Raw genomic sequence first — 144,179 nt, 5'->3', positions numbered from 1 at the left:
CACATAACTTTCACTTAAAATGCACGAAAGCAAATTATAGCTAAAATGTGTGCACTCCTGCAATATAATGAAATAAAAAATAAATGAACAACATACTATTGAATAACAGATGGATTAGATGAGATGAATCAAGTAAAATGAAAAGACATTTTGAACTAATTATAATTTAAAACATAACTTATAAAAGTTTGAGGGAAACAGAAAAAGCATTTACTAAAAGTATAGAGCATTGAACACATATACTTGACAGGAAGAAAGATCTTAAATGAATGATGTAAACTTAACTTTAGGAAACTGGAAAAAGAAGAGCAAATTAAATTCAAACCAAGCAGATTAAAAAAATAATGAAAATTAGCACAGAAATAAATGAAATTAAAAGCAGGAAATCAATAGAGAAAATCAAACCCCAAAAAATAGTATTTTGAAAATATCCATTAAATTTATATAGCTCTGGCCAGGTTATTTAAGTCAGAGAGAGAAAGAGAGAGAGAAGAAAGGGAGGATACATAAATTACCAATAACGGAATAAGATAAATGAAAGATGAGTCACCACTATTAAGCAAATGCACATAACATAAAACAATAAAGGAATCTTGTAACCATGTCTGTGTTGTTAACTCAAATAAAATGGACCAATTTCTTGAAAGGTACAAGCTATGAAAACTCACCAAACATTTCAAAAGAGCATATGAAAAAATGTTCAACATCATGTGTCATCAGGGAATGGCAAATTAAAACAATGAATACCACTACTCACCTATTAGAACAGCAAAAATCCCAAATACTGCTGACAAATCCTTGTGAAGATGTTTAGCAACAACTCGTTCACTGCTTTGGGGACTACAAAATGGTATAGTCACTCTGGGAGATAGTTCGATAATTTCTTACAAGACTGAACATAGGAGGCGGAGCATGATGGCAGACAGAACAGACGTGTAGCCCACCTCTCCCAAGGCATCAGGTGAGAGGAAAAGGGGTCCAGACCTTTCCCGCATGTGGATTATTGGTGTGGATGGACAGCTGGAGACGCTCAGTGAATTGGCGGATTGCTGTTTATGAAGGGTAATTTAAAACCACGGACTCTGTTATAGAGATTTTTCCCTGCTTGGCCATGCTGGCTGGCAGGCCCCTCCCTTACGGAGGACAGCAGCTTGCAAATGCTGCCAAAACCCAATTGACAAATATTTATTCCTGAACCAAGGGTGGCATCTGAAAGGAGAGCCACTCAAAACCACATGGAGCCTGGCAATCTGATGGAAAATTGAACAGAGGGGATCCCACCTGGGAAAAAGACATTTTGAACTATCCGAAATGGAGGGTGCCTTCCCCCAGAACAACAGGAGCGATTGAATAGACCAGAGCATTCCTGGAGGGGAATGTTAGAGGGGGGTGGCAGTTCAGGCTGCTCAGCGAAATGGCAGTCCCAATTCAAAAGAGAAACTCTGAACAATAAAACTCAGAATAAGGTCCCCGAGCACTCCAGCCGCGGGAACCAACTGCAGCCGCAGGACCCGCCAGCAACCACGTGAGCCGCCAGCAGCACCCTCCCCCACAGCTGATTGCAGTGGCCAGTTTGCAGGAGAACATGGGAGCAGAGTGGAAAGATTTGTGAAGCATGGACTCCTACACTGAGTGGGGAGGTTGGACGGAAGTGCTGTCTGGAGTAGAACAGCTGAGGTTGCACAACAGTTAGGTGACAAACTTTTACAGAAACTCCAAAATGGCCATAGGCCAAGGAGAGTGGTTACCATGGTAACAGTATAAACTGTGAATCAGGTATAAGCCTGGGAAGCCCTCACAGCGCCACCTGGTGTCCAGAAAGTATATTGCATTGTAAATATATTCCTACGAAAGTTGATCCCTACATCATACATATAGATGTATATTTCTACATATATACAAGAATAATATTTTTGTGGTTGGTGCCTTTTTTTTCTTTTCTCTTTCTTTTTTCATTTCTTTCTTTTTTTTTTGTTCTGTTTTCTCCTCACCATTTCCTTGGAGGAGCTATTAATTTTTTATTATGTTTTTATAGATGTATTTTTTATTTCTATTTTTTTCTATTTTTAATTTCTCCATTCTTCTCTTTTAACTTTTCTATGAACACCACTTTTTTCTTTTTTTTTCAATTATTTTGTGATTATCAATATTTTTATTGTAGTTGTTTTTTGTTGTTGTTGTCGTGGATGATGTCTGTATGTCTAGGTGTCTCCGTCTGTTTGTGCATCTATGGGCTCATGTGTCTGGTAACCTTTGTATCTGTTTATTTGCTCATTTGGTCTCAATGAGCTTGGTGTTATGACCTGCAATTCTGAGCTCCCAGCACTCCCCTCCGCTCTCACTCTGAGGTCTGGAGGTCTGTCGCCCAGGAGTCCATATTCTTGGGTGATTTCTTGAGAGCTGTAGACTGGACCTGGAATGCAGCTGGGCAGTGCTGATTCTGCAGCATGGGAGTGAGGAGACAACTGTTGGCTGAGAGGGAATCACGCCGGAGCTGCAGTACCCCGAGGTGCAAAGCAGCAGCCGTCTTTAGCAATAAAAAGGGCCACCCCCAGATATCCCAAAGCCACTCCCCCTGTCTCTCTGGCCAACCAGAGGAGGCCGGGCATCTTCTCAGATGGCAACCACCGTGGAACAGACCTGGGACTGAAACACAGGCCCCGTGAGTAAAGGGTTTTCCTGAGGAGGTACTGGCCTGGGTGGAACACAGGAACTAAAAAATGCATGAGAAGAGCTAGGAAATTCTCCGGGTGGGGCTGACCCACAGGACTGCTTTACTGAGCCTAAGATGCACCCAGCCGTCAGGGGATCATCAGCCTTTAGACAAAAGAGGACAGGAGGCTAAAGCTGACAACTAACCGTGCTGCAAATATAAACATGTAGGAGTAAAGACAAGGCCTGAGGCACAGGTTCTGGGAACTCAAAGCAGCCCCTCTTCTGCAGAGGAATTTAGCAGGGTCAGAAACAAACTCCCACAGGGTTATTCTGTTCTTCCAGTAACAATCAAGGGCGGGGCTAGAACTGAGTGAACACCACCCGGCCTCCATCAAGCACCCAAGTTAGACAGGCCTCACCGCCCCCTGCTGGATAGAGGCAGAGAGTAAGGGCCTGGACAAGCAGATACAGACTTCTTTGTGATTTAAGCAGGTGCAAACCTCTGGAGTATCTGCTCACTGGAGACAACTGACTGGGTCACAGCCCTGTGGGGCTAGGAGTGACTGGATGTGACAGAGCTGCAAGGTGGGGAAGGAGGCATCAACCTTCCCAGACTAATCTATTTGTTGGGGGGTCCTCCAGACTTCACAGAGCACCGGAGTAAGTCATATTTGAGTTGTTGCCAGAGACCTTTTAAACTCTCCCACCTGAGACGGGTGCTGACTGAGACACTTGATTTGGACCTTTCAAACTGAGCCAGTCGCCTAAGGACTATTCAAGTGGTGCCCTGGGTGTGTGGTTGTAGGAAGGTTTGATTTTCCTTTTCAAATTGTTGCCTGTGGGGAGTGGGGTGACCTAATTGCTGGTATTTCTCCACAGCTGATATTTCAACCCAGAGTACTGTTTCATTAGGGGTGAACAGACACCAGCTGAAAACAAGACAGAAACACTTAGCCCCACAACGTTAAATAGGTCCCAAACATCTCAGGCTGTAGCACTGCACGGGTCTTCGACAAGGCTCCAGGGGAAAAAATCAAATGGTGTAAAGTAATCATGGGGCACATTCAGCGGAAAAACACTGGGAACACGAATAACCAGAATAGATCAACCCCCCCCCCAAGGAAGATATGGCAGATGTAACTGAAGATGCCATTCATAAACAGCTGGCCGAGATGTCAGGAATCAAATTCAGAATTTGGATTGCAAACAAGATTAACAGAATGGAGGAAAATTTGGAATTAGAAATTCAAAGAGCAATTCAAAAGTCAGAATTAGAAATTCGAGGAGAAATTCAAAAATTGTCTCAAGAATTTAATGAATTTAAAGACAAAACCACCAAAGATTTTGATGCACTGAAACAAGAATTTGCAGCCCTCAAAGTTCTGAAAAAACACAGTAGAATCCCTCAGTAACGCAGTAGAGCAGGCAGAAGAAAGGATTTCTGACATTAAAGACAAAGCGTTTGAATGTTACCAAACTCTCAAAGAAGAGAAATGGAGACCAAAAATGGGTCATTCTCTCGGAGAGCTCTGGGATAATTCAAAGAAGGCTAATATCAACCTCATTGGAATCCCTGAAAGTGATGAAGTTGCCTCGCAAGGCACAGAGGCCCTTCTCCATGAAATTATGAAAGAAAATTTTCCAGATATATTAAAAGATTCTGAAACTCAAATAGCAGACAGTTTCAGAACCCCAGCACGACTCAATCCGAATAAGACATACCCTACGCATATCATAATTAATTTCACCAGTGTCAATATGAAGGAGAAACTTCTGAAAGCTGCTAGAAGCAATTAATCTATTACCTACAAAAGGAAGAATATTAGAATGACTGCAGATCTCTCTGCTGAAACCTTTTAAGCCAGAAGAGGGTGGTCATTGACTTTTAATCTCCTAAAGCAAAATAACTTTCAACCCCGGATCTCGCATCCAGCAAAACTGAGTTTCATTTACGATGGAGAAATTAAATACTTTAATGACATTCATATGTTGAAGAAATTTGCCATAACCAAACAAGTTCTCCAGGATATTCTCAGACCTATCATCCATAATGACCACCCCAATCCTCTACCACAAAAATAAACTCACTCAGAAACTTTTGATCAAACTCCAATTTATACAATGACGAAAGGATTAAAATTGTCCAGTGGACTTTCGAAAAACCCGATACCCATAATTTTACCAGACGTATCAATATTATCCATTAATGTGAATGGCTTAAACTGTCCTCTAAAGAGGCACAGGTTAGCTTACTGGATACAAAAACTCAGGACAGATATCTGTTGCATACAAGAATCACATCTTACCTTAAAAGATAAATATAGACTCAGGGTGAAAGGATGGTTGTTCATATTTCAGGCAAATTGTAATCAGAAAAAAAGCAGGTGTTGCAATACTGTTTTCTGACACAATAGGCTTTAAACCAACAAAAGTAAAGAAAGATCAGAATGGCCACTTCATATTTGTTAAGGGTAATACTCAATATGATGAGATTTCAATTATGAATATTTATGCACCCAACCAGAATGCACCTCAATTTATAAGAGAAACTCTAACAAACATGAGCAACTTGATTTCCTCCAGCTCCATAATAGTTGAAGATTTCAACACTCCTCTGGCAGTGTTGGATAAATCCTCCAATAAGAAGCTGAGCAAAGAAATTTTAGATTTAAACCTACCGATCCAACGTTTGGATTTAGCAGACACCTACAGAACATTTCTTCCCAACAAAACTGAATACACATACTTCTCCTCAACCCATGGAACATACTCCAAAATCGATCACATCTTAGATCATAGGTCTAACCTCAGTAAATTTAAAGGAATATAAATTATTCCATGCATCCTCTCAGATCACCAGGGAATAAAAGTTGAACTCAGTAACAACAGGAATCTGCATACTCATACAAAAACATGGAAGTTAAATAACCTTATTCTGAATGATAGCTGGGTCAGAGATGAGATTAAGAAGGAAATCACCAAATTTTTGGAACAAAATGACAATGAAGACACAAATTATCAGAACCTCTGGGATACCACAAAGGCAGTACCAAGAGGCAAATTTATAGCACTGTAAGCCTTCCTCAAGAGAACTGAAAGAGAGGAAGTTAACAACTTAATGGGACATCTCAAGCAACTGGAAAAGGAAGAACACTCCAACCCCAAACCTAGCAGAAGAAAAGAAATAACCAAAATCAGAGCAGAATTAAATGAAATTGAAAACAAAAGAACTATACAATAGATCAATAAATCAAAAAGTTGTTTTTTGGAAAAGGTCAATAAAATAGATAAGCCTTTGGCTAACCTAACCAGGAAAAAAAGAGTAAAATCTCTAATTTCATCAATCAGAAATGACAAAGAGGAAATAACAATAGACTCCTCAGAAATTCAAAAACTCCTTACTGAATATTACAAGAAACTTTATTGTCAGAAATATGAAAATCTGAATGAAATTGACCAATACTTGGAAGCACATCACCTTCCAAGACTTAGCCAGAATCAAGTGGAAATGTTGAACAGGCCAATATCAAGTTCTGAAATAGCATCAACCATATGAAATCTCCCTAAAAAGAAAAGCCCAGGCCCAGATGGCTTCACATCAGAATTCTACCAAACCTTTTAAGAGGAACTAATACCTATATAACTCAACTTGTTCATAAATGTAGAAAAAAAAGGAAGAATACCCAAAACGTTCTATGAAGCAAACATCACCCTGATCCCCAAACGAGGAAAAGACCCAAAAAGCAAAGAAAATTATAGACCAATATCACTAATGAATACAGATGCAAAAATATTCAACAAGATCCTAATAAACAGAATCCAGCAACATATCAAACAAATTATACATCATGACCAAGTCGGTTTTATTCCAGGATCTCAAGGCTGGTTCAATATCTGTAAATCTATAAGTATAATTCAGCACATAAACAAATTAAAAACAAAGATTATATGATTCTCTCAATTGACTCAGAAAAAGCTTTTGATAATATCCAGCATCTCTTCATGATCAGAACACTTAAGAAAGTTGATATAGAAGGGACATTTCTTAAACTGATAGAGTCCATCTACAGCAAACCCACAGCCAATATCATATTGAATGCAGTTGAACTGAAAGCATTTCCACTCAGATCAGGAACTAGACAAGGCTGTCCATTGTCTCCATTGGTCTTTAACACTGTGATGGAAGATTTAGCCGTTGCAATTAGGGAAGAAAAGGCAATCAAGTGTATCCATATTGGGTCAGAAAAGATCAAACTTTCACTCTTCACAGATGATATGATTGTATATCTGGAAAACACCAGGGATTCTACTACAAAACTTTTAGAAGTGATCAAGGAATACAGCAGCATCTCAGGTTACAAAATCAACATTCATAAATCGGTAGCCTTTATATATACCAATAATAGTCAAGCTGAAAAAAACAGTTAAGGACTCTATTCCATTCACAGTAGTGCCAAATAAGATGAAATATTTGGGAGTATATCTAACAAAAGATGTGAAAGATCTCTATAAAGAGAACTATGAAACTCTAAGAAAAGACATAGCTGAAAATGTCAACAAATGGAAAAACATACCATGCTCATGGCTGGGAAGAATCAACATTGTTAAAATGTCCATACTACCCAAAGCAATATACAATTTTAATGCAATTCCTATTAAAACCTCACTGTCATATTTTAAAGATCTTGAAAAAACAATACTTCATTTTATATGGAATCAGAAAAAACCTCGAATAGCCAAGACATTACTCAGAAATAAAAACAAAGCAGGAGGAATCACACTACCACACCTCAGACTATTACAAATCGATAGTGATCAAAACAGTATGGTACTGGCACAAAAACAGAGAAGTAGATGTCTGGAACAGAATAGAGAACCAAGAGATGAACCCAGCTACTTACCTTATTTGATCTTTGACAAGCCAATTAAAAAATTCAATGGGGAAAAGATTCCCTATTTAACAAATGGTGCTGGGTGAACTGGCTGGCAACCTGTAGAAGACTGAAACTGGACCCACTCCTTTCACCATTAACTATGATAGACTCTCACTGGATCAAAGATTTAAACTTAAGACATGAAACTATAAAGATACTAGAGGAGAGTGCAGGGAAAACCCTTGAAGAAATCGGTCTGGGTGAGTATTTTATGAGGAAGACCCCCCCGGGCAATTGAAGCAGCTTCAAAAATACACTACTGGGCTTGATCAAACTAAAAATCTTCTGCACAGCCAAGAACACAGTAAGTAAAGCAAGCAAACAGCCCTCAGAATGGGAGAAGATATTTGCAGGTTATGTCTCCGACAAAGGTTTAATAACCAGAATCCACAGAGAACTCAAACGTATAAGCAAGAGAAGAACAAGTGATCCCTTCGCAGGCTGGGCAAGGGAATGAAGAGAAACTTCTCTGAAGAAGACAGGCACATGGCCTACAGACATAAAAAAATGCTCATCATCTTTATTCATCAGAGAAATGCAAATCAAAACTACCTTGAGATACAATCTAACTCCAGTAAGATTAGCCCATATCAGAAAATCCCAAGACCAGAGATGTTGGCATGGATGTGGAGAAAATGGAACACTTCTGCACTGCTGGTGGGAATGCAAATTAATACATTCCTTTTGGAAAGATGTTTGGAGAACACTTAGAGATCTAAAATAGACCTGTCATTCAATCCTATAATTCCTCTACTAGGTATATACCCAAAAGACCAAAAATCACATTACAACAAAGATATTTGCAGCAGAATGTTTATTGCAGCCCTATTCATAATTGCTAAGTCATGGAAAAAGCCCAACTGCCCATCGATCCACAAATGGATTAATAAATTGTGCTATATGTACACCATGGAATATTATGCAGCCTTAAAGAAAGTTAGAGACTTTACCTCATTCATGTTTACATGGACGGAGCTGGAACATATTCTTCTTAGTAAAGTATCTCAATAATGGAAGAAAAAGTATCCTATGTAGTTGTTGGATGAGGAATTATATAAAAATTAATGTCTATAGAATGTGACAATGTGTAGTATGAATGCAACAGACTGGCTTCAGAGTCCATGTACGGTAAATCCTGAAAAGGATCCTGGAAACTGAGACTTTAAGTGAAACACCATGTTAACCAGTGTGATGAAAATATGTCAAATGGTCTCTAAAACCACTGTATGGTGCCCCATGTTCACATTAATGTACACAGCTATGATTTAATAATAAAAAGAAAGAAAACAAAATGGTGTACCAACTGTTTCATCAGCAATGCAACTAGGAAAGAAACATTTTTTCCACAGCAATTTTTAATGATTTCAAATATTGTCAAAATCTTGGCTTCCACTCTCACTAATTTTTTAATATTTCCTCTGGCCTTTCTATTTCTTGCAAAATGCTGTAGTAAACAGTAAAGCTTAATTATTTGTTCAGTATTTTTTCTGCTATACATAATGAAAATTAGTTTATGGTAGTTTATTACATAGCTCATCTTCAAGATATTTATCATTTCGTCAATTTGTCTCAAAGCCTTAGTGATGCTCGATGGAACATAAAATATCAATTCAGCAAGATTTCACCCAGTTGATCACTAATAACCTCTCATATACATGGTAGGAATATATTTTCAATAATGTATATCCTGCCACAGTTTGCATTTACCTGTTGCTATTCTGTAAAAACAATTATATCCTTATTCATTCAATTAAAAGTCTTTGGTCACAGATATTGGGAGATTAAATGGGAGAAAAGATAGTCTCCCCCAAGCTTTATTTAGATATGTTAACTTCTTAACAAATAATTTGGGAATAATTTATAGCCACACACAAAAAGATGAACTTAGCCCTTTACATAAGATTGTACACAAAAATTAACTCACCATGGATAAAAGATCTGAATATAAATGCTAAAACTATATAGTATAGGACTAAATATTCATAATCTTGGTTTGGCCAAAGTTTTTTTAGATACAACACTAAAAACATGATCCATAGAATTTTTTAAATCATAAATTAGAGTTCATCAAAATTAAAAATGTTTGTGCTTCAAATAAGTAATTGAAAAGATTAATCAAAACTGGTAAAACTTATTTGTATATATCTGATAATGCAAGTATATCCGTGTAAAGAATATAATAATCAATGAAATCCACCCAACTTAAAAATTGACAGATGACTTAAATAGAAAATTTTTAAGAAGACAAATTAATAGCTAATAAACATATTTAAAGATGTTTGACATCACTAGCTATTAGAAAATTGCAAATTCTAAGTACAATAAGGTACCACTAAACACACCCTAGAATAGCTATAATTAAAAAGATAGACAATACCAGAGATTGCCAAGAACATGGAGAAATGAAATCTGACATACGATGCTGGTGGGAAGATAAAATGGTGAACTTTTGAAAACATTTTCATAGTCTTAAAATATACATAAGTTTGCATACAATCCCATAATTCCATATCCAGGCATCCACCCAAGATAAATTAAAACCTCTCTACTCAAAAAAAATATGTGCACACTTTTATAGCTTTATTCATAATAGCTCCAACATGAACACAAGCCTAATGTCATTAAAATGATGAAGAGATGAACAAAACATGGTCCATCCATACAATGGAATGCTATTCATTAATACAAGGGGATGAAATTGTTATACATGCTATAAATGGACAAACCTCGAAACATCATGCTAAATAAAAGAAACATGATGCAAAGGACTATATATGGTATGATTTTATTTATACAAAATGTCACCAGGGCAATTTTATAGATACAGAAAACAGATCACTGACTATTTAAGGCTGGAGCTGAGTACAGTGTTTAACTGAACATAAGGGAACTTTATGGGATAATGAAATGTTTAAAATTGAATTGTGGTGGGTGGTTGCATAATGCTGAATATTTATGTATTTTTAAGTGTAATCGAATTCTAAATTAATAATGGGTGAATTTCATGGTATGCAAGTTATGCCTAATTATTACTATGAAGTTATTAAAAAGTGGACAGGGATTATGTCTAAGGACTAATAATTTGAAATGCAAAGCAAAAATGCATATCATTAGGCATCAATGAATATTTAAGGAGTTACAAACATAAATTAATAAGATATGTTCTTAGAGTCTTCCTAAATCATTATTTTATATGAATCTTGTTTATTCACCTAACTCTACTTACATGTGTTTGTAGTTGTCACAACCTTCTCTACCTTGTCATATGAGGATACACCCAATGTTAGAGGAGGAAAATGCAAGGTCACTCATAGGTAATCAGCTTATAGGGAAAGAATGAAGAAAGCAGGGAAGGAGGAAAAAACCAACATGTTTCAGGCAAATCCTTCAAAGTTTTAATTTTGACAAGAAGTAGCAAATTAAGGTGGCCAACTACAGGAGGTCTTGGAATAATGTGGTTTCATTGTTTCTTTATAACTTTATAAGGAAAAAATAGATTTCTGCCAGGGGCTCTTTCTGTGTGGAGTTTGTATATTCTCCTCCTGCCTGTGGCGGGTTTACTTTAGGTTTTCCAACTTGCTTCTACATCTGAAAGCTGGGCATGTTAGGTAAATTTGCATATCTCCACTGTCCCAGTGTGAGTGAATGTGGGTATGTGTGTGAGTGCACCCTGTGATAAGTTGGTGGTCTGCCCAGGGCTGTCTCTCTCCTTGTGTCCTGAGATGCTAGGATGGGCTCCAAACACTCATGGTCCTGAACTGGAATAAGTGGTAAATACTTTCCTTATTTGTTTTTAACAATCTTTCTTAAATGCATGTGTAGCTTACATCTATTTCAGTGTTTACTATTTGAAGTGTCTTGGTCTTTGTTTAGAAGTTTAGTGAGATTTTTGTGATCATAGGAACTTAACTGTTTATATCAATTAGCCTGCTGTAATATTGATCTTGTTAGTATGGTGTTTCACTTAAAGTCTCAGTTTCCAGGATCCTTTTCAGGATTTACTGTACATGGACTCTGAAGCCAGTCTGTTGCATTCATACTACGCATTGTCACATTCTATAGACATTAATTTTTATTTAATTCCTCATCCAACAACTACAATAAAAACAGTTAAAACAGACGTAAGGGAAGGAACCATCAAAGTGCTACAAAGCTTTTCTTTAGAAAAGCTTTTTGGTGTCTTGAGAATGCTATTCACAGCTGGACACATCCATATACTTAATCATTTTCTCTTTTTATATTTAGTAGTGATGAGTTTTTAAATGGTCGTATTTTCACAGTTAAATTCAATTATTTCTGCAGTTTAGGAAAGTGTGAGGTGAATAATAATTTAGATAATTAATTTGGTGTCTGGCAGAATATATTCTGTGATGTTTAAAGATTATCCTCATTAAAGAAAGACTGAGAAGCTAATTGTGGTCTATGTTGTCAACTTCCCATGCTTTTGATATTTTGCAGTTTCTAGTTTGTAAATATTATAGAAGATAACAAGTTATAAGTAAATGATTATCAAAAGTTTTGCCAGACTGTTTTTCAAAGAATCAATTATCTGTCCTAACATTTTACATTGAGCAATTCTTCTTTTTACTGCTGTTACGATATCAGTATTATTATACACTGTAGTCTTTTCTCAGATATATATGTGTTCCATCTGTTTATATATAACATATTACTATAATAAAAAAACTTATAAAGATTAAATATCTGATAAGGTGAATAGTCCTTTATTGATACTCTATTTAAAAGTTGTTAGTCTTATATGTGTATTCTTTCAATTAAACTGTGGGTCATTTACTTGGGTATCAAATGTTTTTAAACCCATAATTCTTGAGAATTTGGACAATAATTTAAATTGCTATCTTTGCATTATTTAGTTTTTCCATTTAGAATGTAGAAGGTGTTTTTACTTAATTTTTTCATAATGTAGCTTTATTCATGTAGATCTTCTTTATTTCTTATTTAACATAAATTACTAGATATTTTATAATTTTTCCTTCTAATATAATGTATTATTTCCATTTAAATTTCTAATAGGTAATTTATAATTACTGATTATAATTGGTGATTTTATAACCCAGGGAAAGTATTGATATATTTTGCTCTGTGAGGCCCCATGGCTGAGCTCTTTTATTACACTAACAAAGTCCATAGTGCAGAGGTTCAGAGAACAGATTCTAGAGCCATACCTCATGGATTCAAATCTTAGTTCCACTATCAAGGAGCCTTATGGTATTAGGCCACTATTTCTTTATTTGTAAAATGGAGATTATAATAATAGTATTTACCTAATAGCTTTGTTGTTAGATTAAATTATTATATTTAGGTCAAGTTTTAGGAATGCATATGTAAGCATAAGTATTCATTACTTTTATCCTACAAGAATTTCTGGATAAATTATCAAATTATCAATAACTATGCTAACTTTGATCACATCTTTTTAATAGTTATAGTACTCCTCTCTTGTATGTAATTCACATGTTTTCACACTGGACAAGATTTCCTAATATTGTTGATCCTGATTTTATTGTGATTACCTTTATTGATACACAGAAAATATGGTGCTTTCTATTGAGCTATTATTTGTCACATTAAGTATTTTTTCTTTACTAATCAAATGTGGAGTAGAATTCATCAAATACTTGTTCAGAGTCTTCTAATATTTCCATTTCCAAATTTGAGCTATTAATGTGATAGACTGAGAGATTTCTTACTGCTACGTTATCTTTGATTTTAAGGGAAAGTATTTTGATAATATACCTTATGTAAGATTTCCTCTGATATTTTCAAATTTAGAAGCCTAAGGTGACAATATTAATTGTGGAGTCAGATCCATGTATTTTATGGGCTTTGTTTTGTTTTATTATTGTTTGTTTTGTTCTGTTTTATTTAGGGACGTTGAAGTTACTTAGCCTATCTTAGCCTCAGTTGCCAAAAATGTCAAATGTTACCAATCTTATAGAACATTGGTTAAAATTAAATGAAAAATTCTGTAAGAATTTACCTTAATGCTTGGCACATAATAAACATTCAATAAATATACTATCAGTTCATGTCTCATATTTTCATTGTTTTACATGTTTATCTTATGTTAAATAAATTTTCCTCATTCAATGTTTTTTGGTTTAAAATTTTCATTATCTAATGTTAATATTTCTCCTGATTTCTTTGTGTTGGAAATTTATAAAAAAATAATTTTTTACTTCTTTTAGCCGTGTGTGTAATCTTTACAAATTGTGTTCTTTATAACTGATATTATAAAATCTTGCTTTGAACATGTTTGGAAAACATACTTTGAGATTAAAAGCAAATGAAATTATTTATTAGTACATACTTTATGAATTACTCTGGATGATCATCTGCCATCATAGATTTTGATATTAAGGAGTAGCTCTGAAATATATAACTTTGATATTCAAGAGGCTTTTACTCTAAAATACATTGAACATACTTTTATCTACTAACAGTATTTTTTGTTTAATTTGCTTGACAGTGTATTCAACATAAGCCAGAGATTTTATGATATAATGTGTTTGAAAGTAAGAAACTTAGTTTTCATATTCCTAATTAGTGTGCATTGATGGTGTAATTTTTTTTAAGGAGTCTTCATGTAGTCATATCTAAAAGTTTTACTGTTATATCAGTGTTGACAGTTTAAGTATGGTGGTTGGAAAAATATTACATCTCACTGAAACTATTCAAATGGAAGCTCAGTTAGATATTGTGTACTATATGAGGGTATATAAAAATTCTAACTTTAACAAGAGAGATAATTTTTCTCTGTGACTCTGGAGATTTTGTAAATCTGTATGAGTTCAAAAATTTTAAATTTCCTCAAGGGTTCTACTGAGTTAAGAAGCTAGAATTTCCATTCTGACCATCAACAGTTGTCTCCACTTAAGTCCCTACTTCGTTACTGAGATTCAGAGATTAGCCACTTCCAGTTTATTTTTAATTAATACATCTAGTCATTAATGTTTTGAATAAATAGGAGTCTCCCTTTAACATATGACCTTATATTCTCGTTTTTTTCTAATTTCGCACTAAAGAAATGTGTATTCTCTTCAGGAAGAGAAATATAATTATGACTATGTTATGAAAGATACATAGATAAGGAGAGTATTGGGATTTTGAACTTGCATAGAGTACTTTATTTAAATAGCATTATCATTCTTTCAAACTCCACTTGTACTACCATTTGAGTAAGTTACCATAGTGTAGGAAATAACTTACACAATTCATGACGTACATTGAGTCTCTGGCACATGAAATTATAGACTGGCATCTTGTGACAGAATGTCATTTTATATGCTTGTCATACATGGACATTTTCAGGGATATATTCCTCACGATTTTTAAAAATCAAGTAGAAAAAAAGGTCAAACTTTCCAGTTCTTACTTGTCAATATTTTCTTATTAAATTAATTAAATGTGACACATCTTTAATTGCCTAGTAAGAAAGCCTAATGGTTTTTTTTCTCCCTTTCTTTTACCCATCTGTTCTCACTACCTTCCACTACTTCCTTTGGCTTTTATTATTCTTTTTAAAGGATTATTTTGTGCTAAAGTATTTTTAAACTTTTGTCTCTACAGTATACTCTATGATTTTTACCATTTATTTGCATGTATTTATGTATATATATGCTTTTATTTTTTTTGCATAAATACTTAGGAGTGAAATATCTGATTTGTAAAGTAAGGGTATGCTTACAATTATAAAAAAGATTGTAAAACTGTTGTACAAAGAGGCTGTGTGTTATTTTATACTCCCATTGGGAATGCTTTAGTTCCTCTATATTTTCAGCAACATTTGGTATAGTCAGTATTTTTTTTAATTTAACCATTCTAATAAGTCTATAAAGCATGAGAAGAAACAATCCTAAATTTACCTCAAATTATACTACAAGGCTACACAGTAAGCAAAACAGAATAATATGGGTATAAAAGATGACACATAGACCAATGGAAGAGAATCTGGAATCCAGAAATAAAACCATATACCTACAATTAACTTACCTTCAATGAAGTGGACTAAAATATATACTCAGGAAAGAAGACTCTATTCAATACATGTTTCGAGGAAATTTGGACAAACACATGCAGAAGAATGAAACTGGATCCTCATCTTTCAGCATGCACAGAAAATAACTCAAGATGATTTTAATACTTAATTGCAAATTCTAAAACCATAAAAATCACAGGAGAAAAATAGGAAATCAAAATCTGATGCTCAATGTTGCCCCAAGTAAAGAATTTATGACTAAGACCCAAAAGAAAATTGAGAATGAATAAATGGAACATAATTAAAGTAAAAAATTTCTTCACAGCAAAAGATATAATCAACAGAGTAAATACTCAAACTACAGAATGGGTGAAAATGCTAGTGAACTATGCACCCAACAAAAGACTGATACTCAGAATTTGCAAAGAACTCAAACAACTCAGCAATTTAAAGACAAATTGTCCCATTAAAAGGGCAAAAAGTGATGAACAGATGCTTTTTATAAATAATATATACAAGTGGCAAAAAAACACGAAAAAAGTGCTTAACATCACTAATCATCAAGGAAATGCAAATTAAAACAATGAGATAGCACTGTACAATTGTCAGAATGACCATTATTAAAAAAGTCAAAAAAACAATAGATGTTGGCATGAATATGGTACAAAGGGAGTGCTTATACAATGTTAGTGGGACTGTTCATTAGTACAATCTCTATGGAAAATAGTATGGAGATTCGTCATGGAACAAAAAGTAGACCTATCTACTACTTGATCCAGCAATCCCACTACTAGGGATTTATTTAAAAGGAAAAGATGTCATTACGTTAGAAAAAACAATTGCACTTGTAAGATTATCACAGAACAATTCACAATTGTAAAGATATAGAATCAACCAAAATTCCCATCAGCTGATGAGTGGCTAAAGAAAATGTGGCATGTATGTTTGCATACACATATAAACACATACACACCATAGAATACTACTCAGCCATAAAAAGGAATGAAATAATTTCTTTTGCAACAACTTGAATGGAATTGGAGGCTGTTATTCTAAGTGAAGTATCACAAGAATCGAAAAACAAATATTGCACCTTCTCACCTATAAGTGTGAGCTAAGTAATGAATATGCATGTTCATACAATGTGGTATAATGAACACTGAAGACTCAGAAAGGGGGAGGGAAGAAGAGGGGGAGGGAGTAAAAATTACCTATTGGGTACAATGTACACTATTTGAATGATGAGTACAGTACAATCCCTGAGTTCATCAGTAAGTACGCAACATATCCATGTAACAAAAAACATTGCGCTCCCTAAATCTATTGAAATACATTTTTAAACATAAAATAATGATAAAATTTGTAGTGTAGTATATGAATAAAACAATAATGTAGTTGTTTATTATCATCAAGTATTATATGCTGTACATAACTGCATACTTTATGCTCAAATGCATAGTATAGCATATGCATAAAACATTAATGTAGTTGTTTATTATCATTAAGTATATGTGCTGTACAAAACTGTTATAGTAGAGTACATATGTCTAAACACAACAATTAAATAAGTGAAGTGAATGATATGTTAACCAGTTTGATGTAAACATTCCAAATTGTATATAAAATCAGCACAATGTACCCCATAAATGCAATAATGTACACAGTTAATGAGCTAATAAAAAAAGATAATGAAAAAAACCCTGTTAAACTTTCGTTTTACTGGTAGCATGGTAAGTCTTTTTATACCAGCATCCCCACAAACATGAAAATAATGCATTGCACTACAGCAATAGAATGGATACTACATTACTTGATAAGAGGAATTTTTTAGCTCCATTATAATCTGTAGTACCATCATACTATACACAATCCATCATTGAAATGTCATATGTGGCACATGACTGTATTTACAAATAACTTTTTTAACAATTTTTTTTTCCTTTTTTATTTCAAAATGTTAAAGGGGTAGAAATATTTTGGGCTACGTGGATCACTTGCAATGCTTGAGTTCTAGCTATATGTGTGCCCATCACACAAAGATGAACTAATACCTGTTGCAAAATCTGTATGAAACTGAGACCATTCTCCTAGGTGGAGTATATCAAGAATTAAGATGCAAGTTATCTTTATATTATCTCAAAGCTTTGAAGAAAGATGCAAGGTACAAATAAATAAATTTGTATGTAAATGCAATATACTCATTGCAACACTTATAAATTTGGTACACAACTTAGTATTTGAAAAGCATTTTGAGTATTTTATTAGAATTGTTAGAGTAAAAAGCTCAGTGCCCATAGCACAGTGGCTACAGCACCAGCCACATACACCGAGGATGCAGGGTTTGAACTCGGCCTGGGCTAGCTAAACAATGACAACTGCAAAAAAAAATAAATAAATAAAAGCCAGGCATTTTGGCGGGCGCCTGTATCCCAGCTACTTGGGAGGCTGAGGCAAGAGAATCGCTTAAGCCCAAGAGTTTGAGGTTGCTGTGAGTTGTGACGCCACGGCAGTCTACCAAGGATGACTTAGTGAGACTCTGTCTCAAAAAAAAAAAAGAAAAAAAAAAAGAATTGTTAGAGTAATGAAAGTTAGCTTTTCAAGCTTGTATCGGTCCATATGTTCATATAAGGATAGCTATTCCTTCAGCATTGGTCATATAGTTCTTTCATACAATATTATGATTTTATAAATTTTTACATTAACTTAGAGCAATGCATCCTATCATAATTTATGCAGTTTCTTTATGCTGCTAAATATTTCTTCAGTGTATGTTAGCATACATAATGTGCTATGAACTTTGCTTGAGATATGTATTAATCTAAACAATATACATATATATGTATATATGGTAGATAAGGAACAACCCCTCTTTCACACCCTACAAAACAAAGTATAATTTTGAGTTGTTTCAAATCTACTTTAGTTTCAAAAACTAGGAGTTATGGTGTGTTTTCATATAAAATTATTTACTGAAGGTAGAACTTTAAAATAAAAAAATTATTAAAAATTGTTTACCCTTTCAGCAGAATAATAGTAACAAAAACCACTATAATTTCTCAAATACTCACTTTAGCTTCAGAAGCACTGTTTGGGTGTCTTGGATATATTATCTCATTTTATCTTCAAAATAATACAGTGAGGTATGTATGTTGCCTACATTTACAGATGACCAAGCTCATTTAACAAAACTACACAGTGTACACATAGTAGCATTTGAGATCATTCTCTTATATCACCTCTGTCCACTTTCAAAAGCTACTTAGAGTAAAATCAGAATGTGAAGACACACTTCTGTTTTAAATATTTTTATTAATATTAATTGGAAAATCATATTATATACATTTGTGGGATACCATGTTATGTTTTGATATATGTACACAATGTGTAATGACCAAATCCTGGTATTCAACATGTCTGTCACCTCGCTTATATATCATTTTTGTGGTGAGACATTAGAAAATTACTCTATTGACTGTTTTGAAATATGCAATGCATTATTTTAGCTATACTTAATAGTAACATTGCTATTATTGCTGTGATATTGATCTCAAATTTTTTTTACCTCCTGACTAACTGAAATTTCTGAACCCTTTGACCAGTATCTTTTCATTCCTTCTTCCTCTTTCCCACAGCATCTGGTAACTAAGATTCTACTCTCTGCTGCTCTGAGTTCGAATTTGTTTACTTATAAGTGATATCATGTGTTATTTACTTTCTGGGCCTGGCTTATTTCACTTAAAAAAGTGTCTTCTATGTTTGTACATGTCAAAAGTGACAGAATTTCCTATTTTCAAGGCTGAATAGTATCCCTTTGTGTATATGTACTACATTTTATTGATCCATATATCCATGATGGATATAGGTTGATTCCATATCTCGGCTATTGTGGAAAATGCTGTGATGAACCAGGGAGTATAGGTATCTTTACAAGACACTGACTTTATTTCCTTTGTATATATACACAGAAGTGGAATTTCTGAATCATATGGTGGTTCCAGTTTTAGTTTTTAACGAACCACCAAACTGGTTTTCATAATAGCTGTGCCAATTTATATTCCCTGCCAGCAGCATTTAATGGTCATGTCTTATCCACATCTCCTTTAACATTTGTTACCTTTCCTTTTTTTTAGACTATCCATTAAATAATATCTGAATGAAAGTTATGAATGGCTAATAAAAATATAAGAAAGTGGGTTTTAAGAATGAATGATTTACTTTTTAGAAATAAGATACATTAATTTGTAATTATAGCTTTAAAACTTTTAATAAGACACAATGTTATATGATGTTTATCTTTGGGAATTAGAACCAAAACATGTTCATGTAATCTTCAGAAATTTTCATTTCCCAAATTACTGGAAAGATTTCAGTCCTGCCTGTTTGCAAAACAAAACTTCCATAATAATACTGCTATGATCACATGTTTGAATCAGGGCAAATATTTGAGCAAAATTATTAGCTATGGTTTTCTGATAACAGTTTTTATCATGGAATTTTACAAAGCTAGTCTTCAGGTTTTGTGTTGTAATCTTGTGCATTTTTATATTATTATTTCTAATCATTCTATTTTAGTTTTGAATTCCAGCATTTGAGTAGTTCAGTGCTAGAGTTTATAGTTATCCTAACATTTAAAGTGAAATTCAAGAAAGGGGAAAATCTTAATAAAAACAGTGATGATTCAGATCCTGAAGTGCATGACATTATTCATTTATCCAGCCTCAACAAAAGTATGGCATTCATTATTAGGTTACAATGGATCAAGATTTGTGTTCACACTAATGTTGCCCTCATTTCCATTTATATTAAACTGGTATTTGTTTTTTTAAAGGAGGCACATGAATGAACAGAGCCTTCCCCAATCTCTGTTTGTTCAGCTTGTAGCATGCACAATAGCAAATTCAATCTTGTTAAGAGGCTTATTACTCCATTGTAGGACTTAGTTGAATTGCAAGAAAGTTTGAATTTGCATGGGTTAGGTGTTTGTGAGGAAAAATGAAGTTTTTTAAAGCCTTTTTTCCTCTGATAACAAATTGCTTATGATTGCTTGGTTTCAAACATCTTTTTTTCCATGTCATTACTCACATGAGACAAAAATAATCTTTATTTCATCAATAGAAAAGTCAAGTTCATCTGAAAAAAATAACACCTGAAATGTCAATTAAATCACAGCTCTTAAAATTTGTAAGAAAAATTTTACATTCAGGCAAGTTTAAAACAGTGTTTTTCTTTGACAAAAGCACAATTTAGTTATTTTAGTTAAGTCAGGCAATAAGGCAATGGATGCAGAATCATATCATTCCCTTTATTAGCAAACTGTTTGGCACACATATAAATCCATTTTCCATTTTACTAGGCATCATTCTCCCCTGTATATCTATTAGAATCAAATAAAAGTAAACTAACTGCCATCAGCCAACATATGAAAATAATTCTAAGTAAATTGTGGTCATATTGCAACCATTATAAGTCACTTTGTTAACCAATAGTCAAATGTGTACAGTTGAGTAACTAACATCTTTACTGCACTGCATTTGTTGATATAGTAATATATAGCTTCCACTGGTGATTTAGGTAAGAAACCTGTGAAACACACATATCTGCTCAGGCATACACACAGACACACACAGAGATATTCACAAACAACCTACAGAACAAGAAAAATATATTCACAAAGTATGTATCAAATATAGAGCTAACAACCAGAATATACAAAGAACTCAAGCAATTCAGCAAGAAAGAAACAATCCATTAAAAAGTGGGCAAAAGAAGAGAGAGGGAAGGAGAGAGAGGGGTGGGGCCTTGGTGTGTGCCACACTTTCTGGGGGCAAGACATGATTGCAAGAGGAACTTTACCTAACAAATACAATCAGTGTAACCTAGCTTATTGTACCCTCAATGATTCCCCAACAATAAAAATAAATAAATAAATAAATAAAAATAAAAGTGGGCAAAAAACATGAACAGAAGCTTTTCAAAAGAACATAGATACGGGACCAATAAATATATGAAAAAAAAAGATGTTCAATGTCACTAATGACCAGGGAAATGCAAATTAAAACCACACTGAGATACATGGATCACTATGAAAGTTTTGAGGCAGATGGGTTTTAGTCTATTATTTACTTCTAAGATGCACAAAAGACAGGAGACAGAATCTTTTCTTATTCACCAGTGCGGATTTCAACTTGCTGAGCTTATCGGTGTCGCTGGGAAAACTTCCTTTATTTCTGTCTGCACAGATTTTACTTTTCTTGAATTTCATGTCTCTGAAAACTTTTGCAATAATCCATGTATGCACAGAGGGAAGTAAAACTCAGTGGAAATCAAGCAGGGGGGAGAGGAAGGAGGGCAAAAACCTACCTAAAGGGTAGAATTAACACTATCTGGGTGATAGGCACACTTATAACCCTGACTCAAACATTACAAAAGTGATCCACATTACCAAAAATATTTGCACCCCAGTAATATTTTGCAATGATAATTTAAAAACTGAAAAAATTGTTTATAAAGTAAGTGTAACCTAAGTGTACAGTGTTTATAAAACCTACAGTAGCATACAGTAACGTCCTTGGGCTTCAAATTTACTCATCACTCATTCACTGACTCACCCAGAGAAACTTCCAGTCCTGCAAGTGCCCTCTACAAGCGTACTATGTTTGATTTTTTTTTTTTTTTTTTTTTTAGACAGAATCTCTCTATGGCACCCTTGGTAGAGTGCTATGGTGTCACAGCTCACAGTAACCTCAGGCTTAAGCGATTCTTTTGCCTCAGCCTCCCAGGTAGCTGGGACTATAGGTGCCTACCAAAATGCCCAGCTATTTTTTGTTACAGTTGTCATCATTTAGCTGGCCTGGGTGGGATTCGAACCCGCCAGCCTCAGTGTATGTGGCTGGCACTGTAACCACTGTGCTACGGGCACCAAGCCAATGTTTGATCTTTTATATTGTATTTTATTGTACCTTTTTCTATGTTTAAATACAAAAAATACTTAGCATAATGTACAGTTGCCTGCAGTATTCAACAGTAACATGCTTTACAGATTTGGAGCTTAGGAGCCTAGGAACAACGGGCTATACCATATACACTAGGCTATAGTGGGCTATTCCATCTGGGCTTCTGTTAGGTGTTTTGTTGATACTCACATAACAAAGACATTGCCTAACAATGCATTTCTCAGATTATATTCCCATCTTTAAATGATGCATGACTATAGTCTGACCAAATTTTTTTGTACAGAGACTGTGTCTCTATGTGTTACTCAGGCTGAACTTGAACCTCTGGGCACAAGGAATCCTTTTAATTAGCCTTCCAAGTAAGTAGAACTACATGCATACACCAGCGATTCGGCCAATACTTTAGGATTTAAATAGATATATCCGTAAAAGTAGTCCAAGGGAAATAATATTCTTGATATGATTCATTTGAGGAAACACTTTTAGCAAATTTATTGTCCATCCAAGTATTCAGAACTTTGTTATAATTTTCCCTGTTAATTGGTTTATAAAATGTATAGAATTTTAAATCTGTAAAAATGACCCCCCCAAATTTCATGAATATTATGTTGAAAATAATGTTTGTTTAATCACAATACATTTTACATGTACCGATAAAGGGACTACATCAATATTAACGTAACGTTTATGGTGTTTACTTTTTAATAGAGATTTCCTAAAATATTTGAAATACAAATCAGTTTTTCAAAAGTCACTGTTCTTCAAATATTTTTAAAATAATTATAGTTAAAAGAATCAGTTTTCAATGTTTATATTTAAACAGTTTATGTATTATCACTGTCTTTCTCCTCTTCCTTCCTAAACTCTTCTGCCATAGCACTGATAGATGCCATTGAACACATAAGGGCAAAGGACCTTGACATTTAATGAAATAACCCATTTTTAGTGTGCTTGAGAACTTTTGCTTCTGACACCAAAGGGTTAAGTTTTCCAGGGTACAACTTCTGTACTTAGTTGAGTCGAATGTTAGTTTACTCTAAAAATATCAAGAAAAAATATTAAGAAATTGATTAAATAAATTTGGCTGGGGGAAATGTTGTTCCTTGCATAAAGTTGCATACCAGTGGGAGAGGGTGCCAAAGACTGACCCCACTGACGGTTTGTTTTCGCATGTCTGGCTGTCCAGCTTAATCAAATGTGCAAAATCTGTTTCTGCTGTGGTGTAAGTTCCTGACCCCTATTGGTATTAAGCTATTTTATTGACTATAATAAAATGATTAAGATTAATTACAAATATGCCTGATTGCTTAGGATATATAAACTAGTAGGGCAGAGTCACAGTTTATACTCTGAGACTATCAGTGTTGCCTCTGATAATCCCATGCCCTAATGATACTTGACAATTTCAAAACATTACCGAAGTTATGTTACTGTAGTGTGCAGTTGCTAATGGGCTTTTGTAAGATCCAGATTGTCTGCTTTGTTTCAGGGACTAAAATAGTGGTTAATTTCTGTGCTCCTTATTACCTGAGTTAAATTTCAACAGCACAACAAGGCACTTTGATAACATGTTTTCATTAGGTTACAGAGAATTGTTTATGCACCAATGCATTGGAACCTCCTTCAGGAGGTAGACTGGCTACTCAAAAGAACTTAGAAGTAGAGCTCAAGGAAAACCTAACCAAAGATAATAACAAAAATCACACTGAATAATAAACACTAGTCACCAAGGATTTGTTAATGGTTTTCACTCAAACCCTGACATTTAAAGGATAATCCATATACACCTAGATCTAGAACAAGAAAATATAACTAACCTCACGACTTTTATTTTCCTAACTTGTTTTTCTAGAACCAATAAGGACAAGTTATATTCTTAATTGTTTCTCATTCTGACATCTTTTCTGAGAGCAAGCCAAGGGAAATCAAAAAAGAAAAATTGAATCAAGAGCCAATTGTGAAGAACCTCTAAAATTTATGTTGATGGGGAACCCCTAAAGTGACTTGAGGACTTCATCTTGTTGGTAGTGAAACTCTTCTAATCTTCTTTTAACAATTCCTTGTTTCAAATTTGAACTTTTCTCAGTCTATTGCACCTCTTCTAACAATAAACCAGAGACTCCTGTATTATCCAATTCTAGATGGTTCTCAGCTTTGTTTTTCCTTTTCCCTTACATGAGTACCCTTAGCCTACAACTGCAAGTTTGATTTCTGATCAGCTATGGAATTAATTAAGAGAACATAACACTGTAGTTCCACAAAAATTGGCATTCAAGATAAATAAAACAATAAAAAAACACACAATCATAACACTCTAATACAGCAACTATTTTGGTTCATGCAGATTATTTTTCACATTAACACATTTTTACACAATTGCTCTCATAGTCTACATATCGGTTTCTTTTCTATCATTTCCCTTAATATTGTCATAATTATTTGCATACTTTCAGTCTTAATGATTAGTATACTATTGTACTTTCTTTTTAGCATGCTGATATAGCAATGTGTATTAAAAATTTTAATAAAGGTACACAATTAATTTTTCCAGTATTTTCATCTATAGTTAATACTTCAAAGAGTTTTTTACTCCACTCTTTATATTCTACTGTTAAATTATTTTCTTAAGAGAAATACCCAGCATTTGAGTTACTGGGTAAAAGGTTGTGTATATTTTATGACATATGGATTATATTGCCATATTGCATTCCAAAAGGGTTATTCCAATTAAAATACAACTGAAGTTTAAATATATTAACACCTTTCCAGTACTGGTTATTACCATTATAAATATGTTTGTGCCCTTATAAACTATCAAGGTGATTCCAGTTTGACTATTCTTTGTCAGAATCCACATTTTTCAACATGTGCAATCACTAATTACCCATTATAGGAACTATTTAACAGAACTCTTTGCCAATGTTTTTCTAGTGGGATCTTAATGTTATTACCACAAATTTGAGTAAATTCTTTATTTATCGTAAATTCAAACACTGTGTTGGAAGTAGTGTTGGGTCCCTCTGGAAGAGGATGTTCTCTGATTATTGGCTTCACTGCTAAGAATGAGCATGGGTGCCTAGCTGATGATGAAGTTATCACAAATACAAAGAGATCACAATCAACATACATTTCTTACAGAAAAAAAACAAACAACAAAAAAAAAACACACACACAAACCACAATCAAAACACATCTCAAAAGCCAGATGGGTCCCTTTCTGAGTGTGGACCCACATCATCTTTTATATACTAACTAAGCTTCTGGAATAGGATTGGCTACTGCATTCTGCCTTTAAAGTAATAGGTTACTGTTACATAACAAACTTTTTTTTTCTTTTTATTTCAAATTAATATGAGAATAAAAAAATATAGGTTATATTGTTTTCAATTCTAAGATAAAGTTCAATCAAGTTGCAGTTGAGCCCTTCACCCAGAGTCCGTGCTGATCACCCTCATATTGTCCACATTAGGTGAGACCCTTCCATTTATCCTCCTTCCTCCCACCTATTGCCCTCCCTCCTCCACCCTCAGTTCTCCCTCCTCTCTCCTTACCCTTGCTAGACTATACTTAAATTTTATTATCCATGTGGGTATGTAGTTGTTTATACATTGGTTTCATATTAGTATTTAATACATTGGATGCTATTATTTTTCCATTCTTGACATACTTTAGTAAGAAGGTGTTTCAACTCCATCCAAGCAAACATAAAAGGTATAAAGTCTCCATCTTTAATTATGGCTGAATAGCATGCCATGGTATACATATGCCACAGATTGTTAATCCGTCCGTGGGTTGATGGGCATTTGTGTTGCTTCCACAACTTGGCAATTGTGAATTGAGCTGCTTTAAACATTCTGGTGCAAATGTCTTTGTGGTAAAATAGTTTCTGTTCTTTTGGGTAGATACACATAAATGGAATTGTGGCATCAAATGAAGGTCGATTTTTACTTCTTTGAGAATTCTCCACATTTCTTTACATAAAGGTTGTACCAGTTTGCAATCCCAACAATAGCATAGAAGTGTTCCTTTCTCTCCACATCCACTCCAGCATCTGCAGATTTGGGACTTTGTGATGTGATCTAATCTCATTGGAGTTAGGTGATATCTCAGAGTGGTTTTGATTTGCATTTCTCTTGCCCACTTAGATATGGGGTTGTTTGCTATTTACTTGTTGATTGAGTTCTCTGTAGATTCTACTTATTGGTCCTTTGCCAGATTTATAACATATGAAAAACTTCTCCGATTCTGAAGGCTGTCTTTTTGTTTCAGTCGTGGTACCATTAGCTGTGTAAAAGCCATTCAGCTTGACCAAATCCCATTCATGTATTTTTGGTGTTGCTACAATTGCCAAGAGGGTTTTCTTTATGAAATATTTTCCCAGACCAATATTGTCAAGCATTTTTCCCACCCTCTCTTCTAGAATTTTTATCATTTCATGCCTGAAATTCAACTCTGGTCCAGCAAGAGTCAATTTTTGTCAATGGTGATAGTTACGGGTCAAGTTTCAGTATTCTACATGTGGCTAACCAGTTCTCTCAACATCATTTTTTAAGTAGGGATTCTTTACCTGAGTGCATGCTGTCTGGTTTATCAAAGATCAAATGGATCAAAGAGCTATATGTGGCTGGGTTTATCTCTAGATTCTCTATTCTATTCTATTGAGCTATATGTGCATTTTTGTGCCAGTATCATTCTGTTTTGATCACTATACTGATCACTATAGACTTGTTGTATAACCTGAAATCTGGTAATGTGATGCCTTCAGATTTGTTATTATCTCATAGATTGTATTAACTATTTGTTTTTTTCTGATTTCATAGGAATTGAAGAACTATTTTTCAAGTTCTTTAAAATATGACATTTATGGTTTGATGGTTATTGCATTAAATATGTAGATTGCTTTAGGTAGTATGGACATATTAATGATGTTTATTCTTCACATCCATGAACATGGCATATCCATCCATTTGTTAATGTCTTCTGCTATTTCTTTTCTGAGAGTTTCATAGCTCTCTTTATAGAGATCTACCACATCCTTTTGTTAGATATATCTTATTTGGTATTTTATCTTATTTGGAACTACTGTAAAAGGAATAGTCTTTGATTTTATTCTCACCTTGACTGTTATTGACATATCTGAAGGCTACTGATTTATGTATCCTAAGATGTTGCTATATTCCTTGATCACTCCTAAGAGCTTTGTAGTTGTGTTCCTGGGGTTTTCCAGGTATAAGATCATGTCATCTGCAAAGAGTGAGAGTTTGACATTCTCTGTCCCCATTTAAATAGCTTTGATCTCCTTCTCTTAACTGATTGCAATGGCCAGGACTTCTAGCACTATGTTGAATAGCAGTGGCTATAGTGGGCATCCTTGTCTAGTTCCAGTTCTAAGTGGAAATGCTTTCAGTTTTACTCCATTAAATATATTGGTTATGCATCTGTTATAGATGGCATATATCAGCTTATGAAATGTCCCACCTACACCTATTTTCTTCAGTGTTCTTGTCAAAAAAAAAAAAAGATGTTAGATATTGTTAGATGCCCTTTCTGCATCAATCAAGAGATCATAGCGTCTTTGATTTTAATTTTATTCATGTGGCGAATTACATTTATGGATTTATGTATGTAAAACCAACCTTGCATCCCTGGGATAAAACCCAGTTGATCATGATGTATAATACTTTTAATATGTTGTTGTATTCTGTTTGCTTGCCTCTTATTGAATATTTTTTTCCTTTTTTTTTTTTATTGTTGGGGATTCATTGAGGGTACAATAAGCCAGGTTACACTGATTGCAATTGTTAGGTAAAGTCCCTCTTGCAATCATGTCTTGCCCTCATAAAATGTGACACACACCAAAGCCCCACCCCCATCCCTCCGTCCCTCTTTCTGCTTCCCCCACCCATAACCTTAATTGTCGTTAATTGTCCTCATATCAAAATTGAGTACATAGGATTCATGCTTCTCCATTCTTGTGATGCTTTACTAAGAATAATGTCTTCCACATCCATCCAGGTTAATATGAAGGATGTAAAGTCTCCATTTTTTTTAATGGCTGAATAGTGTTCCATGGTATACATATACCACAGCTTGTTAATCCATTCCTGGGTTGGTGGGCATTTAGGCTGTTTCCACATTTTGGCGATTGTAAATTGAGCTGCAATAAACACTCTAGTACAAGTGTCCTTATGATAAAAGGATTTCTTTCCTTCTGGGTAGATGCCCAGTAATGGGATTGCAGGATCAAATGGGAGGTCTAGCTTGAGTGCTTTGAGGATTCTCCATACTTCCTTCCAGAAAGGTTGTACTAGTTTGCAGGCCCACCAGCAGTGTAAAAGTGTTCCCTTCTCTCCACATCCACGCCAGCATCTGCAGTTTTGAGATTTTGTGATGTGGGCCATTCTCACTGTGATTAGATGATATCTCAGGGTTGTTTTGATTTGCATTTCTCTAATATATAGAGATGATGAACATTTTTTCATGTGTTTGCTAGCCATTCGTCTGTCATCTTTAGAGAAGGTTCTATTCATGTCTCTTGCCCATTGATACATGGGATTGTTGGCTTTTTTCATGTGGATTAATTTGAGTTCTCTATAGAGCCTAGTTATCAAGCTTTTGTCTGATTGAAAATATGCAAATATCCTTTCCCATTGTGTAGGTTGTCTCCTTGCTTTGGTTACTGTCTCCTTAGCTGTACAGAAGCTTTTCAGTTTAATGAAGTCCCATTCGTTTATTTTTGTTGTTGTTGCAATTGCCATGGCAGTCTTCTTCGTGAAGTCTTTCCCCAGACCAATATCTTCCAGTGTTTTCCTATGCTTTCTTGGAGGATTTTTATTGTTTCATGCCTTAAATTTAAGTCCTTCATCCATCTTGACTCAATTTTTGTGAGTGGGGAAAGGTGTGGGTCCAGTTTCAGTCTTTTACATGTAGACATCCAGTTCTCCCAACACCATTTATTGAATAGGGAGTCTTTCCCCCAAGGTATGTTCTTGTTTGGTTTATCGAAGATTAGGTGGTTGTAAGATGTTAGTTTCATTTCTTGGTTTTCAATTCGATTCCAAGTGTCTATGTCTCTGTTTTTGTGCCAGTACCATGCTGTCTTGAGCACTATGGCTTTGTAGTACAGACTAAAATCTGGTATGCTGATGCCCCCAGCTTTAATTTTGTTACTAAGAACTGCCTTAGCTATACGGGGTTTTTTCCGGTTCCACACAAAATGCAGAATCATTTTTTCCAAATCTTGAAAGTACGATGTTGGTATTTTGATAGGAATGGCATTGAATAGGTAGATTGCTTTGGGAAGTATAGACATTTTAACAATGTTGATTCTTCCCATCCATGAGCATGGTATGTTCTTCCATTTGTTAATATCCTCTGCTATTTCCTTTCTGAGGATTTCATAGTTTTCTTTATAGAGGTCCTTCACCTCCTTTGTTAGGAATATTCCTAGGTATTTCATTTCTTTGAAACTATGGTGAAGGGAGTTGTGTCCTTAATTAGCTTCTCACCTTGACTGTCATTGCTGTATACAAAGGCTACTGACTTGTGGACATTGATTTTATGTCCTGAAACATTACTGTATTTTTTGATGACTTCTAGGAGTCTTGTGGTTGAATCTTTGGGGTTCTCTAAGTATAAGATCATATCGTCAGCAAAGAGGGAGAGTTTGACCTCCTCTGCTCCCATTTGGATTCCCTTTATTTTCTTGTCGTGTCTAATTGTATTGGCTAGAACTTCCAGCACTACGTTTAAGAGTAAAGGTGACAGAGGACAACCTTGTCTGGTTCCAGTTCTAAGAGGAAAAGCTTTCAGTTTTACTCCATTCAGTAAAATATTGGCTGTGGGTTTGTCATAGATAGCTTCAGTTTTAGAAATGTGCCACCTATGCCTATACTCTTCGGTGTTCTAATTAGAAAAAGATGCTGGATTTTATCAAATGCTTTCTATGCATCTATTGAGAGGATCATGTGATCTTTATTTTTGCCTCTGTAAACATGGTGGATAACGTTTATGGACTTGTGTATGTTAAACCAGCCTTGCATCCCTGGGATGAAGCCTACTTGATCATGATGAATGACTTTTTTGATGATAAGCTGTAATCTATTGGCTAGGATTTTGTTGAGAATTTTTGCATCTATATTCATGAGTGTGATTGGTCTGAAATTCTCCTTTTTGGTTGGGTCTTTTCCTGGTTTTGGTATCAGGGTGATGTTTGCTTCATAGAATGTGAATCTTCATAGAAGATTCCTTATTCCTCAACTTTTTGAAATAATTTCTGCAATACAGGAATAAGCTCTCTTGAAGGTTTGATAGAATTTTGGAGTGAAGCCATCTGGACCAGGGCATTTTTAGGTTGGAAGATTTTTTATTGTTTCTTTGATCTCAGTGCTTGAAATTGGTCTGTTCAGGAGGTCTATTTCTTCCTGGCTAAGTCTAGGGAGAGGGTGTGATTCCAAATATTGATCCATTTCCTTCACATTGTCAAATTTCTGGGCATAGAGTTTCTGGTAGTATTCAGAGATGATCTCTTGTATCTCTGTGGGATCAGTTGTTCTTTCCCCTGTATCATTTCTGATTGAGGTTACTAGAGATTTTACTTTTCTATTCCTCGTTAGTCTGGCCAATGGTTTATCTATTTTATTTATTTTTTCAAAAAACCAACTCCTTGTTTCATTAATTTTCTGAATGATTCTTTTGTTTTCAATTTCATTGATCTCTGATTTGATTTTGGATATTTCTTTTCTTCTACTGAGTTTACGCTTAGATTGTTCTTCTTTTTCCAATTCCATAAGATCTCTTGTGAGATTGTTGATGCGCTCTCTTTCTGTTTTTCGAATGTAGGCATCTACAGCGATGAATTTTCCTCTCAAAACTGCTTTTGCAGTATCCCACAGGTTTTGGTAGCTTATGTCTTCACTGTTGTTACGCTCAAGGAAGTTAATGATTTCCTGTTTTATTTCTTCCTGCACCCATCTGTTATTCAACAGAAGATTGTTTAATTTCCATGCCTTTCGGTGGGGTTGAGCATTTTTGTTAGAGTTGAGTTCCATCTTTAGTGCCTTATGGTCTGAGAAGATACAAGGTAAAATTTCAATTATTTTGATTCTGTTGATATTTGTTTTATGTCCCAGGATATGATCAATTTTGGAGAATGTTCCATGGGGTGATGAGAAGAATGTATATTCTTTATCTTTGGGGTGGAGTGTTCTATATGCGTCTATCAAGCACAGTTGTTCTAGGGTCTCATTTAAATCTCTTATATCTTTGTTTAATTTCTGTCTAGAGGATCTGTCCAGCTCTGTAAGAGGAGTGTTGAAGTCCCCTGTTATTATGGTATCATCAGATATCATATTGCTCAGACTAAGTTCTGTTTCAAGAATCTGGGAGCATTTAAATTGGGTGCATAAATATTTAGAAGTGAAATGTCTTCTTGTTGTATTTTTCCCTTGACCAATATAAAGTGACCATCTTTGTCTTTTTTGACTTTATTTGTTTTAAATCCACATGTATCTGAAAATAAGATTGTGACTCTTCTTTTCTTCTGAATTCCATTTGCCTGAAAAATTGTCTTCCAACCCTTGACTCGGAGCTTTAATTTGTCTTTTGAAGCCAGGTGTGTTTCTTGCAGACAGCAAATGGATGGCTTGTGTTTTTTAATCCAGTCAACCAATCTATGTCTCTTCAGTGGGGAATTCAAGCCAATAACATTTATTGAGATAATTGATAAGTGTGGTAGTATTCTATTCGTCTTATTTGGTGAGAGTCCTTTGCTTAGTTTTATCTTTTGCATCAGTGTGGAGGTTAGGTTCTGTCCTTTAATTTCTGAGTTCTTACTTTGCTACTGATCCATTGTGGTGGTCAGTGTGCAGAACAGGTTGAAGTATTTCCTGTAGAGCTGGTCTTGTTGTGGTGAATTTCCTCATTGTTTGTATAGCCATAAATAATTTGATTTTTCCGTCAATTTTGAAGCTTAGCTTAGCAGGGTACAGAATTCTGGTCTGGAATTTGTTCTGTTTAAGTAGATTAAAGGTAGATGACCATTGTCTTCTTGCTTGGAAAGTTTCATTAGAGAAGTCTGCGGTCACTCTGATGGATTTGGCCCTGTAGGTCAACTGGCGCTTACTCCTGGCAGCTTGCAGAATCTTTTCTTTTGTCTTGACTTTGGACAGGTTCATGACAATGTGTCTTGGAGAAGCTCGGTTAGAGTTGAGGTGACCTGGGGTCCGATATCCCTCTGAAAGCAGTGTGTCAGAATCTTTGCTGATATTTGGGAAATTTTCTTTTATATGGCTTCCATTCCTCTGGGGCATTCCTCTTTCCCTTCTGGAATTTCTATAACTTGTATGTTGGAACGCTTCATAAAGTCCCATAATTCTGACAGTGAACGTTCTGCTTTCTCTCTCTTCTTTTCTGCCTCTTTTACTATCTGAGTTATCTCAAGAACTTTGTCTTCTACCTCTGAAATTCTTTCTTCTGCATGGTCTAACCTATTGCTGATGCTTTCCATTGCATCTTTAAAATCCCTAATTGACTGTTTCAGTTCCTTCAGCTCTGCTATATCCTTTTTATATTCTTCATATCGTTCATCTCTTATTTGATTCTGTTTTTGGATTTCCTTTTGGCTATTTTCCACTTTATTAGCAGTTACCTTCATTGTTTCCCTCATTTCTTTCATTGTTTTCAACATGTGTGTTCTAAATTCCCTTTCTGTCATTCCTAACATTTCTTCATAGGTGGAATCATCTGCAGTAGCTACCTCATGGTCACTTGGCGGGGTTGTTCTGTACTGGTTCTTCATGTTGCCTGGAGTTTTCTGCTGATTCTTCCTCATGAGTGATTTCTTTTATCTGTTTCCGTGCCCTAATTTTCCTTTCACTTGCTCTTGCTCTTTAAGTTCTCGTGCCTGTGGACTAAGGGTTACAGGACAGAAGGGTGAGAAGGTTGAAGAGCAAAAAAGGGATGAAAGAAAGGAGGACTGAGTGATAAGAAAAACAAAGAAAAATAGAGAAAGGAGAGGGGGTGGGTGAAAGGAATATTGACAAAAAGAAGAGAGGCACAGAAAGAGGGAGACAGAGCAATATAGGTGTACAGTAGGGTACTTTGACACAACCTTAAAAAAAACCCACTTTCTGGGGGTGCCCAGTTGGGTGGTTCCCTTGAGGTCAGCACCTCTTTCCTAACCTGATCAGACACAGTACCCCACCTCCACCAAGTATAGAGGAAAGACAAAAATGCTATAAATCAAACCAAAACAAGCAAACAGAAAACTTTACAGGATAAAATTGAGTGGAAAAACAAATAATAGCGGTAGAAACACTAGCAAAAATGAAGTTCTAATTATTGAAAAAGGCAGCAATGGGAAATTATAATTGAACTAGAAAAATTGAGAAAGAAAAAGGATCTGTATGGAAAAGGTTGAACTTAAAAAACAAAACAACATCAACAACATCAAAATAAACAAAAAAAAACAACCAAACCAAAACAAACAAACAAACAAACAAACAAAAAAACCACAACCAAAAACAAAGCAGTATGTATATGTTATTGAATATTGTCTGGGCAACACGTGGTCTTCTGGGGTATGAGATGTTTATCACAGTTTTGATACTACTGGAGGCTGCTGATTTCTCAAACCCCAGCAGGTAGACACCCTAAATCTCTCTTCAGCCCACTTAAAAGGCACTTTGAACTTGTTCACTTGCTGAGCAGAAGTTTTCCCAGGAAAGTGCTTGTCGCTGGAATCACTGCTGAAGTGGCTATACACTTACCCAGTGTGCCAAAACTGGTCTCACTCTGCCCCTGAGGGTTAGGGCTGCAAGGCAGCTCAGACCCCGCCCTTGGGCTACTTGGTCGCTGGGTTACCAGCTCCCACCCGATTCTAGCTCTGCAACCCTGAGGGCAGAGATGCCAGGGCAGATGGCTCAGAATGGCTCCCTGTGACCCACTGCCAAACACTATTAGCTCCGTCTGGCTCAGCGGCTCAGACTGGGGCCCTAGACAACGGCCAAAGTTGTCCGCTCAGCCTCTCCCCAAGGCAGTTCAACTGAGTGCCAAGTCCAAAGACACCAAAACAGTTCACAGGTAAGGCCTTTCTGGTTTGCAGTCTCGCTGCTACTGAACTTACAGTTGCGAGCGGGTTTAGATGGATTGAACACACGCGACCACTTGCCGGTTTTCCACTGTTTTAGTCCTCCTCTTGGGGTCCAGAAGTCTCTCGCTGACTCCCTGTATCCTCGCAGGGGTGATGATAGGCAGATCCCACCAGCCAGAGATGCCTGGAGTCCTATCTCCCCAGACTCACGGTGCCCAGATGCAAGGAAGCTGTTACTTGGCCACCTTCTTGCTCTAATCCCAAATGAACTCATGGGAAGTAACGATTTCCAGTCACTTTTTTTTTTTTTTTTTGCAGTTTTTGGCCAGGGCTGTGTTTGAACCCACCACCTCCGGCATATGGGACCTGCGCCCTACTCCTTTGAGCCACAGGCACCGCCCCTTATTGAATATTTTTATCAATATTCATTAATATTTATATTGGCCCATAGTTTTCCTTTTTATTGGGTCCTTTCCTGGTTTTGTATTCAGGGTGATTTATGCTTTGTGAAATGTTTTGAGGAGGATTCCTTCCTTCTTGAAGTTTTGGAATAGGTTATGCAATATAGGCACTAGTTCTTTGAAGGTTTGGTAGAAATCTGGTGTGAAACCATCTGGTCCAGTGCTTTTCTTTTTTTTTTTTTTTGATTATTTTTGTATTGTTGGTGCAATTTCAGTGCTTAATATAAATCTATTCACAATTTCCCATTCTTTCTGGTTGAGTTTAGGAAGGTGGTGGGATTTCAGGCATTTATCCATTTCCTCTACATTTTCATATTTCTGGGCATAGATTTTTTTTTTTGTACTACTCATAGAGGATCTTTTGTATTTCTGTTGCGTCTGTTATTTCCCCTTTTTTGTTTGTGACTGAAGTTATTGAATATCTTACTTTTTTGTTTCTGTTTAGTCTGGTCAATGGTTTATCAATTTTAGTAATCTTCTCATAAAACGAACTTTTTGTTTCACTGATCTTCCAAATGATTCTTGTGTTCTCAATTGGATTTAATTCTGTTCTAATTTTGGTTATTTCTTTTCTTCTGCTGGGTTTGGGGTTGGATTGTTTGTATTTTACTACTTGCTTCCAATGACCCATTAGATTCTTTACTTACTATCTTTCTTTTTTCTTTCTTTATCACCCTCGGTAGAGTGCTGTGGCGTCACACAACTCACAGCAACTTCCAACTCCTGAGCTTAGGCAATTCTCTTGCCTCAACTTCTCGAGTAGCTGGGACTACAGGCCCCCCCCCATGATGCCCGGCTATTTTTTGTTGCAATTTGGCCGAGGCTGTGTTTGAACTTGCCTCCCTCAGTACATGGGGCTGGCGCCCTACCCACTGAGCCACAGGTGCCACCCATCTCTTTTTGTTTTCTTGAACACATCTAATGCTATAAATTTCTCTGTTAGGAAAACCTTTGAAGTATTCCACAGGTTTTAATAGCTTGTGGCTTTATTAGCACTTTGAGAAATCTAATAATTCTCTTCTTAATCTCATTCTTAACCAAGCTGTTATTTAGTATAAGGTTATTTAATTTTTTTTTATGTTTATGTGTAGCCATTTATTCCTTTGCAATAATAGATTTAACATGCATTAAAAAATCACCAATCGAGAAGCAATTACTTTGCTACTTACAGGTTTCTATATATTTTTTTCAAAAAGATAATAACCAAGATCTTTCTCACTAGAGAATGATTGGATTATTGTGCGTCTATTTTCCCATGATGATGATGAACAGGAAACATTTTGCAATGGTTATTTAGTTTTTATGACTTTATTTGGGTATGAAGATTTCTGTTCTTGCTGAGCACGCCTTTTATTCTCTGATGGTCCAAGAAGATATAAAGAATAAATTATATTCTTTTGAATTTTTTGAAGTTAGATTTGTGTCTGAAGATGTGATCAATTTTAGAGGATAATCTGTGGGCCAATCAGAAGAATATGTAGCCAGTTTTGTTAGGATGAAGTGACTACATGGGCCCATGTCAGTGTGACATCACTAAGGGCTCCTCCATATCTGTTCCAACTGGGGAACAATCTCTAGTCATTAACTCAGTTCCTACTTTCTACCCCTTAGCCACACCTAACAAGGAGAAAAGCAGGGGATAGCACTGTACATCTCCTACCAGGCCCAGCTGCTCCAGCCCTACCTGTCAAGGAGACAAGCTGAGGGAGAACGTAGTATGTCCTCTCCTTCAGAATAGTCCTTGTGCAGTGGTAGCAGCTACTGAAGCTGTTGCCTGCTGCCACTGTAGCTTCTGTAGCTCCTCCATGTATTTGCTGTAGCTCTTGCCTCTAGGGCCACAGAACACATGGATGCTGGCAAAAGAGGCACTGCCTTTACAAGATGCCCTCTCTCTGAAGCGAGGGCCTGTTCTGTGATCCTGGCCATGCTTTACTGCAGGGCACGGCCTAACAGTAGTACAATTTTTTTTTTCACAATCTAGGAATTTATTTTTAGATTATTAACATTGTATATTAGTTATTTGTGTATTCAGACATGACAGTTTTATGCTTATAAATTTCTACTGCTTCAAGGATAAAACATGTCTACACAAATAGGATAAATACACTAATCTAGTTCTGTTTGATTTTCTGTAATTTAATGAATTGTGTCTAATTTGTGTATGCTATTGCATTTACAGGACATATTTAGATTTTATAGTTACCTACCTACTAGTAATTTACAAAGTTCTTAAAGATCACAGGCTTTCAAATGATATAGACAGAGTTTAAAATTCATCTTTTGTTACTAAAAGCTGTGCCATATTGGCCAGGTTATTTAATCCCACTGAACTATCACCTCTGTGTGTAAAAACGTGGACCTACAATATCTGACTTGAAGAATCATTGTGAGGACCAAGAATTATGTGAATAAAATGTCTGACATAGGAAAGAGACTCAATGGATGGTCATTTTCATGAGATGCTTCACTACTATTTGAAAATGGGTCTATTTATGGACTTTCTGTTTTACATATCAGTATTCCTGTATCTATATCTAGTAAAAAGTTCTTTTGCTTTAAATTTCCCAGATTCTCACCTATTGTACTATTTTTAAATAAAATCTTTATTTTATATAATTTTAGATGTACAGGAAATTGCAAATATAGTACAAGAGTTTCTATATACATCATACCCAATTTCCCCTATTATTTTTTATTTTTATTTATTTATTTTTTGAGACAGAGTTTCACTTTGTCACCCTTGGTAGAGTGCCATGGCATCACAGCTAACAGCAACCTCAAAGTCTTGGGCTCAAGCAATTCTTTTGTCTCACCCAACCAAGTAGCTGGGACTACAGGCACCTGCCACAATGCCAGGCTTTTTTTTTTTAGAGAGTAGGTCTTACTCTGGCTCAGCCTGGTCTTGAACTCATGAGCTCAGGCAATCCACTCACCTTGGCCTCCCAGAGTGCTAGGATTACAGGCATGAGTGACCGTGCCTGGCTCTCCTATTATTTTTTAACATTAGTAGGTTCATTCATCACAATTAATGAACCAATATTGGTACATTAGTACAAACTGAAGTATATACTTTTTAGATTTCCTTAGTCTTTTCCCAATGTCTATTTATTCCCTATAACTCTAAAATTTATTGCAGAAAACATACATATAAATTTCCTTTTAGTCATTTTAGGTGCACAATCCAGTAGCATTATGATATTGTATGACCATCAACAATACATATTTCCAAAACACTTTCATCGCCCCTTCAAACAGAAAGTGTAGTGTAACCATAAAGCAATAATTTCCTATTCCTGACTCCCTTCAGCCACTGGCAAACCAGAATTCTAAATACTGTCTCTTCTAGGAATGTTACATAAATGGAATCATCAAGTATTTGTAATTTTGTGTCTCGTTTTTTCCCTTACAGTATGTTTTTATAACTTATTCACATTGTATTTTGCAACAGAATGGCATTCCTGTTGATGATTTTTTTGTTATTATTATTTACCTGTTGAAGTACTCTGATTGTTTCCAACATGTGACCATTGTGAATAATACTGCAATCAACATTGGGTTATAAGTATATCCTTAACTTCTTGTTTAAAATTCTATTGAGTGTATACTAGATCATAGACTTGATGGATCATATAATAATTCTATCTTCAGGTGTTTTTCTTTGTTTTGTTTTTAAATAAATTCCAAGCTGTTTTCTGTAGTGGCAGCATGATTTTACATTTCTACCCACAGCGTATGAAAATTCTTATTTTTCCTCCTTCTCACTAACTTTTTTTATATATATATAACAACACTAGTGGATATGAAGGAGTATCTCCTTGTAGGTTTGATTTGTATTTTCCTAACGACCAATGATGTTGAGTCTCTTTCATGTGATTATATGAAATGACATTTGTATATTTTTATTGAAAATAATTGGTTTAAGTCCTTTGTCTAATTTTTTTCTTTTTTTTTTTTTTTTTGCAGTTTTTGGCCAGGGCCAGGTTTCAACCCGCCACCCCCAGCATATGGGGCTGGTGTCCTACTCCTAGAGTCACAAACACAGCCCTTTTTTAGTTGAGTGGCTTACCTTTTTTGTTGTGGAGTCATTGGAATTCTTTCTATGTTATGGATATTAAACTCTCATAACATACATATTTTGAAATATTTTTCTCATTCTCCTATCACATAATTATTTTTATTTTTTCATAATATCTTCTAAGGCACAACAGTTTTTAATTCTGATGGAGTCTAATTTACCCATTTTTCCTTTGTTTCTCCTGCTTTTGGTGACATATCTAAGAATCAATTGCCAAATCCAACATAATGAAAATTTAACTCTTTTATTTTAAGAGTTTTATGATTTTAACTCTTATATTTAGGACATTGATGAATTATCAGTTAACTATCGCATGTGTTATGAAATAGTCCAATATCACTCATTTGCATGTGAATATTCATTTCTTTCAGGATGATCTGTTAAAAAGACTATCTTTACCTCATTGAATATACATGGCATTTTGTAAAAAGTTAATTGGCCAAAGACTTATAAATTTAATTCTGGATTCTAAATTCAATTCCATTAGTCCACATATACATATAATAAACTTATGCACATACCACACTGTCTTGAATAACATAGCTTTTTATAGGTCATTCAATATGAAATGTCCCACTTCAAATCAAAAACTATAATTTATTATATCTCAAATAACAAGCAATACAAGTAATCAAAGTATGCACCTAAACTATCAAGAGTTTTGCCATCTTAATGGTACCTTGTTTATGCCAGCAGTGAAGAAGCATGCAGAGTGAGTGGGCATTGACTTTAGCTTGTTCAGAATTGAATGCTTTTCCTGGCGAGCAGTGGTCTAAAGTCTGGAAAAAGTGGTAGTCAATTGGTGCAAAGTCTGGTGAAGAAGGTGGATGACAGGGTATCCACATCTAGCTTCTGTGTTTGAGCCACATTGTTTATGTGACGTAGTCAAACATTGTCTTGTGAGAGGACTGGGCTGTCTCTATTGATCAATCTCTGCTGCTTAATCACAATCATCCCCATCATTTTATCCAATTGGTTGTAGTAGACATCCTCTGTAATTGATTGACCAGGTTTTATGAAGTTGTAGTGGATAATACCTTGCTTAACCACCAAACAGACACTGTTGCTTTTTCTGATGAATATTCTGTTTTAGGCTGTGTTTCATTTCATCTTTATCTAACAATTGTATGAATGGTTACAATTATCCAAAAGAATCCATTTATCATTACATGTAACAATATGGTACAAAAATGGTTTGCTTTATGTAAGAAAGGCAAGCTTCAAGATAAATTGTCTTCTGATGCTCTTTTAATTCATGTGAAATTCATCTGGTCAGCTCCTTTCATTTTCTGATTTGTTTCACATAGTCCAATATCATTGGAATAGTAACATTAAACATTGTTGCCAATTCACACATAGGTTGAGATGGATTCACTTTCATTACAGCTTTCAGCTCATCATCATCCACCTTGGTCTCAGGTTTCCCATGTGGCTCATTTTCAAGATTAAAATCACCAGAATGGAACTTCTCAAACCATTAGCACACTGTGTATTCATTAACCACATCCTTCTCAAACATTTCTCTGATATTTTGAACTCTGTATGCTGCATTGGTTCCATAATGGAACTCACAGTAAAAAATAACATGAATTTTATACTTATCCATGGTTTCACACACACACACACACACACACACACACACACACACAAAAAAAAGTTCTAGGGTGGAGCCTATGGCTCAAAGGAGTAGGGCACTGGCCCCATATACCGGAGGTGATGGGTTCAAACCCAGCCCCAGCCAGGAAAAAAAAAAAAAACTGCAAAAATCAATCAATCAATAAATAAGAAAGAAAGAACAAAGATGTACCTTCACAAACTTCACAATAAAAGTAAAACAAGAAGTGTCAAAGTGAAATGTCAGAGATATCAACTGTCAAACTTAATGCTTAAGGAAATTGAACATTTTGTACTTGATAACCTAAGCATGTTTTGAAATCATGAACTATGAATCATCCAATTTACTCTTCTTTTCCAAGTTTGGTTTTGCTATTTAGAGCCCTTTGTAATTCATATGAATTTTGGAATTTTCAGCTTTACCATTTATGTAGAAGCAAGTCTGATATTACTTTGATGGGACTTCCTTTAATCTGTAGAACACTATGTAACATCTTAGCAATATCACATCTACTATGTACAGGGTATCTCTCCATTTATTTAGGTGTTCTTCAATTTCTTTCAGCAATGTATTGAAGTTTGTATTGTAAAATTTATTCCTTACCTTTGCTATATTTATGCCTAGGTATTCTATTCTTCTAGATCAGTGGTTCTCAACCTTTCTAATGCCAGGACTCTTTAATACAGTTCTTCATGTTGTGGTGACCACCCACCCATAAAATTATGGTTGTATTAAAGAATTGCGGCATTAGGAATGTTAAGAACCACTGGCTTAGAGGATCTGTCCAGTACTGCCAAAGAGGGGAGTGTCAGGTAGACAGGCTGAATTTCTTACAGACCTTCCAACTCAGGGTAAGATGCCTAGTCAGGAGGAATGTCTACATGAATATTCCTTACGGGAAAATCATCAGTACAGGTAGCTGAGCCCATCAACCAGTAGCTTAGGATAGAGAAGCTGAGATGTCTATCTAAGGAGATGAAATATACTCTCCTCCCCTCTCTCTCCTGCTTACAACATTATCTGTCCACCGCAGATTTTCCATTACCCTATGTACCTGCCTAGTCTTTACTCAACCTTCCTGGGGGATGTAATCTTCCCTCTCTCATTTTTAACCTTGTCTGCTAACTACAGACTGCTGCACATCCTTGCATGTATCCTCTGTTGTGTACCCAATGAAGAGATTTCAAGAAACAGGACAGGTTCTGTATTGTTCTCATGCTGCCACTCCAGGCACATGAATAGTGTATGCCCTTATGGCTTCTGGTTTTATGCACTACTTTTGATGTAAATGTCATTTTTTCCTCAATGCTGTCTCTCTTGCTGGCTACTGTCCCAGGTTCCTGTCCATTAGGTGCCCAACAAAGCGGTAGTAAATCCCTGAACTGTTGTAGTTCAGGAAGCTATCATATGGCTCAGATCAGTTAGTGTTTATTTTATAAATTGAGGAGTGTTCAGGTTTGGTGTGTAAATGTTACTTATTGAAATCTCTTCATATTGTGTGCTTCCCCTGACAAATATGTGGTGTCCTTCCTTGTCTTTCCTTATTTGTGTTAGTTTAAATACAATTTTATCTACAAATGCGATTTGAACCCCTGCTTTTTTCTGCTTTCTATTTGCCTTGATTATTGTTTTCAATCCCTTCACCCTGGGTCTGTTTTATCCTCTGAGCTTAGGTGTCTTTCGGGAGACATAAGATATATGGCCTGAGGTTTTGTATCCAGTTAGTCAGCCTGTGCCCCCCTTTTATTATTTTTTTTCTTTTTTATTGTTTGGGATTCATTGAGGGGAAAAAACAATTAGGTTACGCTGATTGCGGTTGTTAGGTAAATTCCCTCTGGAATTGTATCCCACCCCCAAAAGCTGTGCAATACACCATAACCCCCATATTCCCCCATCCTCCCTTTCTCCCAATCCCTCATTTCCATACCCACCACCTTATATTAGACCATCTATTGCCTTCATATTAGAATTGAGAACACTGGATTCATGCTTCTCCATTCTTGTGTTGCTTTACTAAGAAGAATGTCTTCCACCTTCATCAAGATATAGATATAATGAAAAGGTATAATGTCTCAATCTTTTTTATGGCTGAAAAGTATTCCATGGTATACAAATACCATGGTTTGTTAATCCATTACAGGATTGGTGGGCATTTAGGTTGATCCCACAATTTGGCAATTGTAAATTGAACTGGAATAAACAGTCTAGTGCAAATGTCCTTATGATAAAATGATACTTTTTTTCTTCTGGATATATGCCTACCAATTGGATTGCAGGATGAAATGGGAAGTCTAATTTGAGTTCTTTGAGGATTCACCATACTTCCTTCCAAAAGGTTTGTATTAGTTTTCAATCCCACCAGCAGTGTAAAAGTGTTTCCTTTTCTCCACATCCACCCCAGCATCTGCAGTTTTGAGATTTTGTGATGTGGGCTATTCTCACTGGGGTTAGGTGATATATAAGGGTGATTTTGATTTGCATTTCTCTGATGATCAGGGACAATGAGCATTATTTGAAATGTTTGTTAACCATTTGTCTGTCTCCATCAGAGAAGGTTCTCTTCATATCTCTTACCCAGAGGTAGATGAGATTTTTTACTCTTTTTCTGTTGATTAATTTGATTTCTCCGTAGATTCTAGTTATCAACCCTTTGTCAGATTCACACCCTGTAAATATCTTTTGCCATTTTTTTAAATAAATCATAGCTGTGTACATTAATGTGATCATGGGGCACTATACACTGATTTTATAGACCGTTTGACACATTTTCATCACACTGGTTAACATGGCTTTCCTGGCATTTTCTTAGTTATTGTGTTAAGACATTTACATTCTACATTTACTAAGTTTCACATATACCCTTGTAAGATGCACCACAGGTGTAATCCCAACAATCTCCCTCCGTCCACCCACCTCCCCCCTCCCTCCACTCCCTATCCCCCTTCCCCCATTCTTGGGTTATAACTGGGTTATAACTTTCATGTGAAAGCCATAAATTAGTTTCATAGTAGGGCTGAGTACATTGGATACTTTTTCTTCCATTCTTGAGATACTTTACTAAGAAGAATATGTTCCAGCTCCATCCATGTAAACAAAGAAAGAGGTAAGGTCTCCATCTTTTTTTAAGGCTGCATAATATTCCATGGTGTACATATACAACAGTTTATTAATCCATTCGTGGATTGATGGGCACTTAGGCTTTCTCCATGACTTAGCAATTATGAATGGGGCTACAATAAACATTCTGGTACAAATATCTTTGTTATGATGTGATATTTGGTCTTCTGGGTATATGCCTAGTAGACGAATTCTAGGATTGAATGGCAGACCTATTTTTAGATCTCTAAGTGTTCTCCATATCTCTTTCCAAAAGGAATGTATTAATTTGCATTCCCACCAGCAGTGTAGAAGTGTTCCCTTTTCTCCACATCCACACCAACATCTCTGGTCTTGGGATTTTGTGATATGGGCTAATCTTACTGGAGTTAGATGATATCCCAAAGTAGTTTTGATTTGCATTTCTCTCATGATTAAAGATAATGAGCATTTTTTCACATGTCTGTAGGCCGCGCGCCTGTCTTCTTCAGAGAAGTTTCTCTTCAAGTCCCTTGCCCAGGCTGCGATGGGATCACTTGTTCTTTTCTTGCTTATACATTTCAGTTCTCTGTGGATTTTGGTTATTAAACTTTGTCAGAGACATAACCTGCAAATATCTTCTCCCATTCTGAGGGTTGTTTGCTTGCTTTACTTACTGTGTTCTTGGCTGTGCAGAAGATTTTTAGTTTGATCAGGTCCCAGTAGTGTATTTTTGAAGCTGCTTCAATTGCCCGGGGGATCCTCCTCATAAAATACTCACCCAGACCGATTTCTTCAAGGGTTTTCCCTGCACTCTCTTCTAGTATTTTTATAGTTTCATGTCTTAAGTTTAAATCTTTATCCAGTGAAAGTCTATCTTATTTAATGGTGAATGGTGTGGGTCCAGTTTCAGTCTTCTGCAAGTTGCCAGACAGTTCACCCAGCACCATTTGTTAAATAGGGAATCTTTTCCCCACTGAATGTTTTTAGTTGGCTTGTCAAAGATCGAATAATGGTAAGTAGCTGGATGTATCTTTTGGTTCTCTATTCTGTTCCAGACATCTACTTCTCTGTTATTTTGCCAGTACCATACTTTTTTGATCAGTATCGATTTGCAATGTAGTCTGAGGTCTGGTAGCATGATTCCTCCTGCTTTGTTTTTATTTGTGAGTAATGTCTTGGACATTTGAGGTGTTTTCTGATTCCATATAAAATGAAGTATTGTTTTTTTCAAGATTGTTAAAGTATGACAGTGGAGCATTAATAGGGATTGCATTAAAATTATATATTGCTTTGGGAAGTATGGACATTTTAGTAATGTTGGTTCTTCCCAGCCATAAGCATGGTATGTTTTTCCATTTGTTAACATTTTCAGCTATCTCTTTGCTTAGAGTTTCATAGTTCTCTTTATAGAGATCTTTCACGTCCTTTGTTAGATAAATTCCCAAATATTTCATCTTTTTTGGCACTACTGTGAATGGGATAGAGTCCTTAACTGTTTTTTCAACTTGACTATTGTTGGTATATATAAAAGCTACCGATTTATGAATGTTGATTTTGTAACCTGAGACGCTGCTGTATTCCTTGATCACTTCTAAGAGTTTTGTAGTAGAGTCCCTAGTGTTTTCCAGATACACAATCATATCATCTGCGAAGAGCGAAAGTTTGATCTCTTCTGACCCTATATGGATACCCGTGATCGCCTTTTCTTCCCTAATTGCAGTGGCTAAAACTTCCATTACTATGTTAAAAAGCAATGGAGACAATGGGCAGCCTTGTCTGGTTCCTGATCTGAGTAGAAATGATTCCAATTTAATTCCATTCAATATGATATTGGCTGTGGGTTTGCTGTAGATGGTCTCTATCAGTTTAGAAATGTCCCTTCTAGACCAATTTTCTTGAGTGTTCTCATCATGAAGGGATGCTGGACATTATCAAATGCTTTTTCTGCATCAATTGAGAGAATCATATGGTCTTTGTTTTTTAATCTATTTATGTGCTGAATTACATTTATAGATTTATGTATATTGAACCAGCCTTGAGACCCTGGGATAAAACTGACTTGGTCATGATGTATAATTTGTTTGATGTGTTGCTGGATTCTGTTTGTTGGGATCTTGTTGAATATTTTTGCATCTATATTCATTAGTGATATTGGTCTATAATTTTCTTTTCTTGTTGAGTCTTTTCCTGGTTTGGGGATCAGGGTGATGTTTGCTTCTTACAATGTGTGAGGAAGTCTTCCTTCTTTTTCTACCTTTTGGAACAGGTTGAGTCATATAGGTACTAATTCCTCTTTAAAGGTTTGGTAGTATTCTGACGTGAAACCATCTGGTCCCAGGCTTTTTTGGGGGGGAGGTTTTTTATGTTTGATGCTATTTCCGAACTTGATATGGGCCTGTGCAGTATTTCCACTTGATTCTGGCTAAGACTTGGAAGGTGACATGCTTCCAAGTATCGGTCAATTTCCTTCAGATTTTCATATTTCTGAGAATAAAGTTTCTTGTAATATTCATTAAGGATTTTTTGGATTTCTGAGGAGTCTGTTGTTATTTTGTCTTTGTCATTTCTGATTGATATTAGAGAATTTACTCTTTTTTTTCTGATTAGGTTGGCCAGAGGTTTATCTATTTTATTGATCTTTTCAAAAACACAGTTTTTTGATTTATTGATCTGTTGTATTATTCTTTTGTTTTCAATTTCATTTAATTCTGCTCTAATTTTGGTTATTTCTTTTCTTCTATTGGGTTTAGGGTTGGAATGTTCTTCCTTTTCCAGTTGCTTGAGATGTCACATTAAGTTGTTAACTTCCTCTCTTTCCGTTCTCTTGAGGAAGGCTGCAGTGCTATAAATTTCCCTCTTAGAACTGCCTTTGTGGTGTCCCAGAGGGTCTGATAGTTTGTGTGTTCATTGTCATTTTGTTCCAAAAAACTGGCAATGTCTTTCTTAATCTTGTCTCTGATCCAGCTATCATTCAGCATAATGTTATTTAACTTCCATGTTTTTGTATGAGCATGCAGATTCCTGTTGTTACTCAGCTCAAGTTTAATTCCATGGTGGTCTTAGAAGATACAAGGAATAATTTCTATTCCTTTAAATTTACTGAGGTTAGACTTGTGACCTAAGATGTGGTCCATTTTGGAGTAAGTTCCTTGGGCTGATGAGAAGTATGTGTATTCAGTTTTGTTGGGATGAAATGTTCTTTAGATGTCTGCTAAATCTAAATATTGGATGGTTAGGTTTAAATCTAAAATTTCTTTGCTCAGCTTCTTGCTGGAGGATCTATCCAACACTGCCAAAGGAGTGTTGAAATCTCTGACTATTATTGAGCTTGTGGAAATCATGTTGCTCATGTCAGTTAGATTTTCTCTTATAAATTGAGGTGCATTCTGGTTGGGTGCATAGATATTAATAATTGAAATCTCATCATAGTGAGTATTACCCTTAAGAAATATGAACTGACCATTCTTGTCCTTCCTTACTTTTTTTGGTTTTAAGCCTATTGTATCTGCAAACAAAATTGCAACACCTGCTTTTTTCTGACTACCATTTTCCTGAAATATGGATGACCATCCTTTCACCCTGAGTCTGTATTTGTTTTTTAAGTTAAGATGTGACTCTTGTATGCAGCAAATATCTGCCCTGAGATTTTGTATCCAGTCAGCTAACCTATGCCTCTTTAGAGGACAGTTTAAGCCGTTCACATTAATGGAGAATATTGATAAGTCTGGTGGAATTTTGGGTATTGAGTTTTTCAAAGGTCCAGTGGACACTTTTAATCATTTTGCCAGTGTGGAAGTTGGAGTTTGATCCAAAGTTTCTGAGTGAGTTTATTTTTGTGGTATAGGATTTGGTTGGTCATTGTGGAGGATAGGTCTGAGAATATCCTGAAAAGCTGGTTTGGTTATGGGAAATTTCTTCAACATATGAATATCATTAAAGTATTTAATTTCTCCATTATAAATGAAACTCAGTTTATCTGGATACAAGATCCGGGGTTGAAAGTTATTTTGCTTTAGGAGATTAAAAGTCTATGACCACCCTCTTCTGGCTTGAAAAGTTTCATCAGAGAGATCTGCAGTTATTCTAATATTCTTCCCTTTGTACGTTGTGGTTTTATTTCACCGGGCTGCTTTGAGAATCTTCTCCTTCATATTAATTTTGGTGAAGCTAATTATGATATGCCTGGGGGATGACTTATTGGGGTTGAATCGTGTTGCGCTTCTGAAGCTGTCTGCTATCTGAATTTCAGAATCTCTAGTCATGTCTGGAAAATTTTCTTTCATAATTTCCTGCAGAAGAGACCCTGTGCCCATTGAGGCCACTTCATCATTTTCAGAAATTCCAATTATTCATATATTGCACTTCTTTGAATTATCCCAGAGTTCTCTGAGAGAATGATCCATTTTTGCTCTCCATTTCTCTTCCTCTTTGAGAGTTTGGGTGCGTTCAAAGGCTTTATCTTTCATGTCAGAAATCCTTTCTTCTGCTTGCTCCATTCTGCTGCTGAGGGATTCTACTGTATTTTTCATATCTTTGAGGGCTGCAAATTCTGGCTTCAGTGTGTCTAAGTCTTTGGTGGTTTTGTCTTTAAATTCATTAAATTCTTAAGACAACTTTTGAATTTCTCCTCAAATTCCTAATTCCATTTTATTAATCTTGTCTTCAATCCAAATTCTGAATTCGATTTCTGACATCTCAGCCAGTTGTTTATGTATGGGATCTTCAATTACATCTGCCATATCTTTTCTTGGGGGGGTGTTGATCTATTCTGGTTATTAATGTTACCAGAGTTTTTCCGTTGATTCTTCCCCATTGTTGTCTTACTCCCTTTGATTTTTACCCTGAGGCTTTATTGAGGGCCCATACAGTGCTGTGGCTTGAGAAACTGGGGCCCTGTCTTGTGTGGTGGGGCTAAGTGGTTTTGTCTTTTTTTAAGCTGGTTTCTGTTTGACCCTAGTGTAACATTTACTCTGGGTTGAAGTCTCAGCTGTGTGGAAAAGCCAGCAGTTAAGTCACTCTGCCCGCCCACCTCTGGCACTAATTGGAAAAGGAAAATCAAACCTTCCTACAATAGCATACCCAGGGCACCACCTGAAAAGTCCTCAGTCTATTGATTCAGTTCAAAAGGTCCAAATCAATTGTCTCAATCGGCACCTGTCTCGGGTGGGACAGTTCAAGGGGTCTTTGCAAACTGGATCACAGGGGTCTGGTGACTACTCTGGTATGACTTACTCCAGTCCTGTGTGGAGTCAGGAGGAGCCACCTAGCAAATAGATCAGTCTGGGAAGGTTGACGTCTCCTTCCCCACTTTGCCCCTCTGTCGGACCCAGTCACTGGTATCTCTGCAGATGGCTGACTCAGTTGCCTGTAGTGAACATATACTCCAGGGATTTGCACCTGCCTGAATCACAAGGAAATCTGCCAGGCCTCTGTAGTCTGCTGCTATGTAGCAGGAGGAGGTGAGGCCTGACATCCTTGGGTGCTTGATGCAGGTGGGGGGGAGGTGTTCACTCAGGCTTAGCCCCACCCCTGATTGATGTTGCTAACAGAACAGAACAGAACAGACAACTTTGTGGGATTCTGTCTCTGTTTCTGCTAAAATCGCCTGCAGAAGACAGGCTGTTCTGAGTTCAAACGTCTTTGCTACTGGAGGTTTGTGTCCGATTACCTCTCTGAGTCGGCCCTGCCCTGGAAGCTTCCTGGGTCTGTGAGCAGCATCAGCAAATCCTTTACTAACTGGTGGCCTCCTCTGGTTGCCCAGGGAGACAGGGGGTGTGGCTTCAGAACATCCAAAAGTGAGCTGTTTGGCTTTTGTTTGTGTCCTTGTGGTCGCAGCTTGCCTCAGCGGTGTTGATGTGTGTTCTTCAACCTTCTCTCTTGGTGCAGCTCAAATCCACCAGGTTACTTACTAAATTTTTTTCCCTTAACTCTCCTTCTGGACGGGAGCCTCTGTGGAAAGCTGGCTTCAGTCTGCCATCTTGTCTCCCCTCCGGTAAAATTTTAATTCTTTTTCTTTTGTTAAGGTTTGATTTTTGGAGAATGTTCCATGGGCTAATGAGAAGAATGTATATTCTTTAGCTTTGGGAAGGAGCATTCTATATATGCTTATTAAGAACAGTTGTTCTAGGGTCACATTTAAGTCCTTTCTATCCTTTTTCAGTTTCTGTTTAGAGGATCTGTCCAGCTCTGTAAAACGAGTGATTAAGTCCCCTGTTATGATGGTGTTTGGGTTATCATATTACTCAGACTAATTAAGGTCTGTTTCAAGAATCTGGGAGCATTTAAGTTGGATGCATATATTTAGAATTGAAATGATTTCTTGTTATATTGTTCCCTTGACCAAAATGAAGTGTCCATCTTTGTCTTTTTTGACCTTAGTTGCTTTAAATCCACTGAAAATAAGACTGCAACACCTCTTTCCTTCTGAATTCGATTTGCCTGAAATATTGTCTTCGATCTCTTGACGCTGAGTTTTAATTTGTCCTTTCAGGCTGTGTGTTTCTTGCAGACTGCAAATGGATAGCTTGTTTTTTTATTTATTTTTTTAATCGAATCAGCCAGCCTGTCTCTTCCGTGGGAAATTCAACCCATTAACATTTATTAAGATAATTGCTAAGTGTGGTGGAGTTCTATCCAACTTATTTTGTGAAAGTCCACTGCTTAGTTTTATCTTTGCGTAATTACGGAAGCTAGGTTTTGTCCTTTATTTTTTGGATGTTACTTTGCTGACAGTCCATTGTGATAGTCAGTGTGTAAAATAGGTCTAAGTATTTCTGGTAGAGCTGATCTTGTTGTGGAAAACTTCTTCAGTGTTTGCATATAAATAAATGATTTGATTTTTCTATTAATTTTAAAGCTTGATTCCTCCTGCTTTGTTTTTATTTCTGAGTATTGGCTATTCGAGGTTTTTTCTGATTCCATATAAAATGAAGTATTATTTTTTCAAGATCTTTAAAATATGACAATGGAGCTTTTATAGGAATTGCATTAAAATTATATATTGCTTTGGGTAGTGTAGACATATTCTTCTTAGCAAAGTATCTCAAGAATGGAAGAAAAAGTATGCAATGTACTCAGCCCTACTATGAAGCTAATTTACAGCTTTCATATGAAGGCTATAACCTAACTATAGCACAAGAATATGGGGAAAGGGCCAAAGAAGGGGAAGGGAGGGGGGAAGTCAGGGTGGAGGGAGGATAATGGGTGGGGCCACACCTACAGTGCATCTTAGAATGGGTACAGGCAAAACCTACTAAATGCCGAATACAAATGTCTTCATACAATAACTAAGAAAATGCCATGAAGGCTATGTTGAACAGTTTGATAAGAATATTTCAGATTGTATATGAACCCAGCACATTGTACCCCTTGATTGCACAAATGTACACAGCTATGATTTAACAATAAAAAAAGAGAAATTTAAAGCTTATATTAGCAGGATATAGAATTCTGAGCTAAAATTGGGGGGGGGAGGTTGTTTGTTTTAAAGTAGATTAAAGGTAGATGCTCATTTTCTTCTGCCCTGAAAAGTTTTATTTGAGAAGTCCACAGTCACCCGGATGGATTTGCCCCTGTAGGTCAATTTGTGCTTATCCCTGACAGCTTGTAGAATCTTCTCTTTTGTCTTTACTTTGAGCAAGTTCATGACAATGTGCCTTGGAGAAGTTTTATTTGAGTTGTGATGACCTGGGGTCTGATATCCCTCTTAAAGCAGTGTCTCAGAACCTTTGGTGATATTGGGGAAATTTTCATTTATGATATCCTCTCATAAGGCTTCCACAGTGGTGTTCTTCTTTCTCTTCTTGGATACCTATAACTGATATGTTTGAATGCTTCATGAAGTCCCATAATTCTGTCAATGAGCGTTCTGCTGTCTCTTTTTCTGTCTCTTTAACTGCCTGAGTTAGCCCAATAGCTTTATACTCTTCCTCTGAGATTCTTTCTCCTGCATTGTATAATCTATTATTGGTACTTTTTACTGCATCTTTCAGTTCTCTTACTGACTGCTTTACTTCCACAAGCTTCACTATATCCCTTCTATATTCTTCATGTAGTCCATCTCTTTTTTTTTTATTAGCATTACATCATAGCTGTGTACATTAATACGATCATGGGGCACCATACATTGGTTTTATAAACAAGTTGACATCTTTTCATCACACTGTTTAACATAGACTTCGTGGCATTTTCTTAGTTATTGTGTTAAGACAGTTTTATTCTACATTTACTAAGTTTCACATGTACCCTTGTAAGATGCACCACAGGTGTAATCCCACCAATCACCCTCCCTCTGCCCATGCTCCCCCCTCCCTCCCCTCCGTCTCCACCTTCCCCATATTCTTAGCTTATAACTGGGTTATAGCTTTCATATGAAAGCCATAAATTAGTTTCATAGTAGGGCTGAGTACATTGGATACTTTTTATTCCATTCTTGAGATACTTTACTAAGAAGAATATGTTCCAGCTCCATCCATGTAAACAAAGAAAGAGGTAAGGTCTCCATTTTTCTTTAAGGCTGCATAATATTCCATGGTGTACATATACCACAATTTATTGATCCATTTGTGGATCCATGGGCACTTGGGCTTTTTCCATGACTTAGCAATTGTGAATTGGGCTGCAAAACATTCTGGTACAAATATCTTTGTTATAATGTGATTTTTGGTCTTCTGGGTATATACCTAGTAGAGGAGTTATAGGATTGGATGGCAGATCTATTTTTAGATCTCTAAGTGTTCTCCAACTCTTATTTGATTCTGTTTTTGAATTTCCCTTTGGTTATTTTCCACTTACTCAGAAATTTCCTTTACTGTTTTTCATCATCCATATTTTAAATTCCCCTTCTATTTCTAACATTTCTTTATAGGTGGACTATTCTATAGTAGCTACCTCATGATCCCTTCGGGGAATTTCTATGGTCTGGTTTTTCATGTTGCCAAGATTTTTAAAGAGAAAGACAGGAATAATAGTGGTGTACAGTAGCCTACTTTAACCCTCACCCACAAATCCCAACCGCTGGGGTGGGTCCTTTGACGTCTGCAGCTCTTTGCCAGCTTGTGCAGATGCAAGACTCTACCTTCAACAAAAACAGAAGAAAAACAAAAATATTATAAATCAAACCAAATGAAACAAGCAAGAAACCTTGAGGGAAAAGAATGGGGAGAATAACAAACATCAGGAGCTGAAAAACTAGCAAAATTTGAAGCCTTTATTATTAAAAAAGGTCACAATGAAAAACTAAATTTACACAAGAAAAATGAAGAAAAATGAAAAAGAAAATTCTAGGGGGAAAATGTTGAAAAAAATTATTTCCATTTTTGTTTATTTTTTTTTCATTGTTGGGGATTCATTGAGGGTACAAAGATCAAAGTTACAGTCATTGCATTTGTTCAGTAAGTCCCTCTTGTAATTATGTCCTGCCCCCAAAAGGTATAACACACATCACCCCCCAAATCCCTCTTTCCTTCCCTTTCTCTGATCTCCCCTTCCCCCATCCCCACCCCCAGAATGTACTAGGTCATTAATTGTCTACATATCAGAACTGAGTACATAGGATTCTTGCTTCTCCATTCTTGTGATGCTTTACTAAGAAAAATGTGTTCCACTTACATCCAGGTTAATACAAAGGATGTAAAGTCTCTCTCTCTCTCTCTTCATATATATATATATATATATATATATATATATATATATATATATATTATTTTTTTATAGCTTTTGGCTGGGGCTGTGTTTGAACCCTCCATTTCTGGCATATGGGGCTGGCACCCTACTCCTTTGAGCCACAGGTGCTGCTCGGTCTCCATAATTTTTAATGGCTGAATTAAAGGTATTCCAAGGTATATGTATAACACAGTTTGTTGATCCATTCCTGGGTTGGTGTGCATTTAGGCTGTTTCCACATTTTGGTGAATGTAAAATGAGCTGCAATAAAGAGTCTAGTGCTAGTGTCCTTAAGGTAAAAGGATTTCTTTTCTTCTGGGTAGATGCCCAGTAATGGGATTACAGGATCAATTGGGAGGTCTAGCTTGAGTTCTTTGAGGCTCTCCATACTTCCTTCCAAAAAGGATGTATTAGTTTGCAGTCCCACAAGTAATGTAAAAGTATTCCCTTCTCTCCACATCCATGTCAGCATCTGCAGTTTTGAGATATTTTTTGACGTGGGCCATTCTTGCTGGGGTTAGATGATATCTCAGGGTGGTTTTGATTTGCATTTCTCTAATAATTAGGGACAATGAGTATTTTTTCATAGTTTCTTAGCTATTTGTCTTCTTTAGAGAAGGTTCTATTCATGTCTCTTGCCCATTGATATATGGGATTGTTGGCTTTTTTCATGTGGCTTAATTTGAATGCTCTGTAGATCCTACTCATCAAGCTTTGGTCTGATTTAAAATATGCAAATATCCTTTCCCATTTTGTAGGTTGTCTGTTTGCTTTGGTTGTTTTATCCTTAGCTGTACAGAGCCTTTCAGTTTAATTAAGTCCCATTTGTTTATTTTTGCTGTTGTTGCAATTGCCACAGAAGTCTTCTTCATAAAGTTTTTCCCCAGGCCAATATCTTCCAAACAAGAACAAAAGAATCCCTATTCAATAAATGGTGCTGGAGAACGGGATATCCTCATGTAAAAGACTGAAATTTGAGCCACACTTTTCTCCACTCACCAAAATTAATTTGAGTTGGATAAAAGACCTAAATTTAAGGCATGAAACAATAAAAACCCTCAGAGAAAGCACAGGAATTTTTTTTTTTTTTTTTAAAGAAGAAAAAAATTGAAAAAAACTATGTGTATGTATCTTGCTGAATATTTCCTGGGCAACAGGTGATCTTCTGGGTTATGAGATGCTAATCACAATAGAGCTTTATAAGATGGAGACTGGAAGCCTCTGCTGAATTCTTTGCCCTCAAACCCTGAATGGTGCTGGTGTCCTTATGGTAATAGGATTTCTTTTAAGGGTTGGGAGCCTGAATCTCTCCTCAGCCTGCTTAATTTACATGCCTCAACCTTTCCAAACTATTTCCCTTAGCTAAGCTGCGGCTTTCCCAGGAAAACGTGTATTGCTTGGATCTCTTCTGAAGTCGCTTCATTCTTATCAGGAACACCAGAACCAGCCTTGCTCTAGAACCTTGAGGGTGGAGCCTCCAAAGCAGCTCTCCCAAAATGGCTGCAATGCAGCCCACAGCCTGTAGCCAAACAATGAAAGCTCTTTTCCAGCCCAGAGGCTCAGTCTCAGCCTCTGGGTGCTACTCAAAGTCATTTTTTCACTCACCCAAGGTCTCCCAAGGTAACTCAACTAAGTTCCCAAGTCCAAAAACCAAAACAACCCACAGGAAGGCCTTCCCTGTCTGCATAGTCTCACAACTGCTGTAGCTTTGGCCACTGCAGCACCATGGACTCAGACTTGGGGTCCTGAAGTCTCCTACTGCCTCCCTGAATCCCCAAAGAGATGTTTCTGGGCAAAGCCAATAAGCCCGAGGTGCCTGGAGTCTTCTCTCTCCAATCTCACCATGCCCAGTTACAAAGAAGCATTTTCTTGTCCACCATCTTGCTCTGCCTCCTTGCCTGTGCCTCTTTAAAGAAGAATTCAAACCATTAACATTTACTTAGAGAATTGATTGGTATTGTGATGTTTTGGTCATCTCATTTTTCAGAGGCACAGAGCTTATTTTTACCCCTTTCACCATTGTAGAAGCTATATCTTATTCTTTAATTTCTGGGTGTGTTGACTTTGGTGATGTACGATAGTGGTAGTCATTATGAAGAATGGGTCTGAGTACTTCCTGTAGAGCTGGTGGGCTAGTTAATGGCAAATTTCCTCAACATTTAGATGTCAGTAAAATATTGGATTTCTCCATCACAAGTTAGACTCAGTGTAGCGGGATACAGAATCCTGTGTTGAAAATTGCTTTATTTAAGGAGGTTAAATGTCTATTACCATTCTCTCCTGGCTTGAAAAGTTTTGGCTGAAAGATCTGAGATCATCCTGATATTTTTCCCTTTGTAGGTAAGACTTTTCTAATGCCTGGCTACTTGTAGGATTTTCTACTTCATATTTACCCTGTTTCACTGAAAATAAGACAGTGTATTTTAAGGTGTGATCCCAAAGATGCGCTAGGTCTTATTTTCAGGGACGTCTTATCTTTCCTAAAGTAGGTCTTATTTTCGGAGGATGTCTTATTTTCAGGGAAACAGGGTACTTTGGCAAAGTTAATTACAATGTTTCTCGGAGATGCTTTGTTTGGAATAAGTTGTGCTGGAGTTCTGAAACTATCTGCTATTTGAATTTCTGTGTCTCTTGCAATGCTTGGGAAATTCTATAACACAATGTCTTGGATTAGAGGATTTGTACCTTTAAGATCATCCTCTTCTTATTCAGGAATCTCTATAATTCAGATGTTTGATCATTTGGAACAATCCCATAATTTTCTCAGGGAATATTATGGTTTTGTTCTCCTTTTTCTGCCTGTTTGAATGCTTGGGATAATTCAAAAGTCTTGTCTTCAATTTCTAAAATTCTTTTCTTCTCCCTGTTCAACTCTATTACTGACGGTCTCTATCCTGTTTGTATTTGAAAGTCCTCAAATGCCTTTTCTTTAATTCCTTAAGCTTTGCTGTGTCTTTCCTCTTTATTCCAATATGCTTTGTGACTTTTGAATTCATTACTCTCTTGAGAAAAGTTTTGAACTTTTTTTTGATTTCTGTTTTCATCTTTTCCTCAATTCTAGTCATCTTATTTGCCATTCATATTTATTCTATTTCTGACATTTCAGCAATTTCTCTGTGGTTGGTATTTTCTTTTATATCTCCCTTGTGATTCCTTGGGAGAGTTGTTCTGCTGTGATTTTTTATATTGCCAGAGTTCTTCTGCTGGTTCCTTCCCATGAGTTTCCAGCATTTTAAAATATACTAATTATACTATTTTAGTTTCAATAGTAGGTTGTCCTGAATAATTATTGAGATACAAGCTAATTGGAGACACTGAGGGAAACACTGTACCTACCTATTTTGCAATTAAAACTGATAGATCTGGTCGCCCAATGAACTGGAACTAACGACTCCTTTTCCAATGACCTGTGTCTTATGATTGTGCCTTTTTCCTTTCTGGTTGCAAAGGTCTCTTTCTTGCCTTCAGCCAGAGACTCTGAGAGCTGGCTTGGTGAGATAGCACTGCAAGACTCTGTCTTGATATTAGCCGGCCTTCTCCTCAATACTAAGGAGTCACGGTATTTTGCTGGAATCTGTTCTGGACAAAGATACAAAGACTCATGCCCACTCACAATAGCTGGAGGAAGATATTCTTCAGACAGACCCACTGAATCAACCCATCACTGCTCCATTTGCCCCCCACTGCTGCTCAAACAAAGTCAAACAAGTGGTGAACATGTAGGCCCAAACAGTGGTGGCAGGGGAACAAGAATCTGAAGATAGCTCTGGCTGAGAGTTCCAGTCAAACTTGCTCAGGCAGTGTGAGCAACACCCACACAATTGAGTTCAGAAGGTCACTGGGGGGACATCTCTGGATGAGGGTTCCAGTCAAACTCACTCAGCACACAGTACACCCACACAAAAGAGTTCAGAGGGTGGCAAGGCCAGAAAACTAAAATCTTCAGGCAGGTATGTCTGAGAGTTCCTGGGGGGAGAAGGGGCTTGAGAAGGCTTTTTTCTAGTGGGAAAGGGAATTAGCATAGTTCACCTCTCTCCTGCCAAAATTAGAACTTTAGCACCACCATTACTGTGCTGTAGGTCATTGGCCCACACAGTGTCCCAGCCTCTCAATGAACTCCACAAATACTCCAGTCTCTCCATGGAGTAGTCCATCAGGCAACCTGGATACAGGGAAAAGTTACCTATGGGCTCAGGATTTCAGAAAGAATAATTGTTCAGTTTTGTGCCAGGAAGCATAGGGACTAGGATCAGGTTGGGACCTCCATGGTGTAGGAGGACTGGGATTTATTGACTGTATCCTGTAGGGTGAGGTGAGAGGTCCTTTTTTCCCTGTTCATGCTCAAAATGCCCAGTGTGGAACTCCCAGTTGACAGGAACTCCTTTCCCCTTGGCAATGGGCACCTTCTGACTAGTCACTCCATACCTCATCTTTGTTATCTTTCTTCCTCTTTCTTGGCCTCACAGCTTGTCTCATCACCACACTGTCTTCTCCCTATGCTCAACTCCCCACCTTAGGCTTCTCTGAGTCCATTTTGGTCCAGTATCTCTCCCTCTGGACAGGAGCCTCTGGAGAAAGCTGCTGCTAGTCGGCCATCTTGAATCACCCCTACTTTTGGAAGTTTATTATTTTTATTTTCAAATGATTCTGTTGGATGTTTTATTTCAGTTATCATAGCATTAATTTCAAAAGTCCATGCTTGTTCTTGTGTGGTTCTTTTTTGAACTCACCTGTTATTTTCTTATGGGTACTGTATTTGTTATGCCATTAGAGATATTAAATATATTTTCCTGAATTTTTTCCTCCTTAAGTTGTCTGAATTTGTTTTCTTTTTTGTTTCTTTTTTCCTCTTCTTTTGCTTTGGTTTCTTCCTCTCACACTGGAGGTTTTCTTGAAATGTCTGGTACATTTGTTTATCAATTCTTGCCTAAAAATTAACTCTACTAGTTTTTGTATTTCATTGCATTACTATCATAGGATTTACTATTGTGAACATCCAGTCCTATGGGTTTATCACTTTGGGATTCTTAAATAGTATTGTCTGTAGATTTTCTTAGCAGTTGTGCACTATCTTCATAGAACAATCTTCCAGTATCTGCTTGTACATATATTACCCTGGCTTGTGGCATTATGCAGCTGGATATGGTAAAAACTGAGAGATGCTTCTTTCAGTGTGAAGACTTTTACTTCATTGCTTATTTTCCATATGGTATCTCAACCATACTAGAGTATAAATTTTATCCATCATGGAGTGGAGTGGAGTGGAGATAAGGAGATATAGTTTTTTGGCAGTGAATAAGATAAGAGAGATAAACCTGGATATAGCAGAAATCTAAATTGCCCTTTTTTAGATTTTCAAATAATGCTCTTACTTTTTGCCCTCACAGCATTACTCATACATTCTGAGATATTTGAATTGCAAACCTTGAACCTTCCTGTGGTTCTTTGGGAAAGAGCTTTATATTAGTTTACTCCAATGTCTCATCTAATTCTGCTGCATAAGTTTGCCCTTGCTCTCCACTGCTAGCTTTAATGCTTAATCTACATTATTTTGAATATGGTTCATGATTAACATTTCTAGTTTCATTGAAGATGGTATTCCTGGACTTTATTGTTCTTGCTTTTTTTTTTTTTTTTTCCTTTATGGGAGGAGGCATTTTCTGAAGAAGAAAGGCAGAAAACTCTTTATTATACAAGAAACTTCAAATTCTTATTCAAAGAGTGACATGCATGAATAACTCTGTTAAACACCTAAAACATATTTTGTTGGTATCTGTTTATTACACTATACATAGTAGGTACTCATCACATATAAGTCTATTAATTTTATTCAATATTTCATGTTAAAATACTATTTCTATTAGTTTCTGTTTTCTCTTTAAGATGGTCATTTGCCATAATAAACTTTGTAATATTAGAACTTTTCCACATACTTTTACCTAGAAATTATCCCTAATTAATTTCTGAATGGTCAATAATTGGAATATTTCTTTGAATTTTCCACAGCACTTAGGACAGTTCTGGGCACATGATAGGCATTAATTAAATATTTAATTAATAACTCATATTTAGCTGCAAATGAGATCAGTGATGAGACTATAGAGATGGAATTAACTGGTTTGAATTGTAGAATTACTGGTTGGAAAAGAAGGAAAAAACAAGACATGAAACTGGAGAAATAGGCAGGTGCCAGATAGGAAGTGCATGGTATGCCATGCATAAGAGCCCAGACTTTATTTTTAGTATCATGGAGTATTATTAAGTAAGAGATTTATATGTTTTTATTTGGGTATTGAAAATATGAAAATATCACTCTACTTATAGCACCAAGAGTAGTTTTGAATAGGACAAGATTAGAAAGCCACCATTGAATTTGGCTTATGTAAAGGTCATTGTCTATTTCGATGAAAAAATTTTTTCAGTGTAATGGTAGAACTGTTAGCCAACTTGAAATTATTTGAGGAAAAATGTGAGAAAAATTAGTAAATTAATCTTTCAAGAAGGGTGACTCTAAAATATAAGAGTTATATGTAAAGAAAGTGTTGTTGGTTGCATATTTATTTAAGATTAGAAAGACTTGAATATGCTCAAAGATTTGGAGTGGAAACACTAAAAAATTGAAAAGACACAATGTTTTATTCAGAAAGGTTACAAAAATCAGGAAAAAAACCCAGAAATCCAAATACTTCCATTTTCCAGATAAGTATTCATTAAATGAGTGATCTTAATGCTACTGTAGATGTTCTTATTTTTAGAATGATTTTAAACTTACAAAAATGTTGCAAAGAAAGTATAAGTAACTTTTTTTTTTCCTGAATCAACTTATAGCGCACTGTTGCCATGTTACTCAGGAATACTTTTGGATCCCTATTTCCTACAAAGGCACTCTATTATATAAAAACAGTATGGACATCAATATCAATGCATAAGCATCCATAGATTATAACTTACGTATGTATTCTTCAAATATCATCAGTTGTTTTAGTAATATCCTTCATAAAGGATCCAAATCATAATAACTATTGCACTAAGGATGTAATTTTCTTTAATCTCATTCAAGCCAGAATAATTCCTCAGTCTTTCTTGTCTTTCTTTGACTTTTGCAACCTTGAGGGTTTAAAAATTATAGACTATTTATTTGATAGAATATATGTTCGCTCCATTTTGTTTTGTCTCATGATTCCTTATGGTTAGATTTAAAATATGGGTTTTTGGCATGAATATGATGGAAAGGAAGCTGTGTTCTCAGTACCTCTTATATTTCATGAGGTGGTAGAAGATTTTAATTTACCCCTTTACTGGTGATGTTAACTTTAATAATTGACTAAAGTGATTCTGTTAGATTTCTCCATTATAAAATTACTTGTTCCATTTCTATTTAATATGCATTTTTGAGGCAATACTTTGATACTACATACATGCCTCTCTTCTCATCAAATATTCACCCAATAGTTTTAGCATCAATGTAAGTTTCTAGCCTGAATTATTATTCGGATAGTTGCCATATGGAATTTCTAATTACCTCCCTTCTTCTATATTAATTAGTTGCCATTCTATTCTATAATAGAGCTTTTTATTTCCTTCGTTTTTTCCTCTCTCCATTCCTTCATCCTTTTGTCTATCCTTTCACTTAATTTCTCTCTTGTATTGTTCTTTTATTGCTTTCTTTGTTTTCCTTTCCTCCTCTTAACATCAATACAGATCATAGAATGAATATTTCATTTATTCTATTTTATCAGATTATCTATTTATTTATTATTACTAATTTTGAAGCTCATGTAGTTCCATCTCTATCAGATTACACTCCTCTAAAAATGGTTTCTGTATCCTTTAGAGATGCCTCTATCACTGATTTTTTTTTTTACTTTCTGGCACAGCAAGATGCTGTTTTATCTTTTACTTTTCCTGCGCCGTGCACCCTTCCATTTCACCAAAGAGCCTTGGTTTCTTCTATTGTAGATTATCTCTAATTAAGTTCTAAATGGTCAATAATTTGAATATTTCTTTGAATTTTCCACAGTACATAGGACAGTTCTGGGCACATGGTAGGCCTTAATTACGTATTTACTTAATAAATATTTTTTAAATGCTTGTTAGAATTCATCTGTGAAGATATCTGGACCTACACTTGTCTTTGTTGAGAGTAATGTGTAACATTAAAAATCAAGATGTGAGCCACTTATTGTTTATGACTTCTCATTGGACAAAATTACACACACATACGTGTGTGTATTTAAAACTTTACAACTATGGATTTTATCTAATATCTCCCATTCTAAAACCCTGCCACAGAGTTCATTCCTGGCTTCAAACCTTCTTAGATGTTCGTGTATTTTTCCCTGCCATCTCTTATTCAGGTTATTTAGAGATGGCTTACTATTGATATGTGTGAGCATCTAAATACATTTGATATTATGAAGATGTTATTAAATGCATGGCTTACAAATATTTTAACTATTTCATAGATATTTTCATTTTGCTGTCTCCTTTGCTGTGTAGCTACTTTTTATCTTGATGGAATGCCACTTAATCATTTTGTTTTTGCTGCCTATGCTTTTGGTGATATATTTAAAAAATCACTGCCAAGATCAAAACATTAAGAAGCTTGCTTCCCTATGTCTCCTTCTGTGAGTTTTATGATTTCAAGTCTTAAATTTAGACATTTAATCCATTTCAAATTATTGTTATATTTTTATTTCTGGTGTAAGGTAAGGGTCTAATTGCATTCTTTTTTTTATGTAGATATCCAGTTTTCCAAAAGCATGTTTTGAAAAGATTAGAAGTTCATCATTGAGTATTTTTGGCACCCCTGTCAAACATTGGGTGACAAAATACCCATGGTTTAATTTCTGGGCTCTCTAATCTGTTCCATTGCTTTGTATGTCTGTTTTTACACAAGAGTTGTTTTGCATTGAGTACTATAGCTTTGTAAGATAGCTTCACTTAGAAAAGTGTGATAATTCCAGCTTTACTCTTCTCTCAAGATTCTGTGGCTATTGGAGATTTTAGTAATTCCAAATGTATTTTAATATTGTTTTCTCTATTACTATAAAAAATGCCAATGAAATTTTCAAAAAAGTTGCATTAAAACTATAGATTACTTTGAGTAGTATAGACAATTTATCAATATTCTTTTGATCTATGAACACAAGAAATCTTTAAACTTATCTGTATCTTCTTCAATTACTCTCATCAGTATATTATAGTTTTCAGTTGTATAGTTACTAATCTTCTAGGCTAAATTCATTCTTAAATATTGTATTCTTTTTTTTGCTACTGTAAATGAGATTTATATCTTAATTTCATTTTTGCAAAGTTTAACTGTTGCTATATAGAAACACTACTTATTTTGTATGTTGATTTTATATCTTGCAAATCTTACTATTAATAATTATTACCTGAAATTTAATTAGTTCTAACTTTTCTTTGCAGAGTCCTTTGAATTGTCTCTGCATTAGAATATATCGTCTAAAAACAGGGATTTTTAACTTTTCCTCTGTAGTTTGGATACTGTTTATTTCTTTTCCTTGCCTAATTTCCCTGTAGGCTGAATGGATGTAGTGACAGTGGGAACCCTTGTTTCTTCTAATGTCAGAGGAAAAGCTTTCATCTTTTCAGCATTGGATATTGGCTTGTTAAGTATTTATTATGCCTTTTATATGTTGGATTACATCTCCTCTATACATAATTTGTAGAGACTTTATGTTATGAAAGGATGTTAAATTTTGTCACATATGATTTTGGGTCATCTATAGAGATAATCATATAATTTTTATTAATTATGTTAATTTGGTATATCACATTTATTGATTTGTATATGTTGAAACATCTTTAATTCATAGGGATACATTTCACACAAATATGTGCTTGATCCACAAATGTGCCTTGAACTCAATTTACTAGTACCTCATTGAATGTATTTGCACTTATGTTTATCAGGGTTATTGACTTAACAATTTGATTTTCTTGTAGTGTCTTTAACTGATTTGGCTATAAGAGTAATTCTGGATGTGTACAGTTAAAAATGAGGTTGAAAAGACATAGTCTTTCCTCTTTAGTTTTTGGAGTATTATGAAAATAATTAGAATTAATTCTTTTTTAAATGCTTGCTAGAATTCATCTGTGAAAATATCTGGTACTAGGCTTGTCTTTGTTGGGAGGTTTTTGATTACTGACTTAGTCTCCTTATTATTGTTCAGTATTTATGTTACATTTCTTTATGATTTTTCTTGATAAGTTCTACATTTTTAGAAATTTGTTCCTTTTTTCAAGTTTTCCAATGTTGGTGTATAATAGTTCATAGTACTTTCCTATAATTATTTTTGTTTCTGTAATATGAGTTGTAATGTGTCCTATCTTTATCTATTTTGTGTTACTATATAAGAATGACTGAGATGGGTAATTTATTAAACTAAAAATAAGTTTATTTAGCTCATAGATTTAAGAGAAGCTCAAGGCATTGGCCCTGGCTTCCTGCAGTTTTCCTGCTGCATCACAGCATGGAGAATATCAAAAGAGCATTGAAAATGTGTGAGGATAACACATGAGGGGCATCTTGGATTTAAAACAACCCATTCTTACTAGAATTAATTAATTCCTGCCAGAACTAGATCTAGTAGATTTTCACAAGAGAACTCACTCACTACTACAAGAAAGCATCAATCATGTTTGAGGGATCTGCCTCCATAATTCAAACACTTCCCACTAAGGCTCACCTCCCAACAACACCACATTTGAAATCACATTTGAAATCAAATGTCAACAAATTTGATGACAACAAACAAATATCCAAAATGTGGCATATACTCTTTTGTTTTATATTTTTTGAGTTATCTTTCTTTTTGGTCTGAATCTAACTAAAGGCTTGTTGGTATTGCTTATCTTTCCAAAACCAACTCTTGGTATTACTGCTCTTTTCCATTTTCTCAGTAGTTTCCACTCTTTTTTATTTCTTCTCTAATCTCTATTGTTTTCTTCTTTATGCTATCTTTGGGCTTAATTTGATCTTTTTAAAATTCCTTGATGTGTAAAGTTGAGTTATTCATCCAGAATCTTTCCTTTCTCTTAATGTAGACATTCACTATTACATAATTCCACCTCAGAACTACATTAACTGGTTGTGTTGCTATTTACGTTTGTCAAAAGTTGCTTTATGATTACACTTTTGATTTATTCTATGACTCATTAGTTCTCTAGGCGTGTGTTGCTTAATTGCCACATATTTTTCATATTTGTGTGTTATTCAGTTCTCTTCCTATCATTTATTTTTACTTTCAGACAATTGTGGTAAAAATTGATATAATTTTGATCTTTTTAATTTTGTTAAAATTTGTTTTGTGGCACAATATATGATCTTGCCAGGATAATGTTCTATGCATGGTTGAGAAGAAAGTATTTTCTATTGCTATTGGGTTGAGTGTTCTGTATACATATGTTACCCTGTTTCCCCAAAAATAAGACAGTGTCTTTTATTAAGGTGTGCTCTCAAAGATGCGCTAGGTCTTATTTTCAGGGAACATCATATCTTTCCTGTGAGTAGGTCTTATTTTCGAGGAAACAGGGTAGATCTATTTTGTCTGAAGTGTAATTCAAGTTTGATGTTTCCTTTTTGATTTTGTCTTTGTCTGGATGATCTATCCATTATTTAAAGTGTGGTATTGAAGCTATCTACTATTCTTGCATTGCAACCTATCTCTCCCTCAAATCTATTAGTATTGGCTTTATATCGTTTGATGATCCAACATTGAATGTATAAACATTCATAATTATTGTATCCAACTGGTGTGGTGGTTCAAGCCTATAATCCTAGCACTCTGGGAGGCCCAGATGGGTGGATTATTTGAACTCAGGATTTTGAGACCAGCCTTAGTAAGAGTGAACCCTGTCTTTATTAAAAATAGAAAAACTAGGGTGGCGCCTGTGGCTCAAGGAGTAGGGTGCCAGTCCCACATGCCAGAGGTGGCGGGTTCAAACCCAGCCCCGGGCTCCTGTACTACCATCTACAGGGAAGGCTCAGAGAAGAGAATCACCTAAGCCTAAGAGTTTGACATTATTTTGACCTATGATTATGTCATGGAGCTCTACCTAGGCTGACAGAGTGAGACCCTGTCTCAAAAAAAAAACATGTTATATCCTCTCAAGAGTTGACTCCTTTGTCATTACATAGTGATCGTTGTCCCTTGTGTAAGATTTCAACTGAAAGTCTATTTTGTCTGATATAAGTATTATCACCTCTTCTGTGTTTTGGTTAACACTTTCATAGAATATATTTTTTATTCTCTTCACTTTTAGCCTATGTATATCCTTAAATCTAAAGTTAGTCTCTCCTTAGCACCATGTAGCTGGATCTTGTTTTTTTAATTTAATTTAATTTTTTATTTAATTTTTTCTTTTTTATTGTTTGAGATTCATTGAGGATACAATGAAATGGGTTATATTGATTGCATTTCTGAGGTAAAGTCCCTCTTATATGGATATATATATATATATATTTAAGCACTTTGTGTCTTTTGATTTCATAAACTTATATTTAAAGTAATAATTATTATGTAAAGACTTACTATAGTCATTTTTTAATTATTATTTTTTTCAGAGACCTGTTTTTATTTTTATTTTTATTTTTTTATTAAATCATAACTGTATACATTGATATGATCATGGGGCATCATACACTCCCTTCATAGACCATTTGACACATTTTTAGATATTATGCGGTTCTTTTGTTGCTTACTACTTCTCATGCTGTTGTCCTTTGTGTGCTGATGTTTTCAGCAGTAGTGTGTTCTGATTCCTTTCTTCTATATTTTCTATATGTACTATAGGTTATTTCTTTTGGTTACCGTGAGGCTTTCATAAAACAACTTTTACTCATAGGAGTCTGTTTAAAGCTAATAACAATATAACTTCCATCACATACAAAATTCTACCATTTACTTCTACCATTTTATTATTTTGTGTATCATAATTTTGTTTGGGTTGATCCCGCTCAAGATTCTCCAAGTATCTCGAGTCTAGATGTCCATATCCCTCCCAAGATTTGGCAAGTTTTCAGCCATTATTACTTGAAATGACCACTGACCATTTTTTTTTTCTCTCTTCTTTTTCTGGGAATAAAATATTGAATATATTTGTTCATTCAATGATATTCCATAGGCTATGTATGCTATCTTCACCTTCTTATAGTTTTTGTTTTTTGACTGATTTGTTTCAAATGGCCTGTTGCCATGTTTGTTGATTCTTTTTTCTGCATCTTTACATCTACTGTTGTAACCAGACATCAAGATATAGATAGATGAATTTTCACAAAGGAAATTTTAGCACCATGGGTTATTTATGTAGGTTTATAATCTTTATGTAATTGGTTTTATAAAGTATAAATACTATATTCTTTAATCTCTGGCTTAATTTATTAAACATTATTATTTATGAGCTTCATTTATGTTGTTACATAAGGTGATAGTATGTTCATTTTTTTTTACATTGGTCTTTCATTTTATTTATGCTTTACTTAAAATCTTTAACTTTGTGGATATTTGATTCCACAGTATGCATTTAGCCCTTTTTAGCAAGTTATATGAGCATTCAGACCATGTTGATAGATACTGTAAATAATATCATGGGTATATTCTTTTCTAAAAGAAAAATTACCACTATAATTAACAAATACAGAGCACTCTATTTTATCTGGCATATTCACAGAAGCCCATCTCAATGATATTTGTGGTTAATAAAAAATTTTGCTAAAAGAAAATTTCTATATATTTATAACATTTTATAATTAAATAAATAGAATATAATCTATGTAAGCTGACCACATAAGACACTGTAAAAAACTTGCCAACATTCAGAGGTGATCAACAAAGGAACTAGGCCTACTGCACTGATACATAACATGTGATGCATGCCAGGTCTATGAAACTTAGGTTGACCTAAGAAGATTGTCAGTGTAGGAAGGTTGTCAACTATATAGCATCTATTGTGTTATAGTTGTCAGTAATATAAATGTAGCATAAAATGTTTTATTTTTTATTATTTATCATGGTAAAATACACATAATATGAAATTTCACTTTAACCATTTTGAAATATAGAGTCCAATGACATTAACTACTTTCACATGTTTGTATAATAGTTTTTACCATTTTAAGATCTTTTATTATTTTTTCAAATGGAAACTCTATACCAGATAAACATTAACTTCTCAGTGCCCTCACTTCCTTGCCTCTTATAGCCACCATTTTATTTTTAGTATCAATTTGACTATCATACATACCTCATGTAAGTGGAATCATAGAGTACTTGACTTTCCATGTCTGCTTATTTCACTGAGCATAATATTTTCAATAATATTTTCACTATTCATATTTTATACATGTTTTAAAAAGTATCATAATGTCCTTTCTTTTTAAAGCTGAATAATATTTCATCACATCTCTATATCACATTTTGTCCATTCATCAATTTGTGGACATTTGGATTGTTGCCACTTTTTTTCCATTGCAAATAAATAATGATGTACAAACGTAGGTATACAAATATTTGTTAAATCTTTTCTTTCAGTTAATTTGAATATATACCCATTAACAGAATTGTTTTGTTGTATAGTAATTTTACGTTTATGTTTTTACTATTTTCCTCAGTACCCAAACCATTTTACATTCCCACTAATAATGCACAAGGGTTCCAGTTTGCACCTATCCTCACCAAGACTTGTAATCTTTGTTTGTTTTGCTTTATTATAATTAGTCATCCCCATAGATGTGAGAAGATCCAGATTTCTGCATGCTTATAGCCCCATTGCAATTTTTATGAACAATATTTTCTTTCACTTTCCAACCTGATAACTGAGTTAGGCAAAACAGAAATCAGTCCTTTAGGTAGTCCCTAAGGAAGTTGGAATGTTGCAAAAATGGTCTATCCTGCTCTCTCCAGATTAAAAGAGAAGAATTAGGGAATAGGCTATTGTTTTATATGTTCAGTTTAACACTTCACTTTAAATATCTGGCCATAGGTATTTGTACTTCTTAGTTTTCCAGCAGTGTTCCCAAAGAGCACAAAAGCACTCTTCCCGGCCTGATCTCTAAGAAAGTGAAAAAGACCAGTCATTCAGATAGCCCCCTGAAAAATTAGAAAATTGTTGTCCTCTCCTTGGTTTGAGGGAGGGAACTGGAAACTGGGATACTGTCTCCTCCAAACCAAGGTTATTGCAACAATGGTATGTGAGAGTAACAGTGAGTAAAAATACCAGGAAATTTCCTACCATTTGAATTTTTATTTCTTGAATGAACATTACCTTGGTTGCTGTAACCTCTGATTGTTTTCCAGAACTCCAGTGAGCTACTTTAAACAGTCTCTAGCTTTTTGTTGGTTTGTTTTAATGTTTCCATGGGTAAACAAGACCTAGAGCTTCCTAGTTTATAGTTTGGATGATATTACCTCTGAATCATTGCTTTTTTTAAAGTTTATTTTGTTTTTAATTGAGCTATAAAAATTGTACTTATTTAAGGAGTACGGTGTGATATTTCAGCACATATGTACATTGTGTAATGATCAAATCAGGGTAATTATCATCATCATCTCAAATGTTTGTCATTTATTGTGGTTGAGAACATTTAAAATCCTCTCTTCTATTTTTCAAAGCATGAAACAAAGTTTATTGAAGAGTAAGATTGGTCTATAGAGCAAAATATATTTGCCATAGACAATGAACGGACCCCTTGTCTCAACAAAATGGCTTCTCGTAGCTATTTTGAAATATGCATTATTGATAATTATGGTCACATTATTGTACAATAGAACACAAAACTTGTTCCTATGTACTGTTACTTTCTAAACATTGAGCAACCTATCTTAACACTTACCCTACTCTCCCCAGGCTATGGTAACCAGTACACTAGTCTCTACTTCTATGAGATTAACTTTTTTAGATTCCACATATGAGTGGCATCATGCAGTATTTGTCATTCTGTGTTTGTCTTATTTCACTTAACATAATGTCTTCTAGGTTCCTTCATATTGTCCAAATGACAGTGTGTCATTTTTTTATAGTTGAATAGTAATATCTGCAATATATAAAGAACTCAACCAATATATAAGGAACTCAATAGCAAAGGAAAACATACCCTGATTTGAAAATGAGCTAAGAAACTCCACAGATATTTCTCAAAAGAATACATACAAATACTCAATAGGTAAATGAAAAAATAGTATTACTAATCATAAGGGAAGTACAAAATAACACCTCAATGAGATATCACTTCACACCACTTAGAAGAACTATTATTTAAAAAAGCAAAAAAAAAAATGCTGGCAAGGGTATAGAGAAAGAGAAATCCTTACATATTGTTTGGTAGGAATGTAAATTAGTATAGCTGTCATGGACAAGAGTATGGATATTTCTCAAAAATTTAAAGATAGAACTACCATATGATCTAGCAATACCAGTATTGGGCATTCATGCAAAGGAAAGTAAATCAGTATATTAAAGGGATACCTGCACCCCATGTTTATTGCAGTACTATTCATAATAGTCAACATATAGAAACAAACTAATCGTCCATCAATGGATGAATGGAGAAAAATAGAATTGTATGTGTACAAACTAAATCATTAATTTTAAAGCAGATTAAGTAATATTAGAAGTTTTACTGCATTATGATTTAATTACTGTTTAATAATTCAAAATGCTTATGAATTAAGATACAATATCCTAAACAACATATCAAGATGTAGAGTTAAAAATTAATGTTTAAGTAATATACTTTAAGTATCTTTAAGTAAGATACTTTGTATCTTAATTTATAAGTGACATATGTTTGTAATTTCTCCTTTATAATAATACATTTTCTCCAACTTTAATATCAGATGTACCCAGATCAAGTAGAATGATTTTTTTTTTATTAAATCATAACTGTATACATTGATATGATCATGGGGCATCATACACTCGCTTCATAAACCATTTGACACATTTTTATCACAGTGGTTAACATAGCCTTTCTGGCGTTATCTCAGTTACTGTGCCAAAACATTTACATTCTACATTTACCAAGTTTCGCAAATACCCCTGTAAGATGCACCACAGGTGTGATCCCACCAATCCCCCTCCCTCTACCCACCCCCCCTTTCCCACTTCCCCCTATTGTTAAGTTGTAGCTGGGTTATAGCTTTCATGTGAGAGTCCCAAAGTAGAATGATTTTGATGTATTTCTTCTTTTTCTATTGTCTATAAGATTTAGCATGATCTGTTTTTTGAAATTATCTTTTACTTTTACTTATAAATATTAGTTGTCTATTTTTTGATACTTAAAAAAAAATTAAGAAGTTAACTGATGACTCCATACTGAATCTCAGAGTCAAAGCATTCTATAATAGACATACTCTTATTTGACAATGTGAATGTTACTTTCTTTGCATTATTATTATTATTGCTTAATATTTTGATGTAGCAATTGTCTAATTCCTTTTCTGAATGTATTTATTTTCGTTCGTTCTTTACAAGGTTTTTGTTTCTAATCCTTATTTTAAACATTGTTATTGTTATTAAATTTTAAGTCTTTTTAATTTTGTAAAGGCAAGAAAAAGGATACTTAATTAACATATTTATATGTAAAATTTAAAATTAAAAAAAAAAATTAAAACTGGCCAAAAAGTATAAAATGATATACAGTACTCAAAAAAAATAATAATTCAAAATGCTTAAGTATACTGTTTAACCTGAGGAGCATGATTATCAACATCAATCCATTAACATCAGTATCTCCTTGTTAGACAGGCTTATTTTATCTTAAGGTATTCCTCCTACTATTTTCATACTTTTTTTTCCATTTACCCCAATAAAATTTTCCAGAATAGCTCTAATGTCCATCATCTATGTCTCTCTGTCTCTCTGATTATTTTCCAGAATAGCTCTAATGTCGGTCATCTCTGTCTCTCTGATTATTTTCTAACTGTTCAATACAATAGTTTTCCTCTTTAAAAGAACATAAAATATTAGTGAGTTTGCAAGATAGGCAGATGAAATTATACCATATAAATAGTGGTAATACTCTTTCCTAAATTCAAGGCATACCTACTAAAACCCACTACCGCACCAGCCCATATGCTGGCTCATCAATGTTACCCTGTTTCCCTGAAAATAAGACATCCTCCAAAAATAAGACCTACTTACAGGATAGATAAGATGTCCCCTGAAAATAAGACCTAGAACATCTTTGGGAGCACACCTTAAAATGAAACACTGTCTTATTTTCAGGGAAACAGGGTATGTTTTTCCCATTTACAAAATAAAAAAATATATTATCAAATTATCGTTCTTTGAAAGTTAATATTTAGTGCTCAGTCACAGTCAGAAGAAGTACTGCCATTGTCCAAATCATTCCACCATATTCTTCCATGTCTTTCAGATTCTATATTCATAAAATTGGATAGAATAAATCAGTTTCCCACCTAAACTTACAAATTGTTAACAAATTGTTAACATGTCTGTAACATAAATTTACCATGTGGGCTCATAAGCAAGAAAGTGCATTGCTTCACTTTCACCCTACTATTTTCTAGAAATGACTTTTTCTATACTTTGTGTTTCCTCCTTTGGCATGCCTTCAAGGACTACAGTAACTTATGCTTCCTCCTAAATGTCATACAAAATTTCATATGTCCAACACATTGTTCTATAAGCATACTTTAGCCAGGTGTAATTTTCACTAAAAATTAGACAACATAAGAAAACATAAAGTTTGTGTATATAAATTATTTAAAATTAATTTAGAGCTCTTTCTTAAACATGTGAACCATTTTAATTATGTTACTTTCTAGTTCTTAGAGTATGGTTAGCTAGTGTTGTGTAATTATACTAATAGAGATAATACTATCAATTCTTCTAAATGTTGAAATACTTCTGATGTTCTGGAACATTTTATTATATCTCATTGTATTAATCTTAAATTCAAGAAAAATATTTTCTGCAATTTTCCTGGCCAATACAACTTATTGTCTACTTGAGATCTAGTACTCGGCTTGTCAAATACAAATATTTCAAGTCTGCTAGAGTGAGTTTTAGTTTGGTCTAAATTACACTATCGATTTAGTAATTTGGTTTTAATTAGTAATATTCACTTAATTGTTTCTAGGTCTGTTGTGACATTTAAAAATGAGGTTGTGGAAATTTATTTCACACTCTCAAAGCTATAGTGTTTCTTTTTTTCTTTTAAATCACTTTTACTCTGAAACATTGTGTAGAAGCTTTAGTCAAATTAACCTCTTACAATTGATTCTCACATGTAGGTTTGTTTTATAGAGTGAGTACCTTCAACAAAGTTCTTTAGCAATAGACATAAAGAATGTTATGTGTTACAGTGTTAGAATAGAGCCAGGTCAATTGTGCTTAGTGATCAGTTTTCTACATATTTAGAAGTAATCTATGATGGGGGAGCTGCATTTCAATTAACCTCTCTTTTGAGCATCATATGATAATAACAATAATAATTCTCTTAACCATCAGAACTATCATTCATTATTCATGCATATGCCGAATATTAAGCATATAAAATTTAAGCATGATGTATACTGCAATTCTGGACTGCCTCATGACAACGGTCTTAACTTTCTTTAATCCACTAACAGGACAATAAATGTCAGGCAAATAAACTTTATTCTTTGTGTTCAATACTGCTCCCCTAGTGTCTTACTCAAATTCCCAAAGCTGTTAGCTATAATCCCATTCAGAAAGAATACAGAGAGAGCAAAACATGACTGAGAGAAAATAACATTCTTTAAACTGTGTCCTGTAGAAACATGCTGAATAATATGAAACCAGTTTGGAAAATACTAACGAAACTGCTTTTTTTCTGAATACATCTCAGATAACATTTACTTTAAATTTCTTTGAAGGGAATATAATTTGAACTTATTTGCCAAAGGCATTTTACTGCAGAACACAAATATATACTTATTTTTCAAAGCATCCCACAAATGATTGTTATAAAAATCTTGCATAGAAAAAAATGTATGTTCTTTTGGTACATGTTATGGACTGAATGTGTCTCTTCTAAATGTGTATGAGGTGAGAAACTTGTTATATAATTAAGTTTAGATGAGTTCATGAGGCTGGAGTCCCTGTAATAGGATTAGGATCCTTACAAGAAATAAAATGAGAGAGAGACCAGAGCTTACTCTCTCCACCGTGTGAAAGAGCTTCCCCTCTCTACCATGTGAAGACACAGAGAGAAGATAGCTCACTACAAACCAGGAAGAGGGCACTCATCAGAACCTGATCATGTTAACACCCTAATCTCCAATTTGTAGTCTCTGGAACTGTGAGAGATAAATTTCTGTTGTTTAAACCACCCATTCTGATTTTTTTTTTTTATCATAGCACAAGCTGATAATACTGTGATGTTGACATTTGGGGGACAAAACTAAATTTACTATTAATCTCTGAAACTTAGAAATTATCATTATTTCTAAGTCTGTCACCTCCTCAGTAAACTAGCAATAGTAATAACTTGCAGAGTTGTTGTGAGGATTGTGTACACGTGGCTCAGAGTTACAAATAAACGACAGCTATGATTATGAATATTATCTATTATTATAGGTTTATCTTACTCAAACTCAAAGTTTAAAGTGAATTGAAAACTTTAAAAATTGTGAATTTAGCTACTCAAACTGGAAAATTCTGGTCAAAATAAAATAACCCTATGGGTCCTTTGAGGGAGAGCAATTATACATAAAATGTTGTTATTAAAACCACACCCACCATACTTAATCTTGGAGCTTCCAGAGTGGTGATAAATAAGTCATCTGAATATGATCAGTACCTTCTGAAAATCCTAGATGAGAGCTTGCTCTCCCACACTTACTGATTTTTTTACTAAGTTTGCAGCTAAGCAGGCCCAAGTGGATCAAGTGATGAGTTGGTTGCATTAGGTAGGCATTTCATTGAACTCTAACACTCTATGAAATTCATGCACCGAATCCTAAAGACTATTTTGGGGATGTAAACATAATTTTTATGCTCAGAATACTTCCAGATAGCCCTCACAAATACCTTAATTCTTGTTCTAGTTAAATTTTTTTCTCATAGCATAATTTACCTTTTCTTGCCACAGAATTGTATTCATGTCTGGCCAGTCATTTTGTTTCATAATTATAGCATATGTTCTCAGATCTTGAAAGCTGTTTCCCTTTGTATATTTGCTATGGAAGGTCAATCTGAGGGTTTAGTGTAGTATCTTAACTCTAAGTAATAAATACATTAATGTTGAATTGTTTAAACATCACATAGTGATAAAATTAAATTTTAAACATTCGTTCTATAACATACCTTCTTTGTAAAAATAATTTTTGAAAATCTGGTCTTACAACCAGATTTTAAAATCATGAGCAAATAGAATAAGGCTTCTTGCTTTCAGGGACCTTACAATTACTTTTATGTTTTCATGAGTAGGCAACATACCTACTGAAAGAAAAAGACTACTCTGTGACTTTTCTCTTATTATATTTTCCACATTTGCATACTCTCTCAATGCATTTTTGAAACATCAGTATTTACATATATATGAAATTATCATTTATGCATACATATGAAATTATGTATGTTTAGATAGAAGTAGATGACTACTTTCTATTTTCAATTCATTTCTCTATAGGATAATATTATATTATAAATGCAATTATGTTTCCTTAAAATAAGAAATTAATGTGGAAAAATACTTATAATAGGTTCTGATAGGTTTTAATTTTTCAGTGGAGTAACATTGCTCATGGAGATTTAAACAAATGATAATTGTAGAATATATGTGTATATGTACTCACATGAAATTAAAATGGACTAAACTTAACCAGAAATAAAAAATTGCTATAAAATTTAAGGAGAGGGGAATGGAGGGGGGTGGGTTAATAGAGGGAGGGTTAATAGGGGGACCATACCTATGCAGCACATTGCAAGTACAAGTTGGATCTATCAGATGTAGAACACAAATGTCTTAATGCTGTAACTGGGCAAATGAGGTGAAAGCTATGTTGATTAGTAGGATGTAAGCACTGCAATTTGTACAAATAATCAACACATCGAACCCCATAATGGCATAAATGTATTTATGATCCATGTACAAATGACTTAATAAAAAATCAATCAATAAATAAAATTGGTTCCTAAAAAAAAATAAGAAATGGATTAAACTGACACATACACTAAGTGTTAGTATATTTCTCCATAATATTCTCTAATAAACAGAAAAATTATATATAAATGTCTTAAAGTTTTAGAAAAAGTGTACTAGCAAATAACATCTTCGTTCATTCACCAGTCATTTTCTGAGTTCATTTGATACTATTATTGCAGTACTCAGCAGTGTCATTTATTTCAACTCTATCTGCTACTTTTTTCCCCATATCAGGATTTTTGAAATTCCATTCTGGAGTAGCTGTGGCAAATACATGCTAAGTTCATAGGAATTGGTAATCATTATATTGGATTATTGAAACTACGAATTTTGTTAACCCAGCTCAATTTGTGACCTAGGATAAAATCATCTTTCTTTCTATGGATTGATTTATATTCACTCTGTGCCCCACACCTGCTTCAACCAGCTGAGATAAGGAGTACAGGGCTGTGGACATGTGATGAAAACATATTAAAAAAAAAAGTCTTCTTGTATAATAAGGGAGACAGATTGCCATCAAAATTGGTGTGGAAAAGTAGACACCATGTACATTCTATTTTTGTTCAGAATAATTTAAGGGTAACCCACTAGGAATAAAGGGAATTGATTCCCAGTTGATGGGTATTGGTCCTGTAATTATGTGTTAGGAATTAGGAAAAGTATAAGGAAAATAGTACCAAAAATATTACATACTACATATTGTCTTTTGCTTCTTACATATTTAAAACTGTGAATTATGCTGCATTTTAGATTTTTGAAATAATCGAAACTAACTTAAAATAACCAAGAAGACTCTCAGCATGTAGAATCAGGTACTTGGAAAAAAATTCAATATATTTTAACTTTATTCTTTCTATTATTAATAATTTTCAGCAGTTGGTTCAAAATTTTTTGTGCTGAGTTACATACATTTATCACTATTTCTATATTCTATCTTAAAAATAAAATCAGTTTTTATTAATCTTAAAGTAAATAAAGCAAAACTTCACTGTATCACTTGCTTTTGTAAGTCAAAATTTAAGACAAGATACATACTATAGGTTGTACACACCCTTTGGAAGAAAGCCAAGATATGTAGTACATTTCAATCACAGTTCTTTTGCCTACTAGCTGTGTAAATATGTTGAGCTGTCTTAAACTTGATATACCTCAATTTCCTGTTGTGTTTAATGGAAAGAAAAATAACATGCCTCCAGTTTTTGTGGTAGGTATAGAATAAAATCATATATGTAAAGGACTTGTCACAGCACTTGACTCATTAATAGCACTCAGTAAATGATAGTCCACCAGACCAAATCTCCAAAGCAGTGAATGCAAGACAATCCACAGAAGTAACAAAGAAAATATCATTCAATTTGTGTGTTATTTTATATTGTTTTGTTCTTTTAATAATTATAAGCATTTATTTGCCTAATGACAGATCATCAAAGTATAAGAAGCAAAAAATTCTATAATTGAACAGAGAAATACATGTCTACAATAATTGTTGAGAGTTCAATATCTCAATTTCAATAATGGATAGATAAAGATGGTGAGTATTTTTTCATGTGTTTGTAAGCCATGGACTGGTTCTTCATATTCCCTGGAGTTTTCTGCTGATTCTTCCTCATGAGTGATTTCTTTTATCTGTTTCCTTGCCTTAATTTTCCTTTCACTTCCTCTTGCTCTTTAAGTTCTCGTGCCTGTGGACTAATGGTTCAATGAGTCCTTTTGGTACAGGACCAGAAGGGTGAGAAGGTTGAAGAGCAAGAAAGGGATGACAGAAAGTAGGACCGAGTGATAAGAAAAAAAAAAAAAAGAGAGAAAGGAGAGGGGGTGGGTAAAAGGAATATTGACAAAAAGAAGAGAGGCACAAAATTAGGGAGACAGAGCAATATAGGTGTACAGTAGGGTACTTTGACACAACCTTAAAAAAAAAACCCACCTTCTGGAGGTGCCCAGTTGGGTGGTTCCCTTGAGATCAGCAGCTCTTTGCTAACCTGATCAGACACGGTAGCCCACCTCCACTAAGTAGAGAGGAAAGACAAAAATGCTATAAATCAAACCAAAACAAGCAAACAGAAAACTTTATGGGATAAAATTGGGTGAAAAACCAAATAAAAGCAGTAGAAACACTAGCAAAAATGAAGTTTTAGTTATTGAAAAATGCAGCAAGGTGAAATATAATTAAACTAGAAAAATTGAGAGGGAAAAAATATCTGTATGGAAAAGGTTAAAATTCAAAAACAAAACAACATCAACAACATCAAAATAAACAAAAAAATGACCAAACCAAAAAAAAAAAGAAAAAAAAAAAAGAACCAAAAACAAAGCAGTATGTATATGTTGTTGAATATTGTCTGGGCAGCACGTGGTCTTCTGGGGTATGAGATGTTAATCACAGTTCTGATACGACTGGAGGCTGCTGATTTCTCAAACCCCAGCAGGTAGACACCCTAAATCTCTCTTCAGCCCACTTAAAAGGCACTTTGAACTTGTAAACTTGCTGAGCAGAAGCTTTAACAGGAAAGTGCTTGTCGCTGGAATCACTGCTGAAGTGGCTATACACTTACCCAGTGTGCCAAAACCGGTCTCACTCTGCCCCTGAGGGTTAGGGCTGCAAGGTGGCTCAGGCCCCACCCTTAGGCTACTCAGTTGCTAGATTACCAGCTCCCACCTGGATTCTAGCTCTGTGACCCTGAGGGCGGAGCTTGCCAGGGCAGATCACTCACAATGGCTCCCTGTGGCCCACAGCCAAACACTATTAGCTCCGTCTGGCTCAGCGGCTCAGACTGGGTCCCTAGACAACGGCCAAAGTTCTCCGCACTCCCGCTCAGGCTCTCCCCAAGGCAGTTCAACTGAGTGCCAAGTCCAAAGACACCAAAACATTTCACAGGTAAGGCCTTTCCAGTTTGCAGTCTCGCTGCTACTGAACTTACAGTTGCGGGCAGGTTTAGACCGATTAAACACATGTGATCACTTGCTGTTTTTCCACTGTTTTAGTCCTCCTCTTGGGGTCCAGAAGTCTCTTGCTGACTCCCTGTATCCTCACAGGGGTGATGATAGGCAGATCCGACCAGCCAGAGATGCCTGGAGTCCTATCTCCCCAGACTCACGGTGCCCAGATGCGAGGAGGCTGTTACTCGGCCGCCATCTTTTTAACACTCCTCTATATACATATAGTTTTTTAGACATTTGTATATTAGTATTGTAAGTAATCAAAAGATGATTTAATGTATATCTGAAGATGTGTGTAGGTTATGTGCAAATACAACACCATTTTATATCAGGGTCTTGAGTATTTGCTAATTTTGCTATCAGTACAAGTTTCTAAAACCAAACCCCCTCAAATCCTAGGGATTACCGTATAAGGTTAGTACTATTCTACAGTTTCAGGCATCCACTTAGTGCCTTGGAACATATACCCCATATATAAGAGGAGACTGCTATACTTGATGTCATTGATGAAGATCTTTATATGCTAAGAGTTTTATCTCTTTCTCTATATAATTCCAATTTAAGTGTACATGCTGCCAAAGTGAGCACTGGTAAGAGATTTATAATACTTTAAGATGAATTTTGTATTGGTCTTTCACACAAAAACAATTGTTCCTAATTTGTCAACCTTTTCTTGCATGTTAACCTTGCAACTAGTAGATTTTTTTTCATAAAAACAAACAAGAAAATAAGAAAAACACTCAATCTGTCCCTTCAAGACAACATTGCAAATTGATGATTCACCAACGAGTGAAGAAAGTTGCCTATTTTGAAAAAAAAATGTCTGGATATGAAAAGTTTATTTTTAATATATGTTTGAAATGTTTTTACTTTTATGTGATTTTGCACCTGAGTACAACTAAAGTGTACAACTTATCAAAATAAAACTGTCATATCACCACATTAAAGACAACAATAACTTTGGATACGGTATTTCTAAACTGTTTTTAAAATCTCCTAAATGGAGAGCTTCAGTAGAAATCAATTGATTTGTAAAAATACAAATTGCAATTCTGTCTCATTAACTGAAAGGACAATGGGCCTTAAAGAAGTTGAAAATTTACTAGTACTTCTTTTTGTTTTAAAAATTTATGTACAATATATGGCTGGGATTAAAATGTTTATAATGATTTACTAAAATCAGTCAATGACATGGTTTTTCTAAATTAGGTTATGTAACTTCATGAAGTGTCTTTTTCGGGTATGAAACCCACTTAATCCAAACATTAGAAAATAATAAGATTTTAAAAACTTTAAATAAAACCAAGTCTTTGAATGGCAAGTGTTAAGCAAATTACAAAAAATAATAATGAGTTGTGTGGTGCCTGTGTCTCAAAGGAGTAGAGTGCCGGCCCCATATACTGGAGGTGGTGGGTTCAAACCCGGCCCCGGCCAAAAACTGCAAAATAATAATGATAATAATAATGAATCGGGACATGGTGACTTATGCTTGTAATCCTAGCACTCTGGGAGGACAAAGCAAGAGTCTGAAACCAGCCTAAGCAAGAACAAGACCCTGTTTTTATTACAAATAGAAAAATTAGCCAGATGCGGTAGTACATGCCTATATTCTCTGAGACTAGGGAGGCTGAAGCAAGTGGACCGCTGGAGCCCAAGAGTTTGAGTTAACTATGAAAACCTAGTGTGACAGAGTGAGACTCTGTCTCAATAATGATAATATTAATAATAATAACAATAAAAACATATTGAAAACAGTGCAGAGGGAAGGGGCAGTTATGAACAGTTAATAACTGTTGGTGGAACTGCAAACTGAAATAGCCTTTTTGGAAAGAAGTATTGAGAATACTCACAGAGGTAAAAGTAAATCTTCCATTTGACACTGCAATCCCATTACTAGGAATCTACCCAAAAGAAAAAAATTCTATTGCTACATTTGCACTCAAATGTATATAGCAGCTCAATTCATAATCACAAAGATGTGGAAACAACCCAAAGCCAATCAACCCATGGAAGGATTAATAAACTATGGTATATGTATACCATGGAATACTATTCAGCCATAAAAGGATACAGACTTTATATCTTTTGTATTTGCCTTGATGTAGTTGAAGAACAGTCTCCTTAATAAAGCATCTCAAGAATGGAAAAACTAGCATGTCTTGTACTCAATTCTAATTGAGGATGAACAACTACAGGACCACATGAAAGAAAAAAACAGAATTAAATTCAAGAAGGGGGAGAAGGAAGGGGAGAAGGGGCTCAGAAAGCTCCCACCTAATGGATACAATATAGGGATATATAGCATACCCCCTGAGTGAAGGACTCAAATACAATTAAGACTTTTACTAACAAATGCAAATGAAGTAACCTAATTCTATATACCCTTCTATTAAAACAAAACAATATCTTTATTTACAGCAAAGTTATTTCTGGAGCCATAAATCTTGAGTGTATTTTAAAATATGATTTACTAGCATTCTTTTATATGTGTTCAAAAATGTATAAAATATATTATTATAATATTGTATGTATATCATATTTAATACATTTAATGAATCAAAATATATCTGCTTAGATTGTGTGTGGGGTGTGTGTGTATGTGTGTGTGTCCATGAGAGAGAGAGAGGTGAAATCTTCTGCCTACTTTCGTAAGTTCTCTGAAGATGTGAGCACACTCTTCTAAACTCCTTATTTGAATCTACTAGCAGTCACATACCAATGCCAATTCAGTATCTGCTGAACACCAATCACATGTCAGACACTGACCCCAATAAAAATTACTATAATTGCACAAAAATCCCCTATATTTCACATATCATTGTACAAGTCAATAACAATACTTTAATCAGATTCTATGTTGTTGTTTTCATTATATTTTCTTCTTTTGATTTGTGGCTGCACATTATCTCTATGTTCTTTTTATTATATTCTCTTCTTTGGATGTGTGGCTGGGACAGATATATTTGCTGCATTCACTGCATGCATTCATGCAGTTCTGATCTTGCTTACCAAGACAAAGGTACAGTGACCTGTTTTTGGTAAGCTTTTCACTGCTTTTCTCATAACTGCCCCTTTTGATTTGGTATGAAATGTTCCTCTTGACACCATGCCTTGTCCTTGATTGCACTTGTGTCCACAATGATTCATTACCATTGTTCATTTTTTTGGAGAATGGGCACATTTCGTATGTGCCTTCTTATGTTTTCTTCAAAGAGCTGTCATGCCAAATCTTTCAGAAAGTATTTGCTTCCTGAGTTGTTTCGCCAAATGAAGTTGCAACCAGTGGTTATTTGTTTCCAAAAAAAAAAAAAAAAAAAATCAAATACAAATTGTGTACTGCAATGTCAATGATGTTGAAAAAAATTGCCAGGAGCCAACCTGAGTTCTTCAGTGATAGGAATATGTTCTCACACACTTATCACATGTGTCAGCACCTGCTTTAGTATCATTATAAAAGTGGATTACATTAGCCTTGGTATCCTTGTTACCCTTGTATCTTCATGCTGTGTGAAAAGTACTGTAACAACCTTTCCTTCTTTGGAATATAACTTACTGTTGTCATGTAAGGAAAGAAGACAAATTTTACTATTTCAGATGGAGAATTTTTCATTGATGCTGGACTGAGTTTTAGAGGCAAATCCTTTTTTTATCACTGGAACAGTAGTATCATTTGTGGTTATAGTCTTTTGAAGGAAATCAAAAGCCAGAGTGATGGAGGTAAACTTTCTGTCCATGGTAATATTTCTTCCAGACTGGTAATGTTTCTGAACCAGTCTTTTCACAATCTCAGAGCCACTATTGTAGTTTCTTGAAAGGTTCTCTGATTTCCCTCCATATGGCTCTACCACAAAGCAGTAGCTTGTAGAAGAATCCCACAATAGATTCACTGCAATTCCATACTTCACAGGTTTAGTTGGTATGTAAAGTCCAAATGGATAATGCCCATGGAAAGATTCCATTTTCTCATCCATAGTGACATACTATGAGGGTTGTAGTAGAGTAAAAGCTTATTTATAATGATATTGCAAAGCTCTTGAATTGGAACAAAATTACACTGCCTACAAGCTTCATGTGTTACAGCATCATCAAAATGTAAACATTTCATTAATAAATCAAAACACTATTTTTTTGAAGAGAAAAAAGATCCCTAAACAACTCTAATCAAGTAAAAAGTGGTAGAACTGAGGGAAGGTAAAATTCTTAGAATGAGGAGTGGAAAGAGCAATAAAAAAATAGAATGTTATTAAAATTCTCTGCTAACATTGTTTACATTTCAACAAAATGAAAAAGTATACATTTAAATTTAGTAAATAATAAACATAAATGGAGAAATACATTTTAAAACAAATTTTTAAACTTTCTTAAATTTAAAAATAGGTAACAACTAATCATCACAAAGAAACTGACAATTACGTGAAATTATTTCCAAAACTGTCACTAAACTGAAGTTTTACAAGCACGGTCTTTTCAATCTTTCACAGAACACTCCCATGCTATAAACACTTACTGCACAGAAAAACATATAGTTGTCCCATTTATAGAGCTAACAAAATCCCAATGTCAAAATTTGTATAATAGCCCAAAAGACCAATCATAAAATAGTAAACATTTCAGTAGTAGTCACATTCTGTGTTTGAAAACATAGCATGGTAGACTGGAAAATCCTCCTCATTGAAAAGATCTCGGATATTTTCATTATTTTGCTGGTGCACACAACAATTTAGAAGAATTCTAATTAGTCATAATATTTCTTATTTTATGAAATCAGCAGAATTTTGGATGAATACATCCTTACAGAACTCTTTGACTAGACATAGTTTCTGGTTTGTAAACTTGATCTTTATATCCAGAGTTTCATTATCAATAAATAGTTGGAAAGCATCTAATAGAGTTTTGGATTCTATTCCTGATCATACTGCTAGTAAAGTCCCCATACTAGCTAATTGTCCTCTCCCCTGATCCTTTATTACCTGGGAGTTCTGTGTCTTTCCTGAGCTGTTTATTTTTAACTGGGCATAGTCATCTTCTCTTGGGCTCCATGTTTTCTATTTCTTCTTCTCCATCATTGTCTTCTTTCTCTTCACTCTCTTTCTAAGAATAAATAATTTTGTGTTCCACCATAGCAAATACTTCTTATTCACTATCTGAACTGGTGGTGTGTGAGTGTCCTCAACAGTTCCTCCAATGTTTCAGCTACTGACAAATTATAGCACCTCTTCCACCATATTTGTGTCTGTATCATGTGAAAAAAAGCCATTTATTGACATAAAGGGATATGCAGAATTATCAAATAATCTATATTTTCAGCCATATATACCTTGATCTCCCCCAAACACAGATACATTGCTTACTAACTTCACAATGAAAAATGCTTTGAAAAAAATAGAACAATATCTTTTCCTAGAAATAAAGACTATAACCTGTGGCTGCTGATAAGAAAAATGTAAAGAACTTTTGATCCAAGAGTACTGACATGTGAAGTGTCTTGGACAGTGGTCTACTAACAAAAGTCATAAATGATGAAACTGCAACTCTGCACATGAACAATTACAACTACAAAGTCACAGCTGAGTCAATCCCTGACCCCAATCATTGACATACATGATTTTAAATAAATTTAACTATTCTCTGGCTAAAGAATCATAATTCCATGACCTTGTTATTAGCTTGCAACCTCTTTATGTAAAGTTATGAGGGGAGGAGCCTGTGGATCAGTGAGTAGGGCGCCAGAGCCATATACCAAGTGTGGCAGGTTCAAACCTGGCCCTGGCCAAACTACAAAAAAAAAAAAAAAATTCCGGGCCTTGTGGAGGGCACCTGTAGTCCCAACTACTCGGGAGGCTGAGGCAAGATAATCGGCTAAACCCAAGAGCTGGAGGTTTCTGTGAGCTGTAACACCACAGCACTAGACCGAGGGTGACAAAGTGAGACTCTGTCTCTAAAAAAAAAATAAAAAATAAAGTTATAAGGTGGCCATAATGTTAAATGGACTGTTTCTGTTCATTTCTATTTGGTTCTTGGTAGTTGTGTATGCTGAAGAATGACAAAGGAGAATGAAACATTGTTATATTTTTCCCTTAATTCTCAAATGTCCTAACGGTCTCTCCCAAGTCGATGGTTAAGGCTTACCATTGGAAGCACAGAGTCAAAGTATTAATGTTAGATCTATTGACTAAAAACTGCTTTTTTTTTTTTAACATTTTCTATTACATTTCTACATTCGTGTGTGTGTGTTTCATGGTTTTTAGTGGTTTTTATTGTTTAATTTTGAAATAACTGAAGATTCACATGCAATGGTGAGAAATAATACAGATAGATTCAGTGTATATTTTATTCAATTTTCCCCCAATAAAAAAGGTACAGTACAATATCACAACCAGGATGTTGGCGTTGATCAAGTCTAGATTCATAATATTCCATCACTACAACAATACCTATTGACAATTTTTATAGTTATACCAAATTCTCTCCCATTCCCATCTCTAGTTCTATAAATTTGTACTGTAAGTACGTTATGTAAATGGAATCGTATAACATGTAACATTCTAATACTGGCATTTTTACTAACCATAGTTCCTTTGAGATTCCTCTTATTTATAGCATGTATCTATAATGTGTTCCTTTTTTATTACTAAGCAGTAGTCCATATGTGGATGTATCACAGTTTGTTAACCATTCATCAGTCAAATAAAGCCTTATTTTTTCCTAAATGTTGACTATTACGAAAAGAGCTGCTATAAATATTCATGTGCAGGATTTTTCCAATTGCTTGGTCAAATAGTAAACACATGTTTACTTTCATAAGAAACTGACAAACTGTTTTTCAGAGTGACTATACTATTGTACATTCCTACCAACAATGTAAGAAAGATGTATTTCTTCACACCTTGACCAGAATTTGGTGCTCTCATTTTTTTTTTATTTTAGCCATTGTAATAGGAGTGTAGTAAAACATTATTGTGATTAAATTTTCATTTTCACTATAGCTAGTAATATTGAGTGTCTTTTCAAGTAGGTATTTTCCATTTTTTTTTTTATTAAATCATAGCTGTGTACAACAATATGATCATGGGGCACCATACTTTTGGTTCATAGACCATTTGACAAATTTTCATCACATTAGTTGACATAGCCCTCCTGGCATTTTCTTAGTTACTTTGCTTAGACATTTACGTTCCACATTTATCAAGCCTCACATATACCCTTGTAAGATGCACCACAGGTGTGATCCTTTCAATGCCCCTCCCTCTACCCACATCTGCCCTCCCTCACCACCATTTCCCCTTTCCCCCTATTCTTAGGTTGTAACTGGGTTATAGCTTTCATGTGAAGGTCGTAAATTAGTTTCATAGTAGGGGTGAGTACATTGGATACTTTTTCTTCCATTCTCGAGATACTTTACTGAGAAGAATATGTTCCAGCTCCATCCATGTAAACATGAAACAGGTAAAGTCTCCATCTTTCTTCAAGGCTGCATAGTATTCCATGGTGTACATATACCACAATTTATTAATCCATTCGTTGATCGATGGGCATTTGGGTTTTTTCCATGACTTAGCAATTATGAATGGGGCTGCAATAAACATTCTGGTACAAATATCTTTGTTATGATGTGATTTTTGGTCTTCTGGGTATATGCCCAGCAGAGGAATTACAGGATTGAATGGCAGATCTATTTTTAGATCTCTAAGTGTTCTCCATATCTCTTTCCAAAAGGAATGTATTAATTTGCATCCCCACCAGCAGTGCAAAAGTGTTCCTTTTTCTCCACATCCACGCCAACATCTCTGGTCTTGGGATTTTGAGATGTAGGCTAGTCTCACTGGAGTTAGATGATATCTCAAAGTAGTTTTGATTTGCATTTCCCTGATGATTAAAGGTGATGAGTATTTTTTCATATGTCTGAAGGCCGCATGCCTGTCTTCTTCAGAGAAGTTTCTCTTCAAGTCCCTTGCCCAGCCTGTGATGGGATCACTTGTTCTTTTCTTGCTAATGCTTTTGATTTCTCTGTGGATTCTGGTTATTAAACCTTTTTCAGAGAGATAACCTGCAAATATCTTCTCCCATTCTGTGGGCTGTTTGCTTGCTTTACTTACTGTGTTCTTGGCTGTGCAGAATCTTTTTAGTTTGATCAAGTCCCAATAGTGTATTTTTGAAGCTGCTTCAGTTGCCCAGGGAGTCCTTCTCATAAAAAACTCACCCAACCCGATTTCTTCAAGGGTTTTCCCTGCACTCTCTTCTAGTATTTTTATAGTTTCATGTCTTAAGTTTAAATCTTTAACCCAGTAAGAGTCTATCTTGGTTAATGGTGAAAGGTGTGGGTCCAGTTTCAGTCTTCTACAGGTTGCCAGCCAGTTCACCCAGCACCATTTGTTAAATAGGGAATCTTTTCCCCACTGAATGTTTTTAATTGGCTTGTCAAAGATTAAATAACGGTAATTAGCTGGATTCATCTCTTGGTTCTCTATTCTGTTCCAGACATCTACTTCTCTGTTTTTGTCCCAATACCATGCTGTTTTGATCACTATCGATTTGTAGTATAGTCTGAGGTCTGGTAGCGTAATTCCTCCTGCTTTGTTTTTATTTTTGAGTAATGTCTTAGGTATTTTTTCTGATTCCATATAAAATGAAGTATTGTTTTTTCCAGATCTTTAAAGTATGACAGTGGAACTTTAATAGGGATTGCGTTGAAGTTATATATTGCTTTGGGTAGTATGGACATTTTAGCAATGTTGATTCTTCCCAGACGTGAGCATGGTATGTTTTTCCATTTATTAACATTCTCCGCTATCTCTTTTCTTAGAGTTTCTGACATGGAAGATAAAGCCTTTGAACACTCCCAAACTCTCAAAGAGGAAGAGAAATGGAGAGCAAAAATGGATCACTCTCTTAGAGAGCTCTGGGATAATTCGAAGAAGGCTAATATATGAATAATAGGAGTTCCGGAAAACAATGAAGTGACATCGATGGGCACAGAGGCCCTTCTGTATGAAATTTAGAAAGAGAATTTTCCAGACATGCGTAGAGACTCTGAAATTCAGATAGCAGACAGTTTCAGAACTCCAGCACGATTCAACCCCAATAAGTCATCCCCCAGACATATCATAATTAGCTTCACTAAAGTTAACATGAAGGAGAAAATTCTCAAGGTATTTTCCATTTGTATTGTCTTTTAAATTAAATGTCTATTCCTTTTTTATGCTCTTTTTTTAATTGGATCATTTATATTTTACTGTTTTGTGATTTGACAATTTTTATATATTCAAATTACTAACTTTCATATAATATATAGCTTTCATATATAGTCTCTTAGCCAGTAACTTGTCCTTTATTCATATTAGCAAGCTCCTTCATAAGATAAAAACTTATAATTTTGATTATAAGTTCAATTTTGATTAAGTTCAATTTATGAATTTTCCCTTTTATGGATCATGCTATTGATAACAAGTCTCAGAAGTCTTTCCCTAGTCCTATATCCTAAATATTTTCTTCTGGATTTTTTTTTTCATAAAAGTTTCATGATTTTATGTTTTAAATTTAAATGTAAAATTCGATTTAGGATAATTTTTTATGTAAGAGGTGAGGTTTACATCAGGGTTTACTTTTTGACATAGATGTTACATTTCTTTACACATCTTTTGAAAAGGTTTTTATTCTATTGAATACTCTTTCTACCTTTGTCAAAAATCAGATAGTCCTATTATTGTGTGTCTATTTTTAGATTCTCTATTCCATTTATGGATATATCAATCACACTTTTAAAATTACACTGTTTTTATTACTTTAGCTGTGTAGTAGGACTTAGTATGGAATAGAATGACTCCTTTCATTTTGATCAAGATTACTTTAGCCATTAGAGGGCTTGTGCCTTTCCATATTCATTTTAGAACAAACTTGTCTACATCTTCAAAAACACCTGGCTGAGACTTTGATGGTAATTGCATCAGATCTATAGACCAATTTGTGAAAACTAATATCTTTACTATGTTGTATTTTCCAGTATATAAGCAAAACATAGACTATATTTAGTTCTTAATTTATTTCATTCATTACTATTTTGTAATTTTCACAATTTTTGGTAAACGTGTATGCATTTCTTTTTATGTATATGATGTGCAAAGTAATGTGTGTTAATTTCATTTCCAATGTGTTCATTATTGATATATAAAAATGTAACTGATTTTTGCACATTGACTTTGCATATTATGAACTGCTGGAATTGCTTATTATTTCTACAAATTGTTTTTTAGATTTCTTGGGTTTTTCTACATAGGAAATTATTAATTTTTCAAATAAAGACAGTTTTATTTTTCTTTCCTATCTGTAGGCCTTCTATTTATTTTTCTTGCTCTATTACCCTGGGTAAGAATTTCTAGTTACAGTTGAATAAAAGTGGGGAAAACAAAAACTCTCGCCTTGTTTCTTCTCTTAAAGGTAAAACATCTAGTTTTTTAACCTTTAAATAGGATATTGCAAATTGTTGTACACATTCTTTATTTTTATTTATTTTTATTAAACCATAGCTGTGTACATTAGTATGATTGTGGGGCACCATACACTTGGTTCATAGATCGTTTGACACATTTTCATCACATTAGTTAACATAGCTTTACAAAGTTGAAGAAGTTCTATTCTATTCCCAGTTACCTGAAAACATTTGTCATGTATGATGATTGCAGTTTGTTAAATGCTATTTTTGTGGCAGTTAATATGATTTTTTTCTTTATATTGTTGACGTGGTAATTTACACTGATTTTCAAATATTGAACTAGGTTTGCATATCTGGAATAAATTCAAATTGGTCATAGTATATAATTCTTGTTATAGCTTACTGGATTCAATTTGCTAATATTTTGTTGAGAATTACTAACTAAATAAAACTCGTTGAAAAATGTTCCCTCATACTATGGACTGAATTGTGTCTCTCCCCCCCCCAGTTTATATGTTAAAGCCCCAACACCCACATTGACTATATTTGGAGATAGGGCCCTTACAAATGTAATTAAATTTAAATAAATTCATAAGGATGCACCCCAAATCTGATCATACTGGTATAAGAATCTCTATCCCAGCCCTCATGCACAAAAAAAGGTCGTGAGTACACTGTGAGAAGGCAGCTACTTAGAAGCCAAGAGAAAAGGACTCACGGTGATATCTACCTATCTTTTACCTTCTAGCCTCCAAAACTATGAGAACATTTCTATTGTTTAAGCTACTCAGTCTGTGTAATTTTGTCATGGTAGCTTCAAGCAGACTAAGACACCTCTTTTTCTGTATTTCTGGGAAAGATTATGAAAATTTGGTGTGGAATTTTCTTTAAAAAGTTAGTGGATATCTTTTGTAAAACCATCTGTGTGTGGAGATCACTTTTTTGGCAGACTTTAAGTTATAAATTCAGTATTCTTGGTAGTTAGAAGATATGTAAATTTTCTATTTAGAAAATAGAATGAATTGATGGATTGGTACATTTTTATGAACTTGTTGAATTCATGTAGGTAAAATTTCCTTATCGTATTTCCTTATAATCTCTTTTTCATCTAAAAATATTAAGGGGGTGCACATGTTTTTGTATTCTGTATCTCTTGATATTTGTAGGGTCTATAGTGAGGCGTCTTATTTCATTCCAGATATTAGTAATATGTTTTTTCTTTTCATTTCTGTCAGTCCGCTCTAGGGGTTTATCAATATTATTCACTTTTTGAAGAACCAAGGTTATTGTTACATTCATTATATGCATTATTTTTCTATTTACAATTTAATTCATTTATGCTTATCTCTTTATATTTGCCTACGGTTTATTTTGCCCTTATTTTTGGTTTCTTGAAATGAGAAATTATTTGTTATCTTTGTTTCTAATGTAAACATTTAATTTCCCTTTCAGCAACAATTTTGTTAAGTCCTGTGTACTTTGATATGCTGTATTTTTAATTTCAATCAGTTCTATACATTATTTGCTTTCCTTTCCAATTTTTCTCCTTGACTTATTGATTATTTAGAGCTGTGTTGTTTAGTATTGGAGATGCTCCTGTTAGGTTTCTGTTATTGTTTTATTACTTGATTCTATTATGGTCAAAGTACATGCTCTATGATTGCAAAACTTAAAATTTATTGAGGTTTTTTCCAGGGTCCAGAATATGATCTTTATGAATGTTCCATATGTGCTTGAAAAAAAAAAAAGTATCCTGCTGTTGGTTAGAGTGTGTTACATGTGCTAACTAGGTTGACTTGATTGGGTTTTAAGTTCTTCTACATACATGCTAATTTTCTGTCTAGAAGTTCTATCAATTGCTGAAAGTGTGGTGTTGGCTTATTTCTCCATTCAATTTTATGAAGTTTTGTTTCATTTTTGCTCAAACTCTCTCTGATTTGGTACATACATATTTAGAATTGTTATGTCTTCCTTGGGGACTATCCCTCTAGCCTGATGTAATGACTTTCTTTGACTCTAATAACTTCTTCATTCTAAAGTTCATTTTATATGATATTAGTATAGCTTCTCCTGATTTTTATATTTAATTTTGGCATTACATTGTTCTATCCCGTTACTTGCAGCCTATCTATGTCATATTTGAGGGGAGCTACTGGTGAAAAGCACAATTTTAGAAAATATTTTCTTTTTAATACATTTTGCTGATCTCTGTCCCTTAATTTGTGTATTTAGACCATTCATACTTAAGTAGTGTTTGATATGTTTAGGCTTCAATCTACTACTTACTTGTTTTCTTTTGTCCTTTTTCTGTTGTTCCTCTGTTTTTCCTTTTTCACCTTCCTATGTGTTATTTGAACATTCTGTCTACTTTCTTTTAAATTCCATCTTCATTTATTTATAGACTTCTTTTATTTTGTAAAGTTTCTTAGTGGTTACTCTTAGTGGTGATAGTACGCCAAGAAAAAATTTAACAATCATTAATTAAATTATTTTTGAAAGAATTAAAAGTAAATAAATTATTTTTTTACTCTCTTTTTTTTGATCAACATAATTTAAGTTTGCTACAGGAGTTTAACTATAGGATCAAGTGTGCCATGAGATTTTTAAAAAGTTAAAAACACTGTCCTACTTATTACCATGACAGTATTCTGCTATCAATCTTTAGCACCTTGAATGAAGTATGAAAACCTTACATTCTACAAGGTCTCTTTACATTCCCTACTCTGAAATTATCATTGTCTTAAGTATTCCTTCTATATCTACATTGAATACTATTAGTATATCAGATTGACTATAATTTTTTCTTCAAGTATCAAGTATGACTTGAGAAATTAATGAGAAGTAAGAAAGTTTATTATAATCAATTATACTTTTACCTATTTTGATATTATTCTTTCTGAAATCTCATCTTGCTTTATAATTACCTTTCTGTTAGAGAACTTTTAGCCATCCTTCCAGGATAGGTTTTACAGCAACAAATTTATTGAGATTTCATGCAACTGAGAATATTTATCTGCTTAATTCCTGAATATTTTTGCTGGATATGTGGTTTTCCTATCCTTTCTTCAGCACTTCCTTCTGTTGTCTGTGGTTTAATAAAAAAAAGAAAGAAAGAAAGAAAGAAATCTGCTGTTAATTTATTTTGTTTTACCCAATAGTTAATGTTCTTTTCTCTGCTTTCTATGAAATATTTTCCTTTATTTTTAGTTTTCAGAGCAGTGAGTGTCACATTGAGTTAGCACTTCACTCTGAACAACTTTATTAAATTTAATTGATCCTAAATTGAAGTGGAAACTCAGTCCTCACTGAGCCCTACTGACACTGCTAAACAGGAAGGGGTGAAGCATAGTAGTCATTATCCCCTTCTCAAAACTTCTCATCTAGTCTACTTGTTGGTTGGGTATTGGTGGACATTTAGTTCACTACTGGACCACACTGATGCTGCCTCTACAAGGAATCAAGGCATAACACCTGCTTCTGTCACGGAGAGGGTAGAAGATCAGCTACCCACTTGCCTCTACTGAAATAATGGTGGCAGAGTGAGGCATGATGCTTTTACTGTTGGTGTTTGGCTGGAGTAAGATGGTTATTGCCAAAAAAGGTTCTGTGTAGTTAGAATCTCCTTTTTTTTTCTATATCTTTTGCCTAGTGGCAAAAGGGTTTTCTTAGAGCATCTATTATCTGTGCCTGTTGACAGTTCTGGGTTGGAGGCTTCTGCAGCTTTTCCATCTGTAATATATAGGTTATGGTAAGCAAATTCAGGAAATTCACCACCCTGTATTTCTTGAAATTCTGAGATTGTTAGTCCATCCATCTTCTTTCTACATATCAGAGGCTTTTTTTACTTGTTAGTTATCCTGTGTCCAAGAATTAATTAGTTTGAAGAGGGAGGACCTGTAAGGAATGGAGCTGCTTTATCTAGGCCAGAATTAGAAGTCGTCCCTCCTATATATTACAGTGTTTTGGAAAAGTATAATACCCACCCTCCACCACTACAGACATGGACATTACATTCTGATTTCATGGAGGGTATTTTTGTAAGGGGGTGCCACTCTACTATCTCTGGTACCTCTTTCTCCAGAGCGTAGAAATCCCTTTCCTTGTTTGTGTGAGCCCTGGGTAAGTAATATTATCTTCTATTTTAAGACATGAGAGGAAGATATTAAACATTTTTTATTTTCCTAAGAAGGAATTAGTGTCCACGACCTCACATTCAAATCACAGTCAATAGAATAGAACAGTCAATAGAGTAACATGAGTTTTATTTGCCTACATGACACCATTGTTTGTAAATCCATACTGCATTTGAATTAAAGCTGCACACACACCTGGCCGGTAAGTCCAATATCAGTAATCTCAAGGGTTCCTTCCCCTCTCTATGTGATCTCATTAGACTTGTTTTTCTTACTTGGTCCCATGAAAAAGAAGATGGAAGTGGTCCCTAGTTCTTTTTGTTTACTATGGATACATTTATTATTCTGCTAAAAGATGATCTCAGAGTGACTTACACTGGATCTTGCTAGTCTGCTCCTCCATTGCTATGGAGCTTCCCCCTGTAAGCAGGCCTTGCCACTTATCACAGACTGAAATACAGAATCCTTCACAAATGCTCTTAGTGTTTCTAATCCTGGCATCCAATTCCCACAGAAGTTCTACAGTCATATCCCATTATCTGTGGTGAGGCAAGGACTTTTCAAATTTCTATCACTAGCAGAAGCCTTCACTTAATCCCTGGCATTTCCCCAAACTCTCAGAAGTGGATAAGAACATGGAATATGGATTCAGACTACTTGGGTTCACTTACTACTTCACCGACTTTGGACAAAATCAACCTCTCCAAGTCTCAATTTCATCATCTACACAGTGGTAATTATGTTAATAATAGTAGAAGCTACCACTTTTATAATGGTGACTTAAACAAGGTAATATTTGTAAAGTTCCTGCAACAATATCTGTTACTATAATAACATATTGTAAAGGTGTAAGGCCATGTGAAGTATAAGTCCTACACACAAAAAAGCATGCAATTTCCCTGTTTGGGCCACTCTCTACTTTGGTCTGTATCCAATCATAGCCTCTTTCATTGCTAAAGGTTTTATAATACTCACCTGTGCAATATCCATTTTAAGGGTAACCCTAAAGTACAATGAAGATATTAGTATTCTATCAGCAATACATCCTAGTCCTCACCTGGGTGAGAAGAGCCACAGACCATCTACATCAAATCTTTAGGGACAGATCCAAGGGCTATGTATATAGCCATTAGAGCACGTTCATCTCAAGTGCACAAATTCCAAGGACAAATCATGGGTCCTTCTCACTCTCCTGTCCAGCTGCTACAATCAAGTTCTCCCCAGCACTCTTGTGTTTTTAATGTACACCAAAATGCATGAGCCACTTCTTTACACTATCCAGGCCTTTTCACATAGAGTTGCCTCTTTCTTAAATGTCTATTTGCTGTCAACCTACCTGAAAAAAAAAAATGCAGTTTACTCCATAAATACTTCCTTAACTCTATGTTCACCCACCCCAGTAGATCTGCCCTCTCCTGCTGTGGGAAGAATGGTATGAGAAGTCATAACTGTGGTGCAGGAGAGTGCTGGGGAGAACTTGATTATAGCAGCTGGACAGGAGAGTGAGAAGGACCCATGATTTGTCCTTGGAATTTGTGCACTTGAGATGAACGTGCTCTAATGGCTGGGAGAAAGAGGAGAGAAAATTAGCAAAAAGGAAGGAGTTGGTAGTGGGGAGCAGCAACAAAGTATCCCCTGTGGTTTCTTCTGATTGGTTAGACAAGGAAATTCACACTTACACATACTTTCTCAGCCAGTACATTTTTGTGGAGGCGATAGGGTTTTGCTCAGAGTTAGTATCAGCCACCAGTTTCTCCACACAAGGTATCACTGTGTAACTGAAATCATTGTGTAACTGAGCATGCCTTTAAATCTGCCACTGGATTGGCTGCTCTGAAACAGCAGTAAGAGTCTCTTGAGACTGCAAAACCCATTCTCTGAAATGCTATACTGTACACCATTGTATCTATATTGCTGCCTCCTTGTGGAAAGATCTTTATCTCCTCTACTTATAAAAATCCTGTTCATCCCTCAGGAGGACTACATCCCCCCAAAAATAATATTTGCTAATCTTTAGTTACATTCTCTCTTTTCATGAATCACATATTCTCTTTGAGGAGATACATTCATGGTCTTAAAGTTACATATAGTTTCTTTTTTCTCATTGCCAATATTGCAACAGAATTGTTTTTATTTTTGTTTCAGTTAGTAATGTGTCTTGAGAGAATGTTTTCAATAAACCAGGTATGTATATCTTTTTTGGAGAACTAATCATAGTTTTATAGCATGTTTTAAATGGAAAAATATATCCAAGTTCTAGATTTCCTGCTTTTGGGAACATTTCATTTGAAAATTGTGATCTTGCACATTGTTGGTGGTTATAAGGTGCTTTTTTAAAGGTTTTTTTTTGTTTGTTTGTTTTTTAAAGAAGTCATCATAGAACCTTGAGTTTGTTTCAAAATACCAGTTGGTCAAAATGTTTTAAGAATGCCATGGTGGGACGAAACCAATGGAGCATATTGCAAGGGTACATGTCAAATCTATTAAGTATAGAATATAAATATCTTAACACAATAATTAAGTAAATGAGGTGGATCCCAATATTAACTAATTTGATCTAAGCATTCCAAATTGTGTATAAAATCAGCTCATTGTACCCCATAAATTCATTAATATATACGTGATCTATGTGTATATGACTTAATAAAGAAAATAATGAAAGGGTTCTACTCAACTGACTGTTCAGAATTAATCTGAAAATCAATATTTTTATCTATCAAGCCTATTTAGCTTTTATGATGTGTCCTTAAATAGATAAAAGAATATGTATTGTTCTCTTTTTGCCTTAGCACTATCAATATTCACAGAAATGTGAATATTTCTGAATGTTTGTTGTTTGAGAAAATTGTACAGAGTTTTAGAGCCATCATTTTTACTAGGGATTCTAAGTATAAAAGAACGTATGGCATGCTGAGTAGAATGTACACTGATGCAGACCGTAGACTGAGTATTTTTGCTATTTCTTTTTTAATATCAAATGTTATATTTTTAAATTTGAACATATTTTAATTTTTTTCCAATTCTACTTAGGAATTGAAGTCTTAAAGACTTCATTCTAAAAAAAAACTCAATTTCATAGTAAAAATTAAGATTTTATTTTTGTCAATTTCAAAGATTCTGACCTTATGTAGTCCAGATTCAAAAGTGAAACTCTAAGCCACAAAAACTGAGGATAAGTTTTCTGTGCACTGCAGCCACGGGGCCAGCAGCGGCTGCAGGGGGCCGGTGGCGGACGCGGGGGCCAACAGCGGCCACAGGGGCCAGCAGCAGCTAAAGCCAGTGGCAGCCAGCACCCTCCACCACAGCCAATTGCAGTCACCAGTCTGCAGGAGAACGAGGGAGCAGAGTGGAAAGATTTGTGAAGCATTGACTCTTGCACTGAGTTGGGAGGTCGGATAGGAGTGCTGTCTCGAACAGACCAGCTGAGGTTACACAACAGTTAGATAATAAACTTTTACAGAAACTCCAAAATGGCAACCGGCCAGGTAGGGTGGTTACCGTGGTAACAGTATAAACTGTGAATCAGGTATAAGCCCAGGAACCACTCACAGTCCAACATGGTATCCAAAAAATATATTGCATTATAAATATATTCCTACAAAAGTCAATCCCTACATCATACATATAGATGTATATTTCTACATATATACAAAAGAATAATACTTTTATGGTTGCTGCCTTTTTTTTCTTTCCTCACTATTTTCTTGGAGAAGCTATTGTTAATTTTTACTTTTTTTATATATATACTTTTTATTTTTTTCTATTTTTAATTTTTTTCTCCTTTTTTAACATTTTTTTGAACACCATGTTTTTTTCTCTCTTCCTTCTCACTTCCTCTTCTTCCCTCCTTATGGTTTCTGAGAGTGCTCACATCATATTTTTAGAGGTTTGTTTGTTTGTTTTGTTTGTATGTTTTTTACCATTTTTTTCAATTATTTTACAATTATCATTATTTTTATTGTAGCTATTTTTTTTTGTTCTTGTTGTTGTTGCTGTCTGTATGTCTATGTGTGTCTGATTGTGCATCTATGGGCTTGTATGTCTGGTAGCCTTTTTATCGGTTTATTTCCTCATTTGGTCTCAATGAGTTTGGTGTTTAGACCTGCAATTCTGAGCCCCCAGCACTCCCCTCCACTCTAATTCTGAGGTCTGGAGGCCTGTCACCCAGGAGTCCAGATTCTTGGGTGATTTCTTGAGGGGTGTGGACAGGGCCTAGACTGCAACTGTCAGTGCTGATTCTGCATGACAGGAGTGAGGAGACAATGGTCGGCTGAGAGGGAACCACGCTGGAATGGTAGTGCCCCTAGGGGCAGAGCAGCAGCTGATTTTGACAACAATAAAGCCAACCCCCGGCTATCCTGAAGCCACACCCCCTGTCTCCCTGGGCAATCAGAGGAGGCCAGGCATATTCTCAGATGGCAAACACCATGGAACAGACCTGGGACTGAAACACAGGCTCTGTCAGTAAAGGGTTTGCCTGAGGCGATATCAGCCTGGGTAGAGTGTGGGGACTAGAAAACACATGCACAGAGCTGGGAAATTCCCACAGCAGGGCTGACCCAGAGGTCTGCTTTACTGAGCCTAAGATGCACCCAGCCCTCAGGGGATCATCAGACTATAGACAAAGGAAGGCAGGAGGCTAGAGCTGACAGCTAACTGTGCTGTGAATACAAATCTGCAGGAGTAAAGACAGGGGCCAAGGCACAGATTCTGGGAACTCAAATCACATCCTATTCTACAGAGGAATTTAGCAGGAACAGAAACAAACTCCCACAAAGTTGTTCTGTTCTGCCAGTAACATCAATCAGAGCGGGGCCGGAACTGAGTGAACACCCACCAGCCTCCATCAAGGGCCCAAGGTTGTCAGGCCTCACCGCCCCCTACTGGATGGAGGTAGAGAGCAGTGGCCTGCTGAGCAGATACAGATTTCCTTGTGATTCAGGCAGGTACAAACCTCTGGAGTATCTGCTCACTGGAGACAACTGGGTCACAGCCCTGCGCATCTATCAGTGACTGGTATGACAGAGGTGCAAGGAGGAGAAGGAGGCATCAACCTTCCCAGAGTAATCTATTTGCTGGGTGGGTCCACCTGAATTCACGGAGCACTGGACCAAGTCATATCTGAGTTGTCACCAGACCCCGGTGATTCACTTGCCAGAGATCTTTGAAACTCTCCCACCTGAGACAGGTGCTAACTGAGGCAATTGATTTAGACATTTTGAACATAGCAAATTGCCTAAGGACTATTCAAGTGGGGTCCTGAGTGTAGGAAGTTTTGATTTTGCTCTTCCAATTTTTGCCTGTGGGGGGCGGGGTGATTTAATTGCTGGTATTTCTCCACAGCTGAGACTTCAAACCAGAGTAACAGTTTCAGTAGGGTCGAACAGAGAACAGCTGAAATGAAGACAGAACCACTTAGCCCCACCACACCAAATAGATCCCTAGTTTCTCAGGCCACAGCACTGTATGGGTCCTTGACAAAGCTCCAGGGGAAAAGTTAAACAGTGCAACATAATCATGGGGCATAATCAATGGAAAAACTGTGGTAACATGAATAACCAGAATAGATCAAACCCCCCAAGGAAAGATATGGCAGATGTAACTGAGGATCTCATCCACAAACAGCTGGCTGAGATGTCAGAAATCAAATTCAGAATTTGGATTGCAAACAAGATAAATAGAATGGAAGAAAATTTGGAATTAGAAATTCAAAGAACAATTCAAAAGTCAGAATTAGAAATTCGAGGAGAAATTCAAAAGTTGTTTCAAGAATTGAATGAATTTAAAGACAAAACCACCAAAGATTTTGATGCACTGAAGCAAAAATTGGCAGCCCTCAAACATCTGAAAAATACAGTAGAATCCCTCATAACAGAGTGGAACAAGCAGAAGAAAGGATTTCTGACATTGAAGACAAAGCCTTTGAACACTCCCAAACTCTCAAAGAGGAAGAGAAATGGAGGGCAAAGACGGATCATTCTCTCAGAGAGCTCTGGGATAATTCGACAAAGGCTAATATCTGCCTCATTGGAATCCCAGAAAGTGATGAAGTGGCCTCGCAAGGCACAGAGGTCCTTCTCCATGAAATTATGAAAGAGAATTTTCAAGACTTGCCAAGAGATTCTGAAATTAAGATAGCAGACAGTTTCAGAAACCCAGTACGACTCAATCCAAATAAGACATCCCCCAGGCATATCATAATTAACTTCACTAGTGTTAATATGAAGGAGAAAATTCTGAAAGCAGCCAGATGCAAGAAATCCATTACCTACAAAGGAAAGAATATTAGAATGACTGCAGATCTCTCTGCTGAAACCTTTCAAGCCAGAAGAGGGTGGTCATTGACTTTTAAACCCCTAAAACAAAATAACATTCAAACCTGGATTCTGTATCCAGCAATATGAGTTTCATTTATGATGGGGAAATTAAATACTTTAATGAAATTCATATGTTGAAGAAATTTGCCATAACCAAACCAGCTCCTCAGGATATTCTCAGACCTATCCTCCATAATGACCAGCCCAATCCTCTACCATAAAAGTAAACTCAGTCAGAAACTTTTGATCAAACTCCGATTTGCACAGTGGCAAAATGATTAAAAATGTGCACTGGACTTTTGAAAAACTTGATACCCCAAATTTTACCAGACTTATCAATATTCTCCGTTAATGTGAATGGTTTAAACATTCCTCTAAGGAGGCACAGGTTAACGGACTGGATACAAAAACTCAGGCCAGATATTTGCTGCATACAAGAGTCACATCTTACCTTAAAAGACAGATATAGACTCAGGAAGAAAGGATGGTCATCCATTTTTCAGGAAAATGGTAATCAGAAAAAAGCAGGTGTAGCAATTCTATTTGCAGAAACAATAGGCTTTAAACCAACAAAATTAAGGAAGGATATGAATGGTCACTTCATATTTGTTAAGGGTAATACTCAATATGATGAGATTTCAATTACTGTATCTATGCACCCAACCAGAATGTACCTCAATTTATAAGAGAAACTGTAACAGACATGAGCAACATGGTTACCTCCAGTTCCATAATAGTCAGAGATTTCAACACTCCTTTGGCAGTGTTGGATAGATCCTCCAATAAGAAGCTGAGCAAATAAATTTTAGATTTAAACCTAACCATCCAACATTTGGATTTAGCAGATATCTACAGAACATTTCATCCCAACAAAACTGAATACACATACTTCTCATCAGCCCATGGAACATACTCCAAAATCGATCACATCCTGCAACGGACCGCTCAGTCGGTGGGTTTCAGTCCGAGGGAGTGTAGGGAGAAGGAACGAGGAAAGTTGAGAGGTCGACGCAGGAAAAATGACAGACTGCCACACAGCATGTGATGAAGGAAGCAGCTGTGAATTTATTGGGTACACATGTTGGTATTTATACATTTTTACAGAGCTTACATAATGCAATCTTTTTGCTTACGTGTGCGGGTTATCTTTGCGTTTACAAGTGTGATTTATCATGCATTGTTATGTTTTAACGTTCCGCTTCCGGAGGGTGGCGGTTATTAGTCAACTTTGCCCGCTTCCTCCTATCTCAGTTTCTTATTATCTTTTTAGAACAGCTTGACATCTTCTTTATGTTAATGCTTGACTAATTTTACATTTACTATTTGATCTTATTGTTATTGATAATTATAATTTTGATTTAGAGTAAATTCCTTGACAAGTATTATTTTTCCTATTGATTTTTATTATGCGTGACAATTGGTGAAACAAGATGTTCTGAACAGGACTTTATGGTGGGTGGATGTGTTTCAGTGACTTTGTAACTTATGTAGATAATTTGTATTTCATGTCCTTGGGCTTATCGTCTTAGCTCACTGGTGGGAAAACATCTTTATGTGCTCATTGTTGGTGCCACTGAGTTTAGCAGCTCACAAGGCTGTGCTCTATCTGGATTAGTAGTGCATTGTGCTCATTCTTAGGAAAGTACATATTGACAATTTATTAGAACAAACAGACTTCTGGTACAGGATGACAAACACATGAGTAGACGCCACAATCTTTAAACTTAAGCGGGTAACTGAGCATGCTAGGCAACATTTCTGATGCTGTGCATACTGGGGGCGCTGGGGGCAAAGCTCCGGGGAGCACAAACCACCTTCCCGTCGTTCTGTAACGCGGACAGCACTGCCTCACTACGGCTATATGCCGTGGGTGCGGCAACATCTTAGGTCACACGTGTAACCTCAGTAAATTTAAAGGAATAGAAATTATTCCTTGCATCTTCTCAAACCACCATGGACTAAAAGTTGAACTCAGTAACAACAGGAATCTGCATACTCATACAAAAACATGGAAGTTAAATAACCTTATGCTGAATGATAGCTGGGTCAGAGATGAGATTAAGAAGGAAATTGCCAAATTTTTGGAACAAAACAGAAAAGAATAAATGAATTATCAGAACCTCTGGGATACCACAAAGACAGTCCTAAGAGGGAAATTTATAGCACTGCAAGCCTTCCTCAAGAGAACAGAAAGAGAGGAAGTTAACAACTTAATGGGACATCTCAAGCAACGGGAAAAGGAAGCACATTCCAACAACAAACCAAGTGGAAGAAAAAAAAATAACCAAAATTAGAGCACAATTAAATGAAATTGCAAGCAAAAGAATAATACAGCAGATCAGAAATTTAAAAGTTGGTTTCTTGAAAAGGTCAATAAAATAGATAAACCTCTGGCTAACCTAACCAGGAAAAAAGAGTAAAATTCCTAATCTCATCAATCAGAAACAACAAAGACGAAATAACAAAAGACTCCTCAGAAATTCAAAAAATCCTTAATGAATGTTCAAGAAAATGTATTCTCAGAAATATGAAAATCTGAAGGAAATTGGCCAATACTTGGAAGCATGTCACCTTCCAAGACATAGCAAGAATCAAGTGGAAATGTTGAACAGGCCCATATCAAATTCTGAAATAGCATCAACCATACAGAATCTCCCTAAAAAGAAAAGGCTGGGACCAGAAGGCTTCATGTCAGAATTCTACCAAACCATTAAAGAGGAATTAGTACCTATACTACTCAAACTGTTCCAAAATGAAAAAGAAGGAAGACTACCCAACACGTTCTATGAAGCAAAAATCACCCTGATCCCCAGACAAGGAAAAGACACAACAAGAAAAGAAAATTACAGACCAATACCACTAATGAATATAGATGCAAAAATATTCAACAAGATCTGAACAAATAGAATCCAACAACACATCAAACAAATTATACATCATGACCAAGTCGGTTTTATCCCAGGGTCTCAAAGCTAGTTCAATATACGTAAATCTATAGGAATAATTCAGCACATAAACAAATTAAAAACCAAAGACCATATGATTTTCTCAATTGATGTAGAAAAAGCTTTTGATAATATACATCATCCCTTCATGATCAGAACACATAAGATAATTGGTATATAAGGGACATTTCTTAAACTGATAGAGGTCTTCTAAAGTAAACCCACAACCAATATTGTATTGAATGGAGTTAAATTGAAATCATTTCCATTCAGATTAGGAACCAGACAAGGCAGCCCATTGTCTCCACTGTTCTTTAACATTGTAATGGAAGTTTTAGCCACCGCAATTAGGGAAGAAAAGGCGATCAAAGATATCCATATAGGGTCAGAAGAGATTAAACTTTCACTCTTCACAGACAATGTGATTATATATCTGGAAAACACCAGGGATTCTACTACAAAACACTTAGAAGTGATCAAGAAATACAACAGTGTCTTGGGTTACAAAATCAACATTCATAAATTGGTAGCCTTCATATATACCAAGAATAGTCAAGATGAAAAAAACAGTAAAATGAATCTGTTCCATTCACAGTAGTGCCAAAGGAGATGAAGTATTTGGGAGTTTATCTAACAAAGGATGTAAAAGATCTCTATAAAGGGAACCAGGAAACTCTAAGAAAAGATATAGCTGAAAATGTTAACAAATGGAAAAACATACATGCTCATAGCTGGGAAGAATCAACATTGTTAAAATGTCAATACTACCAAAAACAATATATAATTTTAATGCAATCCCTATTAAAGGTCCACTGAAATACTTTAAAGATCTTGAAACAAGTAATACTTTGTTTTGTATGGAATTATAAAATACCTTGAATAGCCAAGACATTACTTATCAGAAATAAAAACAAAGCAGGAGGAATCACTCTAACAGACCTCAGACTATACTACAAATCGATAGTAATCAAAACAGCATGGTACTGGCACAAAAACAGAGAATTAGATGTCTGGAACAGAATAAAGAACCAAGATATGAATCCAGCTACTTACAGTTATTTGATCTTTGACAAGCCAATTAAAAACATTCAGTGGGGAAAAGATTCCCTATTTAGCAAATGGTGCTTGGTGAATTGGCTGGAGAACTGTAGATGACTGAAACTGGACCCACACCTTTCACCATTTACTAAGATAGACTCTCACTGGATTAAAGATTTAAACTGAAGAAACAAAACTATGAAAATAATAGAAGATAGTGCATGGAAAATTCTTGGAGAAAGGGGTCTGGGCGAGCATTTTATGAGGAGGACCCCTGGGCAATTGAATTAGCTTCAAAAATACACTACTGGGACCTGATCAATCTAAAAAGCTTCTGCACAGCCAAGAACACAGTAAGTAAAGCAAGCAAACACCCTCTGAACAGAAGAAGATTTTCCAGGTAATGTCTCTGACAAAGGTTTAATAACCAGAATCCACAGAGAACTCAAATGTTTAAGCAAGAAAAGAACAAGTGATTCCATTGCAGGCTGGGCAAGGGACTTGAAGAGAAACATCTCTGAAGAAGACAGGCACATGGCCTACAGACATATGAAAAAAAGCTCATCATTTTTAATCATAAGAGAAGTGCAAATCAAAACTACTTTGAGATATCATCTAACTCCAGTAAGATTAACCCATATCACAAAAGCCCAAGACCAGAGATATTGGTGCGGATGTAGAGAAAAGGGAACATTTCTACACTACTGGTGGGAATGCAAATTAATACATTCCTTTTGGAAAGATGTTTTGAGAACACTTAGAGATCTAAAAATAGATCTGCCATTCAATCCTGTAATTCCTCTACTAGACATATACCCAGAAGACCAAAAATCACATCATAAAAAAGATATTTGTACCAGAATGTTTATTGCAGCCCAATTCACAATTGCTAAGTCATGGAAAAAGCCCAAGTGCCCATCGATCCTCGAATAGATTAATAAATTGTGGTATATGTACACCATGGAATATTATGCAACCTTAAAGAAATATAGAGACTTTACCTCTTTCTTTGTTTACATGGATGGAGCTGGAACATATTCTTCTTAGTAAAGTATCTCGAGAATGGAAGAAAAATTACCCAGTGTACTCAGCCCTACTATGAAACTAATTTATGGCTTTCACATGAAAGCTACAATCCAGTTATAACCTAAGAATAGTGGTAACGGGGAAAGGGAGGGGAGGGAGGGAGGAGGTGGGTGGAGAGAGGGCGGTAGGTAGGAATAATACCTTCAGTGCATCTTACAAGTGTATATGTATAACTTAGTAAATGTAGAATGTAAATGTCTTAACACAATAACTAAAAAAATGCCAGTAAGTCTATGTTAACCAGTGTGATGAAAATGTGTCAAATGGTCTATAAAACCAGTGTATCACGCCCCATGATTATATTTATGTACACAGCTATGATTTAATAATAAAAAATAAAATAATAAAAAAAGTAAAAAAAAATATTCAATGAGATCTTAACAAACAGAATCCAGCAACATATCAAACAAATTATACATCATGACCAAGTCAGTTTTATCCCAGGGTCTCCAGGCTGGTTTAATATACGTAAATCTATAAGTATAATTCACCACATAAACAAATTAAAAAACAAAGACCATGCGATTCTCTTAATTGATGCAGAAAAAGCTTTTGATAATATCCAGCATCCCTCCATGGTCAGAACACTTAAGGAAATTGGTATAGAAGGGACATTTTTTAAACTGATAGAGGCCATCTACAGCAAACCCACAGCCAATATTGTATTGAATGGAGTTAAACTGAAATCATTTCCACTCAGATCAGGAACCAGACAAGGCTGCCCATTGTCTCCACTGCTCTTTAACATTGTAATGCAAGTTTTAGACATTGCAATTAGCGAAGAAAAGGCTATCAAGGGTATTCTTCTAGGGTCAGAAGAGATTAAACTTTTGCTCTTCACAGATGATATGATTAAATATGTGGAAAACACCAGGTATTCTACTACAAAACTCTTAGAAGGGATCAAGGAATACAGCAGCGTCTCAGGTTACAAAATCAACATTCATAAACCGGTAGCCTTTATATATACCAACAATAGTCAAGCTGAAAAAACAGTTAAGGACTCTATTCCATTCACAGTAGTGCCAAAGAAGATGAAATATTTGGGAGTTTATCTAACAAAGGACCTGAAAGATATCTATAAAGAGAACTATGAAACTCTAAGAAAAGAAATAGCTGAAAACATTAAGATATGGAAAAACATACCATGCTCATGGCTGGGAAGAATCAACATTGTTAAAATGTCCAGACTTCCCAAAGCAATATGCAATTTTAATGCAATCCCTATTAAAGCTCCACTGTCATACTTTAAAGATCTTGAAAAAAATAATACTTCGTTTTATATGTAATCAGAAAAAACCTCGAATCGCCAAGACATTACTCAGAAATAAAAACAAAGCAGGAGGAATCACGCTACCAGACCTCAGACTATACTGTGAATCAATAGTGATCAAAACAGCATGGTAGTGTCACAAAAACAAAGAAGTAAATGTCTGGAACAGAATAGAGAACCAAGACGTGAATCCAGCTACTTACCATTATCTGATCCTTGACAAGCCAATTAAAAATGTTCAGTGGGGGAACAGATACCCTATTTAACAAATGGTGCTGTGTGAAATGGCTGGAGACCTGTAGAAGACTCAAACTGGCCCCACACCTTTCACCATTAACTAAGATAGACTCTCACTGGATTAAAGATTTAAACTTAAGACATGAAACTATAAAAATACTAGAAGAGAGTGCAAGTAAAACCCTTGAAGAAATCAGTCTGGGCGAGCATTTTATGAGGAGGAACCCCCGGGCAATTGAAGCAGCTTAAAAAATACACTACTGGGACCTGATCAAACTAAAAAGTTTCTGCACAGCCAAGAACACAGTAAGAAAAGCAAGAGACAGCCCTCAGAAGGGGAGAAGATATTTGCAGTTGATGTCTCCAACAAAGGTACAATAACCAGGATCCACAGAGAACTCAAATGTATAAGCAAGAAAAGAACTTGTGATCCCATGGCAGTCTGGGCAAGGAACTTGAAGAGAAACTTCTCTGAAGAAGACAGGCACATTGCCTACAGACATGAAAAAATGCTCATCATCTTTAATCATCAGAGAAATGCAAATCAAACTACCTTGAGATACCATCTAACTCCAGTAAGATTAACCCATATCACAAAATCTCAAGACCAGAGAGGTTGGCATGGATGTGGAGAAAAGGGAACACCTGTACACTGCTGGTGGGAATGCAAATTAATACATTCCTTTTGGAAAGATGTTTCATGAACACTTGAAACATCTTTTTTTTTTTTTTGTAGAGACAGAGTCTCACTTTACTGCCCTCAGTAGAGTGCCATGGCGCCACACGGCTCACGGCAACCTCCAGCTCTTGGGCTTGCGTGATTCTCTTGCCTCAGCCTCCCGAGTAGCTGCGACTACAGGCGCCCACCACAACGCCCGGATATTTTTTTGTTGCAGTTTGGCCAGGGCTGGGTTTGAACCTGCCACCCTCAGCATATGGGGCCGGCACCCTACTCACTGAGCCACAGGCGCCGCCCCACTTAGAGATCTTAAAATAGATCTGCCATTCAATCCTATAATTCCTCTACTAGGCATATACCCAGAAGACCAAAAATCACATCATAACAAAGATATTTATACCAGAATGTTTATTGCAGCCCAATTCATAATTGCTAAGTCATGGAAAAAGCCCAAGTGCCTATCGATCCACAAATGGATTAATAAATTGTGGTATATGTACACCATGGAATATTATGCAGGCTTAAAGAAAGATGGAGACTTTACCTCTTTCATGTTTACATAGATGGAGCTGGAACATATTCTTCTTAGAAAAGTATCTCAAGAATGGAAGAAAAGGTATCCAATGTACTCAGCCCTACTATGTAACTGATTTATGGCTTTCGTATGAGATCTATAACACAGTTGTAACCTAAGAATATGGAGAAGGGGGAGAGGAAGAGGAGAGGAAGGGGAGGGAGGGGGGACGATGGGTGGAGGGAGGGTGATTGGTGGGATTATATCTACGGTGCATCTTACAAGGATACATGTGAAACTTAGTAAATGTAGAATATTATTGTCTTGACACAATAACCAAGAAAATGCCAGAAAGCCTTTGTCAACCAATGTGATGAAAATGTGTCAAACTGTGTATAAAACCAGCGTATGGTTCCCCATGATCGCATTAATGTACACAGCTATGATTAAAAAAAAGCTTAGCAAATATTTACTGATTTTTATCTTGAGGCCTAAAGTTCAGTGTTTGAAATAAATAAGGAGGTCAGCAGCTGGGATCATGGCGGGCTGGAGTCCGAAGTTGTTCCATATCTGCGTTTCCCATTTTTAAATTAATAGTTGTCAGGTTCTTTAACTTCATTTCAAGTTTTATGGTCTGAAAATCATGTTAGTCCTTTGGCAAAGTTCTCTGAAGTTGAGTGGTCTTTGCTGGTAGAATGAATTCCATGGCATTGGAGAATTTCAGACTGTTAGGACATAGATTATACAGAGGACCCACACCACATTGCAAATAGGAGGGCAGAGATAAGATGGCTGACTGAAGCCAGCTTTCCACAGAGGCTCCCGTCCAGAAGGAGAGTTAAAGGACAGAAATTTAGCAAGTAACCAGGTGGATTAGAGGTGGACCAAGAGAGAAGGTTGAAGAACGCACATCAACCCTGCTGAGGCGAGCTGCGACCTCAAGAATACACACAAAAGGTACAAAATCCATCACCAAGCAGATGGGAGTCCCCTCCCTATGAGAATGGCTCAGAGTGCCCCACAAACAAATGAGCAGAGTTCAAAGGTCCTCCCACTACACTCAATGGGAGACACCATCTAAAAACTGGACCTACCTCCCCTACTAGGCTGATATGGCATTCTCCTGCCAGGCATAAAACTGTATAAAACTGTATATATTATCTACCTGCAATTCTGAGCTCCAAGCACTCCCCTCCACTCTCATTCTGAGGTCTGAAGGCCTGTCCCCCAGAAGTCCAGATTCTTGGGTGATTTCTCGAGGGGTGTGGAAAGGGCCTGAACAGCTGCTGGTCAGTGCTTATTCTGCAGCAGGGGAGTGAGGAGAGGATGGTCAGCTGAGAGGGAACCACACCAGAGTGGCAGTGCCACGAGGCACAGAGCACCAGCTGTTTTTTGGCAACATAGATTCTCACTGGATTAAAGATTTAAACTTATGACATGAAACTATAAAAATACTAGAAAAGAGTGAAGGGAAAACCCTTGAAGAAAGCGGTCTGGGTGAGTATTTTATGAGGAGGACCTCCCAGGCAATTGAAGCAGCTTCAAAAATACACTACTGGGACCTGATGAAACTAAAAAGCTTCTGCACAGCCAAGAACACACTAAGTAAAGCAAGCAAACAGCCCTCAGAATGGGAGAAGATATTTGCAGGTTATGTCTCCAACAAAGGTTTAATAACCAGAATCCACAGAGAACTCAAATGTATAAGCAAGAAAAGAACAAGTGATCCCATCTCAGGCTGGGCAAGGGACTTGAAGAGAAACTTCTCTGAAGAAGACAGGCACACTGCATAGAGACATATGAAAAAATGCTCATCATCTTTAATCATCAGAGAAATGCAAATCAAAACTGCTTTGAGATATCATCTAACTCCAGGAAGATTAGCCCATATCACAAAATCCCAAGACCAGAGATGTCGGCGTGGATGTGGAGAAAAGGGAACACTTATACACTGCTGGTGGGAATGTAAATTAATACATTCCTTTTGGAAACATGTTTGGAGAACACTTAGAGATCTAAAAATAGATCTGCCATTTAATCCTATAATTCCTCTACTAGGTATATACCCAGAAGAACAAAAATCACATTATAACAAAGATATTTGTACCAGAATGTTTATTGCAGCCCAATTCATAATTGCTAAGTCATGGAAAAAGTCCAAGTGCCCATTGATCCACGAATGGATTAATAAATTGTGCTATATATACACCATGGAATATTATGTAGCTTTAAAGAAAGATGGAGACTCTACCTCTTTCATGTTTACATGGATGGAGCTGGAACATATTCTTCTTAGCAAAGTATATGAAGAATGGAAGAAAAAGTATCCAATGTACCCAGCCCTACTATGAAACTAATTAATGACTTTGACATGAAAGCTATAACCCAGTTATAACCTAAGAAGAGGGGGCAGGGGGAGAGGAGGGGAGGGAGGCGAGTGGATGTGCAGAGGGAGGTTGATGGTGGGATTACACCTGCGGTGCATCTTACAAGGGTACATGTGTAACATAGTAAATGTAGAATATAAACGTCTTAACACAATAACTAAGAAAATGCCAGGAAGGCTATGTTAAGCAGTGTGATGAAAATGTTTCAAATGGTCTAAAAAACCAGGGTATGGTGCCCCATGATCACATTAATGTACACAGCTATGATTTAATAATAAAAAATATATTTAAAAAAGAAAAGAAATAAATAAGGAAACATTTACTCTTAAATAATATAGACTCCGTTTGTATTTATCCCAATTTTTCTTAAATTTTGCACCAATTTATTTTAAGTTCAGAATATGGTGCTTAGCTATTCATACACTTACTCATATGTGATACCAGATGAAAGAAAATATATAGGTTTTCCATGAAACTAGAAATTAATATTTTCACCTTTAAATATTTACATTTGAATATTTCCTTAATATTGTTTGAGTATTTTTTTTTTTTTTTTTGCAGTTTTTGGCCAGGGCCAGGTTTGAACCTGCCACCTCCAGTATATTGGGCCTGAACCCTATTCCTTCATGCAACAGGTGCCACCCTCAATTGTTTGAGTATTTTTTTCAGAAAATTTTTGAAAAATCTTACTTCATAGTTTGTCTTTTAATGAAAAAATTATATTTGATAAAAATATCCTTAAAATTAACGCAAGAATTTCACCCAAGTATTTTCTCCTTAACTTCTTATAGTTAATAGGTATGTTTATGGTAGTTTTGTAATTATTTTTGAACCTGGAGGAAACATTTTCAGAGGAAATAATACCTTCTACTTATATTCTCTGTTCTCAAGACATTTACAACTCAGTAATATTTTCTACTTTTTTAGATAAGAAAAAGAAGGCATGTACTGTGATTTCTTCCTTTGCTTGTTCTTTCCTCACTGACTCATTCTTAACTTTCTCATATTTTAGGGTGTTTCTTTTTGATATTCAATCGTATGTCCTTAATTTTTAATAAGTAAGTAGTGTAGCTATGTGTGCATTTATATTTTCACAATGTTACTTTGAAATATTTTCTAGGTCTAAAAGAAAGTGGTCTACAAAAGTATAATTGTGTAACCTGTGAGTGTGAAATAATTAGAAAAAATAATCATGCCAGCACTCCAGAAAACTCACAAAAGCAATTCTCTTAAAATGCCAAAAGAATACAAATCTTTATGTGAAAATTACCTATCACTGATGCCTAAAAAGCCTTAGTTACTTATAGTTATGTATAAAATTGTTGGTTCTATTTATCTCTAACTGCCTTTTCACACATTGCTACTCAAGCATATTTTCAGACTCGAAAATTTATGTTCCTCATCTTTATTCTTTGGAATGAATTAATTTATATATTTTAAGGGTGAGAAAAAATTACAAACAAGTATAATCACTGTAATAAATTGAGGTCACTATGCTGGGAAAAAATTATCCGTTAAAAATACTCTAGCATTAATGGTAAACAAAACTGGATTCTCCAGAGGTTGATTTTTATCTGCCTATACTCAGTGTTGAACAAGTTGTCAAAATTTTTCAATTAATTGCTAATTTAGAGTGACTTTACAAAGTAATTTACAAAGCCCTCCCGGATATTTTACTGACAGCTTCCTAATCTCTGAAAGTAATATTGGGTAACCCAGGTACATTAAACTTGTCACTAGGTAAGATGCTCAGGGATGAAGTTCAGTGAGAACGACATGTACTAAGGTGAAAGCATGCATAGGCCAAAGGTATTTGCTTTAAGGGATGTTATTATAAGATCTTCTGAAAGGCTGCCTAAAACTGTTTCCAACTGCCCTTTTTCAAACCCAGAGACACCTGGCATTGGGATTTGCCATCAAATGAAAGGGCAATGTGTTTGTAGGAGGTTGCCATGAAATATTAAGGCTGATCCTTAGGAAGAAGGACTGTTGAACTGTTAGGTATTAATATTTTGCAGAGACAGTAGGTTTTTCTTCTTATGACTTTTCCCTATTTTTTCCTATTAAATTCTTTGTGATTTCCAATGCAGAATTAAATACTTAAGTTGTTTTTGCTTTCACTTTTGCAGCAGATGTTTTATTATTTATTATGTTTATTATGGCAATCATCAGATTGTGATGCAGTTAACTATGTGGGTGTCTAATGCCCCTTTATCTCCATTTGAATGGGAACTCTGTCATCCTAACAATTACATGTAGCACAATTGGCTTGCACATACTCATATGTGGCACTGGGATTTATTTTCAGTACAATGGCTAATATACCCATTTCTTTGCATAGAATATTTTGTCAGATTAGTTGACCAGAACATTAGAGAATATGATAAGGACTAAGTTAAAGGATGAAGAATACCTTTAAAAGGCTCCATGGTAGTAATCATGATAATAATAGCAAGGTATAATGTGGACAGAGCAGGAGAAACTTTGTTTAACTAATTATTTTGCTCAGGAATGATATTGGATCTGGGCCACCAGTATGAAATGAAATAAGTACTATTTTAGAATAATAAAAACGTGTGTGTGGATCCCAACACTATTATTTCTTAAGTTATTTCTTAAGTTATTTCTTAACTTCTCTAAACCTGACCTTGTATTGTTAATTGATCTATGACCATCAAAGAATGGGACACTAGACATGTAACCAAATGTAAGACTGTATACTTCCTTAAACCTTAAAAGTTGATTGTAAACATTTATAGTGTAGTGGTAATCTCTGTATAGATATATGTCTAATTCTCTAATTTTCAGACTTTGAATATATCAGAGCCTCTTGCAAAAATTATGAAAGTGAGAGATGCCTCAATTCACAAGATTGTAACAGAATTTTCTTGTAAAAATGACATTTTATTCAAGTGTTTTAAAATTAATCCATTCAAAAACAAGGCAGCAACAAAAAGGACATCTACCTTAGAGATTAATGGTGTAGCAGGGGAGAAAACACCTAATTCACTAATTACAGAAAGGTAAATATAATATTAAGGGTATATGCTAAATGCAGTGAAAATATGGACAAAATAGTAATTAATTCTGCCTGGAAGGTTATGAAGGATTCCCAAAAGAGGTAATGTTTGAGCTGGGTCATGAAAGTCAAAGTAGTGGAGAAAGAGAGCCATATTGGCTTGAAAGTACATTGTGAGTGTCTGAAATGTAGGGACACAGGAACACACAAGGCTGCTACAGTTTGGCCTTGTGGAATTTGAGGTTCCTGTGGGATTTTCAGACAGGAAATGTCTGGTTGGCAGATAGAAATATTGATCTGGAGCTCATAAGAGAGTTTAGGGCTGGAAATACAGATGTGGAGTTCATCACTAAAGAATGGTAGTTGGAAGAGGCAGGGAGGGGTATAGTATCTCAGAAGATAAGTCTTCTGTCTTTCATTTCAAAATTTACATAATTTTAATAGGTCTCTGCACAGTAACACATACATTATAATATGCCTGGAACATAATAGGTAGTTAATAGCTTGCAGGTAGATAGTCAAAAGAATTTTTTGTTTAATTAACATTCAACATTGCTTCATACCCCCTCAGAAGCAATATTTCATCTTTTCATTTGTTAAAGATAAACTTTTAAATTACCCTAATGCAATCACATTAATCTGGAGAAGATAAAGTAAATATGCCAAATTTTGCTGTGCTTAAAATGAATAACGGATCTATATTTTTTGTTAGATGTATTTCTGCATGCTTTATAGAATATAGATCATTCTAGAGTTGGGAAAGAAGAAAACTAAATATTGATGATACATTCTTTACAAATGGCTTTTTTGTTTTTCTATTTTGGAGGTAAAGTTCACAGAAGCAAACACACTGATGATGTCAATGAGAGTAATGGTGCTATTTTCACCCTTTCTAATGCCATTATTATACTATTCTCTGTTTCAACCTAAGACATTAATGTTTCATGTTGATTAAATTTTAACATGTTCTAAATTGCCCTTTTATGTTACATACCAATGATAAACTTGAATATTCCAGTCAGAGGGTAGCACCTTCAGTTTCTTCTAGCTCCTAGTAAACATCAAATAATGTCCCCTAGCACCTCAGAAATGGCTCATTTTGTTTCTCCTTCTTTACTTACATAGAAATATAGGGCTGAATGCTTTTTGTTTTTGAATTATGCCTTTAGTCATAGTTATATGACTAAAACTAGACTTCATTTTAGAAAATTGATGCATTCTTTAACATTTGTACATGAGACACATTTTTGAAAATGAAATCATATATTCCCTCATTCACTTACATTACCATTTTAGAAGTGCCATCTTTATTGTGTATTGAATTCCAATTTGTGGTGGTTTCTAACATGTTGCCATCGCCTCCAATTCTGTAACTTGTGCTTTAATCTTCAAGTAAAAGCTAAGAGTAGTAATGGAATCCCCTGTTTAAAAGAATACTAAAAGATACTTTCAGAAAGCAGTAAAATGAGCTCTAATTCATTTGTGTAGAAAATGGGATTTCTTAAAGTAGAAAATCTTGTAGTTTGATTTGGTCCATATATATTAATCCCAAACCAGAGCTAAGTGTAAACTACCCTCATACGTCATGCATAAAGGAACTCTTTTTTTTTTTTTTAATCAAGTTTTTCCTTATGAAGATTGCCCTAAACAAAGGCCAGAGGTGGGGGACCTTTCCATGTTGGAAGTCCACATTAATACAGTTATAATCAAATAAGTCCACATTCAAGAAACTTTAATTTGATGTTCTTAAAATGCACATTAGTTTGTAAAAATCTACCCACCGTGTACTGAATAATTTCAAAAAGTAAAAACTATATGTTAATTTTAAGGTTAACTAACCTTTTAATGATTTTGTTGTGTTTGCTTTTTCTTATTAAATATTTGAATCTTTGCTAGCAGCATGAAGATCTTCAGTTGATCCCCTTTGATATGTACGTCCTTTGTGACATTTTGGGCATCTTGATTTGAGTAAAGTAGGAGAATGTAGATTCGCAGCAATAAGTAGTTGAAAAGCAACAAAATACTTCGGGGGCATGTTGCCGAAGCTGTGGGTACTCTAGTTCATTTTTCCGTATTTCAGTTGGATCTTTCCTAGATTCAATGACTTCAAAGTACCACCTGAGAACTCTATTAATTTTATCTGTGTTGTTTAGGTTCTTTGTTGATAATAAGTAGGCGAGACTGAAATGCTAATTTTAGTGTGATATCATGATTCTCAAAGTCAGTGAACCTTTTATTGCATTCTCCAATTAATAGGTTTATAATAGCTACACATTCTTAAAATGGTTTCTATATATCATCCTGCTCATCAATGACCTTTACTAACTGGGAAAAATATTCATCCGAAATTTCCATTTGAAGGAGAAGTGTTTTGGAAAAAGGTAGCTTTTTTTTCTTCAAAATGCTTAGATTTTTTGCCATATATCATATATAAACTCAGTTTTACCTTGCAAAGAAATATTTAGGTCATTTTGATTTGACATGATGTCACTCAGAAATGCTATATTCGTATAGCAATCTTCTTTCACTAATTACATTGCTGGTTCTGTTCTTCATGAAATTTAACTATCTGTTCTTGCAGAGTTAAAATTTTGGCTAACAACTATCCTTGTGATAGCCAACACTCAATACGTCATCATCCAACATTAACATGTTATGAAACTGAAGATGCTGTGTTGCATTTGCTTGAATATAATTAACAATACTTATACCTTGTTGCAAAGTCTCATTTAAAATTGTAGTTTTAGCACAGAGAGATTTTGCTAGTGTAAGATACAATGAAAATAAAGGAGATCTGTTAATAATTTTTCATTTAATATGTGCAATAGGCCTTTCATGTTTTCCTGTCATGGAATGTATAGTCTCTGGACATACACTCACTAAATTTACCAACTCAGTCCAAATTCAGTCCAGACATTTATCTTAAATATTGGTGACAATATCTATTCCCTGTGTTCTGTTTGTAGAGTGTGCAAAGTGAATAACGAACTCTTTGTAACAAAGAAAATATTTCGTTATAATGCCAATGAAGTGTAAAACCTGTGCTCAGTCCATAGTATCAGTTAATTCATAAAAAGTGATTGAATGATATACAAGGTGACCATAAAGTTCATTTGCAATTTAAGATAGTGTGCAATTTAAAATTTCATGTGAACTTTATGGCCACCCTGTATATTTTCCTTTTGAATTGTTCTGTTTAATTGAAGGCTAATTGTTGCTGCCCATCAGCTATGGTTCTCCTTCAAAAAGGCAGTTTATACTTTGAAACATTATTGAAGTCTAAGGATCCTCCAACTTTGACAATGTATTCTTTCATGATTTCTACATTACTGAATGGCTTCCCTTTTTACCCCAGCTACTTTATAAGCTAATTCAGTGGCATTATTTCCAGGTCTTATTGCTTCTTAAAATAATTGTCTTGGATATAGTTAATCTGGGAGGATTATTTCATTGAAACTTACTTTATACATTGGTATTTTAAATACATTCATTTAAAAAAAACAATATAAAAGATGATCAAAAATGAAGGGGTGTAGTTTCAACAGATTAAGAGATTTTGGTGTGAGGAATGAAGAGGCTTGACACAGACCTTGTGCCAGGGGACTGAGGAATTCTGAGAGGAGCCCTCCCAAGCAAACTTCAGGTCTGTCTTTATCATAAAACAGGGAGAAATAAATAAAAGCTGCTTATCTAACATTAACACTGATTAGGCAGGGCATGGAGAAGATCAGATAGCATGTCTCTATCTTTGTTTTTGCAAACTGTAGACCTTGAGCATTATCTTTGCCTATAGAATCAAGAGACCTTTGGAATCCAGAGAATCTTTATGGCCACACCTCACATATACATTCTCTCTTGTGGGTCAGTTTTCTGCCCCTCTGCACATACACAACTCACATGCCAGTCTCGTGACTCCTCAGATCTCTCAAGTGGAAAGCGAGCCTACACTCAAGATTAGGACACAATTTTCCCTACATGTCCCCATTTTTGTTTCCTAACATAGTTAAGGGAACATAATCAAATAATTCATCTAGTTTCTTCTGTCATTGGGTCAGATGACACATCCATCATGCAAATGCAATAATGATGATGAAGGGGAGGACCAGGAGAGCACACACATAAAAAAAAATACATTCTTAAATTCAAACCTGAAAACCAATGAGAAGGAGATAATCATTGAAAATTTCTTTCCAAAGTGTTAAAAACAGATTTTTTGCTAGCCTGTTTATGTAATTGGCTAGATAAATTGTCTGTATCTTGAGCCACAGTGTCACTAAAGGCACAATGTAAATAATTTTTAACTTGTTCCCTTGGATGGAGGGAACCGTTGTAAGGAACTGCTGTGATGCAAATGTCCATATTGTTACAGTCACACCAAAGAGCAGTCCTTCTTTGCAGAGCTTGCTGATTACTGCTAAGCCATTCAATGGCAACCTCGAGAGCATAACATCTTTACATAACTTGAGTCTCAATCTTAGCTCGTTTTATCAGCTCTTGTGTAGTTATGGCCATCATGGTATCAACAATATGAGCAGTTTGAACAGATTCAGTTAAGGTGTCTATCACTACTGATGCAGAAACAACTAAAACAATAGCAGAAATATGAAAGCAATAATGCTTACAAGGAACCTTATTGATCTTAATTTCTTTAACACATCAATTAAAATATGTAAAATGAAATCTGGTTGCCAGGGTCATTCAAGATGAACTGGAACCCAGGCATCTACTTTTCTCTTCATAATGAATATGGTGGTGATGTTCAAAGTAGTAATCTTGTGATGGGAAATGCAAGTACTTAACCAAGCAGTAGAGAATGAGAGGGTAGAACAATGAATTGTTTTATTAAATGAAAGAAAAGAGCTAACAAGAATACACATGGGCTAGTAGTAGATACGAGGATTTTGTCAGAGAGAGAAGTTTTAAATTTACTATAAACATGCCTGTAACACTGATATGGATAATGCCATGTTTTAGAATTTTGGGGTAAAAGGGAGGGTAACTTGCCAGAGTTTAGAATAATAAGGAGAACATTGATTGTTTTGAAAAGCTTGAAGTACAGGACCTGAAAGGGATATGTCATCCCAGACAGGTTTGCTTTGAGTACATTCTGCAAACATTAATGGTCTACTTCCTGCAGTTAAATGGTCATAGGGCTCCCAGTTAAGCAGGTAAACTTGTTGGGTTAGATTGTATCAGTGAGGTTGTTGTACATGGCAAGGGTCCCAACGAGCATTATCAAGAGTAGAGGAGGAGTCAGAAAAATACATACAAAAAAGAAAATTTGGCACAGATCAATTTACATTAACAAAAGAGAGAGTGAATACAGAAACAGAATTCATGAAAGTCATATTGTGAGGGTTAGTGGAATAATGTAAGGAAAGCTGAGGCATACCTGTATAACAAGATTGGAATGAATGGAGTGAAAAACGCATAGGAGTCTTATCACTAAAACAAGAGACATTGGGGTAAAAAAGTCAGTTTGGTTTAGCAAGGGCTGCCCAGGGGGCATAAAAAGACGTCCAGCCAAACGTTAAAGGAAATAGGGGGTCATAATATTCCTCAAATACAGGCTAGACTAAAGGTGGTTCTACTAAGTGAGCCCAAGAGATGTGTTCTGCTTTAGCAGCAGAGAAAAAATAAAAATAAATAAAAATAAATAAATAAATAAAATAAAATGAAAAATTACGCCTTGAAAGAATTCTGAGTTGCCACTGTCAGGCAAGCCAGAAACTTGTTTTCAGGTGTTGGAGGAGCATTGAGCTATCTCATAAAAAAGTTGGCATCTTGGAATAATTTCTTAAGTGATCTCCATGTCACTGGGGGTGCCCCTTGCATTTGAGGCAGGAGTACTTGTGGATTCTGCTGAAGATTCATCTATTGAAAGGGCTTTTGGATCAGCTGTGGGTTGAAGTGGTCCTTTTAGCTTATGTTTGTTCCTTTTCTTTAGGAACCATGCAGGACCTGTTGGTGTGGAAACACACGCGTACATATCCTCTCTCCCATGTTAAGATTGGATAAGGTCCTTCTCATTGAGTCAAATCAAGTGATCACAGGAACACTTGTTGAACTTCTGGCCATGTTGGCTTCGAGGCATTTTGAAAGTGCCATTGAAATGGGGAAAAATCATCAGGATTTCAATTGAAAAGATTAATAGTTTTAAGGGCTTTCTTGATAAGATCTCTGCAGTGAGTGCTGTTTTTTGTTTTTTAATATAATTTTTAAAATGCAGTCAGCATGTCGACAATGGCTTGGTGTGGGGTTGTAAAGTATTCCTGTAATTTGCCAATTAAGAAGAAAGTTTTGAAAAGTATTACTGTTATAACACGGGCCATTGCCTGTTGTGTAGTTTTTTTGGAATTCCCATACAAGTGAAACATTCTAGTAGATGGGAGACTGCATGCCAAGGTATTTTTTTTTCCCCCATCTAATGGTGTAGTGTGGATGTACCTGCTATGAATGCTAACAATGACAAGGATAAATTTAAGTATTTTAAATTATGGATAATGTGTAACATTTGTGAAGGTCCTTGGACGGCTTGACAATTTGGGCAAGGTTATATTATTTGTTTGCAAGTTCATTAGGTAATTTGAATTGACATGCTAATTCTTTGGCATTTTGATGATGAAAAGCATGAGACTCTAAAATCTTTTGTACTGACACAGTAAATATTTCTTTTTGAGAAACACTATATCCATCTGATTATTACCTAAGGTAATAGGTAAAAGTTTCTGGTAGTTTGGTATTCAAGAGAACCTATAAACCTTTCCATTTCTTTTCTTGTTGGATAAACTTTGGACTTAGACAATTTTTTGTAATTGTCTCACTTTCTGAGATAAATCAAAAGTTATTACTGATAACGTACACTAAGACACACTAATATTTGATAATATTAGAACATATGTGTATATAAACATAATCTACAGATAACTAACCATTTCATATTTGAAAATACTTCCCAGACAATTTAAACACACAAACTAAACCTGGTATGTCTGTATCAGACTTTCAGTGGTCTTAATATTTCAAAAGACTGAATTTAGAGTTCTGATTTTGGAAAGTTTGCAAATATTAAAGGCTTAAAATATTTGTTCAAATAGAATAAACAGCCAAAGCATTACATTTTACAAATGACTCATACATTTTATGAAACATAACATGACTTTAAGGTTTTAAGTTTCTGAAAAGTGTTCTCAAACCAGAACATAGGCATCATTACTCATGTCTTTTCCTTGTCTTCCTAAGTCTCACACAGCCATGTGGTATTAAAGATGACTGTAAAGGACAGGACCTATCTGTGTTCTTAATTCATTTACCAGGTGCAGAGTTTAAGACAGAAAGCAGGAAGATTAGAGCACTCAGTTTTTCTCAGAATAGCCGGGGGAAAAATTAGAGCAGAGAAGGGGTTATGTGGTCTAGAATGTGCCTTGTAGCTGCTGCCCTAGGCAAGAACATTTCTCTCTGCCTCACCATAGCCACCTACCTATCTGACCTCAGAATTCAGAGGCTAAAAATCAAGAACATAAGCTCACAGTCAAATCCAGCAACATTGAAAAATATTATAGGAGTGGCAGTTCTATAATCTTTAAACATCTAACTTCAATAACAAGTTTAAGACTGATTTTATCTATCAAAAAATACCAAAGTCATTTGAACAAAAAAGGGATTTGAGTTCTTTTATGTTTTCTTGATAAAATACTTTGTGTAAGCACTTACTTTTTATTTTTCTTTCTTTAAGCCAATTAATTAGAGCTTTTTTTTGCATGTTTTGATAGTGAAATACCAAAAGCACATGATATGTATAGCGATACAAACAGACAGACAGAAGCAAAATTTATATTTGCTGTCTTTTAAACATATTTTTATTCAGACTATTAATTTTTTAATTACTTTATTTATCTTAACAGTTTACCTGGGTTATAGTTATCATTTTAAGCTATTTTTGTTAAAATTATTATTCCCTGTAAATTATGTATCTAAATATAGTCTTAATTACTACTTTTGAACTCATAAATTCTATCAAGAAAAAAAGAAAACTAAGTATTTTAACCAGACTTGTTATTTTATATAATAAGATTATTATAATAATTCAAGGATCCATTCAAAGGCCACTTTTCTCTAGTGTCAAGGTGATAGATACACTGGTCTGGCCATGTTATAGTAAAATTTCATTGCTTTTTAGTTATAGGTGGGTACCCACACTGAGACTAATCAGACATAATATACCCCAATTTGCTGTCATTTGGGATTGAAAGCTGAGTTCTCATAAAACACATCAGATACAGAAATACCAAGTTTCTCCCAAACAAAATCAGAACTGATGAGAACTAAAGTTTTCAGTGTGCAACCAGAATAAAGCAGGTGGAAAACAGTGATTAGGGGTGACAGATGCTAAGAGCAAAGCCTGAAGATTCCCAGGATAACTTTCCCAGCAGTGCTGCTAGGATCATTGGAGCACAGTACCCTAAGGCCCATTTGTCCAGGCAACTGCTAGGCTTCGTTGGCAGCATTTACACAGCACTTACTGGAGTGTTCTGGGGGGTCCCTTCATGGTCATCTTTTAAAGTGTCGAATAAATGAGACAACTTATAATTAGGAATTTCTAAAGCAGGTCTAAGCTGATCAATGTGGCCTAATAATTGTTAAAAACTATTTAAAGTTAATTGAGTTGGAGAGCTAAACATTTTGAGGGTATACAGTGGAGTCGGTTAATTTGCATCCTAAATAGAAAATGGGCGTTAAGTTTGTATTTTTTTCAGGAGCAATTATTAATCCACGTTGAGAAATTTGTCTTTGAAAGTGTTTACAGGCATCATGAAGAACATTTTTTGATTTGCTGCTAGAAGTGTCATCCATGTAATGATAAATTAAAATTGTTGTATATAATTGCCTGATTGAAGTTGGCAAATTGTGAGAGAAGTGTGTCAGCCACAGTGGCATTCTCCACTTGTTTAGAGAGAGCTAACTGTAAAAGATCTATGAATCTATTATAGGGCTCCTGCACTGTATTCTCAAGAGCTGACTGAGATCATATGTTCAAAAAAAATGAGTAGAAGTTTTAAAAATGAGATATAGCATATTACAAATAATAAAGTTTTTTTGTAAATGAGAGCAAATGACCAGTGTAAAATATGAATTCTTTAAATATGATTATATAAAATTATTTTATTGGTCTTTACATTGATCTTTATTTAGTCTGTACAAAGTGGACAAATTTTATAAACTGTTAAAAGTCTAGGAGTTAGAATCCATATACAAAATGATTATGTGATCACCTAGACAACAAAAAACGATACAGAAATTTGCTCAGTTCTAGTCCTCTTCTCAACAACTACAAAACCCAAAAGACAAAGATTATAGCAAGAAAATAATAGCTTAAAAATGAATGATCATATGTGAATATTAAATTATTAGATAGTTCATGGAAGTATGTTTTGGAAACATAAAATGTTTGTCATGGTTCCATGGATTTGGAGATACAGAATAGTTATAAAAATATGGTGATAATAAAAATGTTTATAATTTTCTAAGAGATTATTGTTAACCAAAGCTTTTTTCCCAGACATTCCTTCTGTGTGTGTCTTTAGTCCCTCCTAACAACAATGGTTTTTAAGTATTATAATAAAAAAACATGCCCCAGACATATACACAAACTACATTGTATTTCCTTCCATTTTACTTTTGGGGACTATCTTAATAATATTCTCTATGATCATATCAGATGAGAAGGTTACTCTGTTCTCTTTGTGTTTCCAAGTTCGAATGCCATAATTGACTTTAAGTTACTCAAATTTTTCCTATAAATTAGAAGTGAAATGTATAACAGAGAAAATAGAACTTAACTTTTTGATAGTGTTTGGATACTTGTTTTCTACATGTAGGTCAGTATTTCTTAAAGTGTGGTCTTGAAACTAGGTGCACTAAATCACCTAAGATCTTGTCAAACCAAACTAAGTCAAGTAAAATGAAGATTCCATGCTGGCATTAGAAATACTAATTTAACAATGGCCACTGGTGATTTTGATGTGTTTTTAATTTTGAGAACACATGGTTTAATGGTTCACTTTCCAATTATGTGAGCTCTCTTTGAGTTCCTTCTGCTCATCACTGTTAACCTGATAAACTTTATGGAATAAAGCTCAGGGTACTATAGATGTATAGCATCATTTTAGACTCAGACTTTGACTATGATATTTTTATTTCTACTTGTCAGTGTGATGCACTGTTAAATTTTCCTATGCATCTTAGCATATAGGAAAGTACATAATACATGGTATATGTTCAATTTATTTCAACTCATATCACAATATAACTCATAATTTAAAGAATTAATTGCATTGTCCTACTATATAGATAATATAGTATGGATAGCCACACTGTATATGCTGTTTTATTTGATGAATACTACTTTTCTTTCAGTACCATAAAATCTTACCATCTTCTATCATTTTCCTCTTTGTGTGTACCTGAGTTAGTTTATAAAATCATCTTCCAAACATCTCTACATAAAGAGATTTTTTAAATGTTGTTTTTCTTGGTTTACATTTGAATTTTTTGATGTTTTAAAATTTCAGATTGATATGACGGTACAAACAAGTTATATAGTTTACACACATAACGCAAAAGTCAGAGTTGTAGCTATTGTCCTTCACTAAGGGAGTGTGCCATCAGCCATGCACACTGTAGGTGAGAACCTACTGAACTCCCTCCTTCTCTCCCATCTTCTTAAATTTTATTGTATTTTGCCCTCATGTGGATCTGTGACTGTGAATTTCCTAGTTTCACATTGGTATTGAGTACATGTGATGCTTGTTTTTCTAATCTTGTGATGACTTTACTTAGAAATCTCAACACATTCTATGAAGCAAATATCACCCTGATCCCTAAACTAGGAAGAGACCCAACAAGAAAAGAAAATTATAGACCAATGTCTCTAATGAATATGAAAAAATATTCAATAAGATCCTAGCAAACAGAACCCAGCAACTTATCATCATTTGATCTTTGATAAGCCTTTCCCCTAATTTATATTTAACAAATGATGCTGGGTGATTTGACTGGCAACTCGTAGAAGACTGAAACTGGACCCACACCTTTCACCCAGCCCTGAATAATCAAATGGATTATACACCAGACCAAGTGGGTTTTAGCCCAGGGTCTCAAGGCTGGTTCAATATATGTAAATCTACAAATATAATACATCACATAAACAAATTAAAAAAAGAAGACAATATTATTCTCTCAATTGATGCACAAAAAGTTTTTGATAATATCCAGCATCTTTTCATGCTCAGAACACTTAAAAAAATAGGTGCATAAGGGACATTTCTTAAACTGATAGAGGCCATCTACAGCAAACCTGCAGCCAATATTATATTAAATGAAGTAAAATTGAAAATATTTCCATTCAGATTAGGAACCAGGCAAGCTTTCCCACTGTCCCCATTGCTTTTTAAAATTGTAATGGAAATCTTAGCCATTGCAATTAGGCAAGAGAAAGCAATCAAGTTATCCATATAGGATCAGAGATCAAACTTTCACTCTTCTCAGATGATATGATTGTATACCTGGAAAACCCCATGACAAAACTACAAATGATATGATTGTATACCTGGAAAACCCCATGACAAAACTGCAAAACTTGTAGAAGTGATCAAGGAATACAGCAGCGTCTCAGGCTACAAAATCAATAGTCACATATCAGTAGCATTCATATATACCAACAATAGTCAAGCTGAAAAAAACAGTCAAGGACTCTATTCCTTTTATGATAATGCCAAAGAAAATGAAATATCTGGGAGTGCACCTAACAAAAGATGTGAAAGATTTCTATAAAGATAACTATGAAACGTTTAGAAAAGAAGTAGCTGAAGATGTTAACAAATGGAAAAATATACCATGCTTGTGGCTGGGAAGAATCAACATTGTTAAAATGTCCATACTACCAAAGCAATCTACAGATTTAATGCAATTCCTATTAAAGCACCTCTGTCATACTTTGAACATCTGGAAAAACTAGTAATTCATTTTACACGGAAACAGAAAAAAAACTCAAATAGCAAGATATTCTTCTGAAATAAAAACAAATCGGATGGAATCATGCCACCAGACGTCAGACTATACTATAAATCAATAGTGAGCAAAACAGCATGGTACTGGAACAAAAATAGAGAGGTAGATGTATAAAAGATAATTGAGAACCAAGAGATGAATCCAGACACTTAACATCATTTGATCTTTGATAAGCCTTTCCCCTAATTTATATTTAACAAATGATCCTGGGTGATTTGGCTGGCAACTTGTAGAAGACTGAAACTGGACCCACACCTTTTACCCAGCCCTGGCCAAAATGCAACAACAAAAAAAAGCCCAGCATTGTGGCGGGTACCTGTAGTCCCAGCTACACGGGAGGCTGAGGCAAGAGAATTGCCTAAGCACAGGAGTTGGACGTTGCTGTAAGCTGTAATGCCACAGCACTCTACTGAGGGTGATAAGGTGAGACTCTATCTCTAAAATTAAAAAAAAAGTGTCCAGGAAGAATTAATATATTTGAAGCATACTTAATTTAAGATATTTTAAGGTAACATGCTTGATTTCATGTGCATAAAGACAAACTATTTTTTTTTTTACAAATAAAACTTGCTGTTGAATACAATATGATTTGTCTTGCTTTTAAAATAGTTGTCAAAAGGTGTTTTAGTGACAGGAAAAAAGACAGGATCAAAGGGAACCAAAAACCACTTTAAAAAAATTTTGCTGAGGAGGCGGAGCATGATGGCGGACAGGATGGATGTGTAGCCCACCTCTCCCAAGCCATCAGGTGAGAGGAAAGGGGGTCTGGACCTTCCCTGTGTGTGGATTATTCGAGTGGACAGACAGTTGGAGACGCTCAGCAAACCGGCGGAATGCTATATATAAGGGGTAATTTAAAACCACAGACTCTGTTGTAGAGATTCTTCCCTGCTCAGCCGTGCCGGCCAGCAGGCCCCTCCCCTACGGAGGTCAGCAGCTTGTAAATGCTGACAAAACCCAATTGACAAATATTTATTCCTGAACTGAGGGAGGCATCCTAAAGGAGAGCCACTCAAAACCACGGGGAGCTGGGCAACCTGTTGGACAATTGAAGGGAAGGGATCCTGCCGGGGAAACAGACATTTTGAACTACCTAAAAGGGTGGGCACCTTTCCCCCAGGTGTTGGAGGGGGCTGGCGGTTAAGGCTGCGTGGTGAACTGGTGGGTGCCGATCCAAAAGGGAAACTCTGAACCATAAAACTCAGAATAAGGTCCCTGAATGCTCCAACCACGGGAACCGGCTACAGCCGCTGAAGCCACGGACCTGGCTTCAGCCTGGGGAACCAGCTACAGCCTCTAAAGCCACAAACCCACCAGCAACCAGGCACCCAGCACCGCTCTCCCCACAGCCGATTGCAGTCACCAGTTTGCAGGAGAACCTGGGAACAGAGTGGAAAGACTTAAGAAGCGTGGACACCTGCACTGAGTGGGAAGGTTGGTTGCAAGTGCTGTCTGGAAAAGAACAGCCGAGGTTACACAATTCTTAGGCGACAAACTTTTACAGAAATTCCAAAATGGCGATCGGCCATGGAAGGTGGTTACCATGGTAACAGTATAAACTGTAAATCAGGCATAAGCCTCGGAGCCACTCACAGCGCCACCTGGTGTCCAGAAAGTATATTGCAGTATGAAAATATTCCCTAGAAAGTTGATCCCTACAGCAGACATATAGATGTATATAGGTATATTTCTACACGGAAGAATATTTTTGTAGTTGGTGCCTTTTTTTTGTTTTGTTTGTTTTTTGTTTTTGGGGTTTTTTTTTTAAGTTTTGTTTTGTTCTGTTTTTTCCTCACCATTTTCTTGGATGAGCTTTTGATAATTTTTTATTAATACTTTTTATATAGATATATTTTTATTTCTATGTTTTCTAATTTTAATTTCTTCTTTCTTCTCTTTTAACATTTCTACTAACACCACTTTTTCTCTCTCTTTTTTTCTTTCTTTCAATTATTTTACGATTATCACTATTTTTATTGCAGTTGTTTTTATATCGCTATTGTCGTGGGTGTTGCCTGCTTGTCTATGTGTTTCCGTCTGTTTCTGTAACTATGGGCCCGTGTGCCTGGTAACCTTTGTATCTGTTTCTTTGTTCATTTGGTCTCAATGAGCTTGGTGTTACAACTTGCAACTGTGAGCTCCCAGCACTCCCCTCCACTCTCACTCCATGATCTGGAGACCTGCCCCCCTAGGAGTCCAGATTCTTAGGTGAACTCTTGAGAAGTTTAGACAGGACCTGGACTGCAGCTGGCCAGTGCTGATTCTGCAGCACAGGAGTGAGAAGACGATAGTTGGCTAAGAGGGAATCACACTGGAGCAGTGGTGCCCCGAGGTGCAGGGCAACAGCCGTAATCAGCAATAACAAGGCCCACCCCCAGATATCCCACAGCCTCTCCTCTTATCGCCCTGGGCAACCAGATGAGGCTAGCATCTTCTCAGATGGCAACCACCACGGAACAGACCTGAGACTGAAACACAGGCCCCGTAAGTAAAGGGTTTGCCAGAGGCAGTACTGACCTGGGTGGAACACGGGGACTAGAAAACACACCCGCAGAGCCGGGAAACTCCCAGGGTGGGGCTGATCCAGAGGACCGCTTTACTGAGCTTAAGACACACCTGGCCCTCAGGGGATCACCAGCCTATAGACAAAGGAGGCCAAGAGGCTACAGCTGACAACTAATCATGCCGCGAATACAAACTCGCAGGACTAAAGACAGGGCCTGAGGCACAGGTTCTGGGAACTCAAATCAGCCTCTCCTCTGCAGAGGAATCTAGCGGGGTCAGAAACAAACTCCCACAGGGTTGTTCCGTTCACCCAGTAACATAAACTAAGGGTGGGGCTGGAACTGAGTGAACACCTCTAGCCTCCATCAAGTGCCCGAGGTTGACAGGCTACACCACTCCCTGCTGGATAAAGACAGAGAGCAGAGGCCTAGACGAGCAGACACAGACTACCCTGTGACTTAGGCAGGTGCAAACCCCTGGAGTTTCTGCTTACTGCAGATGACTGACTGGGTCAAATCCCTGCGAGGCTAGCAGGGTGGGTGTGACAGAGCTGCAAGGTGGGGAAAGAGGCATCAACTTTCCCAGATTGAACTATTTACTGGGTGGCTCCTCCTGAATCCACGCAGCACTGGAGCAAGCCATATTAGAACAGTCACCAGACCCCTATGATCCAGTTCCCAGGGACCTCTTGAACTCTCCCACCTGAGACAGCTGCTGACTGAGACAATCGATTTGGACCTTTTGAACTGAGCCACTCACCTGGGGACTATCCAGGTGGTACTCTGGGTGTGTGATTGTAGGAAGGTTTGATTTTCCTTTTCAATTTGTTGCCTGTGGTGGATGGGGTGACTTAATTGCTGGTATTTCTCCACAGCTAAGACTTCAGACCAGAGTAACTGTTTCACTAGGGTCAAATAGAAACCAGCTGAAAACAAGGCAGAACCACTTAGCCCCTCTACACCAAACAGGGCCCCAGTTTCTCAGCCCACAGCACTGTACGGGTCCATGAAAAAACACCAGGGGAGAAATCAAAGAGAGTAAAACAATCATGGGGCAGAATCAGGGGAAAAACTCTGGTAACATGAACAACCAGAATAGAAAACCCCCCCCAAGGAAAGATATGGAAGATGTAATTGAAGATCCCATTCACAAACAACTGGCTGAGATGTCAGAAATCAAATTCAGAATTTGGATGGAAAACAAGATTAACAAAATGGAACTAGGAATTCGAGGAGAAATTCAAAAGTTGTCTCAAGAATTTAACGAATTTAAAGACAAAACCACCAAAGACTTAGACACACTGTAGCAAGAATTTGCAACCCTCAAAGATATGAAAAATACAGTAGAATCCCTTAGCTACAGAATGGACCAAGCAGAAGAAAGGATTTCTGACATTGAAGATAAAGCCATTGAACGCTCCCAAATTCTCAAAGAGGAAGAGAAATGGAGAGCAAAAACGGATCATTCTCTCAGAGCTCTGGGATAACTCGAAGAAGGCAGATATCCGAATCAAAGGAATTCCTGAAACAGATGAAGTGGCCTCACTGGGCACACATGCCCTTCTCCATGAAATTATGAAAGAGAATTTTACAGACAGGCCTAGAGAACCTGAAATTCAGATCGCAGATAGCTTCAGAACCCCAGCACGACTCAATTCCAATAAGACATCCCCCAGGCATATCATAATTAACTTCACTAAAGTTAATAAGAAGGAGAAAATTCTCAAAGTTGCCAGGTGAAAGAAAACCATTACCTTCAAAGGGAATAACATTAGAATGACTGCAGATCTCTCTGCTGAAACTTTTCAAGCCAGAAGAGGGTGGTCACTGACTTTTAATCTCCTAAAGCAAAATAACTTTCAACCCCGGATCTTGTATCCAGCTAAACTGAGCTTCATTTATGATGGAGAAATTAAATACTTTAATGACATTCATATGTTGAAGAAATTTGCCATAACCAAACCAGCTCTTCAGGATATTCTCAGACCTATCCTCCATAATGACCAACCCAATATTCTACTACAAAAGTAAACTCACTCAGAAACTTCTGATCAAACTCCAACTTCCACAATGAGGAAAGGATTAAAAATGCCCACTGACTTTTGAAAAACTTGATACACAAAATTTCACCAAACTTATCAATATTCTCCATTAATGTGAATGGCTTAAACTGCCCTCTAAAGAGACATAGGTTAGCTGACTGGTTACAAAAACTCAGGGCAGATATTTGCTGCATAAAAGAGTCACATCTTAACTTAAAAGACAAATACAGACTCAGGGTGAAAGGATGGTCATCCATATTTCAGGCAAATGGTAACCAGAAAAAAGCAGGCATTGCAATTTTATTTGCAGATACAATAGGCTTTAAACCAACAAAAGTAAGGAAGGACAAAGAATGGTCACTTCATATTTGTTAAGGTTAATACTAAATATGATGAGATTTCAATTATTAACATCTACGCACCCAACCAGAATGCACCTCAATTTATAAGAGAAACTCTAACAGACATGAGCAACTTTATTTCCTCCAGCTCCATAATAGTCGGAGATTTCAACACTCCTTTGGCAGTGATGGATCGATCCTCCAACAAAAAGCTGAGTAAAGAAATTCTAGATTTAAATCTAACCATCCAGCATTTGGATTTAGCAGAAATCTACAGAATATTTCATCCCAACAAAACTGAATACACATACTTCTCATCAGCCCATGGAACTTACTCCAAAATCAATCACATCTTAGATCACAAGTCTAACCTCAGTAAATTTAAAGGAATAGAAATTATTCCATGCATCTTCTTGGACCATCATGGAATAAAACTTGAGCTGAGTAACAACAGGAATCCGCATACTCATACAAAAACATGGAAGTTAAGTAACCTTATGCTGAATGATAGCTGGGTCAGAGATGAGATCAAGAAGTAAATTTCCAAATTTTTGGAACAAAATGACAATGAAGACATGAACTATCAGAACCTCTGGGACACCGCAAAGGCAGTTCTAAGAGGGAAATTTATAGCACTGCAAGCCTTCCTCAGGAGAACGGAAAGAGAGGAAGTAAGCAACTTAATGGGACATCTCAAGCAACTGGAAATGGAAGAACACTCCAACCCCAAACCCAGTAGAAGAAAAGAAATAACCAAAATCAGAGCAGAACTAAATGAAATTGAAAACAAAAGAATAATACAACAGATCAATAAATCAAAAAGCTGGTTTTTTGAAAAGGTCAACAAAATAGATAAACCTTTGGCCAACCTAATCAGGAAAAAAAGAGTAAAGTCTCTAAACTCATTAATCAGAAATGACAAAGACGAAATAACAACAGACTCCTCAGAAATCCAAAAAATCCTTAATGAATATTATAAGAAACTTTACTCTCAGAAATATGAAAATCTGAAGGAAATTGACTGTTACTTGGAAGCACGTCACCTTCCAGGACTTAACCAGAATAAAGTGGAAATGTTGTACAGGCCCACATCAAGTTCGGAAATAACATCAACCATACAAAATCTCCCCAAAAAGAAAAGCCCGGGACCAGATGGTTTTACATCAGAATTCTACCAAACCTTTAAAGAGGAATTAGTACCTATATTACTCAACCTGTTCCAAAAGGTAGAAAAAGAAGGAAGACTACCCAACCCGTTCTATGAAGCAAACATCACCCTGATCCCCAAACCACGGAAAGACACAACAAGAAAAGAAAATTATAGACCAATATCACTAATGAATATAGATGCAAAAATATTCAAAAAGATCCTAACAAACAGAATCCAGCAACACATCAAACAAATTATACATCATGACCAAGTCGCTTTTATCCCAGGGTCTCAAGGCTGTTTCAATATACGTAAATCTATAAATGTAATCCAGCACATAAAGAAATTAAAAAACAAAGACCATATGATTCTCTCAATCAATGCAGAAAAAGCTTTTGATAATATCCATCATCCCTTCATGATCAGAACACTTAAGAAAATTGGTATAGAAGGGACATTTCTTAAACTGATAGAGACCATCTACAGCAAACGCACAGCCAATATCATATTGAATGGAGTTAAATTGGAATCATTTCCACTCAGATCAGGAACCAGACAAGGCTGCCCATTGTCTCCATTGCTTTTTAACATTGTAATGGAAGTTTTAGCCACCAATATTAGGGAAGAAAAGGCGATCAAGGGTATCCACATAGGGTCAGAAGAGATCAAACTTTTGCTCTTTGCACATGATATGATTGTATATCTGGAAAACACTAGGGACTCTACTACAAAACTCTTAGAAGTGATCAAGGAATACAGCAGCATCTCAGGTTACAAAATCAACATTCATAAATTGGTAACCTTTATATATACCAACACTAGTCAAGTTGAAAAAACAATTAAGGACTCTATCCCATTCACAATAGTGCCAAAGAAGATGAAATATTTGGGAATTTATCTAACAAAGGACGTGAAAGATCTATATAAAGAGAACTATGAAACTCTAAGAGAAGAGATAGCTGAGAATGTTAACAAATGGAAAAATATACCATGTTCATGGTTGGGAAGAATCAACATTGTTAAAATGTCCATACTACCCAAAGCAATATATAATTTCAACGCAATCCCCATTAAAGCTCCACTGTCATACTTTAAATATCTTCAAAAAACAATACTTCGTTTTATATGGAATCATAAAAAACCTCGAATAGCCAAGACATTACTCAAAAATAAAAACAAAGCAGGAGGAATCACGCTACCAGACCTCAGACTATACTACAAATCGATAGTGATCAAAACAGCATGGTATTGGCATTAAAACAGAGAATTAGATGTCTGAAACAGAATAGAGAACCAAGAGATGAATCCAGCTACTTACTGTTATTTGATCTTTGACAAGCCAATTAAAAATATTCAATGGGGAAAAGATTCCCTGTTTAACAAATGGTGCTGGGTGAACTGGCTGGCAACCTGTAGTAGATTGAAACTGGACCCACACCTTTCACCATTAACCAAGATAGACTCTCACTGGATTAAAGATTTAAATCTAAGGCATGAAACTATAAAAATACTAGAAGAGAGTGCAGGGAAAAACCTTGAAGAAATTGGGTTGGGCGAGTTTTTTATGAGAAGGACCCCCCGGGCAATTGAAGCTGCTTCAAAAATACACTATTGGGACCTGATCAAACTAAGAAGCTTCTGCACAGCCAAGAACGCAGTAAGTAAAGCAAGCAAACAGCCCTCAGAATGGGAGAAGATATTTGCAGGTTATGTCTCCAACAAAGGAATCCACAGAGAACTGTAACGCATTAGCAAAAATAGAACAAGGGATCCCATTGCAGGCTGGGCAAGGGACTTGAAGAGAAACTTCTCTGAAGAAGACAGGCGCGCGGCCTTCAGACATATGAAAAAATGCTCATCATCTTTAATCATCAGAGAAATGCAAATTGAAACTACTTTGAGATATCATCTAACTCCAGGAAGATTAGCCCATATCACAAAATCCCAAGACCGGAGATGTTGGCATGGATGTGGAGAAGAGGGAATACTTTTCCACTGGTGGTGGAATTGCATATTAATACATTCCTTTTGGAAAGATATATGGAGAACACTTAGAGATCTAAAAATAGATCTGCCATTCTATCTTGTAATTCCTCTACTGGGCATATACCCAGAAGACCAAAAATCAAATCATAATAAAGATATTTGTACCAGAATTTTTATTGTAGCCCTGTTCATAATTGCTAAGTCATGGAATAAGCCCAAATCCCCATCGATCCACAAATGGATCAATAAATTGTGGTATATGTACACCATGGAATACTATGCAGCCTTAAAGAAAGATGGAGACCTTACCTCTTTCATGTTTACATGGATGGAGCTGGAACATATTCTTCTTAGTAAAGTGTCTCAAGAATGGAAGAAAAAGTACCCAATGTACTCACCCTTATTATGAAACTTATCTAGGACCTTCACATGAAAGCTATAACCCAGTTACAACCTAAGAATAGGGAGAAGGGGGAAAGGGAGGGGAGGGAGGGAAGGAAGTGGAGGGAGGGGGATTAATGGGATTATACCTGTGGTGCATCTTACAAGGGTATGTGTGAATCTTTGTAAATGTGAAATGTAAAGGTCTTAGCAAAATAACTAAGAAAATGCCAGGAAGGATATGTTAACTAGTGTGATGAAAATGTGTCAAATGGTCTATGAACCAAGTGTGTGGTGCCCCATGATCATACTAATGTACACAGCTATGATTTAATAATAAAAAAAAATTCTTAGAAAAAAAAATTTGCTGATAAGCTGTTTTCAGACATAAATTGATTGTCATTTTCATCAAATTTTAGCTAAAAAGATAGTATTAGAAAATAATTGGCAATATTAGGATATATCAGTTTGACCAAAGAATTAAGGATATGTTAAACTCAAAAAAGCAAAGTATCATCTAAAATAGTAATAAATTGTAGTGGCATGAGCATGATTTGTTATACACTGAAGTAAATATAAAGCATATTCTTTCCTTTGGAAGTTTTAGAATAAGTAACAATTTATGATGTTTGGTTCCCATCACATTAGTGCTTAATAAATTTAAAAATGTGGCTGTATTTAATTTCAGGCTAACCAAAATTTCCTTCATAAATTGACCTTCTATTTTTTATGTTATAATATTTTATATTTGATTTAAAAAATTGAGTATGTCCAAGGTGCAAAATGTAATTATTTAATATGTGTATATATTGTTTATTCATAACCACAATCAAATTAATTAAAACACTCATCATTACCCAGGACCCAGGATGTGCATTACATCACCAGAATATGTTCATCTTATAACTGAAAGTTTCTTTCCTTTGATCAAAATCTCCCAATTTCCCTCTCCCATAACCCTGGCAACTGACTTTCTGTGCTCTGCTTTTATGACATTGACTTTCGTAGATTCCACATATAAGTGATACCATACAGTTTTCATCTTTTTGTCTTTTGTGTCTTTTTTTCACTTAGCATAATGTCCTCTAGGTTCTTCCATATTGTAGCAAATGGTAGAATTTCCTTAATTTTTTTTTTTTTTTGCTGAATAACATTTCATTGTGTGTATTTTTGTGTATGAGTGTATATGTGTGTGTGTACAGATACAGTAAGTAAGAGTTTATTTATTATTGAAAAAAATTTTTAATAAGTTTAGTTCCTTCTAAATGTATAGAGTTTATAACATCTATAGCAGTTAACAGTAATATCTTATGCCTTCACATGCACTCATGACTCACACAGAGCAATTTTCAGTCTTGCAAGCTCCATTCATTATAAGTGCCTCCTACAGATATACAATTTTCAAACTTTTATAATGTATTTTACTGTACCTTTTCTATGTTTAGGTATGTCTAAATTTACAAATATTTAGCATTGTTTTACAATTGTCTGCAGTATTCAGTAAAGTAATATTACATACAGCTTTATAGCTTAGGAGCAATAGTATATACCTACCATATAGTGTAGATATGTAGTAGGCTATTCTATCTAGGTTTGTGTAAGTGTACTCTATGACATTTGAATAATAAAGAAATAGCCTAAAAACACCTTCTTGAGAATATATTCCTTTATTAAGTAACACATGACTGTACCAGTTGGCCATATATATGATATTTTGTGTGCTTACTATCCTTTTTTCTTTTTTTTTTTTTATTCAGAGTTATATGAGGGTACAAAAACTTAGGTTACATTGTTTATGTTTGTTAGGTTAAGTTCAAGAGGTAGCTGAGCCCTTCACCCAGGAGATATGTCATATGTATGTCTTCTTTGTTTTTGTTGTTGTTTTTGGTATTGAGTATATTTTGAACATTAACCTATAATCAGATACACAATTTACAAACATTTCCCATATTCCATAGTTTGCTTTCTTATTGTATTGAAATTTTCCCCTTTGCTTTGCAGAAGCTTTCAAGTTTGATAGAGTTCCCTTTGTTTATTTCCATTTTTGGTGCCTTTCCTTTGGTGTCATGTCAGAAAGATAATTGCCAAGACCAGTGTATGTAAATTCAGGGTGAGAAATAGTTCTTCAATATTCTGAACTTATTTGAACAAAGGAAATGAATTTGTATTGAAAAGTAATTACATATTAGCATTACTTTATTCAACAAGGAGAATTAATCACCTGTTTGAAATGGTATTAATTTAGAGTAATGATTTTGCTGAGAAACAGATTATTTTTCAAAGCACATTTCTTGATATTATGATTTCATTCAGGGGCCTTTGTTCTAACTTTTCTTTTTTGTATTTTTTTTTTTGTTTTTTTCTGTTTTTTGGCTGGGGCTAGGTTTGAACCCGCCACCTCTGGCATATGGGACCGGTGCCCTACTCCTTGAGCCACAGGTGCCGCCCTGTTCTAACTTTTCTAAGATTATTAATCATTATTCATAACCTCAGTGCTGTCATTATTATTTACTTATTGGATGCTTAGAGAACATCTAACTCTATGCTGTCATTATTATTTACTTATTGATGCTTAGAGAACATCTAACTCTGTAAATACTGTAGTCCAAAACCACATATAGGCATATTTACCATTTTATTCCACATAATCCAGTTAAAATGAGTAATGTAAAGTTAAAGGAAGTGAAGTTATTATTTTAATTTTAACTACATTCAAAGAGCATTGTTCATAGTTGAAAATAGATTTACCTATATCCTTGTCAAATGGTTTATGAAGCTAGTGTATGATGCCCCATGATCATATCAATGTACACAGCTATGATTTAATTAAAAAAAAAGAAAATAGATTTACCACTGACAACACAATATTTTTCATTACTTGAGGTTAATTCATGCTGTCTATAGCATGTCTATTTGTGATCTAATTAAAATATGAAAGACCCATTTACCTAGAGTACCTACAGGGAATGTGAAAAGGAAATTGTGGAAGAACCTTCACAAGTTGGAATTTATTTCTGATAACAAAGATATTTTTGTAAAATATTAATATTTGTATTGTTAAATAATAACAAAATCTTATTATTAGAATCTAATGTTTGTTGATGAATGAACAATATGTGCCATGTAAAGGCATATTGTAATACTGTCATATAAAATAAACAGTCCTTGAAGAAGTTTATTTTTATTTAATACATGCATACCTCATGGTTGTAAGATGATTATTCATTACCTATTTGTATTATGGAAATTTTCTTTGAAATGATCCTGTTACTGATATCACAGAAATGTGAACCTGTTTTCCAAGTGAGGAGTATGTTAAAGTCAAGAAAAAGACAACTTTAAAACAATCTCACACAGCTTTACGTGACTGCTATGGTATCAGATTGATACCATAATAAATATTTAAAAATAAATATTTATTAAGAAATAAATTTGCACAAAAGACGGTATGTCTTTGAAAACAAATATTCATTATTAATAACAATTACATATACTTTAGTGAATTAATGAATATAAGCATACCTCATTTTATTGCATTATGTTTTATTGTGCTTTCCAGTTATTGAGGTTTTACGATTGAATTTTGTGGCAATTCTGCATCTAGTAAGTCTATCAGGACAGCAGCATGCTCTCCCTTAGTGTCTCTGTGATATATTTTGATATTTCTCACAATATTTCTACCATTTCATAATCACTGTGTCTGGTATTATGATCTATAGGAAGTAATCTTTGATGTTCCTCTTGTAATGGTTTTCACAAAACATTCCCATATGAGACTACAAACTTGATGAATGTTGTATATATTATGATTGCTCAACCTCTTTCTTGGTCCTTGGAACTCCCTATTTCCTCAGACACAACAACATTTAAATTGGGATAGTTCATAACCATACCACAGCCTCTAAGTATTCAAGTGGAAGGAAGAGCTGTGCATCTCTAATTTTAAATAAAAAGCTAGAAATGATTAAGTTTAGTGAGGAAGACCCATCAAAAGCCAAGATAAATGAAAAGCTAGGCTTCTTGTGCCAAACAGTTGGCCAAGTTGTGCAAACAAAGAAGTACTGGAGAAAATTAAAAGTTCTACTCCAGTGAGTACACAAATAAGAAAACAAAAGCAGCCTTCCCACTGATACAGAGAAAGTTTCACCCACAACATCTTCTTAAGCCAAACGTAATGCAAAGGAAGACAGTAATTCTCTTCAATTCTCTGAAGTCTAAGTGAAATGATAAAGCTGCAAAGAACACTTTCAAGCCAGCAGAGGTTGATTCATGAAGTTTAAGGAAAGAAGCATGCCCATGACATAAAAGTGCAAGGTGAAGCAACCACTGCTAATGTACAAGCTGCACCAAGTTATACAGAAGACCTATCTTAGATAATTTGCCAAGGCACTTACACCAAGCAAGAGATTTTTAATATAGACCAAACACCCTTGTATTGGAAGAACAGGACTTTCATAGTTAGAGAAGGTAAGTCAAAGCTTCAAGGAACAGTGTGACACTCTTGTTGGGGTTAATGCACTTAGTAAATTTAAGAGGAGGCCAATGCTGCTTTACTATCCCAAAAATCCTAGGGTACTTAAAAATTGTGCTAAATCTATTCTGCATGTGTTCTATAAATGGAACAACAAAGTTTAGGAAACAACACAGTTTAGTACAATTTACTGAGTACACTGTAAAGACTTACTATTTAGAGAAAATATACTATTTTCAACATAATTCTGTCCTTTTTTTTCTTTTTTTCTTTATTGCTTGGGATTCATTGAGGGTACAAAGAATTAGGTTACACTGATTGTGTTTGCTAGGTAAAGTCCCTCTTGTAATTGTGTCCTGCCCCTAAGAGGTGTGCCATACACTCTGACCCCCCATGTCCCTCCCTTTTCTCTCTCCCCACTCCCTCATTCCCCTAACCCCCACATTGCATTAGATCACCTACTGCCTTCATAATAGAATTGAGTATATTGGATCCTTGCTTCTCCATTCTTGTGATGCTTTACTAAGGAGAATGTGTTCCAATTTAATCCATGTTAATACAGAAGATGTAAAGTCTCCATCTTTTTTAATGGCTGAATAGTATTCCATGGTATACATAAACCATGGCTTGTTAATCTATTCCTGTGTTGATGGGCTTTTAGGTTATTTTCATGTTTGGGGAATTATAAATTGAGCTGCCATAAACAGTCTGATGAAAATGTCCTTATGATAAAATTATTTTCTTTTCCCTTCTGGGTAGATTCCTAGTAATGGGATTGCAGGATCAAATGGGATGTCTAATTTGGGTTCTTTGAGGATTCTCCATACTTCCTTTCAAAAAGGTTGCATTAGTTTGCAGTCCCACCAGCAGTGTAAAAGTATTCCTTTCTCTCCACATCCACACCAGCATCTGTAACTTTGAGACTTTGTGATATGGGCTATTCTCACTGCAGTTAGGTAATATCTAAGGGTAGTTTTGATTTGTATTTCTCTGATGATCTGGGATGATGAACATTTTTTCAGATGTTTGTTAGCCATTCATCAGTCTTCGTCAGAGAAGGTTCTGTTATATCACTTTCCCAGGTAGATGAGATTATTTACACTTTTTTTGTTGATTAATTTGAGTTATCTTTAAATTCTAGTTAGCAACTCTGTCAGATTGTTACCCTGAAAATATCTTTTCCCATTCTGAAAGTTCTTTTTTTGCTTTGTGTTCTTAGCTGTGCTGAAGATTAAAGGGTATTCAAATGGGGGCAGAGGAGGTCAAATTCTCACTCATTGCTGATGATGTGGTCTTATAATTAAAAAACCTCAGAGACTCAACCACAAAACTCCTGGAAGTCATCAGGAAATACAGTAACATCTCAGGCTATAAACTCATTGTCCACAAATCGGTAGCCTTTGTATATGTCAACAACAGCAAATTTGAGAAGAAAATTCCCTTCACAGCAGCTTCAAAGAAAATGAAATACTTAGGAATATACCCGACAAAAGAGGTGAAAGATCTTTTCAAAGATAATTATGAAACCCTAAGAAAAGAAATTGCAGAAGACACTAACAAATGGAAGAACATATCATGCCTTTGTCTGGGAAGAATCAACATTGTCAAAATGTCTATTCTACCCAAAGCAATCTACAGATTCAGTGCAATCCCCATTAAAATGCTAACATCATATTTTGAACAACTGGAAAAAATAGTACTTCATTTTGTATGGAACCAGAAAAAAAAAAAACCTATATAGCTAAAGTTATCATAGTAATAAAAACAGAGTTGGTGGCATCACACTATCAGACTTCAGCCTATATTACAATTCCACAGTAAACAAAACAGCATGGCATTGGCACAAAAATAGAGACATAGACATATGGAACAGAATAAAAAACCAAGACATGAAACCAGTTTTTACTTTTCATGTGATCTTTGATAAACCAAACAAAAGCATATGGTGTAGAAAAGAATCCCTATTTAGCAAATGGTTCTGGGAGAACTGGATAACCACATGTAAAAGACAGCCTAAATGCCCAGCAACCCAGGAATGGATTAACAAGCTGTGGTATATGCATACCATGGAATACTATTCAGCTATTAAAAAAAATGGAGAGTTAACATCCTTTGTATTAACCTGGATGGAAGTGGAAGACATTATTCTTAGTAAAGCATCACAAGAATGGAGAAGCATGAATCCTATGTACTCAATTTTGATATGAGGACAATTAAGGTCATGGGGGGGAAGGAAAAGCAGAGAGAGGGAAGGAGGGAGAGGGGTGGGGCCTTGGTGTGTGTCACACCTTCTGGGGGCAAGACATGATTGCAAGAGGGACTTTACCTAACAAATGCAATCAGTGTAACCTGGCTTATTGTACCCTCAATGAATCCCCAACAATAAAAAAAAAAAGACAGAAATTCAATATACCTTTTAACACTTACAAAAATTGACTCAAGATAGATAAAAGACTTAAATCTAAGACATGAAATGATTAAAATTTTAGAAGAAAGTGTGAGGAAAACTCTTAAAATGTTGGACTGGGGAAAAATTTTATGACAAAGACTTCAGCAGCCATCACAACAATAGCAACAACAACAACAAAAACCCAAATAAGACTTATTTCTGCTCATTTAAAGTGCACCTAGCCATGCAAGACCTCTATTGGAAATGTACAAAGAAGTTAATATTGTCACACCTGCTGGTACAATGTCTATTTTGCACTACATGGAAGAAAGAATAATTTTTCTTAAAATTTTTATTATTTAAGCAATCAATTTCATAAGACTATAGCTAAAATAAAGACTGATGCCCCTTTAGGATCTGGGAAAAATAAGTTAAAAATCTCTATAAAGTATTCACTACTTTAGATGCCATGAAGAACATTTTTTATTTTTATTAATGGGAAGAGGTAAAAGTATCAAAATTAAAAGGAATATGAGCAATATTGAATCCAGTCCTTATGAATGATTTTGAAGGTTTCAAGATATCAGTGCAGAAAGACACTGTAGATGTGGTAAAAATGGAAAGAGAACTAGAATTAGAGGTGGAGCCTAAGACGTGACTGAATTGATAAATAGATGATAAGTTATTTCTCATGGAAGAGAAGACAGTAGTTCCTTGAGACAGAACCAAATCCTAGTGAAGATGGTATGAACATTTTTGAGATAACAACAAAGAATTTAGAATATAACATATAATTTTGTAAGTTGTTAATATTACAAATAAGTCATTGATAAAAACATTAGCAGAGTTTAAGTGGATTGGCTGTAATTTTGCTTTTATATTATTTTTTTATTTCACATTATCCTGAGGGTACAAATTTTTAGGTTACATTGTTCTCACTTCCAGAGTAAAGTTCCAGTTGTAAAAGAGCCCTTCACCCATGGGGCATGTTATACATCCTCACGATGTGCACATTAGGTAAGATCAGGCCTCATACCCTCTCTCCTTCTGCCAATTGTCCTCCCCTCTACTCCATCTGCCCTCCTTTACCCCTGTAGTAGAATACATTTGTGTTTTATTGTTCACATGAGCATTTAATTATTTATATATTAGTTTCATATTAGTATGGAGAACATTGGATATTTACTTCTCCATTCTTGTGATACTTTACTAAGAATGTATTTCCATTTCATTCAGGTAAATGTAAAAGATGTAAAATCTCCATCATTTTTAAAGGCTGACTGGTATACATATACCACAGTTTGTTGATTCATTCATGGGTTGATGGGCACTTAGGTTGCTTCCACAATTTGGCAATTATGAATTGAGCCACAATAAGCATTCTGGTGCATATGTCTTCATGGTAAATGATTTTTGTTCTTTGGGGTAGATATCTTATAATGGGATTGCAGGATCAAATGGAAGGTCTACTTTTAGATCTTTGAGGATTCTCCATACTTCTCTCCAAAAACATTGTATTAGTTTGCAATCCCACCAGCAATGTAGAAGTGTTTCCTTCTCTCCATATCCATGACAGCATCTGGTGTTTTGGGACTTTGTAATGTGGAATAATTTTGCTGGCATAAGGTGATAATTTAAAGTGGTTTTGATTTGCATTTATCTGATGATTAAAGACAATGAGCATTTTTTCATGTTTGTAGGCCTTTTGTCTGTTATCCTCAGAGAAGTTTCTGTTCAAGTCTCTTGCTCACTTATAAGGGAGATTGTTTGCACTTTTCTTATTGTTTAATTTAAGTTCTCTGTAGATTCTAGATATCAGGCCTTTTTCAGATTTTTTGAAAGAGGTTTCACTGCAAGTAAAGTGCTATAAAACAGCATCATATGCTACAGAGAAATCTCATGTGAAGGAGACAATCAATGCACAAACTTCATTGATATCAAACCTCGAATAGCCAAGACAGTACTCAGAAATAAAAACAAAGCAGGAAAAATCATGCTACCAGACCTCAGACCATACTATAAATTAATAGTGATAAAAACAGCATGGTACTGGCACAAAAACAGAGAGGTAGATATATGGAACAGAATAAGAGAACCAAGAGGTAAACCCAGCTACTTACCATTATTTGATCTTTGACAAGCCAGTTAAAAACATTCAGTGGAGAAAAGATTCCCTATTTAACAAATGGTGCCGGGTGAACTGGCTGGAGACTGGTAGAAGACTGAAATTGGACCCACATCTTTCTCCACTAACAAAAATAGGCTCTCACTAGATGAAAGATTTAAACGTAAGACATGAAAATAAAAAAAATACTAGAGAAGGTGCAGGGAAAACTCTTAAAGAAATAGGCCTGGGAAAATATTGTATGAGGAGGACCCCCACCCCCAGGCAATTGAAGCAACATCAAAAATACACTACTGGGACCTGATCAAACTAAAAAAACTTCTGTACAGCCAAGAACACAATAAGTAAAGCAAGCAGGAGGCCCTCAGAATGGGAGAAGATATTTGCAGGTTATGTCTCCAACAAAGGTTTAATAACTAGAATTCACAGAGAACTCAAATGTATTAGCAAGAAAAGAACAAGTGATCCCATCTCAGGCTAGGCAATGGACTTGAAGAGAAACTTCTCTGAAGAAGACAGACGCATGACATACAGACACATGAAAAAATGCTCATCATCAGAGAAATGCAAACCAAAAGTACTTTGAGATGTCATCCAACTCCAGTAAGATTAGTCCATGTCACAAAACCCCAAAACCAGAGACGTTGGTGCGAATGTGGAGAAAAGGGAACACTTCTACACTGCTGGTGGGAATGCAAACTAATATGTTCCTTTTGGAAAGATGTTTGGAGCACACTTAGAGATCTAAAAATAGACCTGCCATTTGATCCTACAATTCCACTATTAGTTATATATCCAGAAGACCAAAAATCACATTATAACAAAGATATTTGTACCAGAATGTTTATTGCAACTCACTTCATAATTGCTAAATCATGGAAGAAGCCCAAGTGCCCATCGACCCATGAATGGATTAATAAATTGTGGTATATGTACACCATGAAATATTATGCAGCCTTAAAGAAAGATGGAGACTTTGCTTCTTTCATGTTTACATGGATGGAGCTGGAACATATTTTTCTCAGCAAAGCATCTCAACAATGGAAGAAAAAGTATCCAATGTATTCAGCCCTACTATGAAACTAATTTATAGCTTTCATATGAAAGCATTAACCCAATTAAAGCCTAAGAATATGGGGAAAGAAGAAAGGGATGGGAGGGGAGAGGGAGGATGGGTGGAGGGAGAGTAATTAGTGGTACCACACCTACAGTGCATCTTACAAGGGTACATGTGAAACTTACTAAATGTAGAATATAAATGTTTTAACACAACAACTAAGAAAAAGCCACAAAGGCTATGTTAACCAGTTTGATGAAAATATTTCCAATTGTATACAAAACCAGTGCGTGGTACCCCATGATTGCATTAATGTACCCGCCTATGATCTTCACAGCCACCCCAAGTTTCAATAACCACCACACCAATCACTCAGCAGCTATCTACATTGAGGTAAGATCTTCCACCATATAAAAGACTACAATTCAATAAATGTATTTCGTATATTGTGGATGTTGAGGCACACTCAGTTGATTATTAATAGATACAAGAAAAAACACTCAATTTTTTCATCTAGTGCTGTAGGGTTAACAGTATTATCACAATGCATAGTATGATTGCCAAAAGAATCTTGCAGAGTTTATATGTTTGCAAACAAATGTATCTTATATTTAGTGAGAAAAAATAAAGGCTGATTTACAAGTTGAAACAAAAATTTTAAAAGTAAAACAATCATTGATTAAATCTGAGAAGAATCTTCTTGATTGTTCATTCTCATGCATGAATTTTCATTCAACATGCATCTGGCTATGCATGAGATACACTACATTTCTGCATCACAAAAATCCAAAATCTTGCAGAGTAACTCACTTGGACATCCATAATTGCATTGTGGCTTTATAAGTGATGTAAGAGAAGTCTGCATATGAAGTTGTAGTGGCCCAAAGCATGGAATATAATCATTTGAGGATGTGATGAGAAAGTATGATTACATTCTCTGAGTCTTAGGGGAAACCAGATATTAAAGAAGACTTTTGTGAAGAA

This window comes from Nycticebus coucang, chromosome X (assembly GCF_027406575.1).
Source record: "Nycticebus coucang isolate mNycCou1 chromosome X, mNycCou1.pri, whole genome shotgun sequence".
In the NCBI taxonomy this organism is placed as follows: Eukaryota; Metazoa; Chordata; class Mammalia; order Primates; family Lorisidae; genus Nycticebus; species Nycticebus coucang.
Note: the sequence above shows the minus strand (reverse complement) of the source record.